General features: G+C 32.8%; 6 protein-coding genes, 1 long non-coding RNA gene, 4 other non-coding genes and 1 pseudogene across 16 annotated transcripts; 3 read left to right on the plus strand and 9 right to left on the minus strand.

Annotated features, from left to right (window-relative positions):
• Window positions 1-457: 457 nt before the first annotated feature.
• On the minus strand, window positions 458-4,986 carry LOC148615403 (uncharacterized). Of its 2 annotated transcripts, none has more exons than XM_088590317.1 (5): window positions 4,829-4,986; window positions 4,375-4,571; window positions 3,915-4,055; window positions 2,753-3,636; window positions 458-684 (listed from the first exon to the last, which is right to left on the minus strand). In XM_088590317.1, exons 1-5 carry the CDS (start codon window positions 4,888-4,890, stop codon window positions 574-576), a joined length of 1,395 nt encoding a protein of 464 aa, XP_088446443.1. In that variant the 5' UTR covers window positions 4,891-4,986; the 3' UTR covers window positions 458-573. The 2 variants fall into 2 exon arrangements, with proteins under 2 accessions (XP_088446443.1, XP_088446442.1); XM_088590316.1 differs by lacking the exon at window positions 458-684 and adding an exon at window positions 2,152-2,505.
• Window positions 4,987-7,297: 2,311 nt separating this feature from the next.
• On the plus strand, window positions 7,298-19,691 carry LOC148615404 (CUE domain-containing protein 2-B-like). 2 transcript variants are annotated; one of them, XM_088590322.1, is made up of 9 exons: window positions 7,298-7,398; window positions 10,342-10,429; window positions 10,893-11,036; window positions 12,352-12,410; window positions 13,025-13,125; window positions 14,539-14,709; window positions 15,195-15,262; window positions 15,728-15,788; window positions 16,647-19,691. In XM_088590322.1, exons 2-9 carry the CDS (start codon window positions 10,356-10,358, stop codon window positions 16,791-16,793), a joined length of 825 nt encoding a protein of 274 aa, XP_088446448.1. In that variant the 5' UTR covers window positions 7,298-7,398; window positions 10,342-10,355; the 3' UTR covers window positions 16,794-19,691. The 2 variants fall into 2 exon arrangements, with proteins under 2 accessions (XP_088446448.1, XP_088446449.1); XM_088590323.1 differs by lacking the exon at window positions 7,298-7,398 and adding an exon at window positions 8,564-8,662.
• A 216-nt stretch (window positions 19,692-19,907) lies between these two features.
• LOC148615405 (meiosis-specific protein MEI4-like) lies at window positions 19,908-23,301 on the minus strand. 3 transcript variants are annotated; one of them, XM_088590320.1, is made up of 4 exons: window positions 22,742-23,301; window positions 21,769-21,984; window positions 21,049-21,452; window positions 19,908-20,830 (listed from the first exon to the last, which is right to left on the minus strand). In XM_088590320.1, the coding sequence occupies exons 2-4, from the start codon at window positions 21,956-21,958 to the stop codon at window positions 20,477-20,479; spliced, it is 948 nt and encodes a 315-aa protein (XP_088446446.1). In that variant the 5' UTR covers window positions 21,959-21,984; window positions 22,742-23,301; the 3' UTR covers window positions 19,908-20,476. The 3 variants fall into 3 exon arrangements, with proteins under 3 accessions (XP_088446446.1, XP_088446445.1, XP_088446447.1); XM_088590319.1 differs by lacking the exon at window positions 22,742-23,301 and adding an exon at window positions 22,520-22,726; XM_088590321.1 differs by lacking the exon at window positions 22,742-23,301 and adding an exon at window positions 22,289-22,369.
• Window positions 23,302-31,444: 8,143 nt separating this feature from the next.
• LOC148615406 (small ribosomal subunit protein eS4-like) lies at window positions 31,445-44,911 on the minus strand. The gene is made up of 7 exons (XM_088590324.1): window positions 44,881-44,911; window positions 44,017-44,097; window positions 43,605-43,785; window positions 42,371-42,468; window positions 41,749-41,920; window positions 32,402-32,531; window positions 31,445-31,604 (listed from the first exon to the last, which is right to left on the minus strand). Exons 1-7 carry the CDS (start codon window positions 44,881-44,883, stop codon window positions 31,484-31,486), a joined length of 786 nt encoding a protein of 261 aa, XP_088446450.1. The 5' UTR covers window positions 44,884-44,911; the 3' UTR covers window positions 31,445-31,483.
• LOC148615407 (small nucleolar RNA SNORA73 family) lies at window positions 31,929-32,161 on the minus strand. Its single transcript, XR_015923928.1, has one exon. It is a non-coding gene; the product is annotated as a small nucleolar RNA SNORA73 family (small nucleolar RNA).
• Window positions 38,594-38,725, minus strand: LOC148615408 (small nucleolar RNA SNORA16B/SNORA16A family). The gene has a single exon (XR_015923926.1). It is a non-coding gene; the product is annotated as a small nucleolar RNA SNORA16B/SNORA16A family (small nucleolar RNA).
• On the minus strand, window positions 38,834-39,066 carry LOC148615409 (small nucleolar RNA SNORA73 family). Its single transcript, XR_015923930.1, has one exon. It is a non-coding gene; the product is annotated as a small nucleolar RNA SNORA73 family (small nucleolar RNA).
• LOC148615410 (small nucleolar RNA SNORA73 family) lies at window positions 41,487-41,719 on the minus strand. Its single transcript, XR_015923929.1, has one exon. It is a non-coding gene; the product is annotated as a small nucleolar RNA SNORA73 family (small nucleolar RNA).
• A 1,341-nt stretch (window positions 44,912-46,252) lies between the features above and the next one.
• On the plus strand, window positions 46,253-64,603 carry LOC148615411 (uncharacterized). The gene is made up of 9 exons (XM_088590325.1): window positions 46,253-46,579; window positions 49,091-49,231; window positions 50,369-50,448; window positions 51,879-52,029; window positions 55,953-56,084; window positions 57,130-57,203; window positions 58,213-58,316; window positions 59,686-59,752; window positions 61,260-64,603. Exons 1-9 carry the CDS (start codon window positions 46,296-46,298, stop codon window positions 62,261-62,263), a joined length of 2,037 nt encoding a protein of 678 aa, XP_088446451.1. The 5' UTR covers window positions 46,253-46,295; the 3' UTR covers window positions 62,264-64,603.
• An 11,212-nt stretch (window positions 64,604-75,815) lies between these two features.
• LOC148615412 (uncharacterized) lies at window positions 75,816-110,051 on the plus strand (annotated as a pseudogene). Its single transcript, XR_015923923.1, has 23 exons — window positions 75,816-75,904; window positions 76,570-76,863; window positions 78,169-78,447; window positions 79,147-79,440; window positions 80,036-80,329; window positions 89,123-89,473; window positions 89,710-89,837; window positions 91,028-91,088; window positions 93,166-93,246; window positions 93,504-93,542; window positions 94,021-94,089; window positions 95,426-95,461; window positions 98,420-98,458; window positions 99,262-99,351; window positions 100,290-100,328; window positions 100,461-100,532; window positions 102,206-102,271; window positions 102,417-102,488; window positions 102,973-103,038; window positions 104,709-104,744; window positions 105,476-105,520; window positions 105,776-105,908; window positions 107,441-110,051. The product of XR_015923923.1 is annotated as an uncharacterized LOC148615412 (transcript).
• On the minus strand, window positions 80,382-84,060 carry LOC148615413 (uncharacterized). Its single transcript, XR_015923887.1, has 2 exons — window positions 82,726-84,060; window positions 80,382-81,380 (listed from the first exon to the last, which is right to left on the minus strand). It is a non-coding gene; the product is annotated as an uncharacterized LOC148615413 (long non-coding RNA).
• A 30,397-nt stretch (window positions 110,052-140,448) lies between the features above and the next one.
• LOC148615414 (uncharacterized) lies at window positions 140,449-143,448 on the minus strand. Its single transcript, XM_088590327.1, has 4 exons — window positions 143,273-143,448; window positions 142,863-143,028; window positions 141,294-141,663; window positions 140,449-140,884 (listed from the first exon to the last, which is right to left on the minus strand). The coding sequence occupies exons 2-4, from the start codon at window positions 143,025-143,027 to the stop codon at window positions 140,547-140,549; spliced, it is 873 nt and encodes a 290-aa protein (XP_088446453.1). The 5' UTR covers window position 143,028; window positions 143,273-143,448; the 3' UTR covers window positions 140,449-140,546.
• Between the last annotated feature and the right edge of the window lie 731 nt (window positions 143,449-144,179).

Genomic DNA, 144,179 nt, shown 5'->3' on the forward strand with positions numbered 1-144,179 from the left:
GATTACATTCGTTTGACCACCGCTATAACCTTGGTTTCCTTGATACTCTTTCACACCACTGGGTCGATACCTCTGCTGGTGGATTTTGTCTCTTACAGAAGCAATCACAAGAATCCGCGATCAAGATTTTAGGTACAGACCATAGTCTATGGGAAAGAGTGCAATGTCTTTTTTTAAATACCTTTCGAAGAGAACTTCAACTTAAAATCATATAAGCAGTAATTTGAAGTACACGTATCATTGCAGTCATTTCATATTTTAAATCAAGAGTTAATTTGTAAAATATTGTAATGAAAACTTTTTTTAAAATCATTTATGTACGATATGATTGTAACGTCTTCTTTGTGCTGAGTTAGCCAATGATGAATGGATAAACTATAATAATTTTGCTCTCTGTATTCCTATTGTTATTTGTTATCTTGATATACATAAACACATAACAATTAACGACACCTGCTCAAAACTATATAATATATTATCGGTACTTGGAGCATAAGGATGACACAAGATCTCGCCTTTCAACTCCGTTCTTTGCCTGGTTCTCAGCCACTCCTAATGTCATCTTAAGCTCTTTCAATTCTCCCTCAACAGTCCTACGCCAGGTTGTTTTTTGGTCTTCCTACTGGCCGTTTCCCTTGTGGTGTCCATCTTAGGGCTGTTTTGCTGATGCTTGATCCTTCCATCCTAAAGACATGTCCAAGCCATCTAAATCTCTTTTGCGTTATTTCATCAATGAACTTGTTAATTCACAGAATCAGCCATTGAACAAATATATGGAGTCCAAAAGTACTGAAGGATATAAGTTGTTTGATTACCCTTTAGAGTCTCCCAGAACTGCTCCTTATCGAGATTATGTTATTAACTGTATTTAGAAGAGGTGACAGAACCCAGCCTTTGGGTAATCGGATAGACCTCGTATGGTCATATAATTCACATTAATGGTAATTAGACAGCAAAAATGACAAATTTACATGCTTCGACAGAATTTAACAGTGGTTTAGCTACGAAATCCTACAATGCACTTAGATGACTTGAGAGAACCCTAATTTTAAAGTTTTTTAGACGTGTAAAAATATTTGGTTCAATCGTATGATAAGAGAAGCAAATGCTGTGTAGTGAAATTGGTGAAACAGAAAAAAAACATGGGAGATTGATTTAACATTTATCTTTAAAAAAAAGTTATGAAATGAGTAAACTTTCTCCCATTGATCATGTCTAGGTGTCATGACTACTCGGTTTATAAACTATCTTTTAAAAAAAGTTTCGTGTCTCACAGCTAAAAACATCAACAAGAAATCTGAGAGCAATGGCTTAATACTGATTTCCCCGCTTAAAACCACGATATAAGGAAAAGAAACAAAATCCTCAGTAAACAGGAAGTTGTTGGCGATTTTTTTTTTTAAATAAATACCACCAAATGCCATACCTACAGGAAGAATGTTTCAAGATTTCAAGATGTTTTGATGAGTAGTTGCTAAGAAAACTGTGACGTCCGCAAAAATACTTTCCCTATGTTAATATAATACAATTTATGTACGTATTTATGACAGAGCCAGGTCGAGACGCATATATTTTTGATTTTTGATTTTTTTAATGCATACTTGACAAAACTTGAACATTTCTCATTCCGCTTTTTTTGGTGACATTTCAGGACCACATATCTTGCTAGGGTTGATAAATATGCTGCTGACTTCATTTGTTTTCTTCACTGTTTCCCGCTAATAAAATTTGAACGCCAAACTTTTTCGTTATTTGTTTGAACGTTAAAACTTCTCAAACAATAACACTCGTCTATTGCCTTATAGGTAATGTATACATATTTTAACAGAGATTTGTCGTGAATTTAATTGCTTAATTTTGTCGATGATTTTTTTTTATTCGTCATTTCTTTTTTGTTCTTCTGTATATGGACATGGCTTTCAAAATACTGTAGGCGCTCCTAATTTCGGTTAAGAGTGATCGACTTTTCTACGTATTTTTTCTGGTTTCAATAATCATGGTAATCGTTATTCCGCCCGAGATATTTAGATATTGCTTTCAAAATCCTTAATAAATTATTTCAGTTACGTATCGTGTTGCTGCTATATATAAAGAGTTTTTTTTATCAGTATTACGTTTTTTTTTTGTGCTTAAATACACTTCAAGTCAGAATATGGATGTCAAAATAAAATAAATTTACTAATGACAGTTTTAAAATCAACATTGTAATAGACATGATGACAGTTTTTAACAAAGCATGCTAGATTAATGTGAGTGATATTCGCTTGCACTGTGAATGGCGTAACCCAACCCTTGGCTGTCAAGTTCTGTCCCACGGGTAATGGCATATCCCGACCTTACGCTGTTAATTTCTGTCCGCGGCTGATTGTTGTTGCAGTCACAGTCTTCATTTGAACAGTCACTACAACCCTGTTTGGTTGACTTCCTCCAGCTATCCCACGTGGACTTTGTCAGCTGTATAAATTGCTGGGCCAGGTAGATGAATGCGAAATGGAAAAGTGGCTCCTGAAGTCAAAGCTTGTATTGAATTTCCGTTTCAACGTATTAATTGTTATTATTTAAAATAAATCATTTTAATTTTTTGACAGAAAACAAAAGAACCGGGGACCGCGTGCACATTTAAACTATGCTAGTGAAACACTTCTGAGTATGTTAAGTTCTCATCAAAATTGGTGACACAAATAAAAGGACGGAAATCAATGATAGTTCACTTTAGTATGTTAACTTTGAACGTTTGAAATGCTATACTTACAGTATCATTTCCATAGAAAGAAAAATTTCTTTGCACTTCTTTGCTGCTGAATGACTTCTCTAAGTCACAAAGGCCTTTAGATATGCTTTCATTCAGATTATCTACCCTAAAACTGTTTAAACTCGTGATGGTTCTGTCCGTTGTGTAGTTATAAAGACCACCAAACCAAGAAAAACTGTTATCAAGAAACCTCTTAAAACTAGGTTCGTCTGGTTCATCGAGAAAGCTAAACGGGTCAACTTTCCGATCCGTTTTATTTTCATCACACATTAACGACAAATCACTGGAATCTGAGATGAAGCTGGAGCTTGCGCGTGGTGGTCCTATTTCGTAACCTTCATCGTCATCTAACAACAATTCTGTACTCTCTGTATCTATGTTTGATTCATCTTGGTTGTTGTATACATTTTCTATTTCCTGGTCTTGATTTAAATCCCTTTTATTCGGCAACATCTGCTGTTCATTAACACTGTCCAGACCAAATGCATTTGCCTCGCAAACAATTATATTGCCATGTTTACGGACACTCTGGTGTAGATGATCAACGCAGTTGGGCTTAATACACAGAAGAGCATTAATGACATTTTCTGGTATAATGTCATGTCTCATATCAAATGTACGTAATCCGTTTTGCTTTTGATGTTTGAATGAAATAAGTTTACAACTCTCGTGGGTTACTACGTTATAGATTCCACCGTCGCCGGCACAGTGTTGCATTTTCTTCACAATTACTTGACCTTGTTTAGATAAATGATATTTCTTTAGCTTTTTGGTTTTCCTTAGTTTGTCGCTTTCCTTACTCTGTGATTGAATGACCGGGGATGATTTCGGTGCATTTGGTCTTTTTCCTTGGAGTCTTTGTGTGTGCATGCCGCCGATTCTTACTACAAAAGGGCAACACACATAAAACGTTGATTTTATAGTTTAATTTTTCATGAACAAGGTAAGTTTTAATGGGGAATTTAAAATCGGTCATGGGTTCTTTTGTGTTTTTCATTTTATACAACGTACATGTAGTAATAGGTATAATTTAAGGAAAGATCTAAGTTTGTTCTCGAAGTTCTTTTAATAACAATTCAACGTGTAAAAACTTTAAGGGTGAAATTTGAAACGAGTTCACTACTTGTTGTTTTAAACTTGCTAAGAACTCTACTTTTACCACCTCGTTGTCTTTGTAAATTCTTTCTTCTTTTCATCTTCAAAAGGAGCAAAATTCCTAGACAAGTTACTGGAAGTGTGAAACAAAACCTGCAATAGTCATATTCCGGCAAAAATGACTGCAAACGCTCGATGGAAATGGACACTGCAAAGAAAAATCCAAATACAAGTTTAGTTTTCAGAACAAAATAAGAAAGGAAATGGCTTATGCATGAACGATTGATATTTAGATTAAAAACCAAAAAAAAATAAAATAAAATAAAAAAGACTTTTTTCCGTTCGAAGTATATAAAACTGAAAAATAACAGTCAGCTGTTGTTATCGTACGGACGAACGGAGTCAAGAGAATGCTAAACCTGCTTTACTGGTGATCAAGCAGGCTAGAATATCACTTGACCAAATATTTTCTTTCTCGAAGAATCACGAAAGATAAGTAATTGCCCTTGACGAGAATTTCAACTTACGCCCCATATTGTCCATGGTAGCAGCCACAGTACTTGAAAATGTGTCTTTCTCGGGTTGATGATTTTCCCATTTGTCACAAAGTTCACATGGTATCTCATTGTATTCTTGCTGCTTATCACAATACTGACAATCTGGTAAAGAATCTAATCCGGACAACCACAGAAATAAATCCAATCCAAATAGGTTGTCTTTCGTACTAAAAGAACGTTGAACATTAAAACATTGTAGTTTAACTTTACTTAACGGGTTCTATATATAGGTGTTTTATTCATATCTGGGTAATTACAAGTATTATCATCATAATATTTAGTCCGTGTTCAATAATGAATTAAATATTGTTTCTTCACAAGTTCAAGTGCAGCTTTGCGATCCCTAACTATCAGGTTTATATCGATCAGGCTTATATATTTATACTGAAAAAATAGAAAGAAAATGAAAATTTTAAATTCTTACCTAGTTCCTTGAAATCTTCCTAGAAACACGAGACAAATTAACAAAATAGAATAAAACTTCATTGCGATTGTGTTGCTCTCATCCCATTACGTTTGCTACGTCTGTCAACCATCTTGCTTGTTTCGTGACGTTATCTCACTATGGAAAGTTTATGACGTCGTTGCGATTATTTCGGTTACATACGGTACTGGTGATTTTGTGGGGGGGGGGGGGGGTTACAGTCTTGACTATCCTTACGGATCTCGCACGACCGCCCTTTACGGGAATTCTGTTAGTAATGCCAGTTAGTAGTAGAAGGTAGCGGAGCCCATCCTTCGTCAGTCAGAGTATGTCCTTACTAGCGGCTGGGCAGCTGTGTTGACGCTCTGGCCTACTCCCAGACTCCACGTGGGCCCGAGAGCGTTTCTCCACTTGGGAGTACGTCAACGTGTAGAGTGAATTACGGTACTTGGTAATGGCATGCAGGTAAAGTAAAGGGTAATCCGAAACTTCACAAAAAGAACCACCCGTTTCGAACAATCATAAACGGCCGAAATCACCCTACCGAGAAAACTGCGGAACTGGTCGAGAATGAATTGAAAGAACACGTACGATCACAGACACTCCCAAGCTTCATACAAGATACAGAAGACTTTTTAAGAAAAGTGAATGACATATCACAGCCGTTACCGAAAAATACGACTTTATTTTGTCTTGATGTCAAAAAGTAATAACCTTGTGTACCTCACAATGAGGCAAGAGAAGCTTGTATCAATGCTCTAAATGAAATAACTAACACGTCAATACCAACGGAAAATGTACTAGAGATGCTAGATCCGGTGTTACAAAATAATAATTTTACATTCAATGGTAAGCACTATCTACAGACAGAAGGAACAGCCATCGGTTCACACTTAGGAATGAACTATGCTTGCACCTACCTAGGAGTTTGGGAAAATAAATTTTTAAGGAATTGTACCTTCAAACTATTTTAGATACGTGGATGACATATGGGGAACATGGGATCATGGCTAAGAATCTTTGAAAGAATTTCATAAACACACTAATTCCATTCGCCCTAGAATTCAAACAGAATTACGAATTTCAAATTCCAGCATCGAATTTTTGGGCGTTCAGACAACGATTAAAGATGGTTTCATCAAAACCGAGTTTTTCACTAAAGAAACAGATGCGCATCAATATTTGCATGCGCATTCAAGCCATCCTTCATCCGTTCAAAACGCAATACCGTATGGTTTGGGAGTACGAGTTTGACGAATATGTCCCGAAGAAAGTGACTACTCAAAGGAACGTGGAGAAATTAAGAAACATCTAAGGAGAAGAGGATACGATAAAAATATAATAGAAGAGTAGACAATTTAAAGCGTGAAGATCTATTGCGCTACCACGAAAAGAAACAAAAATCAATGGTGCCACTTGTTTTAACTTTCTCGCGAGCACTGCCTAACGTACACAGAATCTTGCGAAAAAATATGAAAACACTCCATCAATCACCGCGCTTGAAACAGATATTCCCAGAACCACCGTTAGTGTCTTTTAAGAGAGATAAAAATATTAAAGATATACTTGTGCACAAGAAACACAACCCCCTGTTCTACAGGAAAGAAAATGGCTGTAAACAGTGTGGCAAAAATTGTGCCTTATGCGAGAACATTTGACAACAAAATTATTCCATGACAACAAAGGAAAGGAATACACAATCCGAGGTGATATTAATTGTAAAACCACGGGCGTAATTTACTTGATCTACAGCGATAAATGCAAGAAAAATTTATATGTCGGTCAAACAGGAGACACCTTATACAATATTCAAATTTAAAAAAATTAGAACCCCCCCAAAAAAAATGACCCCGTCACTGAACATCTGATTCACAAACGGTCACAATACAAAACACATGCGAGTTACAGGAATTGTAATGGTGAACTGTTCAACAACATTGCGGGTAAAAGAGTAAGAGTCATTTTGGACGCAGAAATTGAATACTTTAGAACCTATGGATTAAATGTTAAATATGTACATTGAATATCTTACTATTTCCTAATCGTTACCAATCCAAAGTGGACAAAAATGAGAATTTTCAAATATTAAAAAATGATTTTTTAATATTACAAATTCATTTTCTAATATTACAAATTAGATTTCTTATATCACAAAACACTTTTTTAAAATATTAAAAAATCATTTTCAATTATTAAAAATTCAATTGAATTTCTAGTATTAAAAAACTATTTTTTAATATTAGAAATTGATTTTCTAATATTAGAAAATGGATTTGATGTATTCAATTACGACTTTAGAAAATCATTTTGTAATATTAAAAAATGTGACTGATTTTGCAATACCGCAAAGTGATTTTCTAATATTACAAATTCAATTTGTAATATTTCAAAATGTGTGATGCTTTATAATATTACTAAATCAGGAATTTGTATCACGATGGTGTAGTCATATTATCTCCTGTTTTGGTGGGAAAACTTCCGGAAGTGGACCCTGAATTAGGCTTAAATTACATTTGCTCTGAAACTTCCGGTGTAAACAATCAAAATTAATTTAAATAAGCGTTCTTAGGGTAAGTTTTTCTTAATAAGTTTTTTGCTCTAACCCTTTTAATAAAAGGAAGGTGTAATTAGTAGGAAGACGAAGTTGTTTATCCTTTTTACATAAACTAGGTCTCATTCCCTCCCCCATAATCTAACAAAACTGTTTTTAGATATTAGCTCACAGAGGCTTGCTCCCACTATTAGATATGCAGCCCCACTTGTATGTAACATACACAAGGGTCATTCCAAATTTGGGGGGTGCCTCGCTTAAACTCAATTTTTTTTCAAATAAAGTCGAATATAAACATGTATTTACTACTCGGCAATCACTTGACATATGATTAATGTAATGAATAAACACCATCAAATACACGTACTTCTAATTAAAACAACACAATGATTTCAGTGATTTTTCTAGCATTTATCATTTTTGTCATTGATGAAAGACTATTAGGATGACAAAAATTATCTAGTCACATCAAGAGCTATGTGCATTTAAGTTTTGTTTAATGTATTTACACAGTGCAGTAAATAACAGACAAAACTGAAATATGTTCTTTATGTAAGATGTAAATACATACCATTAAAATAGTCTTCATTTTCTCCTGTAGAAGTGATGAAAGCTTTCAAAATCCTGGAAAAAACCCTGTGATTTGAAGATTCAAACTCCATATTTCTACTATTGCTTGGACCGAAAGTGAAGCTACTGTGACCTTGACATTGCTAGACAGACAATGGAAAGCACTGGAAAATTTGTGTTCCTAGTGTTATCGCAATTTATAAGTACTTGTCCGTCTAAGAATCAGATGAAATGTGAATAAGTTGTGGCACATGAAGAAAAAAACACAGATTTTATCAGATTATCCAAGTATCTCTACCTTGTAACCTCCAGAAATAACCATCAAAATGTTTGTAAAGTTTTCCTTTGTAAGATATTGATAGGCCAAATTTAATTGAAATGCACTGTAGAAAATTTTCCCATGCTTTTTCCCTATAAGCAGGCAAAAAATCTAAGTCACAGCTGCTTCATGATGAGATATATTGATTATATGTAAGTTTAAGAAGACCAAGTTGAGAATAATGATGTACCACCTATGCCTGATTCTTATGAAAAATGGTACTGAAGTATTTGTCTAGCAATATCAAGGTTGCCTTAGTTTCACTTTCGGTCCAAGATTGTAGAAATATGGAGTTTGAAAGTTCAAATCATTGTGTTGTTTCAATTAAAAGTATTTGATGGTGATACCTGTGTTTATTCATTACATTCATCATTTGTCAAGTGATTTCTGAGCAGTAAATATCACTGATATATTTGATTTTATTTGAAAAAAAAATTGAGTTGAAGGGAGGCACCTCAAATCAGGGATTACCCTTGTGTAGGTTATATACACTTCTGTCAACACAAAAATTTGATTTCTCCACTCTCCACAGTGGTGATATGTTGAGTGGAGTCACACTGTCTCACTTTTCATAGGAATTGCCATTCAAAAATTGTAATTAACTTCTGTAAAAATATTGAAAACTATTGAAATGGAGCAATTTTATACCAGTTTTTACTTTGGTGGATTTACAGTGGAGGACATAAATGACTCTACTGTGAAGAGTAGAGAAATTCAAATTTTAGTTGACAGAAGTGTACTAGTGGGACTGCATAATTCATAGTGGGAGTAAGCCCGTGTTGGTTAGCTTAATCCCTTTTGGTGGTCAAAGCAAAAAATATCTCCATTGCCAAATTCCAAAAGGGATTAGATGTTACCTATAAGATAATAACATACGCATTACGTAGTTAGTCTGAGATTGCTCTGATGTCCTGCTGATAAGCCCAACAAGCTAGGGCAGTGACATGCCAGAGCTTGTCCCACATCAAAAACATGGGATTTGACTTGAAAGTCAAAATCCTGTAATTCAAAGAAAGACATTTATTTGTTAGTTGCTGTTGCATGTACAACAGACAACACTATTGAAATGTTTTTCACTCTATATGAACTTTCCACACTGCTTAGTCTTACAAAGTTTCACAGTAATTGACTCTTTAATCTCGAGCTTAAAAAAAATTCAAGATCACAATGTTAAGTTAATTTTTTTTTTTAATTTCCATTCTCAATACATGTATAGTTAATAGTATAAACTTTCATTGACATTACATACCAAACTTTAACTTTTCAAGACCCAATTTAACATTAAATTTAAGACTCGAACCATGCAAAATACCACATTTTGATATGGGACACGCTCTGACGTCCCACACCCCCAGCTTGTCTGGTTAATCAGCTGTTCAGAGCAATTTGGGACTAGTCTGTTTTCAGTGGGAAATTTGTGGTGAAATTGAGCCAATATTTGTCAAAAAGGAAATACTTAACCTTAATCTCTTTTGAGATTCAGTTTCTTTAGTGATTTTCTGATTTGGCTGCCATATTGGATGTTTGTACATGTACAAATGTACCGGATGTTTGTACATGTACAAATGTACCTATTTGGTAAACATATGTGCAGTTTAACACTACGTAAGTAGGACTTAAAGCAAGTCAAAGAACATGTTGTAAAGATAGACACAAACAATTTAAGCAACTGAATAAAATAAAAATGCCCCTGTCTGAAATACTTTGTAAATAAGTTTAAGCACAAGGTCCAATTTTATAAGATTTTCAGCCAGTTCTCATCATCCTGAAATCATGTTGAAGCCATATAAATTATTGTACAATTCTTTGAAATGTCATATGTGTACATGTACAAATGTATTTTATACAATACTGTTTAATAATAAACAATTGTCTTTGCTTATTATTACATATAATATATGTGCATTCCACTTGCCATGTTGGAGATGAATTTTGCTTTGCATATGCTTGTACATTTACAAACATGTTAAGTAATTCTGAATGGACAGAAGTAATAGATCAAATGCATGTGTACTTTAAATTTTAAGTAGATTATTTATATACATGTACATGTATGTTTGCTATACTTTTTAGGTGATGTTACACTAATGGATGGGGAGACTCTTGTGAAGGACTGTCTTTCCAAGTTCCTTAATAAGCATGGACTTAATGATGGGATAGAGTGAGACAATATTTCAGCTTTTCAGTAATTAATTCTAGGTTCTGTGGTCTCTTATTGTAAAAGTATTTTCTGAAGAAACAGTTTACTATCTTCCAGAGTAATTATACATTCATATTCACCAATGACATGAAATTTGAAATCTAGAGCATTAGAATGTGATTTTTGTCATTTTACCCCAAAACATCTTAAAAAATATTTTTTAATATCATAAGAATTCTTTTTGTTTGCATTGAAATATTTCCCCATTCAATTTAATTCAAGTTTTCTACAAGTTTTCTATATCTATGTAATTAACAATATCCTACATGTTCACATACATTGTAAGTGCAGTGTAATAGTTTTATATCATTGAATGATTAATATTTCCAATAAATAAACCAATAATTGGTACAATATAAATGAAATTATAAATACAATACTACTTATACATGTATGATGTATCAATATTTCTGACTTTGAACAGAGCCATAGATGAGATTGTGTTGAGCTATGTTATCAGTATACTGGAAGATTTAGGTGATGACCAAAATGCTGAGGAGAATATTGATGTTGACCAATTCACTGAGATGATGGATGCATACATCCCTGGCTTTAACAGTATAGACAGGTATTGCCATTATTAAAGTGAAGGACCATCAACAATCTGCTTTCAAATATTATCCTTTTGCCAAAACTAAGACACTTAAGGCATACCAAAGTTATGTGATAGATTTCTGGGATTCTGATAAATTATATTGTATACCAATGATCAGTATCATGTTGATAGTTTCTTCTATTCACATATTTGATCTTTGAGTGTCCCATCTAGTCTTAAATAGTGCAGCACCTTTCCTTCCATCTGCTGTGCTACTTTTCCATGATTATTATTTAGCCATTAGTTTTGTTTTCTTATTACCTCAGTTTTTTGTTTTCCCTACTTCGTAATGCATTTGAACCAATAAAAAGTTTAATTATAATAGAGTATAACCCTTATTTCTTCCAAAATGCTGAAGTAAAAAGTTTAATCATAATGGAATATAACCCTTTTCTCATCCAAAATGGATCACTGCTGAAATAAAACGTTTATGAGAAGTAAACAAAATGTCATTGGCTAATTTGATTGTCATAGAATGATATCATAACAGAAATTGATGGGAATAACTTAGCCTTTCTTGCTTTGTGAATACAGTAGTAAATGCCACATAGTTGTGATTCAACAGAAATTGAAGAATGCGAAAATTTTAACAAAAAGACTAGAATCTAACAATGATAGTCTTTTATACCTGCCACAATAATTGGCTAGGTACTATGTGATATGGGGAAAGTACTATTATTCGTGGGGTACCAATTTTCATGGTTTTTGTGGGAAGACCAAACCATGAAATTTGGTTCCCCCAACGAATAAGAGATTCCCATTTATGTGTATACTGAAAACATTTGAACCACAAATTCAAGAATCCATGAAATTGTGTTTCTTCCCTAAACAGTAATAGTGGTATCCACGAATCAAAGCACTTTCACAGTACCCTCGGAAAAGTTGCATGTCCATCTGTCTGTCCCCAGACGGTTTTCAGATAATAACTTGAATTTTTATGAAATTTTGTACAGTTGTTTAGTACCATAAAACAGAGGACAAAATCAATTTTCAGCAAAATCACAAATGAAATATGAACATTTTGCCATCTGACCTTTTTTTCACCATTACGTGATGGTGTATCACCTAATGTTTCATTAATGACCTATTTTTCTAAGTTTAAAAAGATTGAAAAATAAATATGAAATTTCATATGCCATATTTTTTTTCTATGTCACTTGAAATTTATACATAAAACACAGGTTTTTATTTGGTGAATCATTTTCTCTAGTTTCATTAATTCCCAGTACTTCACTTCACAAAACTATGTCTAAACTTATTGTAATTTTTGTCTTTCTAATTATTTTAGTGTAGAAGTTTGTGAATGGATGTTCTCATTGTCAACAGAGCTGTCTAACAAGAACAAAGGTTTGTCTAAACTGTATTTTAATTCTATGTTAAGTTATGTGATATTTCTTTAGTGTAATATGTTATATTCTTTTTCTGAACACAAGATTTTTTAGAGGTTTATATCAGAACTAAATAGAGCAAGTTGAGAACAAGGTTGCTGTCATGATAGAAAGAAATTAAATGAATTGGTCTTAAACACTTAGCGGTAGCAACCAAAAACAAGCATTGTGTAAACAGTTTTGGTTGCTTCGACTGGTTCAGTATGGTTTGATTGGAAGTTTTGAATTATTCGTGTTTTTTTGTACATGCAGATAAATACTGTGATTGATTTTTTGTTTTGGTGCTATTTTCAAGTTGAGTTTCATTTAGGCTCAAAGAGTCTAGTTAAATGTTGATTGATATTTTTATAAACTGTTGAACTTATGGAATTCTTTGATATACTGTGTCTTTGTGTATAGATTTTATTTTCAATTTGATCCACATAAGGATTAAAAGAATGCAAAATTCAACTTCCATAAAAAAATTCCACATTTTCTTTTAGAAATTGAAATTGAAACTGATCTGATCAAAATGGTCCATGAACAATTCCAAAATTTACATTTTGTAGCATGTTATGGTACAATTTATTACAGATGATAATTATACAACTGATGAACCTTGCACCCAAATCACTGAAATTTTAGGGGCAACTGCTGTTCCACTCTTACCAGAGGGGGAGGTCAATGGTAATTTGGTAAGTAAACAAGAAAAGATCCCAAGGAAGTACATGTAATATAGTGTTGCAGAACTTTACAGTGTAATCTGGCTTTATATTAAACTTCGGTACTTTGTCTTGGTAATTATTTAACACTTGTAGCAATAGAATCTTTACGGTACTTTAAACTAGAAAGCTGAGTTTTGATATGCAAAGATTTAATGTTCCACAGTGTGACTAAATCTTGATAAGACATAGTTTTGTATCTTCTACAAACAGGTGTTGAAGCTGTAAATAATGAGAGTCCCTTAAGCTTTTATTGATGAACCATTCCACAAATACCATACAGTTTGGGTAAATCTCAATGTTGTCTTACAAGTTAACTCAAATCAAAATATTTTAATATATATTACCTTAGCATATCCTAACAACATAAGTATAAATATTTTTTGTGGTAAAATTGTGAGGTTAATTTCAAAGTCAAGCATTCAAACTCAGATTTCAGAATGTTCTTTATTTGATAGGGGGTGGAATTAGACTGTCAAATTTATTATGATCTTTGGCAAATGTTAAAATAAGAATGAAAGTTAGATATAATGAGTTATTTATTCACCAATTGAAGGCACATTGTGATAGTGTTCATTCTTACTGTGTCAGCATTTTATAGCTTCGACACTGCAAAAATATATAATAGTTAAAGCTGTATCAGATTGTTTTATAGACATTGGTAATACATTTCAATGGTTGTTGTAGAGGTATCAAGTTGTGAACAGATGTTGATAGAACATACCCTATTATGCTCTACTTTCTTTCTCCATAGAACGGCTATGGAATTGATTGTAGTATCCAGCTGGTTTCAATGATGATGGAGCATACCCTATTATGCTCTACTTTCTTTCTCCATAGAACGGCTATGGAATTGATTGTAGTATCCAGCTGGTTTCAATGATGATGGAGCATACCCTATTATGCTCTACTTTCTTTCTCCATAGAACGGCTATGGAATTGATTGTAGTATCCAGCTGGTTTCAATGATGATGGAGCATACCCTATTATGCTCTACTTTCTTTCTCCATAGAACGGCTATGGAATTGATTGTAGTATCCACCTGCTTTCAATGAAACATAATAAATGTGTTACATAAACTGCTGAGAAGAGCCTATTGAAAAAGCTTCAAGCATGCTCGGAGCTTCCTTTTAAGAATAAATCTATCACCCCTTATTTTAATAATTAAGTACTGTAAACAGGTTTTCTTGTTAATGTTGACTGGGTCTGAAAATATAATCAATGTTTTTTGCCAAGTTATGCTTTGTTCATTATTTCGTACGTGTTCAGGGTTACTACATTTATTTAGTGTTTTAATACTCCCTTATGAAACTGTGAAATGAGTACACAGCAATATAAGCAAGTTAGTTCTGAGATATTTATGATTTTGTATTATTTTCATTTAAGGAATGTGAAGAAGATATAGAAGATGGACAAATAAACTTGTTACTTGAGATGTTCCCAAAGGCCTGTACTATGGAAGTTACACACTGTTTGTCTCTCAGTAATGGTAACTTAGATGAAGCTGCTCAGCTGATCATACACAGAGAGGAGAAGGGTGATTCTATAGTCACTCCTGTAAGTGAATTTCCCATAGGAAATAAAAACTTTGACTGCATTTTTTGCACCTGTCCCCAATTAGAAATTTCTGGCCTCTGTATGTCTTGTTTCTTTTTCACCTTTAGTTTATTTTTTATGCTACTATGGGGGCAACTGTTTCGTTGTACCTGTATATAATGATGTTTTTGGGCTAGCTGCAGCCTGCCTTGAGGTTTTCCCCCTCATTCCTTGAAGACCGGTGGGTGGCTTTAGGCTGACATTTTCATCACTGTGGGGTTGTTGTCTCTTTGACATATACACCATACCTATTCTTGTTATATTTGATAGAAAGATCAGGATTTAATTATTAATCCTGTTGGTACCTCCTCAGTAATGAGTACCCAATATATCAATGAATAATGTTGTCTTATTTACTATTGGTAAACACTTTAGTGATATTAACCACTGTGTGTAAATTAGTCTCAATTTTAAGTAATTTCGATGTATTTATTTTCTTATTTTAGACAAATATAAAGAAGAAAAAAGAAATGGTTTTAGATGACAATAAAGTAAAAAGTCATATAATTAACAGGTGAACAGTAAGAACTATAAAGTTTAATACAAGTGTAACAGAAAGTTTGTACTATGTCTTTATCTAATTACTGTAACAGAAAATTAGTGCAGTTTCTTCGATCAATCTACTTTTGCAGAGTTTTAAATTTGTGATCCTTCACCAAATTATAGTGTAATGTCCTTTGAAAAAAAATGAAAACAGTTTTATTTTTGCATTACTGGTATTACACTGAAAAAAAACAAAAAAATTCATGGTTCACAGTATCTGTTTGTTTTAAATGAATTGGTAAAATCTTTTAATACATTTTATACATTTTTGTTCCTTGTACATGTATGAAGACCTTATCTGACATAATTTGTTTACTTTTCTTAGCTTGCTTAGTGAGTATACCACACGCTATGTAGAACTAAAATTTTATATTTTAATGTGTTTTGTTAATTCATGAAATCTGTGTAGGATAAATATAAGATACAAATATTTTAGGTTTTCCTATGTCGACACAGATGCTGATAAGAAGACACACACCCCTGTGATGAAGAAACAGGTTTGATTCTGGCTTCAGTTTTTTGTTACTACATGTATATTAAAATGGTTTGCATGCAGCAGACTTTTTTCCCCATTATTTAAATTTTCTTAATCCATGCATTTAGTGAATTTAATTATTATGGGAACTTTGAATCCAGAAAATGCTAACAAAGCAAATTGCTGGTAATATTGATTTCTGCATATTCTATACCCCATTTACTATTATAGTGGGTTAACCTCTTTCTGGTGGTCAAAATATTAATCCAAAACAACATTTGATGGACACAATTTGTTTCTATACACATAGCCTGGATAGTCTATTGAATGTCAAAAATATTATTATGATTGTAAATGCTGATCTACTTAAGGAATGGATGAATGACAAGAGTCATTGGCTGCCATTATTGATTTTGTTTAACCTGGTTCTATTCTTAGTCATATCATCTGATTTTAATGAGGGATGTCTTTTACATAGCAGACCGTTTATCATTTCTGTTTCTGTTATTGTAGGTTGAAAATCAATATTAAAATTTTAATCAAATTTTGAATGCATACATGGATTTTGAGGGTGTATAGTAAATCATAATGGCAAACTGATAAAAGAACGATAAACCATATATTTAATGTTGAGCTGATTTGAAAATGTTAGTAAACCCTCATGATCTTACCTTGATGAAATATGATCCATAAATTCGGGCCCGTTCTTCATTACAAAGAAATCCAAATTTGCAATTACATCAGAAAGAGGTTGCCAAGGAACTATAATGCAAATTACATGAATGTTGAATAGTTTTCATTTATAAAAGAAATATATCAGTGATAGGGATGTATTTCACATTTCTGATGGTATTTTATAAAGTGAATGATTTTTCTGCAGGACTCCAAAAAGATGGTGAGATATTTAGACAATAAAGTTGTCAGTACTAAAGGGGAAAGATTTACGGAAATCAAGAAAGATGATTCCGAGGAAATGAAGAAGACTTACATCAACCTGAAACCGGCCAGAAAGTACAGGTTTCACTGACAGCATTCCATTGTGTAATCTTGTTATTCAAACAATACAACTATGTGATAGTAACATAAAGATCTGGGTGACTACAATGTACATGTAGTATTACCTGAATACAACTGGAGGAGTATTTATCTTTTTCCTAGTTCAACGCCTATCAAAATTATATGACACTATTAATTTTTATAATACTGCAATAAGTTTTTGTACATGGAAAGAAGTATGAACTTTGGTTTTATAAAAGTCTGCTGTATGTATAATCAGGGTAGGAAACTCACTCAAATTCTAGACAGTCCGGAATACAATTTTTCAATATATTTACTATATGGCCATATAGTTTTTTGTTAAAATCAGCCAACCCTGCCCCAAAATGGCCAGTCTCGGGCTGACGGGTAGGCTACTATTTCTAACTCTGACTGTAAGTTTAGTTACGCCTACAAACTTTGTTTTAATGACTCAAATTATTGCTACACCAAATATACCAAGGAGCCTCAGGGAAAATTGGGAAAAAGTTTTTTTTGTCAAGTTTTTCCTTTTTTATTTTATTTTTTGAATGCATTATAAAGGAATATAATTACAGTATTTTTCAGAATGAGATTTTACACAAAACAGGTAGAAATGTTGGGTGGAGTGAAGTGTTTCCTCTGTTTTAAGTTTTATACATATAAAAAGTAAATTGTATATTGTTCTATAAGTCAGCAAGCGTCAGGTTTCTCAAATGGATTGTTTTCTGATCAGATCTTGATTTGACATTAAATTTCAAAGTTCAAGCTTGGCAATTTGTCAGTTGAGGAAAGGTTTAAGGAAATTCTTAAATTTAGACGTTTTATAAAGCAGGATCCAGATTTGTTGGAGGCTACATTACAACATATTGTTCTAGGATTATGTCTTTTATGTGTGTTGTGGAATAGTACATGTATATTGCAATTTAGAACTGGTCATTTGATCATTTCTAAAGAAGTGTCGAGTTACATTTTATCTGTGACCTTGATAACCTGCCTGATCTTTGTATTGATTATACACCGTTGTAAAATGATCTCAATCTGTACACTTCTATTGGTAAAAGATTGCAATGCCTGACTGACTTGATTAGTTTTTTTATTGTTTTACCTTGTTACATGTAGTAGTTTTCCATAGTAGTTACATTTTACGTAACCTTTATTTCTAAATTCATAAAGAATTTGTGCCATCCATGCTGTGCATATGACACTTTTAGAGTTTGTGGATCAACTTATTGTGTCATTTAACATACTAAATACCAGTACATTTCTTTATAAATGTGATGACTTAGAGACTCAATATATTCTGACCAACCTCTTACATAATAAAACCTGTATTTTAAACAGTTTTTGATTAACACTTTAGACATGATTAGCACTGTAATTATATTTTGTTTTCAATCTAATTTAATTTGATTGGTTTTGTTTATAATTAGATGTGTACTACATGTATGGACATTCATTTATAAGATTAATAACAGCGTTTAATGTTACATTTTAATTTGTTATTTTGAATTTTAGTTACATACTATGTGTTCATTTTTATACAATTACAAAAAAAAATGTAACTTTTTAAATCATATGTTGACAGCAGCATCAATACTTGTGTGATTTCCATATCAATCATCTATTAACAAAATGTGTCAAGAGTTTTCTGACAAATTCTGTTGTAAATTACTTACTAAATGGCTGATCTTTGTGTGATATTTCTTATCACCATTAAGGTTTAAATGCCAAAGACTTTCCAGGGTTCAACACTTTTCTTGCTAGATAGCCTGCAGGACTTTCTGGTAGAGTTTTAAAAACTAATTTAAGTAGCCCAAAGGACTACCAATTAAAACTTCATGACAGTCCTTTCTAAAATTAGGTAGGCACAGGACTACTGGACTACTGTTAGTGTCAAACCCTGCTTTTGCTAATTTAAACTAGTGCATTTGTCCTTCACATTTTATTAAGGTTTAACCTAACAAACAATGATACTGAAATAATCAAACTTATCTGTTAATATTCATTACTGTCTTTTAGTGAAGTTACGTTTAAGAGGAAACAAGACGTCCAGACTTTACAATCTCTTAGACTTGTGGTTCTATGACCACAACAAATAGTGTATTTGCATTTGGTTTATGCATTTCAATTTCATGGACAAGGATTTTCTATTTGGGCATTTTTTCCAGCTACTTTATATACTGCAAAACATTTTAAAAAATTAAATAAAAATAATTGGCATATCAATTTTTACCTAATTTTCTTTTTTCAGTTTACATCTTTAATTAGAAATTTGAGAAGAATGGTCATTTTAAAATCTCTGAACAAAAAAGCATGATTTATTTTGATTGTCTTTAAAATGAAGTATATCTTTATTAGGTGTTGAAGCAGCTGTCAAATTTTGGTACACCTGGTGCTTCTGAAAAACTCATTAAGGTAGATTATACCTATTTCAAATTCTTTTTGCAAAATTATACAGACGTGTCTTTCAAGGGGAGATAATTGGCTGGAAAAAATAAAAGGAATATTTGTTTTTTTTTCTTTAATATAAAGAGAGAAAATTATCATTATATTTCTTTTTTTTTAAAGAATGTTGGAATTTTTTTAAAGAAATTTTATTTATCAGTTTTTTCATGGCTTGCAAAAAAATTGAAAAGGTAGCTAATAATCTCCTGCATTTAGGTACGAATATCTCAAAAAGTTTGGTGACCTATATGTATGTTTTTATTTATACATGTATGAAACTTTTATTACAAAATCAGATTCACCTTAAAGCCAGCAATTTTAATTTTGAAAAGTTATTGTTACTGTGTAATGTGTTTAAGATCAAATAAATGTTTTTTTTATTTGTTTGAATGTCTACAAGACAATGCTTTTTACCTTGACTGTTTACACAAACATGTTTATTAATTAAATATTTAGAAATTAAGTGAGTTTTGTTTGGTTTTCATCCACATGTTTTATTTATTAATGTAAATCTTAATAAAGTAACCAAGCTATTTTTTTTTATATACAGTATATAAAAAGAAGAGGATAAGAAGTGTCCATGCCAGTTTGTTCTAACTTCAATGTCAAATGTTGGTGAACAACATAGTACAGTTATGTGGTTTTAATAATTCCAGTTTCTCAATTACTATATCAAACACTCTAGATTATTTTTATTAATGTTTTGATAGCAAAAATTTCACAATAGTCATGACACCAAGCCTGCTGTCATGACTAATTTTCTAACTGAGTTTTTTTCTCAAATGCCCGAGACTTAAATTTGTTCAAAGAGATCTGATAGAAATTTTAGTTAAAGCAGTATTTGAGGAAACTCTCAATTCATTTTTTTTTATGGAACTGGACCTAGGACCTCAAGTGTTGCACGTACAATTTTTTTAGTTGACCCATTATTCCATATAGATATGGCTGACAGTTTTGTCTTTCCAGATAGTGGAAGGATGTTGATAAGATTTTTTTAGTTGACCCACAATTCCATATAAATATAGCTGACAGACACTGGAAGGATGTTGATACCACCTGTTCACATTTTATATAAGTTGGGGGACACCTTTTAAACTTAATTTTTTATATTTTCCTTTTCTCTAGACCATGGAGAAAACAATTGTTTTTAAACTTAATTAACTTATAACTTCTGACTAATTACAATTTCAAAAGTGGAACTACAAATTTTTCTTGCTTTTCCGTTGTATAATTCAAACATTAAGACTTTTAAGAAGCCTTACGTAAAATCTCTTGTATGCCCCAAACTGCATGAGCAAACAGAGGAAAAGAATCTGTCAAGTGTAGCAGTGATTGATCAAGATTGTCAGTGAGTGCATGCAGAAAATCTGACGACTTCATCACTGTGTGTTGTCTATGCTTGTGTAAAATGTTCCTCAGTAAGTGAAAAAGATGATTTGAATTCCAGTATAGAAGAACTTGAATATTTTCCTTTTTCAGACAAATGTCTCTCAGATGGTTTGAAAGTTCAGTTATCCTTGACATCAACATTTTTACCATTTTTTCAAATAACCGAAAGTGGCAAAATGATGTTAGCAGCCTTACATGTAGTTCTACTTCTACCTAAAAAAAACAAACAGAATTTTGAGTGGTATAATGAAATATACACTGATCTCACCTCTGCATATAATCTCTATATATACCTTTTCCTGAATTTCTTACCTAATAATTTTCAAAAAGATTTTTAAAAAAAATTGATATTTAAAATTGGTTGATTGAAACATTTAAAAATTACAGCATCTTTTTAAATTATCTCTAGCCTATAAGTAAATTTATCTTACCATACATTCATGATCTTTTGACAACAAACTGTTAAGTACACAGGTAATGATATCCAGAACACAGTTAACAACTTGTACCAAGTCAACAAACTGTTCACTGTCCAATACATTGGTAATCACATGTACATTTCTTTGCAAAGAAGACAAAGAAATACTGGCTTCATTCTCAATACATTGTTTTATCATTGTTAAACTGTTGTTGATAGTTTTAAGTGTGACTGAAGTTAACTGTGGTGTTCTTGTTACTGTCTGTAAGTTTAGTATGCTCTGTAGAAATGCTGTATTCTGGATCATAGATGAACTGTTTTCTGTTGAATTCAACTGATGATTGTTGCTGACTGTATCATCAGTCTCCATTAATGGACTCTCTCCACTTGTAGGCAGAGACGGGTGTACTACAGACTCTAACATAGAAGAAATAATTCATTTAGTATACATGTACTAGGTACAGGTCTTAATGCTTCCTTTCAGTTAAGATTTCATTCTGGTTTCCAAAATGAATTATTATAGATCAGATTGGTGAGAAATAATTTCAAGAAAAGTAAACCATATTGTGTCCTCATATGATACTAAGCACATTCCTGATAATAGATGGATACATAAAATCAAGCCCAATCAAATGATTAAATGATGGTTTTTTTTTTTTCTATGCCAAATAATAGTTTTTTCTTGTTTACTTTTTTAAACAAGAATAAAAACATAAACTGGATTAGAAATTACCTCTATTCTGTCTGAAGCTGGACTGAAGAACCAATTGCTGCCTTAGCTGTAGAATTTCATTTTCTGCAGATTTCAGTCGATCGTTGCAGGTATGATGTTGATGTCGATATTCTTGGCATAGCTTTTCCGTATACTCTGATGCAGACATGTGATCTGGCTTACTCTTTATACATGCCAGAGCAATTGCCATTTTAAAAGTTTTTAAATAATTCTTATCTGCAAGAATTGGAAAAAAATTATTTTGTTTTACATATTATTGAATTAAAGTCTAAAACAGAAAAGTTTTGAAACTTTTTAAAAATAGAAAGATAAAGCAGAAAAATAAAGATCAAAGGAAGTGTTGCTTGAATTTGACTCCAATAAATTCAAGTCTCATGCAAAATGTGTGACTTCACAGACTTGCAGCCAGAATACTACGGAATTTATAGTTTTACAAACATTCTGCCAGAACACTCACTCAAATGAAGTTTCAAAAGTTTCAAATTTTCTTTGAAAGTAAAATGTGTGTTAGTTTACAAACTTTTAGCTCTTCGAAATCTTTTGAACAAAACTCATGGTTAGGAGGACAAAAAAGACACAGACACACACACACACAAAACAATACACCCTTAATGACCTTATTTACACACACATACATACACGCACAAAAATTATAAATGTATATATAAATTAAAAAGTGAGTAATTTTTTTTTTCACCAGAACATGCAATACATATTTTTTTAGAAACAATGCTGAATAAAGTCAATATACCATCTTTAGAACTTATTTCTTTTTCTTTTTCCATTTTGAATTAAAATATACAAAACCAGTTTCGGCAAAAGAATTCCGCTTCAAGCCCTGATTTGAGAAAGAGGAATCAAGGGAATCAAGGTTATAGCGGTAATTAATAGAATGTAATCCTGGGACAAAGACCAGACATGGAAAACAGACATACACAACAAAGAACATAAAGGTAACTAAAATCATACTTACAAAGTAACACAAGTAAATGAGCAACTCAGACTCCACTAAAAACTGGGAGCATGGACCAGGTGCACCGGTAGGGTAAGCGTCCTCTGCTTTTCTAGAAACACCCGCCGAGTTGCTCATAAAAAGTCAAGTCCGGGGTAGACAAACGAGGAAAGGAACATTATGACCCGTTGAATAAATCAGTTTTCATGGTGCTGATGGATACACCATAACGATCCACGAGTTCATGATGACGACCATAAAACTTCTATAGTGATGACTTCAATCTCGTAGCAACATAACCCTGTTCCAGAAGCCTATTTGTTAAAGTTCTAGCGCGATACAAAAAGTCTGCGTAGTTTCGGCAAGCTCTGGCATAACGTATGAGTTGTGATATGAACACTCCATACGCAGGAACCGAAGGGATGTTGCCACAGATGAAAGTTGACAATTCTGAATGAAAAGTCATCACGTTTATCGTAAAGTTTGATCAATAGTTTTCCTTTACCATCGATTTCTAAGTGTAGGTCAAGATATGAGTGTCTGTAGTATCCTTTATCTCAAGTTCTTTTGGGTAGATGCGATGTATCAAATCCCCGAAATTAGGATTGTTTAAAGATAATACGTCACGAATTATCTCCCTTTTCGAAAAGTATATTTTAGTCAAGTTAAACACAACTTTTTAATAATGAAAAAAAGTTTTCGTTTTAAATCACAGGAGTTTAATACAAAGTAAAATGCATTTACTGTCAATATAATAATCTGCTCCTACACCATGTTGATATTTATTGGTGTCTGAAAGCTATTTGTGAATTAAGAAAATCAATGCATGTATTTAATATCAGTCTATGGTTAAAACCCTTTACGTATGTAACAAATAGAAAAATTCCGAAATTGAAATAGTCAGGAGTATATGTATTGCTCGAGATTTTTCACGAATTGATTCCTTCTTGTGTATATATTTAGCATATTAAGGTGTGTAACGCGATACATAATGGATTCCTATTCAATCTTTGAAACCAGATTTTTTAGAGACACATATGAAATTATCCATTCAGACCATAATTTATAGCCCCGTGCAGGTCCGGATGTTAAAAGAATAGGCCTGCAGCAGCGCTAAACTTGTCGTAAAAGGCAACTAAATAGTGCTCAGAACCTTAGCCGGGGGCTAGGGCGCGCTGCCCACAGAGCAACTGGGTTGTGTACCTCAGGTGGTGGAATGGGGTACCCCTGGTGTGTTACATGCTGGGGTTGTCAGGCTATAATACGGAAAACCTGACCGCAAACCATAGTGGTGCACCGTGTTGGGAAAGATGCCACGTTCCTTGCACGTTAAAAATCCCTACTGTGGTATTCTCCCGGAGTAGGAACCACAAGAGGCTAAATTGCCCGACCCTACAAACCTCTTCCTATTTCCAATGGCAATCAAAATTTGTTGACCCCGTTATCCTTGTGTCCCATCCCATTTTTCATTTCAACATCATTTCATGTTCATTTTGTCATCCACTTCATGTTCATCGCCTGAATATAGCTGAAATATTGCTGCTCGGGTGTTAAATCCTGACAAACAAACAAACATAATTTATAAATTTATTTTATATGTAATGTATGTTACATTGTACTGTTTTTGTTTATGCCATAACCATGTAAATGTGTTTGTGCAAATAAAATTGTTTATTGTCTATGTAGACAATATAGAGAACATAGCTCAACGTGCTTCTACTACTTGAATTAGGACAAGTTCCCATTTTCTAATGATAAAAAAGAACGACAGAAATTCAAAACGTTCATATACAGTTTGTAACTCTGGGCAAATTGAAAATGAAGAACATTTCTCGCTTCATTGTACTCACTATGAACAAGGAACACACAATTTAAAGAATAAAATAAATAAACCAATCCCTGGCTTTATGAAAGAGTAGTAGAGGATGCCAAGATTCTAGCGGAAATTCAGGGACAGTGACCAGACGGGGAAAAAGAGACACATACAACAAAGAACATAAAGTGAACAAAATAGCACATACAAAGAAACAAAAGCAAATGAGCAAAGACTCCACTATAAGTAGGAGCATGGACCAGGTGCACTGGTAGGGTAAGCATCCTCTGCTTTTCTATAAAAAAAACACCCGCCGACATTCTCATGAAAAGTCAAGTCCGGGGTAGACGAAAATGGAAAGGAAAACCGTAACACGTTGAACAAATCGGTTCTCATCTGTAGTATCCTTTATCTCAAGTTCTTTGGGGTAAGGCGATGCATAAAATCCTTGAAACTAGGATTGTTTAACGATAATGCGTCATCTATATAGCGGAAACTGAGATTAAAGAATCTAGCCAAACGATATTCAAAGCAAAGTACACATTACTTTAAGATGGATTCACAGAAATCACCCAAATGTCTCATAAAAAAGTGCAGTAGGACTAACTTGTCTCCGCTGCGGTAGCTCAGAACGGCTTGTGGAAGTTCTTTGTCGAGGCCTTGTCCCTTGTAACCATTCGCTGACAGCACGATATACTACTATACTTCAAAGAACATCTAGAGATGATTGAAAAAAGATGAATCTGGAAAAAAAATGAAATAAGTAACCTTCGAAAACAAGGAAAATAGATGCATCATAAAAAAAAACTTTAAAAGTGAAAAATCGGTGCTATCATTCTGTTATTCAACAGATCATCTTTTTCAACTAGGTTTTCTTGTCAGTTCCCTGTGGGGTTGTTGTCTCTTTGACATATACATCATAACTATTCTTGTTATATTTGTTGACAAACCAAACGGTCACAAAGACTTACCTCTAGGATCGCATACTAGTTAAAAAGGAAATCCCATATCATAGTAGCCGATTCATTAAAAAAATGAGTCGTATTGGTAACATATATGTCAACAAATATAGAAATTTTTGGATTTTTTTTTATTTTGCGGTCAGTACTCAAAGAATATTATTTTAGAAAAGAAAACGGTACCAGATCGTTTCAAACCAATCTGGTGATGTGTTGCATGGTCGAAATCTAATTTCCTTGGTTCCTGTGAAAAATGGGGAACGAGGCGCCCTTAGAGACGAATGAAAATCGTTTTCAGTTAGATCTATAAATCACAGAAATTAAAAAACAATATCTTACAGAATCTCTTCCACTCAGAGAAACAGTTTTAAAAATATTTTTACTTTATAAGTCAATGACAAGCGATGGTAGAAAAGCCCTTTTTGCTAGCAGTTTTGTACCATCATTTTTCTAGGGTTTTTGTACCATCATTTGCTTGGGGTTTTGTAGCATCATTTTGCTATTGTTTTGGACTTATATAATACCGTTTATATTTTTCCATATGATGGGTGTGCTGTAATATATTTACTTAACACGTTAGGTATGTGGTTTTCTAGTCAATACATGTAAAATGTCAGTTTGTAAGTATTGGATTGCACAAATATTATATTCCCTTTAAACTGTACTTGACTATATAGTATAAATGCTTTGTCCAATAAACTAGTTGGAACTTGAATATGAATAAAGTTTGGACACTGAGATCAAATGATCTGGCTAAACGATATTCCTTCCTTTGGATCAGCTACAAAGTCAGTCTCGTAAAAGTGAATGAATAGGTCACCGAGTAGAGGAGAACAATTTGTTCCCTTGGAATACCAACCACTTGATGAAAATGCGTCAACCAAACTGGACAAATATGTTGTCGATTAAAAATTCCAGCATTTGGAGAACATCTTCTTTGGTACATTTGGAAGATGATTTGGAATAGTTTTTACAAAATATGAGGAATCTCTACCAAGAACTACTATTTGTATCTAGGTGTACCGTCTTTTTTGGAGTAACAACGATGTATAAAGTTAATTTTTGAGTCGGGTTTTTAACTGCGTATGGGGAATAGATCTTTTGATTATTTAGAACCCAAAGTAGTTTTGAAACTTATCTGAAATAAATGTTAAAATCGACAACTATTCTGAGAATGTCCTCCACATTTGTATTGATTTGTTTTAAAATTAGATATGTGAGTCTTCAATAGCGAAGTAATGTGAATTAATAAAAGTAATGTGAATTAACAAAAATATACTGTTCAAATATGATTACTGTAATATTTCTGTTGTAATAGGCCATAACCATGCACGGTAAGAGTTAGTGTTAATAAAAGTATTGTATTTGTATTGTATAATGCTACAATAAATAAATACTTCATGGACTCTCAAGGAAAGTTACATAGAGACATTGGTGAATCAGTTAACAAAGGCAAGTCACGAACTTTCCTTCCTTCGGTCGTGTATGGCACTTTTTGGAAAGAAATCGAAGATCATTTTTCCAGAAAACAGGAAAATGCTTGTTTAAGGTTCAGCTATTTTATGGGCACCATATATCTACCGAAATGATATATGGTAAAACGTCGATGCCTTTTCTGGTCGAAAAAAAAACACACATTCTACGCGTTAAAGTTTCATCTTCCCTGTGCCTCTATTTTCAAATCATAACTAGAACAGTGATGACCGATTTTTTTTGCAGACATACAAATATTAATTTAACATGGACTTGATGTTTAATCCTCAGTTTGGTTTGTTCTCTCTAAAATAAGTCTGCAATGCCAGCAAATTAGATTATATCCCTTTACACGTGTTGGGCACCATGCCCATCTGCATACGACACTTCATATCATATTTCATCAAAATCCTTTGAGCAGTACAGGAAGAGCAAGATTATTCAACATTTGGATTACCTGTCGAGAAAATCACATCGACGCATTATAATTACCGTGTGTATGGATGGACCGTAGAGGTCGAACCAAGAACAGCTTGGGCAAATATGGACACGACAATTTATTTTTTACACGGGATGAAACTTTCACCAGAATCGAAGTACATTCTTAAAATATTCTATTAGGGTATTATAGTTTAAACTTAATGAACAGCTTGTTTCTGTCCATTCAGGACGCTTCATATCTAAACGGTTGCGGTCATTGCCATAGACATCGATCATCAATCTTCCTTTTGTGATTAGGAACATTTTTGGACAATTTTGACCGAGATCCACTCTGTATTATTGAAGTCATTGAACGAAAACCAAATATATACATATACCGACAACATCATATAGTCAACCACTTTTTTCGGTCGGTCGTATAAAAATGCTACTTCTCCTGTGATGCCTAAATTTCTTAAACTTTCTATTTAAGAGTTCTGGTAAACGATATGTGGACAGAAGGGGACTCACTATACCCCCAACAACTTTGTTCGATGACTGCAGGGGACTAACTATACCCCAACAACTTTGTTCGATGACTGCAGGGGACTAACTATACCCCAACAACTTTGTTCGAGGACAGCAGGAGACTCGCTATACACCAACAACTTTGTTCGAGCTAGGACAGCAGGAGATTCACTATACCCCAACAACTTTGTTCGAGGTCAGCAGGGGACTCACTATACCCCAACAACTTTGTTCGAGGATAAAAAACCAGTTTTGGTAACACTCTAAATACTGTCAAATTTAAAGGTGCTTTCAGTTATATATTACCAGTATACATGTAATGTGATATGTCAACTAATTGTGCATTATTTGACACACGGCAATTTTTAATGATTGCTAGCCATTTTCAGGGGGGTGTTGGAGTGGCAGTATAGATTTCGATATGAATCTGTGACAATACCGAAACCTCGATTAAGACCGAGGAATTATTAAGTTAAATCCTAGTGGAGTGTCTCAGCACCACCGAAGATTCATTTTATGCTTATTGTATAGCAAGACGTTCACAGGCACTTGGGACCAGAATTTTGTTTAAAATTCCTCAAAAAATATCATTAAATAATATTGTTTCCATATTTGAGTTATTATGCGTGTTCTCTGACATGTCCGCTTTCTATTTATTGCTGTTTATACTATGCATAGTTTTCTATTTAGAACAGAAAAGGGAAGGAAAAAATCCCTGAACATTTATATATAATCATAGCATCGTAAAAATATGAATTGAACATAACGAAAAGAACTACATGTATATGCATTCAACGTCAATTTCTAGAAAAAAATAATATACAGAAATATTTCGAAAACGAAATATACAACTCAGTATTTTCCAATTCATAAATTCAAGAGTGTGGAGTTGCCTAAGAATACCATTAATCTCGTACACCTTTATTTAGAAATTACACTAGGAAATGGCATCCTTTATACAGAAATTTATGACAACAGAGACTTAGATTTTCCTTTATTCCCGAAGCACCCGCAGGACTGCTTTACATTGCTCGTATTTGTAATAAATTGTCATATTTTATGGAACGCTATTATTCCTCCTAGAAAAGGGTATCGTCCTAAAATGGTCATCATAAACTTCTAAGAACATTTACGCATGTTTTTTTTTTCATCGTTCAAAAAAACCGGACACAAATGCATGTTCTCAACTTTAATAATGAAGTTGCTCACACACCTTTTTGACGGAAATGTAGCCTATGAATCACATATATATTGAGATATCCGATCTCTAATTGCATCACAATCGTAAAAAGGAAGTTATTTTTCAGTATTGAACTACAATTGTACACAAACATCACGTCTTGTTTATTGAGCACTTGACGTTTCTACTCCAAACCAGTTCACTGGAATTGCAGTGACCGATTATTTTTAATGCTGGTCGTCATCTTCATATTCCGGGCCAGCTTTTTCGAACTGCAAGCGTTCTTTAATAGGTCAGTTCATTTTGTTTGAAAAATGTATTCCTGTGAGAATAATCGAGTTAATTTTAAGTATATTTACTTTTTCAGTTATTTTCGACCTTGCTTTGAAAGGGGGTGGTTCAATCTTCAAATTATTTCACCCCAGCGCAGGCATCCACCTGCCCAGTCAGATGTTGCGCATTGAAGAATTGTTTATCATTCTGTTACCATGGATTTTATTTCTTTAGTTGTCGTGGGCTCTTCAAAGCTCACTAAAAGGGGTTCACACTTGTTAGACCTTTTGGTTAACCGGTATTTGAATTACACGCGGGTGTATTTGTTGAGAATCTTTGTCAAGGACAACTTTTTCCTCATCAAATACTAGTACCTGGATTAGTTGTACGGGTTATTGTTTTAACATGATAATGTATTGTTGGCATCCATATACTTATCTGTTTCCTCTCCACAAAGTAAACCTTCAATATCGTTACCGTGATTCAGGTTGTCAAGTGTACTGCACTTCAAACATTAATACAAATGCAACCAATGTGAACTTGGCAGAAAGATGCCTAGTTTCATTCCAAAATCATATTCCTGCTTGCTTATGTCAATTCGTTGCTCGGCTTTTTTTTTTTACTTGATATGTCAGTATGACTAACAGGTGGTCCTGAATAACGAGAGTTGTTACTTCTAGGCTTGAATGGTAACAGAAATGAAATTTTCCACCTGTTTTGAAAGATAACTTTTATATCCCTTCAACTTCGCTGGACTTGTTTGTTATTCTTCAGATGATCATAGATCAGTGCTTGATTTTATAGTACATGCGTTTTACTTAGTGTGTGCTAATTAGAGTGACCCTAAGTCAATCATAAAACTAATCTGATGTAGTGGGGCTTTGGAGAGAAATTTCTATTGTGTTGGTTAGTAAGCTCATTTTAGTTAATAGCGATATTTATCTCAGATTGTAGAAGGTCGTTGTTGAAGTTTTCATAAGTAGACATACATTTGTCAGAGCAATTAAGTAGTTACATGTACTGTTGATATTGGCGAGTCTTAGGTATGGTATTTAGTTTAAAAATTGATGATATATGAATTTTACTTTTTTTTTCCCTGTTATTCTACTCAAGCTGTAGTAATTTGTGTAGAGGTGCAAAAGTGATATTTATCACATAGATGCGCAAACAATCTTATATTTCATACTTGAGCTATGTTTTTTCTGGCATATATTTTTATACCACAGAATTATGAGTGTAAATAGTATAATGACAAAGTTGGTATAGATATTTGGTGCAATGAATTGTCATTTAAAGAAGAGTTATCTTTCTTTGCACTTGAGTTATAATGTTACTTTTGTTTTATAGGGAATTTCATCTGGATATACATCTAGAATAAATAGTATTAGAACGGCCCTCAGGCATTTCAGGTATAAATGTCCTATCTGAATTATGTCTTTCAAAACACAAGTTGATGACCGTTCTTATCCAAGAGTAACAACTCTCATGATTCAAGACTTGTAAATCATGCCAAAATGTCAACAAAACAGTTGACAAATATTTCAACTGAAATGTATATAATCAGAGCAATGAAATTTTATGCTAGTTATTAAAGGCTGTTTCATTAAAATACATAAGGAGCGGGAATGACACATTTTGTGTATACACTGGGGTGGGGATTGGGTTGTCAAAACTCTTGACCAATGTAATGAATTATAAACTTAGCAAAAATTGCTTCCATGGGTGAGTCCCCTCAAAATCCCCCCCCCCCAAACAGGGTTTATACTAGTGTTGATCCTAGGTCTAGGACCCTCTATATGGACTCTATTAGAGTCTTTTCATTGACTCTTTATGACTAACTCTGTCTTCTTCATGTTGACCAATTAATAGAGACTTGAAAAATTCCAAGACCTTCCACTGTAGAAAGTAAACATTCAGCCAAACCTACATGTGAACTGTAGTCCAATGGTTTTTCTTCAAAAGTAAAATACATGGAAACATCTGGTGATTTAATCATTTCACCTCCAACATGGAGATGTTCCCTAGTTTGCCTCACTTAGAATGTCCATTTCTATACAATAAAAAAATAGATAGTACAATATTTTTAGCATTTTTTTTTATTTGTTTGCAGTCCTCATTTAACTTCTAGCTGCAATTCTCCTGTCTCTCTCTTCAGCAATACTCAGTTTGACTCCCTTTCCTCTTGGTAATGAAACATAAGGTTTGTTTCCTTTTCCAATAACAAACACATAGCTCAATCTGAAACAAGGTGAAATACAAAATAAGGATTACAAACTCATTTATATAATAAATAAGGTTACCAAAGAGCAGAAAGATGCACTTCATTCAGAAAATCAATTTTTTGACAGTGATCCTGAATTCTGAATACTGCAATATTAGCAAATCACAGAAGCAATAAAAAAATCTTGACCTATGTAATCATCACCTGATGAATAACAGAATATCAAAGATTATAATCCACATTACTATTTGCCATTGTTTTTCTGGAAAAATTCAGAACTAAGTTCCATTTTAACACCAATAAGAAGAGGTTTTAAAACTTGCATTATGGTTTTATATAAAAGCTGTACCCCATATGGTCTCCCTCCTCAGTAACTGCCACATAGTAGCTATGAGAAGGTGATGGAATATACAGGGTCCAGACCTGTACAGAACATTCCAGGTCTGGGTTTATCTCCAATGTTGTGGAAGGGGAATATGCATCAAGTCTACAAGGACATTTAGCTCCCATATGCCACTGTGACAGAGCCTTACTCAATTTGAAAGATCAAACGAGCTAGGTTGTCTAACATTGGAATACAGACAGTTGAAATCGCAGCAGACATGAATTTATAAAGCAAAGCACATTAATTTGGGAAAACTGACAAGATCAGAACTTAGGCACATACGATAGAAAAAAATAAATCAAATCCTTTGCTAATTATAGTCACCTTCGTATCAAGTTATTTAAATTGGGAATCACAATATCAAAAATTAAAAAAAAATCATTTAGAAGGAAGCAGTTTATTTAATTTCTTTCATTTTTAAACACAAACCTGGTAGCGAATGTGTGCCCTAAGGAATCTTTGATGTGTACAATATCAAAAGACCCAGGATGTCTCTCTCTGTGCTGAATAACTCCAACTCTTCCCAAGTTATGACCTCCAGTAATCATACACAGGTTTCCTGAAAAACAAAATATCTCATTTAAATGTCAATTATAGCAAGACCTTTTAAAGTATCACTTTTGAGAATGATTGTTTCTGTACATGTACATTGTTCGTCTTTATATCACAGCTCCCACATTAGGCCTTAACAAAAAAAAAAAACAAACAAACAAAAAAAAAACAACACATCTTCAAAATAAAAATAAGAGTCGGTAAGCAGGTCCCCCACTCCGTATTTTTTTATGAAAAAATACTATACAAGTAGATATTAGCAGGACATGAAACCTACCAATTTTGCTGCCTTTATTATGACACTGCTGAATACTGATCTTGTTGTAGCCCTGACCATGTTACATTTTTTAAAATGAATTTTTAACCTCCACATCAGAGAGAAATATTCTAGTAAAAAAATTGATGACGGAAAGCCGTGTTCTAGAATTTTTCAGAACTTGAGGTTTCTTCGGGAAAAATCCATATAAAATCATCTTTCCCACAGTCAATGACAGCTTTCCTAACAAAACAAATCCTTACAGCATATGAAGTTTTCAACTTGCCACGGAAAGTCTACCTAACTACCTTACTTTCCCTGACCCAAATTTCACTTGCCCCGGGTAACGGGAAATAGGAATCCTTAGAACACAGGAAATGCTGAAAATCCCTATTGATTTTTTTTTTTAAAAATGAGAAAATTAGGGTCAGTTTGGTTACCGGAAACACTGAGCATGCCAAAGCTATAGACTTTTTGTTCTGCACTGAACTTTTAAATCAAAGTGCTGATAGCACTGGCAGTTTTTGATTCTTGTGAAATGTAGCATGAACAAAATTTCTAAGATTATATGATGTTAAATAAAATTGTGATCACACATTGCATAATAAATACTATTAAGAACTGTCTTTTAATATGTATAAACTGATGGTCAATCTATACTACTGAACCAACTTCACACACATTTACAAATTTTATTCCATTTCACCTTTATCCCCATTTTTAAATCTATCCATACGTTAACAAACATTTACATTCAAAAGCTTTATTAACAGAGTATTTATACTACATTATAATTATACTTAAATAAAACCAATATCAGCTTAAGAAAATAATTTCTTCAACACAAGATTTTCAAAAACCAGACACTTTTATAAATTTGAATTTTCCCGTCAATATTACTTGCTTAAAATCACTGCTCTTCACTTCCAGTTTATAAAAGGTAAAATATTAATGATAGGATTGAGAATTCGTAAGTGTGTTAAAATGAAAATACTTAACAAATTTCATACTTCCTGACACATTACTGCAAGAAATAAATTCCCAAAATGCAAAGTTATCACTAGATATCGATCTTTCATGACCAAAAAGGAGTCCCTCCAATCTTCAGTTGATTTGCAGAAATAATAGAATATTACTGAGCTGAATAATTGCAAGGAACATATTTACTGATTATAAAAGAGGTATTGAATGATATAAAAAGAATTACATTTGGACTATATTTTTGTGTAGTTTTCAGAAATGGTAGGGAAGTTCCAGTAATGGACAGGGGACCTAAGTTATTTTGATCCCGAAGGATCAAAAACCCAAAAATATGGTTATGTTGCCACTGGACTAAAGTCATCACTTCAGGAGTCAACATCATGAACAAGTTGATTGTTAAAGCAGGGCCATAAGAACAGATTTGTTCAAAGCCAGTTTCCCTCTTTTGTTTCAACTCTGATTTAACATCATATAACAATTGGCCAGTATTCCTAGATGTAAGACTACTTTTCCCACAGACGTATCTAGTTAATACTCCTAATTATTGAAGAACTTAGGCTTACCATGTTTTCTTGATCTAGAGTTTGTTCCAGGATTATAAATATCCTATTCATTTCGTTTAATAGTTTCCTTGCCTGCACTTTCACACAGCATAGAAGCTTTATATCTGCTCTTAGAGGGAAAGACCACCTTTGCATTAAGTTAGGCTCTAATGAAAAATCATACACATGTAACCAAAAATAAATAATTTTCAATGCAAATGCAGAAGGCTAAGCAAATTTCAAAATCTTTGAGATATATGGGAATAGCCATCTTTCAAAAACTCATCTGAAGAAATTGATACTGCTGATCACATGGAGACTTCATTTTTACCATTAGCTTCTGATTAATATGACGTCACTAAGTCGGTTTGGTACTGATATAAGTATTGCATATTAATAGGTAAACAAAGGAAATATTTTACGATCCTGTTTCTCTAATTACAATTAAAGAAACTTAGTGAGCATGCTCACATACCCCACACATCCCAATGTTGGATACTCAAGTAAATTTGTTTGTTAGAGAAATACATTTAGAAGGACCCCGATAAAAAAAAGAATATGAGGTTTTTTTAGGCTTTAGACCTTTAACTAAATTCCGTTACTCAGAATGGTAGTTTTAAACTCCAGACTGTGATTTCTTTGAGCTTTAGTTAACTGAAAGTAAATATCACCGCAGCGAAACAAAACGTACACTTGACCTGTAACTTATGGTGAACTTGTATACCAAAAATCATGTCATAATCTGAAAGCGTTTAGAAAAAAAAAAGTCTGAAAAAAAAAAAAAGAAGTTATTTCTGTTAGTTTAGCTGAGATCAAGGCCTGCAATTTCAATAAAAATCATCTGGGCGGAACCAACTACAAACTTGTCCTGTAACATATCATGGTGAATTTATATACCAAAAATCATGTCAGTATCTGCAAAAGTTTAGAAAAAACTTATTTCTGTGAATTTTGCTGAGTTTAAGGCCAGAAATTTCAGTAAAAATCATTAGAGTGAAACAGAACATACACTTGACCTGTAACTTATATACCAAAAATCATGTCAATATCTGCAAGCACTTAGAAAAAAGTCCAGAAAACTGTTATTTCTGTTAATTTTGCTAAGTTCAAGGCCAACAACATTGGTAAAAATCTTCGTAGCGGAATGAAAGTTAAAACTTGACCTGTAACTTATATACCAAAAATCATGTTAATATCTGCAAGTGTTAAAAAAAAAAGTCAGGAAAACTGGACTTCGTTGCGTGGGGTATAAAAAAATGCTGTCTTGTCAAGGTGATGTTTGAACAAATGATCAAAGAGAAATATTCAAACAGTTCTTTGACATGAACATTCTTTGCAAGTAGCCATTAGATTTTCCTAAGTGATACTAGTCTCCTAGCTGCAAATACTATCGTTGGTCAATGTTTTCTGACATTTGCTTACACATTGTGCCTCAATCTCTTCTATGTATTTTGGACTGAAATTTAAGGGGGAAATGTCAAAAATTTGGGCTTTCTTTGATTTACAAACTGACCTTGTGACACCACAGCTCAACCAATCATGGTGGTGCCCTTAGGCACGAGAAATTCAAATACCTTAATTATGAATCATAATTAATTAGTTCAGAAAAGGAAACTATTTCTTTTCAATTTAAATTTCATGAACTTTTAACAGATAAGTTTTGATAATAGCATAATAGCATGTCTTCTCTTTTAATCTAATCTAAAAAATCAAAAACTATCCATTATATCTGCTCATAATTGTCTTTAACTTTGTGGTTCTACACCCTTTATATACAGAGCATTTAAATCAGAATTGGAGTCTCTGATGAAAAATTTTCCTGGTAAGTTTCTTTTAGAGTACAAAAGGCAAAACACCTTCTGAAAATAAAACCTAGCTGATGTGCTTGTTCTTAATTTTGAGTTAGTAACAGGGGTTTCATTAATTTTTCAGACAGGAGGTACTTTACAGAAAGTAGGAGGTACCAAATAAATTTGGCAAGGAGTCTATGGGCGGCTTAAGCCCCCAAAAGCTCTTGAATGTTAGCCTTTTTGATTTAAGATTTAAGATTTAAATTTTGACTTGAAAATATGGGATTAAGTCTGCAATATTTGCATCAGTTTTGTTTAAAATATTTGAATTTGAAATCAAGATATATGATGAATCATAACTGATTTAATCTCAAAACCCTGAAATCCAGGAGCTCCCCATGATTTCCACCTGATCCATTTCTAGACTAATGCTGATTAACTTTGTTAACTGTTTAATACTACGCTATTTTATACGAAATTTTGATAAATATCATATTTAGTTCTAAGGCTTTTATTTACTTCCTACAAAATTTGGACACAAACACATGCAAATATAAGCATAGGAACAAAACTAACATTTATTAAATGAAATTCCATAACATGTGCAGCGATTGGGATTACCGTGTGCCATGCGCCATAGTTGCATTTCCTCTTAAAAATGGTACTTTGAGTGACTAATGTGTTGCGCCATGTGCGTACATTAAGTTTCCATCATTGATGGTGGAGTGTTGTCCACTACTTGTGACAGTACAAAAAAGGCATGAATGTGTCTTTTAACAATGTTTTTATCAGCTGCAGAGGATGTTTTGATTGCCACGTTTTTTTTTTAGGGGATTGGAAGACAGGGGAATGAAACGTTACTTTGCAGATTTTTTTTTTAGATTGCATATTCTTGATTGCTTATCATTTGAAAGAACATAAAACATTGTTTTAATGAATAAAAATAATTTGATAATATCAGAAAAGCCTAAAAAAATTATTAATGATGGGAATTGCCAGAATCAAACTGCAATTTTTGTAGAAACTAACTTGGCCGCTGGACACCATTATGAACCCCCTATTGAAAATATTGATAATGGTGGAGTCATATTATCTGGTCCTGAAGCACCCCCCCCCAAAAAAAAAACAAAACAAAAACAAAAACAAAAACAAAAAAACAAAATCTAATTGCAGCCGAACCAAAAAAACAAAAAAACAAAATTGACTCTTTCCTATCACTTGTGAAAACTACTTTAACAGCTAAGTTAGGATCTAACTAATGGGGGATCTGTGGACTATGACAAAGCACTAGACAATACATTAGTTGATAACTCAAACAACAGAAAAGGAGTGATTTGATGTGACAATTAATTGACACGTTAATTGTTAACTCCTAATAAACATTTGATCTGCAGTATAAATTAAAGTTTGTTAATGCTAAATTTGGTCTTCAATATCTACGTTCAGTCGGCCTTAGCTTCCAAATTTTGTCCCATGTTTTTTTTTAGAATGGCCCATTGGAATTGAAAATATCCTACTGAATTGAAGGGTAAGGGGGCCATAGTCCCATTGGCAAAATTTAATCCCAATCACTGCATGTGGTGGTTCCTAGTGCTGATTAAATAATTTTCATAATAAAACTTTGTTGTTGTTTATTGCCTAATTATTACTGTGACATGTACTGCAATTGCATGTATCTTATTGTGAAATGTTGGTCTAAAAAACATAGTCTGAGAAGAACTTTTTTGCTTCTGAAAAAGAACAAGGCTGGCAGTATTAGTCTGGTTGACTATTGGACAGACAGTATTTTTAAACATTACAATGTATTTATTTTCTATTATTATCTATAGCAGTGTTGAATCTCGGATCCAATTTTTTTTACATTCTTCTGAGCAAAGGCCAGACATGGTCTTTTCAAACTTAAGATTGCCATAATATTTTTACCAAAATTCCCCTCCCCGCCAAATCGAATGGTCGCCCTTAAATCATATTCTGTAAAAGTTTGTTTCACGTCTTGATTCGTTGTCAACACTAAAAATTCCTGCACTCGTCTGCACAAATCACAACACGTATCGAGAAAAATGACGGGTATGGGGCAATTCCAAATATGAACAGCATTTTTTGACATGTTTTCATAGAATCTTCACATGTGTTTAGCTTTTTGTTCGGCACAAAATAATCGTTGATTGCTTTGACATTGTTAAGTCACCACATGTTTTCTATAAATGGACACTACATTAAATCATCGTAGGTTTGAGCACTTTACCAATTAGATTCCAAAGTGGTCCTCGACGAAGACATCCATATAAACAATAAATCACGATTTTAGATAAAAGCCTACAGATGGAATGATCTTAGATATCTATTTACTACATTTTCCCTTTTGTGTTTTTTTTTTATTGCTTTTATTTTATTCTGCCGGTACCAGACGATACCATAGCCAGGTAAAAGTACCGGCTCTTAATGAAAGCTCTGTAGTATAATAATTTCCTTGCTTGCAGATTTGAGCCATAATGAACTTTTTTGTCCCTGTCTTTGGTGATGCTTAACCCGACAAAAAGTCAGTCAGCGACCGTAGGCAGCTTTCAATATTGGCCTCATTTTGACCAAATAAAGACATCAGAAGTCCTTCTCAGCTTCGAAAGGGCCATCCATATATATCTCATTTAAGAAAGCTTTTTATCCTGATAATCTCCCAAGGCATGAAGTTTTTTCCCCCCTCCAAAATACAAGTAAATACATTATGACTACTATTATGTGTTAGTGTACCCCATATGGTCTCCCTCCTCAGTAACTGCCACATAGTAGCTATGAGAAGGTGATGGAATATACAGGGTCCAGACCTGTACAGAACATTCCAGGTCTGGGTTTATCTTCAATGTTGTGGAACGGGAATATGCATCAAGTCTACAAGGACATTCAGCTCCCATATGCCACTGCGACAGAGCCTTACTCAGTTTGTATGTTCAAACAAGCAAGGATATCAGACATTGGAATCACAATTGTAAATCAGGGTTTTCAAAAGGAAGAGTTACTAGGCAATTTTCACTGCTATCACCTGTTAAAATTTATATTTTGTTATAGAACTCAGTGTTCTCCCCATAATTTTTAAATAGCACAGTGCTTACTGGCATAGCACAACTCTTATAGACAGTGCTAAGAAATCATAGTGCTGCAAAGTGCAGTGCTATAATGGACTCGGGAGAACACTGTAACTTGACAGAAATAAAATCTGATTTTCACCTGTTTAAATCTTAATTTCTCCTGTTATTGAAATCCCTAGTAAAAAGTTTTAACCCCAAAAAAGGTTTGACAAATGAATATCCGATTATTGAAAAGTTGAAATGAATAGTACTGAGGTCACTTAAACTAGTTGGAAAAAATCCCTGAAATTATTAGTGTACTTTGTGATACTACCCCTAATGTTTAGAGGATTAAGAAGCATTAAGCTAAAAAAAAAAGAAAACAAGTTGCAAAGGCCCAAAAACAAAAAAAAAAAGAGGTTGGTAGGTGGGGATATTTCAATTGTCAATTACATCATGATTACAATACATAAATAGCTGAAATGACATTTCTTTAATGTTAACTGCAACACTCTTGCATGCTCCCAAACTGGGAGTATCAATTTTAATCATTATGAGCATAGTAAGATAAGGATCCAGACGTACTGGGAGCAATCTCAATCTGGATCAGACTGGACACAATTATTTCCCCAAAATTTAAAGGGAAAAAATCCAGGGAGTTCCAGCAACAGGGAACAGACATACATTTTTTTCAAAAGTTAACAAATTTAAGTAAAATATAATCACTTAAGGTCAGAAACTTCACAGAGATATTGATAATAAACTCATGCTTTCTTCAACAAAATGCTTCAAATACCTATAGTTAATGGTTTTTTTTCATTCTATTTCTATATTTAAATGACCTTTTTCCTATTAAGTATTTCTACTGTGGGTAAATTTCACATTTTATGAACCTGTCGCATCAAAGAATAGAAATAAATACTGTGCAAACATTCTATTAGCAAATAGAACAAAATGCAAGGGTCAAACACACATTACAGGTAATCGCCAATAAAAGGTTAAATACACACACACACACACACACACAAAAGGACTGTCAATAAAATGTTAATCCATATACACGCAGCGGAAGTGTCAAAAGTTATCACTACAATTAGTTACGGCTTGGGCAATTTAGTGAGTACTAGTTTTAGATAAGAACAGTGTGAGAAACCACCACTCGCCACTTCGCCAAATACAAGTAGATGTGTATTTTGGCGAGTTCTCATTTGCTTACACTCGTCAATTTGGTGACCGTCATTTGATTGGCAAGTTTCAAGGAAAGTTAACCAGCCAACAGGCTATTTAGTAAAACATCCCTAATAACATCATACATTAAAAAAATGTTCTCTACATTTTCAGAAGTTTAGCTTGAATACGTCAAATAAATTTTGGCATGATATGCACAATTTTATTCACTTATAAAGTATTGTTTACGATCTGCCATTTTTATTTCTGGTAAACGGGATATGCCAAAACCTAGGTGACAGTCCTGATCTCATATTAGTATTCAAACTAAATTATCTTGGTAATTTAAGATTAGTTACCTTGCAAATTAGTTTATTGTCAAAATAAAAATGAACAAGAAGCTAATGATTTTCTTGTTTCATAATGATGAATCTGTTGAAATATAATTTTATTTTTAAAATATGAGTTCAGAAATGGAGTACTTATTTTGTTACTGTAAAGTACATGAAAAACTTAAATGGAAGGGAATATTCGAAAGTGGAAAAGTTTTTGATAAATTTAAAACAAATGAAAAGATAGTTGAAGAAAGAAAAAGAAAGGCAGAAGATAGTTGAATCCAAGAGAAAAGAGATAATAGTACAGAAAAAAAAAAAACCCAAAAAAATGTGGCTAGTTGAATTTACATTTGGCTAACAAGATCAATATTCCACTAGCCAGAATGGCAAGTTGGGGAAAAAAATGGTTTCTAACGGTAAAAAGATATAGTTTTATTAAAATGGCCTTAGGAAACTATACACATGGACTTGTCAATTTGTTTATGCTGTATTAACCGCCAGTCATTAATTTATTGAAATATTAATGGTAAAATAACTGATCAAAAGAAAAATCACACACTGAAAAGACTTGAAAAATTTCATTTTTTTTCAATCTTGAAAACCGTGAAAATTAATACCCATGAACATGTCAACTATTCAGAAACTGCATAAGTTAATACGTTGACAGTAACTGACTCTATAAAATTTCAGAGGGGTGATCGGAAACACATTATTTTTTCTCAAGGCCTAACATATTTCAACAATATTATCAATCATTATTTAAACAAACGTATGCCTAAAAGCTGGAATTCCACATGACATTAAAAAAAAAAAAAATAAAGCAAAGAAAAAATGTACCCCATATGGTCTCCCTCCTCAGTAACTGCCACATAGTAGCTATGAGAAGGTGATGGAATATACAGGGTCCAGACCTGTACGGAACATTCCAGGTCTGGGTTTATCTCCAATGTTGTGGAACGGGAATATGCATCAAGTCTACAAGGACATTCAGCTCCCATACGCCACTGAGATAGCGCCTAGCACAGTTTGAAAGATCAAACATGCAAGGATATCATACATTGATAATTTGAAGAATACAACAATTATCTTACCAGAATCAAATTTGATGAAGTCTTTAATTTTTCCTGTAGCTATGTCAACCATAATTGAGTCATTGACTTTAACTAGAGGATCTGGATAACGAATGGTACGACCATCATGGGTAATGACATATGGAACACCTTTCAAGGCTACTCCTAATTTCTTTACACGGCACAACTTGTACTGAAGGGAAAAAATTACTTCTGATGTAATTTCAGTATAAAATTCAATAAGTAACTGATGATGTCACATAACTAAATTTTGTCAACGATATGATAAAAGAAATTTCTTAGCCATTTAAACAGCATATTACTTTGTAAGTTCAATTTTAAGTCTATATGGACATGGTTTTACAGATGCAAAACCAAAAAATAGAAATTGCAGAAAATGGCTGTAAACATATATAGCATAAAAAAAAATCATAAAAGTAAATTCAGATTTGAACAAGCTGAAGAAAATCAGGGCTGCATATCAAAAGCATAAATAGATCATATAGTTGTATGCTACATGTAGCTTTTCATGAAAGTTTGGCTGTAGACCAATATTATGAATGGAACAACTGTGAATATTGAAAGGTTTGCCTCATATTCACACTTTTCTCACTTATGATATACGAATTTAGTCAGCCTATACCTTTGCCTCCTCAGGTTTGATGCGATGAACAGCAAATCGTCCCTTGACATCGTACAGAAGTCTGAAGTTTTCTGATGTTTTGTCAATGGTTACAACATCTACAATACAAATGGCATGCATTAACTAAATGGAATACAATAATAGCTCGATACCTTATAAAAAATCTTTTAACCCAGCATATATGTGCACTAAATCAAATAATTGAACCAATTACCAGTCATGGCAAAATTTGTCGGATATTACTGGTACTTTTAGCCACCAGTCCGGTAAAATCTGTGTAATTTCCGCTACCTTTTTTTTTTAATTAGACACGCATCAGCCGGAACTTTCGGTTTGAAGATGGCGTCCGAATCAAGGCAAATTTAAATTAGATCAAAGATATGATTCTCGCTTAAGTATATAATAGGATGCCATCCCTGGAAAGCCCTTAGAAAGAAAGCTTACTGCTTCAGAGGTTAAAGCTCATCAACAGGAATATGAGGAAAAAATACTTGTTTTTTTGGTTCAGCAGATTTTGTTAGGTTGCCTGACCAAATGTCAGACAGGTTGAAAAATGATTTCGCCAGGTCTGAATTACAATGCAGTTGGGAAGTTTTCAAATTTTGAAATTTTAATTTTCATTAAACTAAGTTATGTCCCTGCCTTTGGTAATGCTTGATAAGACACAGGTCTATAAGCGACCGTAGGCAGATTGTAATATTGGCCTCATTTATGACTGAACAAGATATTTACCATCTTCCTCAGCTTCGATTGAGCCTTATTCTTACCGTTATTAAATCAATCTGCATCAAGCACAAGGGCATTTTGATCAGTTCTATAAAACTGTTTTGGAATGTGGACCAGATTTTTAATTTGTTATATTTCCAATTGATACAACCAGTCAAAATTATGTTAAAAAGTTACTGCCTTAAAAAAATTGTTTAGACATTGCATGGGGGGAGGGGGAAAGAAGGTTGGGTGAAAAACATTTTATTCCATGTCTATAATATGACAGCTTCATTTATCAAACTTGTAAAGATATGCACATACATGTATACTAACAGGAAATAACAAGCTTAACTTTTAAATACCTGAACTATCAAATCAAAGTTTATGGAGTTTTCAGGACATTATCTGACATAGGTTTTAATATTTTTTGCAACCATTTTATCCTTGTTTATTACTGATCTAGAAATTTCATTTAAGACCCAAAACTGATATAGATCTGCTTTACAATCAACACCAATCAAGTTACCCATGAATCCTGCTGGAAAGCCCATATCTGTTCTAACTTTTCCGTCAACTTTGATCAGTCTTTGCATGACTATCTTCTTTACCTCATCATGAGTCAATGCATATTTTAGTCTGTTTCTCAGGAAAACAATCAAAGGGAGGGATTCCCTTAGTTTATGAGGACCAGAGCTTGGTCGTGGAGCCTGTAGATGTAATAGATGCATTAAAGTAAAAATTTTTCAACAAAGCCACATGTAAGCAGGTAGAAATTATTTCTAAAATCTTCAAGCTAACAGGTAAACCAATTTATTCATAAACATTTCCAATACCAAGAGGTATTCATTTACTCATAATGAAAGCTATACAAGCCTAATACTACAACTTAATCATCATGAAAGATTAGTAACTAATCCAATATTAGTGTTAGTACTTACAAAAACACCACCAAGTTTGTCCAGCATCCATGACTTTGGTGCAGTGAGACGCTTCAGATGCTTTCTACGTCCACGATAACCCTGTAATTACAAGATAAGCTTTGAAAATCTACGATGTATAATCTCAACATATAAATACAATTTGGAGAATATCACGTTTAGGTAGCTTAAATAAAACCTTAAAATTCAGGCCATGGACAGTGCTCTGACAAACTTTTGTCAAGGCTTGTACTGTACAACTACAGAACAATAGAATTTTTTAAGATGGAGACAGCAAAAAACAAGAAAGTACTAGTTATGGGTAAATATAATCAAGGATGGGCAACTGGGAAAAATATTCTGTACTAGCCCCATACATATCAAATGAATGCTGCCTTGTCCATTTGAAAATTTGTTTTAAACTTGAAGCATTCAATTCTTCTTATTAACCTGCTCGTTAGGTATCGTAAACAAACGTTGCTTTAGCAAAAAAAGAAGTTCCATGATCATTTGTAATTTCGCTGAACAGCGAACTTAGTCTCCAAGTCTCCTTTCAAAATAGTAGAAATAACACGGACCCAAAATACGCAAACTTGGATGATTTTTTTATGAATACAATCATGAATGAATGCATTAAGGTAAAATAAATATAATTATATATATTTATATGTAAGTTGTGCCGCTAGCAAATGTAGGTTTCATGAATGCACTACCGTCAACATCGCCTTAAATTTTGGCGTGATTCATGATTACGGACGGAAAATTAAGGTACCATTTGAATTACAATACGTCAATAACTAATTTGGTAACCCAGATGGGACTATAAACGCGCGTAGCAAGTCCAGATGAAAGAGATATACGAGTATAGCAATAATCTATACCAACCATGTTGGTTATCTTTCAAAAAAGGAAGTACACTTACCGGAAGTGAACGTCATTGTCATTTCGTACCTTTAAGAAATAGATACTTTAAACCTTCTTCCGTTCATGGCCTGGTAGACTTGCGACAGGTTACTTTCTCGCTCTCCTGAACTAAGAAAAAAGAATTAATAAATTGCATTTGTACCTCTGATAGCAAATCTATAATAAGAATCGGTCTTTATTATAAATCGTCACTCGGAAAGACAGGAGTCCAAAAATCTTCGCTAATGAATAGTATTTTTTATATTTCAAAATTTCTAAAAAAAAAGATACCTAGATTTCCGCCGGTGAGTTTCTATTGAAAACTCATTTAAACATCCTGACTTGATTTTTTCATATTTTTGGTTTAATCATTCAGTACGCATTTTTCACAAGGACTTTTGTCTACTATTTTTGAGGTGGTGTTATTTTTTCAACAATCTATTAAAGAGGGATCATTTTTAAGTAGAAAATGAAAAAGGGGTCAGATAATAAATTTTAAAAAGCGGGTGCCAGTTTTCTTATGCGTATTTGTGTAGGTAGGTCTGGCCAAGGAATCATATTGGTAAAATAGAAGCGATAGATCTAAGGGATGAAGAAGAAAAAACATAGACACGAAGAAGATGCGGATGATATTAATTCAAATGTGTTCGGTCTTCTGCTTTTGGTGCAACCTCCCAATGTTTCATTAAACAACCTCGCGCTTACGTGTCTAAGTGGGAGATCCACATTTGCATCATACATGAATTTTCTGCTTAAAATTGTGATATTATCAAAACATGTCATTAAAACAAAACTTGGCAATTGACATTGACCGATGATGATGATGATGATGATGATGATGATGATGATGATGAAACTTGTGTGATAACTCGTTCAGGGAGGGAAGCAGAAATCCAGAAATGTACGCTTTATATGCGTTGCAATTAATAAATGGTTTTTAAACAAGAAGAGTATATTTCATGTGAAGATTATCTACAAAAATAAGAGGATCATTATTTCTTTGGTCAGTGATGACCCCCCCCCCTTTCCGGGAAAAAAGTGATAAGTCCCTAAATCATGTACACTATAAGACTTATTCACAACTCCCCGTTTCAGACAGAGCCTCGCCTCTAACTACCACCACACTGAAACTGGGCCTGTGTGCGATTATGAGGTGCAAACAATGGAAAATTGCAATATAACTTTTCAGTTCTGGTCTTTGTCCCTGGATTTCATTCTTTTGATTACCGCTATAACTTTGGTTCCCTCGATTACCTTTCGTGGTCCGAAAAGACTAAATGGCGAATCTACTAATTATGGTATTTATAACGAAACTATCCATTGGTACATTCTTCTTTTGGCAGCGAATCGAATAGCTCGTCTGGTACAGTTACGGGAAGGGATCTTCATGACATGAAATGGATCTGTCTTCAGACTTGGGAACGGACTTTGATTATTCAACATCAGTTTGTTTCGAGTCAGATAGCTCCAACGATTACTCTAATGAAAGTTCATTATCCCAAGACCAAAATCAACCCCAAAATATTATAGACAGAGGCCACCACTCTATTTCTAAAGAGAATTTAGACACAAGTGTCGAGATGAAAGTTGAAAAAGACGAGGGGCTTTGTTCAACTGATAGGAATATAGGAGATGGTAGTCGTAACGTCAAAAAGAGTGGTGATAACAGGGAAAATCATGGGTAAATTTTGGCATCAACTCGGACAGTAATTATTGGTCGTTACACATGATCCTTACATATAGAGAATAGGCATGGTGAATATGTCAGACAACAACCTCAAGCTACTGAAAATGTCAGCCCAAGGCCACCCTTTGGTCTTCAATGAACGACAAGGAAACCCTCACAACACAGGGCCAGCTGCGGCTGGCTTTAAAACGTCATTATATACTGGTACAGCGAAAGAGTTGCCCCTATATAATCAAGTAGTATAAAAATAAACTAAAGGTGAAAACGAAACAAGACATACAGAGTCCATAAATTCCTGACTTGGGACAAGTGCAAAAAGTGCTGCAGGTTTAAAGTACTTTGGCTTGATCATAACCCTCCCCTTTAAAAACTGGCCACTGTGAAAAAAAGACACACCTAAAAATCAGTTCAAAAAGATCTTAGTCCCTTGTTACAACAGAAATAAAGAAAAAAACTGAATGTAAATTACACAAATGTACACGCTAAGACTACTAGCAGTTAACTAACATGCCAGCTCCTAGAAAAAGTTATGTACCCATTATATGTAAAATCAGTCCAAATTCTTCCCATGCTGGGTTGAGAACCATCATAACTCATACAATAAGCACACACCCCATGTCAAGCCAAAAACTGCTTTTAAATATAGTGTTTTAATTTCTTTGTAAAGTCCCTATGAGAGAATCAATGTTTACACCAAAAAATGCTATCTTTAACGATTTGACAATAACATAACTGTATCCTTTATGAATGAACCTATTCAATGGTTTAGGTAACTTATTGGGTGAGTATCGAGCAATTTGTGTTTTGTGTAGAATACTACCATAAAACAAAGGGTGAGAGATACCCACTTGTATTAATCATTTATAAGTACATCTGTATTTGAGAATGAGTTTCTTGTATCGGTGAAAAAAAATTTTTAATGTTTTTATGACCTTGTGATACCCAAAACCTTGATGTAGCAATTTCTTGGTTATATAAAGATTTGTTCTGTTAAAATTCGAAATACTGTTACAAATATGAGCAAATGGAACCCAATTGTGATATGTAAACACTGTATGATGGTGACAAGGGGATGTCACCATAAAGAAACCAGATAGTTGACAATTGGAAATGAAAAATCACCCCTTTTATCGTAAATTTTGGTATTAAGTTCATCATTATTGATATGAATACTATGATCAAGAAAAGGACATTCTGTATTATCAGTGATATCTTAATTAAAGACAGGTCTACGGGATATATATATCTTCTGTATAAATATATAAGTCATCGTTGTTTAGAGCAAAAATATCTTCCAAATATATGAAGGTGTTATTAAATTTAGAATTTGTTAAACTAAATTCATCTTATTTATTGTGTTTTTTCTGTTTTCATAGGGTAGCTTGAATAACCGAAAACCACATAGAATTTCTGAAAAAAGGTGTACATACATATCCCAAAACCTAAATAAAACACATTTTTTTTGGTGGTATAATTGCTCTCTATGTTATTTAAAAATACTTGAAATGAGTTTTTCATGATAAAAAGTTTTTTTTTTAATGAATATTTTAATGCTTCCTAGCTACCCATCTAAGGTTTGTACTTTGAAATTAGTCATGTGTCCTGTACCACGACTTGGGACGCCCGAATGGGTTGATCTATCTGTTGTCAATTGTTGCCTCCCAAGGCCGAGATCCATCAAGTATTGTTACATTTTTGGTCAAGACGTTCAGTCATAATCCCTCAGATGGCAGCTTTGCACCATTGGCTTATCAGCCAAGCATATAAATCAAATGTCTGAACCTGCGGTCTATTCAATGCCATATTGATTATTTCAGACTTTCAGTGGGTAGTAAGAAGTGTTGTAATATGCATAAAAACTTATTTAATGAATATTTGAATGACATGGGAAGCAATTGTAGCACAAAAAATTTTATTGAAGTTTTTGGATATACAATGTATACACCTGGTTTTCTGGAAAAAAGACAGGTTTTGGGTTATTTGATGTACAGGTTTTCATGGTCTTTGTCTTAGGAACAGAAATATCATACCAGTACTCATTCTAGAATTATGGACCTTCTGCTTTTACGTGGACACACATTACTTTTGGTGTTTTCCAAGACTCTATTTACTTATAATTTGATTTCTAATGTGTCCAAAGTCCAAATATTAAGAATTGATTCCTTATCAAAACCTTACTTTATTTGGAATTATTTGAAAGCAGAGTGCAGACCAGTCAACGTTGCCAAGCTAGATTATACAGAATAACCTAGTTTGCTCAAAGAAGACCAACCTATCAGGACACTGTTATAAATATAATAAAATTATTTAGTTTTGCCTTTACTAATATTAGTCTCTGGTAATTTACTTCTTTCTCTGAGAGACTAGACTGATGATAAAAGATTTTATTGTGGCTTATTACTATGTATATGTACCTACATGCTTGACCCAGTTGAGGAGAAATGATGTGCTAGACTAGCTGGGAGTCTGATTTCATGTGATTTGAACATATGGTTTCTTTTACAGCTACATACAGCATACTGTTTCTGAGGACAGAATTTGTATGCAGATAAACCCAGGCGACAGATCAATGCCAGATAACCCATCACATGCCACTGTAACTGTAGAAAGTAGAAATCCACAGACTAAGCAAAGAGAAGTTAAGAGGTATATATGTACAAATGTATTATAAAGTGTACAAGACTACATTTAATATTACAAAATGTACCTGAAATTATTACCCCCCCCCCATGAAATTATATAAATAACGTATAACTTGTACAGTACCTGAACCAATCCGTGCAACAAAAATTGCGATCGATCACCGATCAGTTTCTGGTCAGTCATCGATCCGCCAAACTGATCCATTAAACTGGTGATCGCATCACATGACCACAGAGCGGTCAATGTATTTTACGGTTTTTGTTGTTTTTCTTTGTCAATTTTACACATGTTTACATAATGTAATAGATTTAAACATCAATAAATACTTTTATTTTATATTTCTTTTATTTTATATAGATCGTATGCCATTTTACGTAATAAAACTGCAATCAGATCAGTCACCGGTCATCGGTCAGCGATCAATCAGTCAACGGTCATCGATCCGTCAAAACTTGGCACAGATCAGTTCAAGGACTGTAAGGTGATAGAGCAGTTTGTTACCCTGAGTAAAACTTTGCCACCCTCGGCATAGCCGAGGGTGGCCATGTATTTTCTAAGGGTAACAAACTCTCTATCACCCTCTCAGCTGTATGTTATCTACTTAATTATTCTGAATATTCCTTTTTTTTCTTTATTTTTCACACTAAATTAAAATCCTAACAATTAGTTTCTTATGTTTTTTAAAATAATTAGTCTTTAGCTTTATGTGGTTTTACTTTCACTTTGTAAATTGTCTGTTGTTTTGATCACTGTTATTCCATTTAATTAAATGTTAATTCATTGAAACAAAAAATATCTCAAATTGAACTGGTACTTAATTTGAACAGAAACAGTTGACAAGTCTTCACAGGGTAATAGTTAAAAAAAAAACTATTACCCTCTTAGACATTTGATAGTGCAAATTATTACCCTGGTAAATGGTTATAACATATGGTTCAGTTGTCTCCCTTTATTTTAATAAAATAATCTCACTTCAAGGTAATTTAACTTTGCGACACAATAATGTTAAATAGTAGTTCTTATGCTAACTTATCTGGACAAGTAACTAGTATGTGCTTGAAAAAGTGCCAGCCTAAAAAGTTACAGGTAGTGGCATCATCTCTACATGTACATACTTATATTGTTGATTGTGATTGACAGGTTTCAGTGTGACTACCAAGGATGTGACAGAACTTACAGTACTGCTGGCAACCTTAGAACACACAAGAAGACACACACAGGTATCAGTAGTTTCAAGGTTTAATTGTTCTATAAGGCTCACCCTACTGGTCTACACTGTTGCTCATTTACTTTTTATATGCCTGTTTAAGATGGGACATATTATTGTATACCATTGTTGGTCCGTTCGTTATCAACACTTTGGACAATTACTCAAAAACACTTTCACCAACTTTTATGAAACCTTGGTGAATTGTTCATATCTATTGACATAAACTCTCTTTCGATTTTTATAAATTTCTGATTTTTCATATCCGTGTAATGAATTTTTATACTTTAAAGTAGGGGATTTTCAAGTTTTTGGACAATAACTCAAAAACACTTTTACCAACTTTTATGAAACTTTGGTTAATTGTTCATATCTATTGACGTAAGCTCCCTTTTGATTGTTATATATTCCAGGTTTTTTGTTTCGGTGTAATGAATTTTTATACCTAAAAAAGGGGATTTTTCAAGTTTTTGCACTATAACTCAAAAACACTTACACTAACTTTTATGAAATTTTGATGAATTGTTCATATCTATTGACGTGAGCTCCCTTCCAATTTTGTATAAATGTCAAATTTAACATTTCTGTGTTATGAAGTTTTACTCTTTAAAAAACAGCAGAAACAACTTAGGAAATGGGCAAGGAAATTTATTTGTTGAAAAATCAATGAAAATGGACCATTTGTTATGATAGTGCCAAATTTTTTGTGCATTTTTTATTTACTTTTTTTTTTGGGAGGGTTGGGGGAGGGTATTTGACAGAGCTCACAGTATTTCTAGTTGATCATATAACTTCATTAAAAGCATAAGAACAAATATAAAAGACAACAGGCATATCATGCGCTTAAAGTGCAGCTCTTTATTTAGAGTTCAGTTGATTTCAGCCTTTGATTTTTGTTGCCTCCTCTTTTGAATATATTGATTTAACTAAGAATCACGCTGAAGGTGACATGTATTTGTCAGCTTTTTAAATAGACATAGTATGTAAATCAGTCCAATATGACCCATTCATGATTTTAGGACCAATAACAGTAATATTAAAGGTTTGGAAAATGGAGGAAAAAATGATCAGTTATATAGTGATCTACAGTGAGAGGAGTAGAGGAAAATGTTTCAATAAAATTCAACAAAACTGTTATGACTAATTTCATTTCTTTCCCAATCTAAGATACAAATCTTAGTGCTATTTTCAATATTAGTTTGACTTTATCAAAGATTTTATTTGTTCAGAAAGTTAACAGAAGTTTTGACTTGTCATGTTGTTTTTTTTTTATTTTCCTGATTCTTAGAAGGACTTTTAACTTATTTTTAGATATTTTTATCTGGTCTGTCAAAGTTAGATTCAGAAATAAGTTAAAGGGTACACTCTACAAACAAAATTATTCCTTATCAGGTATGAAAGCTTGAACATGTTAAACTTTTAAAAATTTATTTTATTTCATAGGAGAATTTACCTTTGTTTGCAATGAGTCTGGTTGTGGAAAAGCTTTCCTGACATCTTACAGCCTGAAGATCCACGTTAGAGTTCATACCAAGGAAAAACCTTATAACTGTGATATCCCAGAATGTGAAAAAGCTTTCACAACATTGTACAGGTGGGCAAGAGCTAACTTAGTTAAGGATCATGTGAGCTATTGCCATCACTTGGCATCTGTCATAGTTGTAGTCTGTGAACTTTTATTCGAACATTTTTATCTCTGAAACTTCTTGACAGATTTTAATGAAAGTTATCATGAATGTTCCTTATGGATACTTCACAAAAACTGCATTTTGATTTTTTATCCATTTAAAAACATGGGCATCATGTCTAATAATAGAACAAAGGGGATAAAGCCACTTACTTCAAGACATATCTAAAAAAACTATTAGAAAAAGAGAAGAATGTAGATGACTCTCCTTCCCATTGAAGAGTTCAACAAAGGGTCTTTTGAGTAAAAGTTTTGGGACAACTCTTTGTTAGAGATATTGATATTAAAAGGCAAAAATGGCATGTTTTGCAGTTTTTAGCCTATAACTTAAAAACCCTAAAAGATAGAAACTTTCAATTGATGAAATAATCCTTATGATAAGACCTACAAAAAATGTCCTAGTATGACTACTGCTTGTTAAAGTTATTGCCCTTGAAAGGCGAAAAATTGTATTTTTTTTGCAGTTTTAGTCTGTAACTTGAAAATCATAGTAGATATTAATATAACTTCATTGATGAAATGATACTGATAATAAGGCATACAAAAGTTGTATGGGTCAAAGTTATAGGATGACTCTTTGTTACAGTTATTGCCTTTGGAAGGGCAAAATGATGTGTTCTCCAAAATTTCCCCAATATTTAGAAAGAAAAACACTTCTTTACCATAAAGCCTTAAGAAGTCTTCAAAGGTCAAAGTTGTAGGACAACTCCTTTTTATTAGCTCACCTGGCCAGAGGCCAGGTGAGCTAATGCCATCACTTGGCATCCGTCTTCATCGTCCATCATGTCTGTTGTTAACAATTTTTCAAAACTCTTCTCCTCTGACCAATTGGAACTAAACTTGGAATGGATGTTCCTTTGGGTATCCTGCATAGAACTGATGTGGGGATGTTTGAACCGTCGAAAAACATGACTGCCATTACTAAAAATAGAACATAGGGGTCAGACAGTAGTATTTTGCATATATCTCCAAAATCCTTAGGTTTAGCCAAATTCTGACATTGGTAAAAGTATTCAGCATGATGAGATCTATCTGTGATCTAATTTTCATTTTAATCTGTTAAACCATGTTGGAGTTACTGCCATTTTTTTGCTGTTTTTATTTTGCTATTTTTTATGTTATTTCTTTCAAAAAAATCTTCTTCTCTGACACTACTTGACCAATTGGAACCAGAGTTGGTATGAATGTTCTCTTGGGCATCCTGCATGGAACTAATATGGAGATTTTTGATCCATTAAAAAACATGGCCACCATTACTAAAACTAGAACATAGGGGTCAGACTGTAGTTTTTTGGTTATTTATCTCCAAAACCATTAGGTTTAGCCAAATTCTTTCAATTGCTGAAATGGTCCTTATTATTAGGTCTACAAAAGTCTCCAGGGATCAAAGTTGTCAGGCAGCTCCATGTAAGAGTTATTGCCCTTGAAAGATGAAAAATGACAGATTTATTTTTTTACTGTTTTCAGCCAATATCTTGAAAACTATAATAGATAGAAACTTTTAATTGCTGAAATAATCCTTATGATAAGTCCTACCAACGTCTTCTTGAGTCAAAATATTCGGACAACTCCTTGTTAAATTTTTTGCACTTGAAAGGCAAAAATAACCTGGTGAGTGATTCAGGCTCCTGGGAGCCTCTTGTTGTTATTGTCCTTCAAAGGTAAAAAATGAATCAGATGAGCAGTTGGACTTCTAGGAGCCTCCAGTTTTAAAAAAATGAATATTTGTAAAAAGAGAATGATAAAAAGTTAACCAGTTTATAGTTTATTATCCTATTAGATTCATTCATTGTTACTATCACTATGGCTGGAGTAATAAAGGGTGTGAAATAGAATGTGCCTAAAGTTTCATGTACAGGGATCTTTAGGCCAGAGGTTGAAAATATTGTGAGTCCAGTGCCCAGGATCAGAAAATTTTAACTACAGACTTGGTGTTTTTACTTGCAAAAAGCCTGTGGGGCATGCTCTTGAAAGAAGTTATTAATTTTTTCTCTTACTATCTTGTTTGTTGGTCTCAGGAAAGTTTGAAATTTTTTTTTTTTTAGGAATTGCAATATTTGCTTCTTTGAAGGATTGATATGCAAATTATTATTTCTGAGTCACCTATGCACTTCAGTAATATATATTGTAATATTCAAGCATTAAGGTAATTTTGTATCAATCAAATGTGCAAGAGAAAAAGTTTGGCATGTCTTTGTGTAAACAGTTTGATTTCAAATTTTACACAATTAAAGAGGCTGCACCTGCCAAAAAAACCCAGATAATTAGCAAATAAAACTAGTAACAGGAAAAACTATAGGGCTGAAAAATATATTGACTTTCAGACAAATTGATTTCAGTGCCAAGCAGATAAATTCCTGATATTGTCACTAATAATTCAACAAAACTAATGTCCTTACAACAGAAACTGCAATTTGTGCATAAATCCCTGTAAACTGAGAAAAATCAGAACCAGTTGTTATATGCAATACATCAGTTTAACTAGAGAAGTGAATCCTGAGGAATGACCTTCAAAGGCTTTCTTAAAATTATAAAAAGCCCTTGCCTGTGGCCAGAAAAAAATTTCAACCCCTGTTTAGGATAGTGAGTTACCTCTTACACTTGAGGGCTATACCAGTAAAAGGAGAATGTTTGGTAAGGACCCCTTTTGGCCTCATAATTTGGGCACTTTTGAAAATTTGATTAAAGCTGTTTTGTAGGTAGTAGTAGAATAATAAAATGGTCATGATCACTGATTATAAGATGTCTTTGACAAGATTTATGACGTTCTTCCAGAAATAACAGTATGCATTTATGTAACTTTCACAAAACCTTTAAATTTGGACATTTTCACAATTTTTAAGACTGTTTTTGTTTGGAAAGGAAATGGCCACTCATCTGTTGACTCAAGATATTTTACATGAGTTGAAATTGACAATTATACACAAATATATGAAACATACATGTGGCCATTGTTAAAGGAATAAAAAGCTGCACAAAATTTTGTGTTCTCCAGCCTTTTTAACAGATTTTCCCAATCACAGCCAAGTTTGAAGGCATATTTGAGTGTCTATGTTCAAATTAGAACCATAAACCAATCAAATCAACTATAAAAGACATTAAAGAGCTGGAGAAACAGCATTAAATTTTCTTTATGTAGACTTCATTTTTGAGGCCAAATTTTGCCCTTATCGAACAAGCTTCTATTCCTGGAATGAATGGAATGCCACTTTTCATTTGAGATACCACCATGAGAATTTAATTTATTTTTTCAATGCATTTCATTGTGTAAACTCTCAGAAATACCCCCTCTAAGGTTAAAATATTAAAGTGGTGTTCCACTCCTTCCAGGGATATTTTACTTAAGCAAACAGTGCATAAAAGAAAATGAGTTTTGTTTAACTAATAAGTCAAAGTAAATCACATGTGCCTGTGTGATTCTGTAAGGCTCAACACATTCAAATAACACAGATATTTTGTCAAATTTGATGAACAATTTTTTGTCAAGAATTTCATTATTCAAATGCAGAAAATTTCATTTTAAAAAGACACATTTTTATATAAGTTATTACTGCTGTGAAAGTATTATTGTTCATGGGGTTCCAATTTTTCATGGTTTTCGTGGGTATTGTAAACCATGACATTTTCTTCCCAATGAAAAGGAAATTTTCCCTTCGTTTGTATGATAGAGTTTTCAATTTTCCCATATGAAAACCACAAAAATCTGTACCCAAGAAAGAAGTACTTTCACAGTATGTTAATAAATGGACTTTTTTTACATACCTGTATTTGAACTTGAAGAAGTTGAAGAAATACATATCAAATATTATCCTTCTATGATGTATTTACAGATTAAGAGCTCATCAAAGATTGCATACTGGTAAGACCTTCAACTGTGGTGAAGGAGAATGCAGGAAATTCTTCACAACTCTTAGTGATTTAAAGAAACACAAGAGAACACACACTGGTGAAAGGCCATACCAGTAATTATTATTTCACTATGTTCTGTGTAGCTATTTTAGAGAACATTTTTATAAAGTTGAAATCATGACTGTAATTTATAAAAAGACTGGCATGGTACATGTTTTTAACATTTGCACTTGTATGATAGGAATTTACACCAGATTGTCTATTACCAATTGGCTGAATCCAATTTGCCAATTGATGAAAATAACAGTTACTTCTATGTAATATTTTCCAAAATATTATTTTTAGGATAAGTTATTTATCTCTTTTAACTTTTCAACAGTATTTGAGTGTTGACAAAAATTTTATGTCTTTATAAAGCTGTACAAGTTGTCATACTTCATTACTTAGAATATTAATGATGAAATTATGTATTTAAGAAAATATTCTTTAATAGAAATAAAAGAATATAAATATTACATACAAACAATCTGTAAAAAAAATAGTACCCTGTTAAAGGTCATTTTAATTTTTTTCAGGTATTCAATGAATAAATTATCTTTAATGACATGTTTTTTTTCTCATTTTGAAGTTTTGGCAATATAAATAGTTATATTTTTAAAGAATATGAAAATAAACAAACTCCTGAAAATTGACACAAAAACAAGTTACTATATGCAATTTCAATGATCTATTAAAAATTTCCCACAATAACTAAAATATTCAAATTTGGAATAGGCATATTGGACTCAGCAATTATGGAATCACCATTCTTGAATGTTACCCATGAATAAACTTTTCTCTGGGAAATAAGCACATCACCAAGATTTTACTTAATCTGCACAGTATTTTCTCTTTTAAGTTGATACGGCATTGGCATACTTCAGTTTACAATGGAAATGGTTGGAAATAGCAAAGACTTGTCTTCAGTTCACTTCAAAACAGCTCTTTAGTGTTTCAGATGTTAGAAATGAAGGCAGTCAATGTTATAGGTCATGTGAATTCAATAAATCTTTAAAAAAAAATTGTTTTTTGAAGTAATTTTATTTTTCAACTATATTTGCTCTTTATTGTGTATACAAATCTTTGGAAAAGATTAATTAATTATTGTTTGTTTAATAGGTGTGGTGAGGATGGCTGTGGTAAAGCTTTTGTTGCTAGTCACCACCTGAAGACACATCAAAGAAGTCATACAGGTAAGTCACCTGAAGACACGTCAGAGAAGTCGTACAGGTAAGTTAAATCACTTAAGACTCATGAAAGATGTCATTCAGATAAGTCGCCTGAAGACACTTCAGAGAACTTGTACAGTTTAGAGTTTAGTCACCTGAAGACCTGTTTAGATAAGTGTGGTATGTTAATGGGTATAAAAAACAGGCAAGACTGTCAATAGATATTGAAGATAAAATTAAAGAAGGACAGTTGCTTTTTTTTTTAATGTTTTGCTGTACTAGAGTCCAATTGTCTGTCACACATTTTCGTACCTCCTCTTAACAAGTCTGTTTGTCATTCAGCCTGCCTAGGTTTTGTCACAATTTTTAACTCCAAGTGGATGGATTGATTTCAAATTTGGTATGTGGCTTAATTTGAATGTAACTTTTGTTAAAAAGCTACTTAACAAATTGTATAAAAATGATTTATTGTGTGATGATGATAGGGGATCATCACACAAATTTCATTGAATTTGATATATACAGGGAAACAACCTTTGAACTGTATTTCTAATTGGCTTACATCTTTTAAGTATTTTAGCAGTCTTTATGATTGTATCCTTTTCATGCTTTGTGTAATTATTATATTGATTTATTTACCATTGAGTGTCTTTGATTGGTGAATAAAACTTACTATATTTTATCTTATAGAAGGGGCAGACATTGCAGGTGATTTTGGTTGCTGTCAAATACTGAGTTCTTGTTTTGTGCTATTTTCACATTTTAAAGAATTAAACACATTTTAAACAATTTCATGGAAATATATGCTGTGCAAGTGTACAACTAAGCGATTTGGGATGATAATCCAATTTTATTGCTATAAAAACTCTCAAAAATGTATTCTATAAAGAGGCTTATTATCTGGGATTTATTTACATGCTTTATTTCTTGCTCTCAAAATTGGCAAAAACGAGTTGATTATGTTATTTCATATCTTTTCAACAAATCGTAATCTTTTTTCTTTTTCATGAAAACTCAATGTGATTTTTTAAAGGTGAGAAGCCATTTTCTTGTGATGGATGTCCAAGAGCATTTACAACAAACTACAGTCTGAAACTCCATAGAAAGAATCATGAGAAAGATTTTGAATCTGAACAGGTAATATGGTACAAGTTGAATATATAGATATAATGTTTCTATTTCTAGATGTTCTTTATACTATTGTAAAACCAGCATTGCTTAGTGTTTGTGTACTTTGGCCTTCTCTTCCGGCTTATCACTATAAATGTATCAGAGTTTTGTACTTTGGCCTTCTCTTCTGGCTTATCACTATAAATGTATCGGAGTTTTGTACTTTGGCCTTCTCTTCTGGCTTATCACTATAAATGTATCGGAGTTTTGTACTTTGGCCTTCTCTTCTTGCTTATCACTATAAATGTATCGGAGTTTTGTACTTTGGCCTTCTCTTCCGGCTTATCACTATAAATGTATCGGAGTTTTGTACTTTGGCCTTCTCTTCCGGCTTATCACTATAAATGTATCGGAGTTTTGTACTTTGGCCTTCTCTTCTGGCTTATCATTAAAAATGCATTGGAGTTTTTATTGAAGAACATGCAAATTAAGGCATCATCAAGACATTTTAGTGAAAAAGATACCAAACTATCTTGCTATGTTTGAAAAGTTCTGTGGCACATAACTTGCTGTGAGACTGAAATCAGGCTTTCAATGCTTCCAAGGCTATAAATTTATTTCACATGGAATACTTGTATGAGGACCTTATTCTCTGTTATGTGTCAGGCTCTTTAAGAAGTAGGCAGTGGTGAGACATGGTATGAAAAAAACACCATTTTGTAAGTGTAATTTGACTTTTTGCACCATCAGGATATAAAAAAGACAAGATTATCTATATGGTTTTGGTAAATTGAGATAATTTCATTGAAATGTCAGTTTTTGAAATTGATGCCAGCCATGGCTGGTAATAATGCTGGGCATGTAGAATTTGGCCTACATGTCATTGATTGCTGTATAAGTTTATGAAATATTTTAGCCTGGGCTTCTTGTGAGTTTATATGGCAAAGACTGAAATGCACTGAAAATGAACATTTCAAGGGCAGATAAATATCAGAACTGAACAGCAATGCAGAAATCAAATAGTGATCCTTTCAAATAGAAAAATCATCAGTGAATTTATATTGTCAGATTGGTGGGTTTTTGATATGCATGTTTCTGATATTTTCCACTTTGCCTGAATCTTACAAAGACTTAAGCAGTCTACTACTGTAAAGTGTTATATTTATCTACTAATATTCATGCATTGATAGTTTGATTTAGTGAATAATATTATTACATTCATGCTTGTCTTACAATTTTAAAAGTGGGAAGATAAAAACATAGTTAAACAAGGATTTAAAAGGTATCTCTTTGTGTTACATTCCAATGCTCATTGACATTAATTCATTTGGGGAATAAAAGAAATGAATACAAAAGTATAATAAGACAGTACAAAAGGATGAATTTTTTATTACAGGTTATACAATCCTATGCAGATCAGTTACTACTTCTCTGTGATCCTGTCCTAGAAAATCAGATGCAAGGTAATGCCGCTTTATAGGATTTTAAATATCATGATTTGAATCATGATTATTTAATCAGTTGGTTGAGAGGTGATATTATTAACATTGTGTGAATACAGTGAACTGATAATTTCTATATATTTGATAAATTGAAGATCAATCTGAAATCTATACTACAGAATAACCAGACGTTGTTTGTCAGTTTTAAGATTCTTTTGATGTTTTTTAAACCTGTTCATCTAGCTTGTCTTATCCAACTTAATATTTCTGATACATGATAGGCAAGTTAAGGTCTTGTATAGAATATTGTAGTTATAAGAAGTTACTACAACGAACAACCATCACAATTGTGGTACATGTATTGGTAATGTGAAACATTTCTGCATGAAAATTAATTTAATAATTTTCTTTGTTTTGCTTTTAGCTGTAATTGATGTGTTCAATAACACCGAATTATAAATGACTTAGTAGTCTACCAATACAATTCAAGTGCTTTTATGAGCTATCTGCCTTGCTGAAGTGCATTTTATATGCAATTTATTGAAATAGAAAAAAATTCATATGACAATGTGTTGTGAAATATAAATTTTTTCATTGTAATTTAAACTTTTGTTGGATAAATTTGTAATCTGGGTATAAGTTTTAGGATTTTCATCTTCAATCTATTTTATTTCTGTGCAGAATTAGATAAAAATTTATCTACCACCTACATAGATATAAAAGGAGATAACTGAATTAGAAATGAATAAATAGAGAACTGGTTCCATCGATGTGTAGCCAATAAATTCAATTTTTTAACCATCAAATCCAAGGTGATTCCTTGGAATTTATGAATACATTACAGTTATGCAAAAAAACATTAGTTAAATACAGAATAAGCTCTTTATTTTGAATATATGGTTTAGTTTAACTCTCTGTAGATCAGAGAAAAACTGCCAATACTGCTGAAGGTTAATATGTTAATTTTGTAACAAGGCAGTGTTTTCTGTGTTTGTTGAACTGCCTTGGTGGTCTCAAAGTAGCATGCCAGCCTTGAATGTGGGAGGTTTTGGGTCTGGCCCCAGGTTGAATTACTGGTAACTTAAAATTTGGTAATCAGGCTTCTCCACCCAGCATGCAGCATATAGGAAATAGAATGATGAGTGGTTGGATTGTAGTCAGGATAGTGTGTCCTAGTTGTGTGACATGTCTTCCTAGGGGGCTGTTGCTTCGGTGTGCTAGCATAATAAATATCGGGCTCATCGTGTTCGGAAAGTACAAAGCAGGATGTGTAGAATCAAACATCCTTGTCCTGCAATGCATCAAGTATCTTGATAAAGGACCTATAATTACATTCTGTCAATTTCTAATCATTGTCAAAAATGAAGTTATGAAATAAAAAAGAAAATGCAGCTTTTCTGTCAATAGTAAAAAAGTGAAAATGTCCAGCTTCAAGTTGAAGAAAAGGTTGTGAACATAATTTGAAAAAAAAAAAAAATAAATGTTAAATTCAAGTGGTATTTAACTTAATTTTTATGTATGTTTCCAGATGACAATCCAGTAGGTATACATGAAATCCAGCCTCCACCAGCGGTACCTACCAACACTGTCCCTGGGGCTTCCCAAGTCATCAGCCAGATACAGATTGTTCCATCTTCAGAGGGAGCATGTACATTGATTAATCTGCCACCAATTCTTCAGCAGAATGTAGGGTGTAGTGATGAAACTAAGGCAACAGTAGTCACTCCTTCAAACTTGCAAAATCAGAATCTACCAGGTTATCCAAACAATCAAGGGGATAGTATTTCTACTGTTGAGAACTTACCAGTTTCTACTCAGCAGCAGGGTTATGATTTATTGACAAGTTTGGAAGCTATGCCTCTAAGTGACCCTCTTCAGCATTCTGTTAATTCTCAAAGTCCAGTAAAGCCTGGGGACGGGAAACCATCCGTCAAAATTCAACACTACTTGATTACAAAAATAGTCACAGATACTCCTAATGGTGAACACTTTGAAACTGAGAGTGCTGTGGAGTTGCCAAATCTAAATTCTACAACATTGATAAAGAACGACTCTAACATAAATGATAAGATTGTAGTACCAGTTATACCACAGATGGTAGGTCTTACTCCAGGAGTCGTCCAGACAGGATCAACATTAGGGCCTCAGCCTACCTCAGTAGAAACAACAGCAATGTCAAATACTCAACTGAAATCTACAGATGTAACTCCCTCTCAAGCCTTCCCTGCTGTAACTAGCTGTGAAGTTTTACCTGTACTGGATTTGACAGATCAGTCAGCTCATATGATGGCGGGTTGTACAACTATAGATTTCCCAGATAATCGAACATTATTATCTAACTTAGTTGTTAATAAAGGTATCGATCAATCCCATGATGCATCACATGACATGGTTGGCAATATAGGTATGGAGCAATCCCAGAATGCATTGTCTAGTATGGTGATGCATCAACTGAATCATGATGCATTAATAACTGATACCAGCTTCTTTGCTCAGGCCACTGGATTGAAAGTACCAGTTACAAGTTCATAGCTATAATTCATGTGGTGATGTTTGGTTTTTAATGTAATGTCCTTGTTTAATTTTGCAGTTTTGTTGACAGGTTAATTAACCTTTTAAACAATATCATTGAAATGGACTTCAATTTTTTTTTAAGTAGTATTAAGTTGATGGCTTTTGTCTCAGTTTTATCAACCCACATGACTTACAAAACATTTTATTTCAGTACTATGTATATAAACCTGAAGCTTACAAGTAAACCCTTTTTCTGCAATATCTGTATTATTTTAAGTAATAAAATTAGAGAGTTCACCATAACAGCATACTTTAAACTTAGAAATTATTGTCAATATGTGTTATTTTCTTATACAGACCATAAACATTTTCCAGTCATATATGATATTGCATTACTATTGTTGAAATTCAACACAAGGTTCCATGCATCATAAGGAAGGTTGTTGGGTTTATTGTATATACTATAGGAAGGTTATAGGAACCCTTTTCAACATGTGGGGTATATTGATAATCTTTACATAATACAAGAAGAATCTGAAGTTCATTTTCCTATATTGTACTTAATTATTTAATTAGAGAGGATAATTGCTCTAAATCTTGGGTTACAGGGGGCAGCCATCTTTGCTATAAGATAATCTCCCTTACTGCAAAATTACCAGATGGCAGCACTAATTATGATGTAAATGTGGCACTAATGTAGTATTTAGTAAACAACCCTTTAACTGTGAAGAATGTCCAGTCTGTTGCAAGAAGAAAATGATGAAAGACTTCTTTTACAAATTAAAGAAGTAAATATTCTTGAATTTGAAATTTCATGCAATGCAAACGAAGAGAAAGCTTTTTTTTTATCATTTATCTTCTTTTTTTCTCATTTTTGTTTTTGTCATAAACACACTATAAAAGTGAAATATCATTTACATCTAATTTTGTCTGATGACCTGCTGTGCTGTCTCAAATTATGATATTGAATTTTTAAAAACTGTTTTCAATTCTCAGTTTTTATTTTTTTACACCTATTGTTGATTTAAAAAAAAAAAGAATTTCAATTTTTGATATTTTCATTATATAATTGTTTTGAATTATATTTTCTACTTCACACACATTTTGCTTCTTGTGTGACCACATGATAAGATAAAGCATTTCTTGATAAGATTAGTGCCACAGATATGTCATAATCATGATGCATGCTGGGAAAAAATATCAGCCTCCTATGTTAATGTTTATCAGTTAATTAAGGCTAATAAGTGAGGCTTTATAATTAAAGAAACACATTTTTATGCATGATTACATAGATGCTATTAAATTAGAGTAAAACTCTTAGGGGGTTCCTATTCCCTTTAAGGACCAAAAAACAAGAATGTCAAAATCTTCTATAATTTGCTTATTTGTTTACCATATTTTATGACAATGAATTGTAATTTAAGGAATTGAGTTCTTGGGAGTTTTTGATATGCGGTATTAGGACCTAGTTTTCAAATTAGTCTAGATTGGGGTACAATATCTAATTTCATTTACTATCAAATTGATTTTTGTTTATATTCTTTTTCTGTTTCTTTTGTTGTATTAATTGATATACTGAATCTTATTCAGGTTTTTAATTTTGGATTCCCTTTTCAAATTTGTGGATATTGAAGTCCAAATTGTCCTACTGAAGAATTTGCTTGATTTGAAAAAGAAATTACACATTTTGATAAGTTTATTTTATATTGTGATCCAACCTCGGTGGTAGTATTCATGCTGTGATCAAACCTCTTTCGTAGTATTATGCAGATAAACAATGTTCTTATTTATGAGTTAAGACAAATTAAGCCATTAATAATTTAAATATTTTCTTATGCATGTACATGTTTTTTTTAAGTTCATAGCTACAATAAAATATAAAATGTTTTGATTAGTAAAACATGAATTTATAGTTTGCTGTCTACAATGGCTGAGGTTATCAACTTGTATAAACAAAGACCAGAGTAATACTATGGATAACACGTTTTCTACATTTGTAAATTGTGTAATAGTGCTTGGTTTTGATTAATAACCAAAATGTAGTAAATCTTTAAATCTCACATTTATATCACAATAATCTTAGTTTCATAATCATATTAACATTTTATGTTTCAGTTATGCCTTACCTGTGTTGCATGACTTATTTAAGTTATAATAAATTCTTATGCAGAAAGAATTATTTTTCATAAAACTTTACCAGATATTTTTTGAATTAGATTTATCAAACTAAAATTGTCAGTGAACTTAAAAGATACATTGTAATTTTTGTGAGCAGATATTTGTTGTATGAGTATGTTTTTTATATCATTTTTTAATTGTATTTCAAATCAGAAATATATGCACACTTACTACTGTAAAGTCTCTTTTCTGAATTCTGTCCTTCATTATAATTTCGTGAAAATTTACATTACTAAAAACATTTTGGAACAGTGACAACATCAGTAATGACGAATATTTTTTCAATCAAATTCCCCTCTTTAATTTTTCAAATACCATAGTTTCAAGATGTCGAACAAGGGGCAGGTAATTCTGTAAACTGCTATTCCTCACGAATTTACTACTGAAGCCAATCAAAAGTAATTTTGACATTGATGCTGAATATAATCATTTTTCCATGATTACCTGTTTGCCTTGGGTTGGACTGGGCCAGTCCATTTTCCCAAGATTACCTATTAGCCTTGGATTGGTCTGTATCAGTACATTTTTACCTGTTAGCCATTGGTTGGTGTGTACCAGTCCATTATGCCCCTGAAAGTAACTGGTTTGCCATAATGAATTGCTTTGCATTTTAAGAAAAAAAATTTACTACTTCTTTGTTAGATTAACAAGAGAATGAAGATAAAACTACCGGTACTTCTTATATGACGAAATAAATTCTATAAATACATTGCCTTTTATTTTTAAGTAAAAAGACATAAAAAGACATTATCAAAATGAAGGAGGAGTTTATTCTAATTGGGTACATCAAAATGTATATCCTGACTTTGCTTTTCCTATCAGTTAAATAGTAACAAATATTTCCAGACAAAGACACATGTTCATTGCATTTGACATTTGGGCAAGGCAAATAGGTGAAGCGTTCATTGCATTTGACATTTGGGCAAGGCAAATATGTGAAGCGTTTATTTCATTTGACATTTGGGCAAGGCAAATAGGTGAAGCGTTCATTGCATTTGACATTTGGGCAAGGCAAATAGGTGAAGCGTTCATTGCATTTGACATTTGGGCAAGGCAAATAGGTGAAGCAAATCATATAGCAAATAGTTTAATTAAACTGTGACATAACACAAAATCAACTGAAGGAAAATAAATTTGAATTAAAACATTAGTATTGTAAAACTTGTTTTTACCTAACACAACATCAATTTAGAATGTTTTTTGTATTTTTTTATTAAATGTTTTATACATGTAACAGTTACAGCATATTTTCTTTTATATATGATAGTTTCTATGTACTTAAGGCCTGTTTAAAACGATTTATGGAATATTGTTTGCCGTGAAGGTCAATAATATATAAATTATTACCTGGTGAACAGTAAAAAAAGTCAAGTGGTAGTAATTTGAATGGACATTTTGAAGATCAGGGAATATTAAGTCTTTTTTTTTTGGTTTAAAAATTTTATTGATATTTTGTCTATTCTTGTTTGCTTTGATAAACCTTTCAGTGGGACTATGAGAAGGGAATTCATCAAAAAGGAATTTTACTGATAATGGACTATGAGAAGGGAATTCATCTGAAAGGGATTTTACTGATAATGGGCTTAAAGAAGGGAATTCATCTGAAAAGGATTTTACTGATAATGGGCTATGAGAAGGGAATTCATCAGAAAGGAAATTTACTGATAATGGACTATGAGAAGGGAATTCATCTGAGAGGGATTTTACTGATAATGGGCTTAGAGAAAGGAATTCACATGAAAGGGATTTTACTGATAATGGGCTATGAGAAGGGAATTCACCTGAAAGGGATTTTACTGATAATATGCAATGAGAAGTGAATTCATCAGGAAGAGATTTTTCTGATAATGGACTTTGAGAAGGGAATTCACCTGAAAGGAATTTTACTGTTAATGGGCTATGAGAAGGGAATTCATCAGAAAGGGATTTTAATGATAATGGACTATGAGAAGGGAATTCACCTGAAAGGGATTTTACTGATAGTGGGCTATGAAAAAGGGATTCACTTGAAATGGATTTTACTGATAATGGGCTATGAGAAAGGAATTTGCCTGAAAGGGATTTTACTGATAAAGGGCTATGAGAAAAGGATTTCACTTGATAATGGGCTACGAGAAAGGGATTCACTTGATAATGGACTATGAGAAAGGGATTCACTTGGTAATTGGCTACAAGAAGGGGGTTCACTTGAAAGGGATTTTACTGATAATGGACTGCAAGAAAGGGATTCACTTGATAATTGGCCATGAGAAAGGAATTTACATGAAAGGGATATTGCTGATAATGGACTGTGAGAAAGGTATTCACTTTATAATGGACTATGAGAAAGGGATTCACTTGATTATGCTGATAATGAGCTATGAGTAGGAAATTCACCAAGAAGGAATTTTACTGATAATTGACTATTATAAAAGTATTCACTTGATAATGAACTATGAGAAAGAGATTTAACTGATAATGGTGTGGTCACTTGTTAGTGGTGTTTTTTTCTGTAGTTTGGACGTGAGGATATTTTTATAAGCTTTTTTGACAGAATAATGAATTTGTTTACATCATAATTAATTTGTACATTATGTTTGTAGCAATGCATCACTATTGTTTAAGTTGACAAGTACTGGCATCATGTTATCAGTAGCATACTAACTTTGTATGTATTTTTGAAGATTTAATCAGAATTAGTTGTTATCATACTTATATTTATTTTGTTAAATCATTTAAAAAATTTAACTGTCTGTTGATTATTATTTTTATTTATGTTGCTTAGGGCTGTAATGAATTAAAACTTTGTCTTACTTCAGTGTCACTTATGTTTTTCTGAAACATTTAAATCAGGTCAGTTTCAGCACTTAATTATCAAAAAAAACTTATGATAGAAAATAGACACATCAAATGTTTAATTTGAACTTATGTTCAGTGAAAAAAAAAGATAATAATAACGCCTGTAAATGAGACCAGAGAGGTTCAAAACAAAAATAATACAAATAAACGATATAATAAATAACAAGCAACCTTTCATAGACCATTGACATTTTTGTAACTACCACACCTTAATTCAAGATTCTCCATGGTTACCAATGATTGATTGATTTTATTACATAGAGTTTAAATAAGAATGGCATGTGCTATATTTCTGTAAGCGTCAAAGGCAGACCCAGGCTCAGCTGGCCAGGGTTAAAATCTTGGTATTTTTGAAAAAAAAATTGGTTGAAATGAAAGAAAATAACTGAAGCGTAATGGTGTGGGCCCCCTTTGGTCAGTCAGCTCAATCTCCCGTTCATTAATTCCTGTATCCGTCCCTGAGCTTTATTTGATTATTGAAACATTCATGAAGTTTTTTTTCTTTATTTTAAATGTGCCACTTAATTTTCCTTTACTTTGATAAGTATTGGACCAATATTATTATACCACCCACTTGCAAAGTATATACATTTAGTGATAGGGGCATCCGTCCTTCAGCCCATCCTTCCATCACACAGGGAACACCCATCTTTTACTCCTCTTATACCATGGAATGGTACTTAATGAAACTCTTAAAGAATCTTTATTACATGTTCCCACTGTGCACCTTCTAGTTTAGATTTTGGTTCAAATCAAAATGGAGGTCAAAAGGTGCATGTAAGCAAATGGGGGAGTATGTCGTATCAAGCAAGTGAGCATTGTTCACAGTTTTCAAATTAAAACCTTTGCACTTTATACATTGAATAGACAAGTTGAAAATGTGCAGTTCCTATTCTGGAGAAATTCGATATTTTTCCCTACCAATTTTGCATGTTGAACTTAGCTACTTTTCGCCTCTTTCTTTTCTTGGTGGTATCTGTAACTAAAAAAAAAAACAACAAAACAAACAAACAAAAAACGAAAACAAAAAAAAAAAAAACAAAAAAAAAACGTAAATATAGAACCTATAGTATTCACACATTGCACAGCGAACCTCTCGTTATGGAGCAGATTGATAAACTAATGAATTATGGGGTAATAAAAGGGTCCAAAAACATGGAATTTTACACGAATTGAGTATGTTAAACAAATATACTTTGAAATTGTACCACACTATTCAATATTACAAATGTCAGATTGGGATTGAATCTAGGGATTATGACCTACACCGTTTCTGAATTAAGGGGAAAAAAGAAGAGTAAAAATGATTTTCCTCGCGTCCTGTCTAGCTTGGGGAAATATCTATGGATACGGCATCAGAAGGTTTCATATCACATTAAGAAAGTCTTGATGGAATTTTGGGGTTATTGTTACAAATACTCACATTTGATAAACTTTATACTGTATGAGTATGGATCCTTTATGAAGTTGTACTAACAAATGTCCAGCTTGATTGTGACATCAATTAACCATACAGAAATTAGAATCAAACGGGACAAAATTTTCTGGGCAAATAAGAAACAAGAACGTCCATTTTCATATGTGGACGGGTAACATTAAGAAATGCTTGCTTCCTATTTCACCAATATATCTAAAGTTGTTTCTTGGCGTATTTTGATAAAACAAACATTTTTGGAAAGAGCAGTTTGTGCTGCAGACGATGTCATAATTTTTTTGATGTGGACATTGTAAAAATGGAAAGAAACCGATTTGAAGACAAAATATTAGACATTTTTTTAAAGTTATGTGAACAGCTTTTTTTAATCGGAACTATATTAATATTAATTATATTGACATTTTATCACATAACCCCAATGAAAATATACATATAATGTTCAATCAGTCTTTTTATTAAAAGCCTTTGGTCCGTATGTCAATTATGTCACAAATCTTCATTTTTTTAACGTTGGCCACTGGCTACTTTCTTGCTTACGGTTTTAAAATATAACTACGAATAGTATTTTACCAAAGTATATTCACGCTTAAAGGACTGTATAAATATTCAAAATATCATGTTTATTCTAAAAAAATAATGAGTTTTATTGTCTAATAGTAGATAAATACGCACGAATGTTGTGATGTCACGTTGCCTTCCCCCGACATTTTCTACACGTTGCGTGCTACCCAGTCTTTATCAATAGCTTTTTTCGTTAGCTTTGAGTAAACTAGTAATTATGAAATTTTGAATTTTATATGTATATGTGCTGCAGATAGTATATTCTAAAAATAATGGTACTTGGTTGAACATGTATATAAGCGCAGCTGTCTAACCAAAATGTCACATCATCTAAAATTTATATATTTTATTTATTCACCATGCGAAATTCGAACGAATTTTTTTTCAAAATGGCAAATGGTGTTGAGTCGATTTCTTCATATACTTACAAAGCGCGTTTTGACGTTTCCAAAGTAACGTTCTGTTTTGCGACGTAAAAACTCTTTTAATGTCAATTTTAAAAACAATAAAAAAGTATCGAAAAGTTATTAAATAATTACGACTTTGGACGTAATAAAAAAAAACAAAACGATTTTAGCAAATCTGATAAAACAATGAAAGAAATGTTGAAAAGAAAATAGGAAAAAGAAAGCCCCTCTTGAGCGCACTCCTGTCTGTTTATATGCAATGATATCATGGTGAAATCGGGATCAGCGTGCTTGCATCAAAGTATTTTGAAATGTGACACGCGCTTGCACTTTCGCTAGTGAAATATTGTAAAATCAACGTATTTCATGATCGTCTAATTACCTATTGACATTTATTTTAGCTATAAGATATGATAAGCTGTACAAATATTGCAAAAATATTTTTTTGATTTTTTTTTCAAATCGGATCAAAAAAAAAAAAAAGATTTATTCTGGTGTGGCATTTTTGACCCATTATAACTTGAAAACCGTAAGAGGTATCCGAAATCTGATTGAAAAATTATTGATGAGGAATCCAATGAGGAATCGAACGAAATAAAAAAAAAAATCGAAATCGGACAAAAAAAAAAGTTTTGAAAATGTTTTTAGGCGTTGCCCAACTTTGACCCCATACAACTTGAAAACGGTCCACAGCACATAAAATCTGCTGTACATTTGTTTAGCCGTGTTAAATAAAGAACACATTTAAAATAGAAAAAACAACCAATCTTCATGAGTTTTAATAAAATACGTATTTTAACCCTTTTTGGCCCCTTTCTTATAAAGCGACAGAGGCAACAAAGTCCAATTAAATAGGAATCTTCTTAGTTGTTGGTAAAATCATATTAACATTTCAACATTTCAGAACAATTCGTCAACCACAACTAAAGTTATCGCACGGAAACGAACTGTCCCCACATCACGACGACGCGGGCGACGACTGCGCCATAACATTATATGACCGCAAGTTTTTTCGTCGTATAATAAAAAAACGGGAGATTTCGCTCTCAAATTTTCTCAAAGAGGGAGATTTGCCAAGGTTTTTTTTCGGAATGTTCAGCAATGTTTTAATGTTTTATGTTTGGCAACAGACCTTAGGGGGGTATTACACTGACTTTTTTGTTTGTAGGTTTGTTGGCTTTCTGTTTTAGTGAGGGTGTTTTACTTTTTTTCGCATCACGAAATTTGTTTTCACAATTCCTAACATTCTTCTCATAGGATAAAATTTCCTTCAAATCATTTTTAAAGATTGATGCCAAACTATTTACCATATCAGGATGTAATCTGATCATTTCAATTGACCAAAACGTACGAAAAATTAATATCGAATCGGATAATTAAATAATAAAACGTGTCATGTGTGTTATTTTATGTAAAAAAATTAATTAAGCACACTTCTTTTTACATGTAACAACTATAGAACGATGTACGTCGCAATACAAAAAAAAAAAAAAAACAAAAAAAAAAAAAACGTCAAATTTTGCCGATTTCGACGTTACCAAAAATGACACCAACACCGTAGGCAACGTCTTTACAATTGTACTATAGGTTCCATAACAGAAAAAGAAGACTCCGATTGTCTTAAGGGGTTACTGTCCTAGCCATTGAAGAAATATAGTCCGCAAGTGGCAAAAATTAAACCCCATTGTTTTCTAAAGCTGTACCAAACTTTATGTTGAGTCTATGTTCTGCATTCGACCTCTGTGGTCTTATCGAGCTACCGTCATGAAGTTTTTATTCCAGTATTATAGTGCGATTTATAATTTATATGGATTAATTGAAGTCCGTGAGCGACATTCTTATTTTAGTTCCGGGGTTGGACCCAATTTTGTTGTCAGTGCAATTTTGTGCAAAGCTTGGACAAACATAAACAAATGATTGCATGGGAAACATCTATTTTATTATTCCCTGGATCTGAAGCCCCCCTCCCATTTTTTTTTATATAAACCACTGTGAAACGGCAACATTTTTGTTAATATTATTAGACCACCCCGATTGCCTAAAATAAATGCTTGTACCCGGGGAAAATTTCTAGACAATCCCAAGATAAAATGATGTTCCTCTCTAAGTTCAAGCTATATCGATGCATTGATGAACAATACTTGTTTTTCTTTTGTAGTAGTAGGTTTTCATTTATAACCAAATCTTTAAATAACTACAGGAAATTATCTTAAAAAATCACACAACCTCATAATACTAGTATACTATTATTACTGGGATAGTTCCGACTTCCTTTATTCTAATATTAGATTTTGAATTAAACTAAGATAACTTCCGTAATGAAGATAAAATAAATAAAATTCCCTAAATAAAGTTTCTTATATATTTCCTTTTAGGTTTGCTATAAGTTTTAAAGAACATTGGAAATCATTGATGCACAACTATACAACATTTCAACAATGACCAGTAACCATTAAAAGTATCACATTCCTTAGAGTAGTCAAATTGTTCTTGTGGTTATAGATATTTCATGCTATCAGTGGTGTTACCATAATTTCACTAGAACTCCGCACAATTATTAGCGAATCTGTGGAGCCTGGAATCAGAAAAGGAGTTAAAAAAGTTTGATTTTAGATAAAACATATTTATTAGGATTAGACAAAGTTATCCAACTTAGTTACAAGTTCTTTCCTGACAAAAGATACACATATAATGACAATAGCAAAACACACATTTATAAAATTGTAAAAAATATTTTATTACATAGTTAAACGTTTTTTTCCAGAATTTATTGATGTGTAAATTCGGACAATTCACTCACAAAACAAGTACTTAGTAAAAGTCCCAAGGACTTTTATATCAGTTTATAAGTGAATGGTCCGATTTTCACATTCATGAATTCTGGAAAAATCATGGATAATCCTTATAAATCCAATCCCTAACTTTCTGAAATATAATAACAGTTTTTTCTTGTAGGCTCTCATTCGGTAAAATTGACTCCCGAAATTGACAATGGCAAATAGCAGCATTCAACTGACAACGTGACATATGGTTCTCAATTTCGATATTTCAAAGTATTTACGGGCTTAATGAAAACTGAATTCTTTAAAAAAATATGTTGTTTTATAAATACAATACCAAAATTGAATGGAATAAAGAAGATTATATCATTTTAAACCTCTAAACGGCTCTATCTTTTGACGAAGCGATAGTAACCATCTTGTTTACGATTTGTACATGGAATTTACACTGTTGTAACAACTGTCATCGCTGAGGTCGAAAGAGTGAACAACCAATCATAATGCACGAAAAGGCTTATACTAACCCATATAAATTAATACAAAAAAAAACCAAAAAAAAAACCCAAAAAAACAAAAACAAAAACAAAAACAAAAACAAAACAGAGAGATAATGTTAATAACATACAAAAATAAAACATTTTTTCTTAAATGCAAATAATATACAAGATGAATTAGAAAGCACTAATTTCTAGAATTAGTCAATTGAAAAAGGAGAACGGTGATGTCGTATCTAATGACTATGAGAACGCGTGTCTTCTCAATGATTATGTTGTTCTATATCTACAATCAATGATACCTGATTTTCCGTTATCTATGCTTTTTAATCATCCCTCTCAACAGTCCAATTCCATGAACTGTGGATGCCCCTTTTAAAAAGGGAGATAGCCTCGAAATTTCAAACTATAGACTAATTTACATCATCTGCCGGCAAGGTTTTTGAAAGGGTTGTATGTAAGCACGTTTAATCATTTGTTGTCCAATAACTTACTATATAAATATCAATCAAATTTTATCCCAGGCCATTCAACCGTTCACCAGCTAATAAGAAATTTATCATAAAATGACGATGACTCTCGAAGAAAGAAATATATATTTTTTTGTTTTTTTTTTTGTGATGTATCTAATGCTTTTGTCCGAGATTGGTACACATGTTTCATGGTGTAAGCGACAATTTGATGAACTGGTTTAAAAGCTACCTATCGAATAGAGCGCAAATTGTTTTAGTTTTCAAAACCAATCCTTTGAATTCGTTTCGTCTCATAAACACTTCGGTATTACAGTTGACGGGACATTTTCAACATATTTAGACAATATTATGTATTTAGGCTAGCAAAAAAATATCCATTCTTAGAAAACTTAAATATGCATATTCTATGAAGAAATTATATAGCTAAAATGTATCTAATTTTCATTCGTCCAGTCATGGAATACGCTTCAGAAGTTTGGGACGGGTGTGGTCTTAATGCTAGTAATAGTTTGGAAAAATTGCAACTTGAAGCTGAGCGTACTGTAACAGGATTACCTATTTTTACCAGCAGGAAATCGATTTACTATGAAACAGATTGGGTATTACTTGAGGATAGAAGACGATTCAAACGTCTTAACATGTTACAATATATCCATTACCATCTGTGTCCATAATACTTAAGCGATCTTATTACACCCCCCTTAATAACCAGATTTCGTATAATTTACGCATCAGTGCGGATTACATCACACCAACCTTCAGATTAACTAATACCGAAAGGTCATTTTTCTATTCAACATTAAGAGGCTGGGGAATCAGCTAAATTTAGACAAGAAATGCAAGAAACATACGCATTTTCAAAAGAATCATTAAAAGACAACGGGAAAAACGCCCTGAGTACTTCAATTTTGGTGAAAGGAAAGTTAATGTTATATACATACCAGGCTAAGAAACGTGTAGTTCTCTAAATGCTGATTTATTTCGTGTACATGTATATTGTGTCATCCCCTTCTTGTAGTTGTGGACATCCTTTCGAAAATTCCATCCACTATTTTACGTAATGCAATTTGTATAATGAATATAGAAATTTCTGTTGGCTGGTGACGAAAGTCTTACACATAATTAGAAATTAGGGAATGCATATTGCATTTCGGTTCTAGTGAAAACAGTATATCCGTTCTGTATGCAATTTTAAGGTTACGCGTTTACAGTAATTTTTAACGATTTTGGTGACAATTTCGTGTCAGAATCCGATTTAAGTATCATAATGTGCCGTTTTACGTATCATATGTTGATATATGATCAATCCTACTTTGGTTAACTGTTTAAGACCCTCACAAAATTTAAAAAAAAACTAAGCAATATTCGCAACATAGTATTGAACACCGTACGCAACGTCCATGTTTTATTTTTTGGTTCACCAATTTCACTACACAGCATTTGCTTCTGCTTATCATACGATTGAACCAAATATTTTTACATATATGTCTATAAAGATTTAAAATAACAACATCTTAAATATTATTCGTCGACACAAAATAGATGATTAATCTTTAATTTCCTGTAAAATTGATAAAAATTGTATAAATCATAATAAAATGTGCTCACTTCCATGATAATATGCATAGGGCAGTGTTGTCTTTTTTATTTTCTGGCAAACTGTTTATTAAAATCTATGAAACTTACTTCATATCCTTTGTAAATGGAGGTAATTTTGATAGACACCCTTGCATTATTTATAAAAGTTTCTGTTTTGCTATAATTGATAAAGAAGTACGGAAAGTGATGAAAAGCTTCTAAGTAGTTGTTCACAATCCTTAACGTCATCAATTCACGATCAAGCTGTAGTACTTGACTGATAGAGTTGATCTGTTCATGTTTATTTCTCTTGTTTGACAATGACAGGGATGATTCTTGCGACCCAAACGATGAAATTCATGTTGAAATTTGACCTCGGACCCTTCCGAATACCCAGCCCTGGCACTACTTCATTAAAACTCGTTTCACTATGAAAAACATATATAACAAATTTAAACAAAAATATTGAGTGCAACAAATAATTGAATAAAACGCGAATTACACATCACTTACAACTAGTATAAATATAACAAGTATTTTAAGTAAATGTATAGTTTCCTCATTGCACTTTTGAATCGTTTACTTGTTCATAATTAGATTTACAAGGAAAATATCATATTTTTAAGAATAGTCGAAGTAAATTTACTTTTTGGGATTTCCAAAACAAATTTTTATTAAAATATTTTGTATGACATTGCATGCATATACAATAAAATTAACGTGAGAAATGCTACCTATACATAAACAAATATAGACTTGGAATTTCCACGAAGTTTTGGTATACAAAAGGACTTCAAAAATTTGTTGGACAATTCATATTATGCATTTCATTCTTCTGTACTGTTGTGTGTTGGACAGAACTGTTGACAATACTTAACGAAGTGTCTATATTTGCAATACTGATGACATTAAAAGGTTCGCATTTGATAATATTTTATTTTAATTCTATCATTTATGTTAGCTTGTTTGCCGTTCTAAGTATCATATGTTATGATTCCAATTTTTTCGTGTGTTTTGATTGGTTGTAGTAGCTATCATAAACAAACGGGGTTCCGACAAAAAATACGAATCGATGAAATGCATGAAGCGAATACTTCTGAAACTTTTAATGTGACATCGCCAAAGACATCAATTTTTAACCGTTATCTACATTAAATGAAATCGACAATCGTGTCATAGATTATTCTGCCACCAAAATCACTGGAAAGCAAACATCAAAGTATATGAAAATCCGGGTTTGAAAGTATGTCAAACAATTATAGGCAACAAAAGCTTCTGAGATTTGGATGTACTGATGAGGTTTTGTTACAACAGCTGTACGGCAGATAGTTATCTAATGGTTCGACAAAAATGTTCTGTGGTATTGTTAATTGCAGATATTTTCATACATTTATTTGATAAAATACCGGGTATACAAATATACGCAGTATACTTTTTTTTATTATTTTATACCAGTGACTGACATACAAATTTATAAAACAAAATTTGCCGCACGTTCATGATGAAATATTATGCTTAACATGCTATTTTATAAAAAAAGGAAACATTGAGAATTAAATGCGTTATTCTTCTTTTTGCAGTAAATAATGTTATCAGTGCCGTTAAAGAACTAGTGTATGCTGACCTTGGAGGCAATGTTACTCTCCCATGTTATTTCAGGGATAACTCAGTGACCTGGCATGGAATCGGAGGTTTCCAGTATTCACAGGGAACGGTGATATTGTCAAGTCTACCCCCAAATTTAAGCAAACGACTTCTCATTCTTGAAGAAGATGGGTTTTATCTGCAAATCAAAAATGTTAAACAAACAGACGAAGGAAAATATACGTGCACCGGTCAAAATGGTAATCATTCCGTATCTTTAGTTTTCAAAGGTAAGAAAATACTAAACTGTTGATACACTGTCCTCGTCTAAGATACTTATGTAAACATGTACTAAGATATTTTTTATTAAGTATCAGTCTTTATAAAAATCAGACAGGAGGTGATTCATGAATATTAAAAACCCACGGAAATTACTCTTATTTCTAATTCAGAAACAGTAAAAGACCACATAACAATTCATTGTTTTTCATTTGGTTTGTTGCATTTTTGAGATAAAATTATATAAATTGTGTAGTATGAAAGTAGCTTTTTGAGAGAGTCATTGTTCTTGATTTGGTTTAATTTGGTTGATTTTAGTGGGATATGAATGTAAGGTTTTCTAAAAAATAAAGATATGAATAAAAGACTATCATTACGTAAAAAATATTGCATACGTAGACCGAAAAGCTTAACTTGTTCTGTGAGTTTTTCTTCACCTTGGATCACCAAGCTCTACTATAGGCAGTTTCTGGAATTTATATTTAAGTATCTATCACTCAAGCAAATACTAATTGCAAACCTGGGTTAAAACATATCAATCCTTATAGTGACATTCATCTAACAAACAGATATTCTTTGTTCGTTATTTCCCATCGATACAAAAAGCAGTCACCTTGGTTTTGCTTCCAATGTTCTTGAAATTTTGTTTACATATGAGCTTCATGCATATTCAAAAAGAATTATTACTGACCATTAAACGTGAATAGAAATCCATCATTAACCTTTCAACTAAAAATCAAGAAAATGACTGGAGAAGGTGTACCCGCTTAGATAACGACTGGAGCAAGTGTACCAGCTCAGATAAAGACTACTGGAGAGGATGTACCACCTGATATAACAACCGGAAAAGGTGTAACAGCTTCGATAATGACTAGAGAAAGTGTACCAGCTCAGATAACGACTGGAGAAACTGTACCAGCTCATATAACGACTGAAGAAAGTGTACCAGCTTAGATAACGACTTCCAGAGTTACCAAATCGCCATTTATCTTTTCAAATATTATATATACATAACTCTTAATGTTAAAAAAACAATTGAAGTAAGTTAATAACATTACATTTCATATGCTTGATTTTGCAATCGAAAACATATTTGTCCAACAGACCCTTAGTCGATGAGCACACAAGCTCAATTTACACTTCCGCGAAGAATAATCCTTTGTTCTACCAAGCCCTACCTCGCGGAAATTTATGATTTCTCAGCGATTGAGGATTATTAATTTGAAAAACAAAAAAGTCGAGTTGAAATTTCAAGATTATTTTGAAGTGAAACAGCAAAATATTATAAGGAAATTTTAAATGTTTATATTTATTAGTTCCACCAACAGCAGTATATATTCAAAATGAATCTGAAGGTTGGTTTGTGACTGATGAAGACAAGAAAGTCAACATTACATGTGAAGCCGTTGGAGGCCAACCAGTACCATACCTTAACCTATATTGGAAAGGAGAAAAAATGACAACAGGAGTTGGACCATTCCTGACTTTCTCTTTAGAACCTAAACGTAAAGATGATTACACAAACTTGACATGTATAGCCAATCACACACACATGGAAGATGAGTTAATTTCCACGGCAATCTTAAAACTTAATTGTAAGTTATATGCTCACTGTCGCTTTACTGATCACCCCTTAAAATCTGTAGATCGAGTAACTGAAACCGAAACAATCAAGAATTGTCAAGGATAAGGAAATTTGAAAAATATTAAGCAAAAAAAAAAAAAAAAAAACAAAACAAAAAAAAAAAAAAAAAAAACAAAAAAAAAAACAAAAAAAAGAACAAAAACAAAAAAAAAAAAAAACAAATATAGACCAAATCAAACAAAGCAAATAATTAACTAGAAAATTTTTAACCAGTATTCAAAGCTTATCCTGAATTTATCATTACCGGATTGAAGAAGGGCCGAACTTGCAACTAGAACAGTGAACACTACTTTTTAAACAATATAACCGATCGTTACGATTTATGACCAAAAGACAAATTCTTCAGGAAACATCGGTAATAAAAGTGTAATAATCAAACGGACGGGCGCACTATTTATCCCGATTGGGTGTGTAAAAAGCTGTGACAGATTCAACAAGCACTGAAAGAAAATATCAAGAAAACCGATAATAAGTGAGCAACTTTATAAAGACTATATGTTTGACTCTGTAGAAAAAGTATGCTTTTTTCTGTAAACTGTTATCTATATATCTTATTTCAAACAAAGTTTATTACTTTGAATACATTCAGCAACTTTTTATAATGCAACAAGGTCCAATATTTCATATCTTTATATGTATTTCGTCACAGTGAGTCCTCTTTCATTGAGAATGAATGGCAAGCATGTTTTATATGAAGGCACTCAAACTAACTTTACCTGTCTGTCAGTTGGGAGTAGGCCACCTGTAGATATTAAATGGTTGGTGAATGACAATTTTGTGAATGCGTCCTCTGTAGAGGAAATTTTGTTGGAAGACGGTACATACGATGTCCGGTCTGTCTTGCAATTTGAGCCAGACCGCATACACAACAAAAGATTAATTACCTGCCGCACATTAACGAACAAGAACGACATAGAACGAACACGGGAAATGGAGGTGTATTGTAAGTTTGAAAAAAAAATGAGATCAATACTTTCAATTAAAATCTGCTATTTGGTTAAAGCGCGTTTAGCCATTGTCTTAACTGATGTTCATTTTATATATACAAACATATACTATATCTGTAACATTGATTCCGTCGTGTCTACAAGGCCTTTGATCTACAAACAAACGTTTATGCTGATCAAATCTCAAAACACTCAGTTAAAAAATCCCCAAACTTCAGAACTATTTTTTACGTTTAGTATTATTTAGTCAATGAATAATTATTAGTTTTAAAATTTAAAAAAAATGCGTTGAACCAAAATTTTACTTCATATTCAGTGATCAGATAGTAACTAAATACTTGTTTATATCTCTGCTTTGTTTTTTTTAATGATAACGTTTTAGGTTTAATTTGAATGAAAAGTCAACATACCGAATTATCAATAAAATATTGATTTCTTTATATAACATTTATTTTGCAGTGTATAATTAGACTAGATTCAGTGGGTTCTTTTTTACATACAGTTCTATAGGAGTTAACTATCAGTTCAGCATCTTAACCCATACTTGTAATTATAATAGCTATTTGAATAATTTTAAGGCATTTTTTCCAGTTCCACCAGTTTTGCATATTGAGTTAGAAGAAGATGACAATGAAAGGATTCTTCGATGCAAAGCTGATGGTAACCCTAAGATATATGAATTCATAGGTTGGCGTCATTAATCCCCTTTCAACGAGACTATACGGAATTTTGAAGGGGGTGGAAATGGTATTCTTGCGATTTCAAAAAGTAATGAAACATCTGTATACGAAGACAGCGGAACATATATCTGTTTTGCACAGAATGGTATAGCAGATAGTAAAGGAATAGTAATACAAAGGGGCTCAGTTGATCTAAAATACCAAGGTTTGTACTATTAATCAGCTTTATGGGATAATATTTAGTTATGCTCAATATATTGAAACGAATGTAATCAGTGTATTATGTATATAGTACATATAAAAGAGAGATCCATTTTTATGGACAAAAATGTACATCTAGTATTAATTTACACGTAAACATTTTTATACGCGTTTTTGCCATGTTCATTATTAATTAGCGTTTTTATACGACCGCAAAAAAATGTCGTCCTGCAAAAAGGGGTCAAAAAGGGGTAAAATAGTTGTCTATTTAAAATTGATGTAGATGATTTACGTCTCATTCAATTTTGACAATGTTTCTTATTAATTTCTGTTTTAAGAATATTTAACAGATTTACAATAGCGTTTAGCATTGTCAGTCTAGGGCAACACCCTGAAAATATATATATTTAAAAACAAAAATTTCGATCTGATTTTGAATTTTTAAAAATAGCTTTAAGCATTGTCAGTCTAGGGGAGGGCAACACCCTAAAAATATATGTATATATTTAAAAACAAAATTTCCGATCTGATTATGAAGTTTTTGAATTAGATTTTTCATGAAATCCCTACCTGCATTTAAAGAAAAAAAAATTCACATATCTCTTACAATTTTAATCCCTGCCTTTAAATGCGCTGTAAGAAGTATTCTTAGCAAATTTATTGTATAATTTACTATTTGTGGTATAATGAGGTACCAGGTGATCCATTAAAGCACCCTGAAGCAAAATTTTGTACTCAAATTGAATTTCAAAATATTTGTGCAATATTGTGTCCAAATGATTTGTAGTGTCCATAATGAACTGTAATTTCCTATGTTTAAGCGTGTCAAAAATATTGTGCCACACCTGCTCCAAGTAAACAGAGTTCAACTGTTCATGCTGCGATTGGCGAAGCTTTCTATTTGCATTGTTATGTCTTTTCTACGCAGTACCAATCATTAACATCCCAGCTATTTCGTTGTCCCTCTATAAACCTCTCATACAAGCTTTACTTTTTGAAATAGTAGTCAAACATACCATTTACTTTCTTTTGTACTTGCTATATCTTCATCAAAGCTGTTCCAAAAGAATAAAAATATTAAATTTTGAGATTATATAAGCCTTACAAAATTATTTTTGTATATAAAGTGCATTACCACGAATGCTTGATAAAGTAATAAGGAATCAATGAAAACTCGGATAATCCTACACACAAACATGATACGTTCGACAAGGAGGAAATCCTAGCTTACCACAAGTCCTTTATGACCCCTTGGAATTATTCTTCAAGTAAGAAGTCTTACGACTTAGTTTTATTGGGTTCCCAAACTACATAGAATGCATTCAAACATTATATACTCACTTACCCCACAGTGAATTGGAAACCCATCCAAAAGAAATTCCACGAAATTGTTAATGGCAAAAATGACAATTCTTGCAAATTTGTTGTTTTAAGCTACGATTACACATATTTAACCACTGCAGAGTAAAAAGGCAAGAGCTGCTGTATCGAGCAATAGGTGATCGGCATGATTAAGTTTCTCCTTTACAATTTATTTTTAAATTTTGGAGGGATTTTTTTTTGCAAGTTATCGGCATTCCAATGGACACTAACTGTGTCCCTTTCCTAGTCGATATTTTTCATATTTAGTAATCATTCTAATTCGTATGTCCCTTGGGATCCCTCAATTGAAATAAACCCTTTCTCTTTCTCTCCTCTATCTTTCTTTCTATTCATATGAATTTGAGTTTCTTAAAAATCTTGTGAAAGACAAGACGGCTAATGAAGCGAAATCCTTTAAATTTCACACATCGATGCATTGATGATGTTCTCTACAATAACAATCCAAAATTCTGGTTATTTATCTACCAGTACTAAATATTACTGACGCTGCTTCATTCGCGTCATTTTCAGACATTCACTTAGATTTCGACAGTAGTCAACATTTAACAAAGATATATCACAAATGAGACAGTTTTGATTTTTAAAATTATAAACTTTCCCTTCACGTGAAGAAATATACCAGCTTCCCCTTTCTCAGTTGTTAAATTATGCCATAGCTATAGCAGCCAATTTTCTTTATTCACAATTTTGCCTGAGAAACATGTTTCTGGACCAATGTTGTAAAAAATTATCTAATAAAAAGGTTTTATATCCGCTATCTAAATCTTATAAAAATACTCGAATTTTGTTTCTGACAAAATGGTTGATTTCCATAAGAAATTATTCCAAGTAGAAAGACTATTCAGGAAAAATAGACACACAAAATATAGAACTTAAGACAAACAAACGCGTACATAGAAACAAAAGTAAATGAGGAACTTTATTTAATGTTTTAATATTGGTTCTTTTCCCCATGTTAATCTATCCAGAGGAACTTCATCACCATATTGTAAGATCTGCATTATGGATTACTAATACCTGCATGATTAAAAACGATGAGAGTTAAAAATGGCTGCCGTCAACAGGACATGGTAGGTTGAAAAATATCCGTCGGAATTTTCGGGATTTAAGCTGGAAAACATGAATGCTACATAAAGAAACTTTCTGTAACATTAATACTAATGTAGATGTACATTACAATTGATATTCAGCTGATTTAGTGATTGTTTGATACACTAACTTTTTGAAGTGAACTCGATAGTGAGCTCGGACTCACAAACAACAACAACAATAACAAAAACATAAACAAACATGGACGCCCCCATACATGACCCGCCTTTCATTACACAGTCACAGCCCAACCCAACTTCGACTACTGGTTTCGATTCTCTTGATTCTACTGACCCTACAAATAACAAACGGCCTAGTCCAGAAAGTCCCGAAGGTTTGCCTGCAACAGAAAAGCAGACACAGCGACAAATCCGGAGACGCAACTCCTTTGGTGATATGACAGAGCTGAAACCACTTACAAAGAAGCAATTAGCCGCTCAGAAAAACCTCGCTGACAAAGTCCTAGAGATATTATCTAGTCCCGAGGTGCTTGACTCTATCATCCCTGTGTTAGCCAGTAAAATCGGCCAGTCATTATCAACCATGATTGAGCAACAAGTAAATGAACGGGTACAAGCAGAAACAAAATCACTGCGAGAAGAACTAGCGAAACAAAGCGCTGATATTAAACACAATGAGACTAAAATTTGCAAGCAGTTTATAGAAATCTCCCATCTTGAAAGGGTGACAAGGGAGAGTATTACTGCTGTCAAGGAGCGCGAAAGGGACATTGATGCTTTGTATCAGAAAATAGCTGACTTGGAATATAGATTGGAAAACCAAGAACAGTATTCCCGTAGAACAAGCCTCCGATTTCACAATGTACCCGTGCCCATTGGTGATGACGGAAAAATCGCACATCCAGTAAATACCGACCAACTCATATTAGATATATGCAACCAGAAAATGAAGCTGAACATCCAACTTCAGGACATAGGTCGGACACACGTCATCGGTAAAGTGCGCAATGGTAAATCGCAGGTGATTGTCAGATTCATATCCTATAGGACTAGGCATCTGGTGTACTCCAATAAAAAAGCACTGAAAAATGACTCTAACGGTACATTCATTTCTGAAAATTTGACGCAGTTCAGAACAAGTCTAGTCAAGAGGATTGCCAAGCTTAAAAATGACAATCAGATAGAGGCCTACTGGACCTTCGATGGCAGAATATTTGTCAAGCGTACAGAAGATAGTACAAAGCTTATTATAAACTGTCATGACGATATCTCCAACCTAGAGCGAATGATCCGGGAGCAACCACCGTCATAAAGTGTCTGGAATGATGACCAGAATAGTAATGATGGTGTAGAATAACTTAGTTATTATAAACAATAAATTTGTAGAAACTTAATAAACTTTTGCCAAATTAACAATTCGTAACTGTCAACCAAATACTTTCTTTGTCTGTGTACTCTTTATGTTATAATATTGGAACTGTGTATTGGGTTCTAAAATATCCACGTCAAAGTGAAACACGTGATCTTTCATTGTTATTGTTACCTGGTTATTGATACTCACCTGTTCCACCATAGGGTTTTTCCTGTTGCTAAATTTAGAATAGACCACTTACCTTGACTAGAAAATTTCACATGTGTGATTAAAGGATGTTCATTTTCTCATTGTTTTTCCTCGACAACTTCATAAATTCTCTGGACTTTATGATTAATTATAAAAACGATTTCAAGAGTTAAATCTTTTCCGGCGAATCAAAAAGTAGTTGATTTCGTTTTGGAATAATTTCATTAACCAGGTTTTATAATCTTAATACCAATATCTTGCTTGTAGACACTGTTAAAAAAACAGTAGTTATTTAATATATTGTATATAATAAGTACCAAGTGTATATCATTCATTTCTGCTATTTAAAATCAAAACAAATGCTGCTTGATGTGTATGAATGAAATATAATGTCATTTGAATTCAAAATATCATGGTATTGCATTCAAAATTACTCATGATACCCGACTAATTCATTTTGTTTGTGTTTTGTAGTTACTGTAGTCCGTGTTCAGAATTATTCTAAAATATATTTTATATTGTAGTTTATGTATTTTCCATCGTAATGTATTTTGTACTTTGTTTTGATTTTGGATTGCTGCTAGGCCTGAAGAACTGTAACACATGTCCTAGACCTCTGCTGTTGCAGTTCTGCGGATCTGTCAATCCTGACAAAACCATCCAATGGGTACGATGTGCATTGTGATGGATATATCTCTGCAATTATTTAGAATGATGTTTTATATCTAAATTTACTAAATACAAGTACATGTAGTTATACAAATTTTCAGCTTTTATGATTTACCATATTTTAATGCATTTCTGTGTTCGTGAAAATCTCTCAAAATGATCCCTAAATTCCCCAATGAAATGATATTTGTCTTTTACCTGTATATGTCTCCATATCTTGTGTTTTATATTGTTTCTCTTTGTACATTTTTATATCTGTTTATCTTTTCTCTTGGTGATGATGATTTGATACGGGTTACACTTTATAACCATGGCTGTACTGTGGTAACTTACCTTATATCTGTCCCTGTATTAGATGATGGGTAGTGACCTTAGTACTTACAGGGCAGCCATTGGTATATTCAACAACAGAAGATTTGTCAAATCTGGGCCACTAAAACCGTCAAAATCCACCTTCTTTGAATTGTTGTGTATTAATCTAAAATGTACATTTCTCGTCGTCAATCTGTCCATCCTGCAGTCAGTTAATCCTAATATTGACATTGTTTTTCTGCTTTTTGTACTCCATTTTATTTTGATCATCGGTAACATAGAGATGAACCCTGGTCCAGGATCATCTACTAGATCATCGGTCACCGACAACTCACTATCGATATGTAACATCAATATCCGAAGTATCAGAAACAAACTTAATTTCTTAAACTTGTTTTGTGAAGATTTTGATATTATTGCCATCACAGAAACACACTTAGATCCAAACATTAAGGACGAAGAAATCCATTTAGAATCATTTTCTAAATCCATTCATCGAAAAGATAGAAATGCGTTCGGTGGCGGTATCTTGATATTAACCAAGGAAAATATCCATGTAAAACGAATGAATATGTTGGAAAATGATGTTGATGAAACTATCTGGGTCGAAATTAGTGCAAAGGGTCAAAAATTTCTATTATGTAATGTTTATCGTCCACCAGGTACAGATTCGGAATTTTACACGCGCTTGAACCACTCGATAGGTACAAGTTACCTATACAGTCACGGTTTAGTGATCTGTGGAGATTTAAATACGGATTTACTTGTCAGAGAAAATAATAGACTTCTCGACACAATGAATCTGCTTAATCTCACTAATGTGATCAAGAAAGCAACAAGAGTAACTGACCAACGTAGATCTTTATTAGACCCTATACTTATTAGTGATACATTGTCGTACAGCTTTTCTGATGTTTTTGATGTTCCGAGATCAATATCGGACCACGATGCAGCTGTAGTATACCTACTGTGCCCACATAAAGAATCCGTAGCCTTTAAAAGACATATTTGGTTGTATGATAAAACGAATAAAGAAAAGTTTTCAGCTGATTTACAGGCTCTGGATTGGAATGCCCTCCTTCCCGACGGTACAGATGTAGATCAAATGACTGATATATTTACAGAAACATTTCTGGCCGTCGCGGGGAGGTCCATTCCAACTAGGGAAGTTACCATCAGACGAAATGACAAATCGTGGTTTAATAACGAATTAAGAAGGGAAATAAGAAAACGTGACCGTTTACGGAAAAGGGCATTAAAATCAAAAACCGACGATGACATTCTTAAGTACAAGAGGCAGAGAAATAGAGTTAATAATCTTAAAAAATCAGCAAAAGAAAAATTCGAAAGTAATTTGGACAATTTCATTTTAGAAAATGTTAACAACCCCAAAGCGTACTGGAAAATAATGAAAATGTTGATAAAGTCAAACAAAGGTTCCAACTCTATACCCCCACTTCAGAATATTATAAACGATCAGGATTTAAATGATATAGCATATGCAGATGACGAGAAGTGTGCATTACTAAATAAATATTTCTGTTCAATCACTAAATTGGATGAAGAAAATCATCAAGTCCCGGAATTTCAAAACCGAACAAATCATAAATTATCGGACGTACATATAGAAGAGTCTGAAATTATTGATATTATTAAGGTTCTAAAACCAAATAAAGCATCTGGACCCGATGTTATCAGTCATAAAATGCTTCAGCTGTGTCCTGATAAAATCGCTCTCCCATTGCAGAAAATTTTTAATAAATCTATTCAGCAATGCAAATTTCCTACTAGTTGGAAATTGGCAAATGTGACTGCTCTCTTCAAGAAGGGTGATACATCTTTACCATCCAATTATAGACCCATATCATTAATAAGTTGTGTTGGAAAAGTAATGGAAAGAATAATTTTCAAATATGTGTACAACCATCTTCACAGCAACAATCTCATCTACAAATATCAATCTGGTTTTCTTCCAAAACATTCGACTGTCCACCAACTACTTGAAATTTATAGTAACATCCTAAATTCACTTGAGAAAAAAGAAATTAACTGTTTTGTTTTTTGCGATTTTTCCAAAGCTTTTGATAAAGTCTGGCATGAAGGTCTTATGTGTAAGCTAGATTCGTATGGTATATCAGGAAATCTTGTTAACTGGTTTAAAAGTTATTTATTAGATAGACGTCAAAAGGTGATTCTAAACACATCATCCTCTAACAGCTGCTCTCTGTCGGCTGGAGTTCCTCAAGGCTCGGTCCTCGGTCCTCTCCTTTTTATAATATACATAAACGATATTGCAGGGAATTAGACATCTCTGTGCAGACTGTATGCAGATGACACTTCTTTCAGTTACTCTGACTCTGATAGAGAGCAGATATTGTCTGTTATCAGTCATGATTTGGTGGAACTGGACAAATGGTCAAACAAATGGCTTATGTCATTTAATCCGGACAAAACTGAGATTATGGTATTTTCAAACATCGAAAAGCCTGATTTTAATTTCTCCTTAAACGGTACAAGCGTTCCAATCACAGATTGTCACAAACATCTTGGTGTTACATTTAGTAGCAATGCTAAATGGAACGATCACATTGAAAACGTTGTAACTAGTGTTAAAAAACACTTGAATATCTTGCGAAAGCTAAAATACCAACTTAACCGTAATACATTAGAGAAATTATACTTAGTTTGCATTAGACCCATACTAGAAAATGCTCCTGAAGTCTGGGATAATTGTGGGATTTGTCTTTCGTCTAAATTAGAAAGACTTCAATTGGAAGCTGCTAGAATAGTGACAGGTTTACCTATCTTCACCAACTCAGAAAAACTCTACGGAGAAACTGGTTGGGAAAAATTAGAAGTGAGACGTAATAGGAGAAAGTTAAACATGATGTATAATATCGAACATAAAAATGCACCTGCATACCTATGCGATCTAATTCCACCTAAAATCCAGTCTCTTACAAATTACCCACTTAGAAATGGAAATGACATTATGCAGCCTTTTTGTAGACTATCTGTGACAAGCGAGTCGTTTTTCCTTCTACAATTAAAGAATGGAATAAACTCGATATCTGCACGAGAGAACTAGATTCAATTTCTAAGTTCAAGCCCGCTTTTAAAAGTAATACAAATATCTTGCAAGTTCCAAAGCATTTTTCTTTTGGTCAGCGGAAACTAAATATTATTCTGACCCAGCTAAGACATTCTGTATCTTCCTTAAAGCATGACTTGCACAGAATGAATATAGTGGATGCACCTTTTTGTAGATGCGGAAGAATGGAAGATGCTAATCACTTCTTTTTTCATTGTCCGTTATATGATGAAATAAGAGCACGCCTTTTAAACCACATTAACTGGATTCCTGATACTTTAACAATAGATGTTGAAATTCTTACACGTGGTAGTTTGGAATTAACATATGATCAAAACATAAGTTTATTGAAGCACGTTCTAGCCTTTATCAAAGATTCTGAGAGATTTTCTGTTGTCTAATAACTTGTAAGATATTACTTTGTGTACCCACTCTCCTACCACCATCATCACCATCATCATCACCACTACTTTTCTGTCAATTTTTTTTTTTTTATTTCTTTTCTATTTCTTTCTCTTTATTTTCTATCTTTAAATTTAACTGATTATTATAAGTATACACAGTTGATGCATGCTCAATGTCATTTTGTTATTGTATATTATATTGTATTTAGGAGAGAACCTCGTAAGTGTGATTCACTTTTGTTCAATCCCTTTTGTTTATATGCAAATAAAATATGTTTAAACTAAACTATGATTAAAAACAATATTTTCTAATTTTTGATTTTTCCAGACAGACCAAAGTTGACCTCGAATAATAAATTCATCTATCATTGGACTGCAGGCGAAGAAACAATTATTACACAAACATATATTAGTAATCCTGCACCTACGATGGAAGTATGGTATAAACAGTTACCATCAGGCGAATTAAAACCTCTTGATTCCCTGAATTATACCACCATTAGCACACCTGCTATAGTCCTAGATGTCAATCACGGTAAACATGTTCATGCGTATGGATTCATAAGTACTCTAAGCATCAAAGACGTGTCTTCCGTTGACCATACCATTTACATGTTTATTGTTGAGAATAAACAAGGGAATTTATTCTCCATAGTTCATCTCCCACAGAATGACCAAAGTAAGTCACATTTAGTTTTGTCTAAGTTATTTGAGGAATTCACTTAAGGTTAGGTTATAATGAGTCAAATTATGACACTATGCATCGAAGAGATAGGAAATAGTTTTAAACACGACAATGCAACAGTTTTACAAGTTAGGTTATTTCAATTGTAAAAATAATCAGGAAAAACAATAGTTGATTGACGAGTATGATTTTATCGCTTTTAAAAATAAACATTAATTTTCCGGAAACAGGTACAGGAAAAATTGAAGACGACACCGAATACATTGGACCAACAGCAATTGCCTTGATATCAGTTGGGTCTGTTTTGATACTTTTAATATTAGATTCTTCATTTTTAACATCAGACATAGGAAAATCAGTGAGTTATTAAAATTAACATAATTAAAATACCGCATGACATATGCTCAATTATTTGTCGCAATTTTACAATGACATAAGCATGAGAAGTTCTTTTTTGTCACCGCCAGTGCCAATTTACGTAATATAAAATCGCTTAACTGGGAAGGAACTTTTTTCTTTGTTCCTAATGCTTAATTTTGAATAACGACTCATAATGATGATAATTCGGATGAAGGTTTGAAAGTTCTAGATTTTACCAGTTTTAATAATTACTATTCTATAATATTTACTGAACGGATAGTGTCGTTGCTGTTAAGATACATGATGTGGATATCCTGTTTGATTTTGCAAACTATAGTAGTTGTTTACAGGATTTTACACCCATAACTCCGAGGATATGTATGGATACAAATAGGTTAGAAAGAGTAATCAAGGAAAACAAGATTATACACATGTAGCTGAAATCAAAAGAATGTAATCCAGGGACAAATATCAGACATGGAAAACAGACAAACACGACAAAGATCATAAAGTAACTAAAATAATACTTATTATAAAACATAAATGAGCAACTCAGACCCCACTAAAACTGGGAGCATGGACCAGGTGCACCGGTAGGGTAAGCGTCCTCCGCTTTTCTAGAAACACCCGCCGAGTTAAAAATCAAGTCGGGGTAGAGAAAAGGAAAACTATAACACGTTGAACAAATAAATTTTCATGGTACAGTTGGATACACCGTAACGATGCACGAGTTAATGATGACGACCATAAAACTTCTGTAATAATGACTTCAATCTTGTAGCAACATAACCCTGTTTCAGAAGCCTAATTGTAAGAAATCTAGCACGAAACAATAAGTCTGCGCAGTTACGGCAATCTCTTGCATAACGTATTGTTGTGATATGAAAACTCCATACGCAGGTGCTGAAGGGATGTTGCCAATTCTAAATGAAAAGTCATCACGTTTGTCGTAAAGTTTGGTAAATAGTTTTCCTTTACCATCGATCTCTAAGCGTAGATCAAGATATGGGGCTGACCTCACAGTGTTTGTAGTATCCTTTATCTCAAGTTCTTTGGGTTAAATGCGATATATCAAATCACCGAATCTAGGATTAATTCTAGAAAAGTTTAAGAAAATTGATTTAATATTTTGAAATAATTTAACAGATATAACAAACAGGGAACAATTGTTTCCTGTGTATATACAAGATTAATCATCCACTTTCAGAAAAGAGTATAAAGTATCAACAACGTTCTCAATTCAGGCACGGTAAGATTATACATGACTCAGTGTTCTCAATTCAGGCACGGTAAGATTATACATGACTCGGCGTTCTCAGTTTAGGAACGGTAAGATTATACATAACTCCGTGTTCTCCATTCAGGCATGGTAAGATTATGCACGACTCAGTTCAGGCACGGTAAGATTATACATGACTCAGCGTTCTCAGTTTAGACACGGTAAGATTATACATGACTGATCGTTCTCAGTTTAGACACGGCAAGATTATACAGGACTCAGTTCAGGCACGGTAAGATTATACATGGCTCAGTTCAGGCACGGTAAGATTATACATAACTCAGCGGTCTCAGTTCAGGCACGGTAATATTATTCATGATAGTCAATTCCAAATTGAGTTAATGCTTTTCGAGTTATCACGGCATGTAATGATTTTGTAATATTTTGTTTGCTCTTATGTCCTCATAAAAAGGACCCGAAAACTTGTTAATTGTCGGTACTATATAATAGTTACATGATATGAAAAAAACCAATTTGTTTCGTCATGTCGAACGATTACGAAACTTCATGATTTCAGAAATTGCGCCTAATAATATTTAACAACTATGTCCTGAAAATACTTAAGGCTATTAATGTTTTGAGAGCTACATTTGCCTTTGTCACCTCAGACCACAGTTATATTTTTCTACTGTCTGTCAATTCCTTATTCCGGTCACTCTTGTCTAATACTTAATCATTTGAAGAATCGTAATTCGTTGCTGCAGGAAAAAAAAACGTCTCCATTGTACTTACGACGATACAATTACCAGTGATATATACAATAAGGGCTCTCTGAGGGGGTGAATATCCAAAATTGTCAACCCGAACTAGGGTTATTTCCATGAGGGCTTAAAAGAATTCAAAAATAAAAGACGTCATTTAATTGTCTTAGAAAATGTCACACACAAATATTATTCAGTAAATACTTTAAACATCAAAAGACTATTTTGTTTTTTTTGTGTTATTTTAGGCAATAGTTCCATGGATTGTTGATGATGACTCAGAATTTTCGACCAGCTTAAATCCAATTGCAATTCAGTGTTTGACATTTTACTTTGACAATTGTTTTATTTATTTTGATTGAAATTTATCAAGTTGTGTTTTTTTATCAAAAATAAGCATTTTAACTAATACTGTTTCACAACAAACAATTCAGTTATATTTAACACAAAATTTTGTATTCATGCGATGTCTAATAACTTTTGTTGGCTATATATGAAGTTATCGTAAAAATAGAAATAAAATAGTAAATAAATTGAGCATCTTTTTTTGTTCGCATAATTTAAATTGCATTTTCTGTGAATAAAAGTCAATAAAGATACTTCACTAACTGAAATGCTTTAAGATTCTTTGATTGAATTGTTCACCATGTCAGATGTACATAAAAAACCGATCTCACCCGAATGTTCAAAAATGTTTTGCTCGTTTTAACAACATTTCATTCATTCAAAAGTTGAATATTTTATCAAATTGAGAATTTACGGTGATGTCTAGCATTGCGTTACAAGTGTTGATGTCCGCGAATATGTCGTGATAACTTCAATTATTCATTAAAGTCGTATTGCTATACAATATGTAATTTTAAAATTTACCAGGGGCGGACGCAGACTCTTTGAAAAGGAGGGGTGCTAGCCGGGGTTCCTAAAAAGGGGGTGGTGGGACATTATTTGCCATTTTCTTGGTCAATTTTACACATGAAAATGACAAGTTTTTCAATGATTAAAGGGGATGCCAACCCCTGCACCCCATCTGGATCCGCCACGGCATGAAGTTTGAAAAACTGATACTACACACACTAAAATAAATTTAAGCACTAACACACAAGGATTATTTGTTTACGTTGTTTATTACATGTATTAAAACGCTTTTCCATCATGTATGATACGACTCCACTGCAATTAAACAGTGCACAGAAACACGAAAGCAGTTAGAACCAGAGTGAACATTTTTTTCCTATTATATAAAAACAGACAAAAAATGAAATCTTGAAGAGCTAATACAATATCTCTGGAAAGTTATTCAGATGATTTCTGGAATACTTGTAATTGGTAATCTATTCTTATCAAAGCAGAACTGAGTGTTACACAGAGCGCAAGATGGGCGAAACCTCCTGATTTTCCACCACTTCCCCCGAGAAGAAAAATAAATGGTAAATATAACGCAACCTAACATACTCATCAACCATCTGATACTTTTATTTCAATTATGTCATTTATATCTATAAAGACGCCCACGTTGGATTTAAGACTTTTCCAGATGCTTTTTTATAAATCGTTGCAAAGAGAAAGAAGAATAATTAGCCCCCCCCCCCCCCCCCAAAAAAAAAAAAAAAAAAAAAATGAAAAAAATATAAACCAAACTAAGAGGAAACACTGCTTAGAAATACTATTTATTTACTTACTATAGATGCAATACGAGATTCCGGAAGGGAAAGGTATCTTACAGGTAAGAAATATTTCATGCTCGTATACTCTTCAAATTTTAAAATGATTAACGTTTAGTTTGTTGGAATATTCTTCCGTGTACCGAGTTGTTTCTGTGTTTTAACTATCAACATAGAGTAATAAGACTGACAATTCTTATTAATCCAACCACTGCGATGAAAGTATTTTTTTTAATCAGCAAAATTAAATCTAATTAATCTATTTAGATACGATCAATTGCCTGTCAAAATTTGAGCTAAAGGTAGACGCATTTATTTGAATCTATCATTCCTAAATGTTAATTAACATCCCGCTTTCAGAAGTTTATTTTAAAAGTCGACACATGTTTTATATACAATAACAATGCCAAATTTTTATTTTAACGCATGGATGAAAGGATAGATCGAGTTATCAGATTGCATAGAACAAAAAGCTATTATCATAAGGTGTTATCATAAATGTTTTTGAATATGAATAATTTGTGACTGATTTATGTTAAGATTTAGAGACGGAACATCAAACACAGACAAGTTTATCATTTAAATCTACCTTCTCAAGCTTTAGTACAGGTATGTTTTGGGTTATAAAATGTAGTCCCATTGTTGGAATGATACTATTTCTTTCTGGGTTACTTCTTTTCCAATGTTGTCATCATACCTCTTTGTTTTCATGAGGTTTACATAGTTCGTTTCTATGTCTAATTATTAATTCATTTGAGTTATTTACTACTTGTTTCCGCTTGTTGTTCATTTGGTATTCCCAGCTTCGTATATTATAACTTTTTTATACAAACATTTTGTTAATATGGGGCAGGTTTGACTTGTGAGAGGACCACACTATAAGCTGTCGATGATTATACAATTTATCTTGGTGTCATTTGTAGTGTAATTACAAAATTTCCGCATTGATAAAATCTATGCAGTAGTCAAAAGGAATAGTCAAATGGAAAGTCCGTTAAACGACTGGCAACATCAGGATAAAAATAAGAAAGTCGGAAACCACCGTAATGGTCCCGAATTGGTATAGGTATTTCAACATGAAATGTGGGTTTAACCAGGTTTTATAGCACGCTTAACCTCCCGCTTCGCATACGGTTCATTAATTCCGGTATAGTTGAACAGAAATTTGCAGCATAAAACTTGCGATCAGTGAAAATCAGTAATCTCAGTAGTCAAAGCAATACAAAAGATATGTCATATGTCATTGTAGACTTGTGTCAACTCGTCTGTTATATGTCAAAAGTGTAGACAAAACAAATCATGAAAAAGCCTTGATGTTACGTTCTGGAACAGCTATGTTTCCAACGTAAACAATGAATAAAGTTATGGCTCTTAGACACGGCTAGGGTTATTTTTTCACTTAAAATGGATTATTACAATTTTACTGCAGACTACTCAGTTTAATATTAATGAATGTTTTGTTTCTGGTGAAGAGGAATTGTTTAATTGTTATTTAAGTTGAAACTATTCATTTATTTGGGCCACACTAAATTCTGACCTCCCGAAGAGTATCACAACAATACGTAACTCCCTGTCAGATTGAAATTCGTTTCTCAATGTTTTCACGGCTTTACTTTAAATTCGTATCGAATACCATTTTTGAGGACTATGAAATGATAAAATCGTCATTCGAAAAATTATTTTAAGATTTATTTTTTTGTATAAGTTTGATTTTATTTTTGATTTTTATTACTTTCATCAGAACAAGAAAGACTACATAATTGCATTTTAGCTTAAATTTGTCTTCTATGTGGTAAACAAGACTTGTCTAATAATTGAGTAAACTTTTTTTCACTCATGTTTTCAAAACTACAAAAGCCAATCTAGATAGAAACAGTAAATACATTCTATTAATCATAATCTTAATTCTTCTGTCAAGATTAAAGAAACGTTTTATTTCTTCCAGATGAGTTACATGGTGAAGAAATTTTTGATTATGACTGTAAGTTTTTGAATAATTTGATTTTTGATTCAACAGAACTCTTTCGTATCACAAAATTTGTTTAGTTTTACCCAAAATAAAATGGATGCATCTTAAAATACATTTACAGTATTGGAATATTCACCCTTAGCAAAATATTGGACAGAATCGGCAACATGACATTTTTTTTCGGAGCATTGTTGAGGACGTGTTCTGAACTATTTTAAACCACCTAGAGTGAATATCCGTGCAATATATTGCAATTCCTTTGTAATCAAATGTCAAGTTTTTTTGTAAAGACATAGAGTGATCTACTATATAAAACATGTTATAATTAAAAACAAAATAGTTGGGTTCAATCGTTGAGCTGTTGTCCATCTTCTTCATGCATTTTGAAAAGCTTTTTTATCAGACCGATTAGAAACTTGAGTTATAGTAGAAGCTACATGACCATAGATAAAACTCTTCAGATTATTTTACTTTTTACGCTAGACACTATGATATCAGCCTTAATTTTGATATACACTCAGAAATCATGAACAGTTTGTTTACTGTGTTATAGTCTCCCTTTCCTCTTTCGTCCACCCCGGACGTAACATTTTATGAGCAACTCGGCGGGGGTTTCTGAAAAAGCAGATGAACGCTAAAACTATCGGTGAGCATGGTCCATGCTCCCAGTTTTAAGTGGTGTCCGGGTTGCTCATTTAGTTCACTATTTTACACTTTTACTATTCAAAACTAATCTAAAAATATGCAGCATTAGAAAAATAGGAGTAGGGATTTAATTATGTCTTTTACCACTTAAGATTAATAATCAAATATGTGATGAATTTGCCCTGTATTACTCTTAACTTGATTTATGTTCAACCAGAGGAAAATTATTATATCAAAAAATCTTATTTTATTTCCAGCAGATAATAAAACCATGCTCTGTAAATCTTTAGGACGATCTTCAGTCCCCATCTACCCTTGAAGCATATCCTTAACCCCTATCTACCCATAAATCACGTCCTATTATCATTACATCCAATTATAAAACAGGCCAGAATATTACATGCAAAGCCTGTAAAATGCTTATTACATCTTCGGAATTTGAAAGTACACAAACACCCGCACTATGTTCAACTATTAACAAGCATTGCAGCACCTAAGTGTAAACGCGTACCTGGAGAACCTTTTGACTTACGAATGTTCCGTTTACTTGCATATCCTCTAGTCGTGTCACCAAAGATAATCTGAACATTATTCAAAATGAGAAGCTCTAGAACGTGGTTTAGCACTGCCCGAGAGTTCAGAGTACCACAACAAGAAAACTGGTAAAATAGTTTTTAAAATAATAAAGGACGCAGTTGCGAATTGTTATAGAGCGTGGATAAAGAGAAAGGAGGAACGGGACTCAGAACCCACTGTCAGATTAAAGATTAAAAACAGTTAGATCTATGGTATAAAGTTATAATTGCAGCCTTAAACATGAAGGATCAACTTTAATCAGTATCGAAGAAGTTGCAAAAGGTTTCCCTCATATAAGATAAATGTCTTTTTGTGTAGACAAGGCCTAAAATAACATTGTATTTGTATGCTGAATGTTGAATACGAATTAGGAGGATGATTCGGGTAATCCAACATACAAACGCAGAACTTTCGACAGAGGAAATCCGAGCTAACCATAAGTCCAGAGGAGGACCCATCTCTTATGCGTAACTCCTCCTATACTACAGTATGGAATTGAATAAAACTTTCATATTATCTTTAATACATGTTCTTATTGTGAACTTTAAATTTCAGATTTTGATCCGAATCAATCTGGGGATTTCACATAGCAAAACATGGAATCTGTCATTTGTTAATTTGGGGACAAGATGGGGGACTCATCTTTTATCTGTGACTCCTCCTATACCACTGACTAATATTAAATGATACTTTCACAGCATCTTTATTACATGTTGCCATTGTTCACCTCTTATTTTAGATTTTGATCCAAATCAAAATGTAAAGGTTACGATGGCTAAAAAACTAGACCTTTTTAATTTCACAAATCGATATATTGTCTCCATTTAGAAACCTAAATTTTTAGAATGGCTTCCGTTTATTTATCTACCAAAACTAGAAATTAAAGAGACGACTAACATAGCTTATAATTTGACGACAGTAATCATTCAGTACAAAAATAAATGACAAACGAGACGATTTTGATATAAGTATGAAAAACAAACTTCTTTTCATGTGCAGTAATATACCAGTATTCCCTGCATATCATGTTTATATTTCATAGTTGTTCAGGTTTGCAAAACTAGTAGCCACTATACAAACTTCCTAATTCGGATATCCAGATGTTATGACAAACATAATATAGATGATTAATTTTCATTTCATCATCAATTTATTTTCGGTATCTTCTACTTGTATCTTATTATTTTGCTCTGTAATATGATGCGTCTTCATGGCAAAATTCAAGACTTATTTTGAAAATGGTGTCGTCTTTGTTTAACCTGTATTTAATTCTGTTTTGAGCCTTTTATTTTAAGCTTTTTATTGTTCATATTTTCTGTACTGTTTTGACTACTGGTTTCAACAGTTTTGATATATGGAGATGTTTTGCTGCCGGTTTATACTGTAATATACCAGAAATAGTGACTCACCATGGAGGCGGGAGGTTTAGCGCTATGGAATCTGATTGATCCAATCGTTTTCTTCAGAAATGTTCATACCAAGTCAGGACCATTGCGGTGGTTTCAAACTTTCCGTTTTTCCTACGATATTTCCATTTGCTATAAGAACTCTTCTTTAGGCCATTCCTTTTGACTATTGCCCTAGAGTTTATCAGGTCGGTGATTTTGTTAGTACACTCCATGTAAGACAGAACTGTTCTTAGTTTTTTGATGATTTGACAATTGTAATTTTCTTATTGACAAAAACCTATACAATTTGCAATTTACAATGTGGTGACTCAAAATATCACCAAATATTTTCGTACTATAGATGCTGATCGGGAATCAAGAAGCGAAAGATATCTTGCAGGTAAGAATTATTTTTGAACTCGTATACCTCTCCTATTTGTGCATGCTGAATAAAATAAGTGTTTGCTCAAGTTTTGAAACTATTTACGTTTGATATCAACATAGAGTTGTAACGTCTGATCAATCAAACACTTCAATGGAAACCTAACAAATAAATTCTGATACAAATAAAAATACGACTACCTGATTGGAAAACGTTTGAACTAAATATAACGAAAATGGATATGGTGATTATGTCAAAGCGACAGCAACCCCAACAGGATGATAAATATCAGCTCAAATCAAGCAATGAACGTATTTCTCGCTTTCAAAACGATTTTGCCTCTAATATCAATATATGTTTTCACCGCTACGGTGCATCCATCTGCGCTATGAAAACTGATTTGTTCAACGTATCAGTTTTCCTTTCCTCTTTCGTATACCCCGGAACTGACCTTTTATGAGCAACTCGGCGGGTGTTTCTAAAGTAGAGGACGCTTACACTACCGGTGCACCTGGTCCATACTCTCAGTTTTTAGTCGAGTCCGAGTTGTTCATTTTCTTTTCTTACTTTGTATGTATGATTTTAGTGACTTTATGTTCTTTGTTGTGTATGTCTGTTTTTCATGTCTGGTCATTGTCCCTGGATTACATTCTTTTGAATATAACCTTGGTTCCCTTGATTAGTCTTCCAGTTAGTCTTTCTTAACTAAACTAACCATTCATTATAAGTCATTGGTGAAAGAATGATCGCATTATCAGTTTGAATAGCAGAGAACTATTATCATAAAGTTTTGTGTTGTTAAATAATTTTAACAAATTTAGATTTAGCTTTAGAAATGGGGATTTCAGACGAAGAGAATAAAAAACAAACAAGTTTAACAACAGAAGTCAGCTTATCAAGTTTTAGATCAGGTATGTTCCTACATAATGTAAGAATACGATGGGGAATGTAGTTTCATTTAATAATACTATTCCTCTTCGTTCTATGTTACTTCCATCGTACATGGGAGTTAAATTTACAGAGACACATTTCACATTCTCTGAAACATCTTGAGATAAGTTTTTTATATTGGGTTAGTTTTCGCATCGATTATTGGAATATGATTATAAAGTTCAAGATCAACTGTCCAGGGATTTAGTAAAGAATGAATGCTGATCTTCCGCATTTGATGTTGATTTTGCCTTTAAAAAATTATTTGCCACATATTCTGTATTATTTTCATCGTGAAACTTTAGATAAAGTTTTATATACTTATTATCTGACGGGTGCTTCTGACGAAACAGGACCCTCTTATACTCCCGGAGCACTGTGTGTTACTCCCGTTTTTGTTATAATGCTAGTGCTTTATTTTTTGTAATTGATGTCTATTGTTTTTATCTTCATTTATATAAGTAATTACATTTTATTAGGCTCGCAACATTGTGTATGTTGATCTGCTTTGTTTCATACTTTCAATTTTAAGCCATGTACTTGGATTTTAATGTATCTTATGTCACTTAGGTATGCCCGCATTTTATTATCACAATATGAACTCTTCATTAGAAAATTCATTTGTATTTATTTTACATAAATTTTAGACTTAAATTTCTTATTACATTCATTGGCAATAAGATAGACCACATCCACGCATTCTGTCTTTCATTTGTTTTCTACGACGGACATATGAAGTAAACTGACTCGTCTGAACGGAACTATTTTTTTCCAAAGTTTTCAAAACTGCAAATGATAATCCAGGTAGAAACCGTAGTTACATTTGTATAATGTGACTGAGAGAGAAAATTGCTACATAGTACATGTAAAAATTGTATAGCACACGACCAAATTTAATAGGAAATTCTATCTCTTCCAGATGAAATTCATGGTGAGGCAGAAAACTTAGATTATGAAGGTAAGTTTATCAATAATTTCGATTTTTGATTCATGTAAGTTTCTGTTTGTTTATCTTTCCCTTGTTTTTCGTATTTCATTTTTAATCTGACTTTCAGTTTTCTTCATGTGGATTGAAACAAATCTTTTTCAGATCCTGAAACGACACTTCCTGATTATACAGATTGTGTGTCTAAATCGGTACCACGAACAATAATGGAAACTGGTGAGAAAGAATTATTTTTCTTCCTGAACATTCTTGAATTTCTATTATCTATTAAGATATGTCTTACAGATAAAAGATAGCCCTGTTTAAGTTGTGCTAATATTTTGCAACATAGCAAGTTGTATTTAAAAAGGAAAAAAAATCACTAATATTTGTCAAAAATTAAAAAAAAAATATCCTAGCTTTTTTTTGAAAATGTGTCGCCCATTATTACTTTTAGGACAAAGTAAAAATGAATCATTTTCAAAAGTCCGTGTGGATAACACATGATGTCCTTTAGTTTTCAGCCGGATTTCCCGTGCCCACAAAAGTCTTATATTCTAGAGGTTTAATTGCTTTGTGTTCTGGTTTGATATTACACAGACAGGTTTACTCTTAAAATATATACAAAAAAAATAAGGATGCATCACTAAGTTATCAATCATTAGAAGTTGCTTGCCGTTTAACAACAATTTTTTAGTTCTTGTGGTTGATAAAGAGTAATCAAGCGAACCAAGGTTATAGCGGTAATCGAAAGAATGTAATCCAGGGACAAAGACCAGACATGGAAAGCATATATACACATCAATGAACATAAAGTAACTAAAATCATATATACAAAGTAACAAAAGCAAAGGAGCAACTCGGACTCCATTAACAACTGGGAGCATGGACCAGGTGCACCGGTAGGGCAAGTGACCTCTGCTGTTTCCATGCTCTCAGTTTTTAGGGGACTCCGAGTTGCTCATTTGCTTTTGTTACTTTGTATGTATGATTTTAGTTACTTTATGTTCTTTGTTGTGTATGTTTGTTTTCCATGTTTGATCGTTGTCCCTGGATTACATTCTTTTGATTATCGCTATAACCTTGGTTCCCTTGATTACTCTAGAAACACCCGCCGAGTTGCTCATAAAAGGTCAGGTCCGGGGTAGACGGGAAAGGAAAGGAAAACTATGACACGTTGAACTAATAAGTTTTCATGGCGCAGATGGAAACACCGTAGCGATCCACGAGTTCATGATGACGACCATAAAACTTCTGTAGTGATGTCTTCAATCAACGCGATACAATAAGTCTGCGTAGTTTCGACAAGCTCAGGCATAACGTATGAGTTGTGATATGAACACTCAATACGCAGGTGCTAAAGGGATGTTGCCACATATGAAAGGAAAGTTGACAATTTTGAATGAAAAGTCATCACGTTTGTCGTAAAGTTTGGTCAATAGTTTTCCTTTACCATCGATTTCTAAGTGTAGGTCAAGATATGAGGCTGATCTCACAGTGTCTGTAGTATCCTTTATCTCAAGTTCTTTGGGGCAGATGCGATGTATGAAATCCCCGAAATTAGGATTGATTAAAATCACGCTGTCTTTAGATACTTTCTGTGGATTTTTTTTAAATGATGGACAATCGCTAGTTTTGACTTTCTGACAGCTATGCATTTATATCGGAGATTCCTTTACACGTATCTTTATTCCCAATAGTTGTTGATAGTATGCATGTCAATAAATTAATTGCACAAAAATATTGACTTTTATTTCTAATTAAAATAAGTAAAAGGTATAAAAAGTAGAAAAATAATCTAAAAAAATATCCATTACTCTTTTTTATATAAAATGTTATTATAGCGATAATAATTCGGTAATGTTTTTGCTGTGTTTTTTGCATGAAAAACATTTCTTCTGTTTATTCAGATGAAGAATATACGTGCAACGGGGTTTCTATACCGTACGCTAGTGTGAAGAACCACGAACATCAAGGTAAACTGAAAGGTTATAAGATAGCTATCACATTAATGAACTAATATTAAACCACTACTGATATCCTTAAGGTAAAAAGCAGAGAGTTTGTTTTCTGATGACTGAAACAATAAATAAAGTCGACTTTAAATAATTTTTTTTTCAGATCCTGAAACGACACGTACTGATTCTGCAGATTGTGTGTCTAAATCGGTACCACGAACACCAATGGAACCTGGTGAGTAAGGATTGTCTTTCTCTCTGAACATGCTTGAATTTGTATATATTATATTAAAACGACTTACAGATAAAAAATTAGACTGTTTAAGTTGTGCTTACATTTATCAATTTAGCAAGTTTAATTCAAAAAGGAGCAAAAATCACTAATATTTGTCAAAAATAAAACAAATTATAGATAAAGTAAAGATGAATCATTTTCAAAAATTCCGTGTGGATGACACACGATACCCTTTAGTCTTCAGCCGGATATCTCGTTCCCACCAAGAAGTCATATTTTCTAAAGCTTAATTGCTTAATTAAAAAAAATCATAGGCTTTTTCTACTTAAAATAAGAAAATAGTATAAAGTAGGAAAATAATCTAATAAGAAGATATCCATTACTCTTTTATATAACATGCTATTATAGCGGAACATTTTAATACTATTTTCTATAATGATTTTTACTGTGCCTTTTTGCATATAGAACATTTTCCTTTATTCAGATGAAGAATTTATAAGCAACGGGGTTTCTATACCGTACGCAAGTGTGAGAAATCACAAACATCAAGGTAAACTGAAAGGTTATTAGTACGTTTTCACATTAATGAAATCATATCCAACCTTTATTAATTTCTCTTAATATAAATTGTTAAAAAGGTTTTTTTCTGTTAAATGAAAATACAAACACTAATATTTGAATTTTATAATAAAAAGAATGGATATAGACCACTCAATGCTGATTGTAATGTTAATACATATACTTGATCCTATTTATCACAATAAACGAATCACCATGAAATATAGCACAAAAAAGTTGAACCTTTCAACACTGACATATTATCAGATTTTGTTGCTATATAGTAAATGAGAATGTGTATTTGTTTATTCGTTTTGTGAGAAACATGACTCGCCCAATAAAGACTTCTTAAAAATTATTTTTATATAGTTTTCTGTTTAATCAGAAAATTAAAAAAAAATTGTGAGAACTAAAAATTATTTGAAGTTTTTGTAAAATGAAGAATATGTATAATTGAAAAATGCTATTTATTCATCATAAATTATTCTAAGAAAAGACAAAAGAACCATTTTTCGAGGGCTGATATTATCTTTTTTTAACTGGAGAAACTAACAAAGGTAACTTGCTATCGCAACAGCAATATAAAACCATTCTGTATAGTTTATACGTACAAAGTGGGGTCTGCTCCATCACACTTGTGTATATTTTATAAGTACAAGGTGTAGTCTGCTCCATCACACTTCTGTATAGTTTATACGTACAAAGTGGGGTCTGCTCCATCACACTTGTGTATAGTTTATAAGTACAAGGTGTAGTTTGCTCCATCACACTTCTGTATAGTTTATAAGTACAAGGTGGGGTCTGCTCTATCACACTTCTGTATAGTTTATAAGTACAAGGTGTGGTCTGCTTCATTACACTTCTGTATAGTTCATAAGTACAAGGTGTGGTCTGCTTCATCACACTTCTGTATAGTTTATAAGTACAAGGTGGGGTCTGCTCCATCACACTTCTGTATAGTTTTTAAGTACAAGGTGGGGTCTGCTCCATCACACTTCTGTATAGTTTTTAAGTACAAGGTGTGGTCTGCTCCATCACACTTCTGTATAGTTTTTAAGTACAAGGTGTGGTCTGCTCCATCACACTTCTGTATAGTTTATCACTGTATTCAGTGCGTAATGTAACATTCGTGGCTTCTTACAAAAGCAAAACAATGACAGTTAAAATGCTTAAAGGTACTGTTTGTCATTTTCACTTGCAAAAACAACGTATTATACTAATTAAAAAATGCAACACTGAGAATATGCGGCATATACTTCTGATAAACCTAGTCGTTGCCAATTAGCACCAGGACTAGTCAGAAAACTATTTACTATTTTGTATATATTGTTTTGGTTATTATATATCAGTTTGGCTATTTACAAATTTTCATTTTTTCCAGTAACATACTATAGTTGAAATAATAAAAACTTAGTAAATACCACGGAATCCATAAAAAGCTGGACTCCCTTAGGTTAGCAACTATCAAAGTATGTGCTACGTTTTTCATGCTTACAATTTGCGAGGTATCAATTAAGCGATTAAAATAAAAAGCCCATGTGTAATGGCTTGGTCATGCAATATGAACAAGACAAATGTAAGGTACCATCGGTGAAGATTTGTCAAAAAAAGGTTTTATGTTTTGAAAGGATGAATAAGACTGTATTGAATTTTTTTTCATAGCCATCGGTGATGATTCGGAACACCAAGATGCTAAAGGTAACTTTTTACATTTTCTTTACCTAATATGCTTACCCTACCGGTGCACCAGGTCCATGCTCCCAGTTTTTATTGTCCGAGTTCCTCATTTACTTTTGTTACTTTGTATGTATGATTTTAGTTACTTAATGTTCTTTGTTGTGTATGTCTGTTTTTCATGTCTGGTCTTTGTCCCTGGATTACATTCTTTTGATTACCGTTATTGCCTTGGTTCCCTTGAGTACTCTTATTAATTATAGTGCGAAAGTGTGTTGCTAGCAAATAAGTTGTTCTTTAAATTCTATTTAAACAAAATTAATGAAAATTCGATTTAAAAATAGAATTTTTTTGCAAAAATTGTACACTGTCAGTAGCAATTTCATTTCATCTTTCTGTTCACATAATTATTAAGTGAGTGAGAATCATGTAAGGAAAACAGAATTTGCAAATAAGCATATTGACAATGCTTTCTTACATAGGGAAAACTTTGTTGAATAAAATTGAACTCGAATATTAACTCTTAATAAGTTAAGGAAGAAAGAAAATAGTCCAAGACGACACGTTACTTATGTACTAATTATGTACATAGTGGGCGTACATGTAACATGTAGCATTCTCTATCACATTTTGTATATAGTGGGCGTACATGTAACATGTAGCATTCTCTATCACAACATGTCCATAGTGGGCGTAAATGTAACATGTAGCATTCTCTATCACATTTTGAAAGAAAACAATGTTTCTCTTTGTAGAAAACGATTATGAAGATGACAGTTTTGAAGGAAATGGTGACAAAGGTAAGTTTTATTGATAATAATTTAAAAAAAAGAATTAATTCTAAACACAAATGTCATAATGTAAAAGTAGTAGCAGAATATCTATTTTGAAAGATGGTTTATTCGAAATTCTATTGAAATATATTGTAGGTTAGTTATAGTATTTAGATCGGTATTTTAATGGTAATTTTGTTTCCAGTCTTTTCTTTCATAACATCTCCCGGAATCTTACAAATAGATCCATCAATAAAGTAACATAAATCTTTCTATATTAAGAATCGGTAACAGCGCCAAAGGAAATTGTTGGCATGGGAGAGACTCGGGCAAAATATCCAGCACCAGCGTCAAAACCTAAAGAGCCTTATTTCGACACCCCAGCGTTATGGAATTGTCATGAATACAACAATGAGTAAGATTTCTATGATGTTAAATAGTACGTGGGCTAAAATAACCCCCGTGCACCCCACTCATCAACCAAAATATGATTTTTAGGTTTCCTTGTACCTCCAATTTCAGAATATTACAGTCCTACACTGTTGATATGATGTGAATGAGAATTCTGTTTGATACTGGGACCAGTTTTCTTGGGTTAGGGGTAATACTTTTCCCATTTTTGAAAAATTCTTTCTTGAAAATTACTTTTTTTTTGTGGGTTATTTATGTCGGAAATATACCAAATTTGGGATGTTTCAGTTGAGCAATAACTTGTAGAGTAGAATTTATCTGATTTTTACAGAACATTCGAAAATCCCGTTTTTTGCATGTTTGGACTGCGAAAATCGGCAAAATTTATCAAAAGAACCCCGGAATTATAAATTGTGATTATACTAAACAGAAAATACCAAATAATTATTTTTAGTGAAGCATAAATACTTTAGGGGTTTTGACATTGAAAAAAATATATCAATTTAAGCGATTTTTCGGCGGGGTATGGGTACATTTTTTTCATTTTACCCCACAAACTCTAAGTGCTACCGTATCTTTTTTGATATCACTGGAAATCTGAGATATTTGGTTACATGATAATACCTGAATATGTTTAGTTAGTTCACACAACCTATCCCAGGAAGACTTAGACGGTCAAACAATTGAGTCACAGAAATCTTGGCCTTTTGAGCCAGTGGGGTACAAATATAGGCTTATACTGAAAAAGAATCCGAGAATATTCTTTGGCGACAAATTGATTCGGTAATGGGAGGTATATAGGTATCTAAAAATCACCATGAATTTACGTAGATTGTTCTAAATAGAACTGAGGTGGGGATTTTTGATTCAACGATAGACATGGCCACCGTTGCTAAACATTGAACATAGGGGTCAGACAGAAGTTTTTCGCAGTTATTTCCAAAGGTGTAATTTTGACGTGGTAAAATGTTCAACATTATGAGATTTATCTGTGGTCAAATTTATGTTAATACATGTTGAAGTTATTGTCTTTTTTCGATGTTTTTTTTGCTAATTTTCATGATATGACTTAAAAATAACTTCACCTCTGAAACTACTGGATATAGTTTAATAAAATTGATATGAGCGCAAGGAATTTTTATCCAAGAAAAAAAATTCTAAGACATCCTCTTGATTCTTTCATTTAATTTTCTTTGCATAATTTTTAACACTGGAAGGTGATTTAACTGCCCATAAAGAGCTAGCTAAAAAGAATATAAGTGCACAGCTTAATTAAAAACAAAGAAAGAGGATGTTTAATGTTTTATATGGTATTTGTTACACACTTCTTGACCGGATGGAATTAATGGGAATTATTGTACTTTGAAATTCCAATTTTGTGTTTCTGCACTAGCAACTAAACCCCTGAAATTTTGTCCTCCAAGAAAAACAATTTAATCACAGTATTTCTTCATGGGTCACATTTTGTTTTGTAATTTTAAGTTTATTCTTACTTCATACAAACAGTGAAAAAAAACCAGCGATTTTTTTTTTCAGTGAAATCGAAGAGACTATTCCTATGGATATTGATGACAGTGAGGAAAGCGTATAGTCATGAAACTAAAATGTGTATCATTCTTAATGGTTAAAGGTGAAATTTAGGTATTAAGTTATTCATACTAGTGCCTTTCCTGTAGTCTTAAGTGTAAATAATAAAAAAGTATAATAAAATATACTACCTTATTTTAAAATAGTACAAGTGAGTATTATTTAAATAATGGAATATGGAAATTTTCGTAACAGATTTCTCTGCTTCTTTAGTGGGAATGCATACATATTTGAAGTATTGCTTTTGCGGGAGAACTTGTGCCGTGCCCCCTTTCCTTATTTGAAATAAATGGTTGATTTGGGGCATTCTCAGCATGATATAGCTTGCAACATCTTGTCATAAGGATCATTTCATCAGGTTTTTTAAGCTATAAGCAATACACCACAAATAAGCAACTTTGATTTTAAAGGGCAATAACTGTAATAAGGTATAAGGTCTCACTAACCACTTCCACGTCAAGTGGCCAATGTAGTACCAAAACACGCTGAACCTAATCTGATCAAAAGAAGTCAAAATAAAGCTGAGAATATGTACATTAAAATCTTATTTGTAATTTACTATAAAATGAGTGAATATTGTTTATATGTGTGAGTAATTTACATCCATGCTTTCAGTTAGTAGAAAAGGTAAAAAAAATGTGGATTTTCTGTGTTATTTATTCAAGTAAATTTTGTGAAGAATATCTACGATCATCGTACTATTAGCATAATGATTTTGAAAGCCTCATTTTCCAAGCTTTGCAATGATATGCAAGTTTAAGATGTCAAGATAACATTATACTAATATACATCTTTACTTATACATATATAAAAAATCATGTTATGAGGCGAGGGTAATTTTTACCCATTTGTTTATGATACAATGGTAACGAAAAGTTATTCATCTTCTCTTTGATTGTTAACTATAAAATCGTATCTTTGCTCTCACTAAAATAAAAAAAAAGGCTGTTAATGTGGTTTTAAACTGGATAAAATTGATTTCGACCTTTTATTGAAGGAGACAAGATTAGATGTCCGAGTACTGTAATAAAGACAATTGAAATCTATGGAGAAAAGCTCTTATAACATAATATACAATTGTTTTGATGCTTCGTTTTTTGTTGTCGGTAAAAGCATTATAACCAAATTTCTTTATATTGACATGATATACTTTTATACAATTGTTTTGATGCTTAGTTCAATGTTGTCGGTAAAAGCATTATAACCGAATTTCTCTATATTGACATAATATACTTTTACGCGTAAAACATTTCCCAGGTTTTATTCCTTGTTATGAGGACGGTTGACGTTCTTTCTGCAGAATTCTACTTCTTATTTGGATTTATAACCCTTAGTTCCCATTCGACACTCCTTTGTGCTTGGTTAAAATGCTCCCGATGAAATGTAATCTGCACACGTGTATAACACCGAAATTTTTTAAATCAGATTGGTATTTTCGTATTTTGGAAACTAGACATGTTTTCCAATGCATTGTAATGTGTTGACAACAAATGTTTTAGAAAAAAAGAGATTTTTAACGAAACTATCATTTACTCACACATTTTTCTTTGTCGAAGTCGCCTAATGCGCTGGAGTATCAAAATATGGCACTTTTGGTTTCTGTGGTGGTGGTGGATATTTTGCTTTAGTGTCTTCTGAATCTTTACTTTCTGAATGATCATCAAATGACAACAAGTGATTCATAGGTTCAGTTAACTTAGTCATTTTAACGTGGAAACGAGATGGCCTATATCCAAAGGTTTACCAAGTACGTGATCAGAAAACAAGACGACTGTTTTCGCCACACTTTTCCATCGGACCATGTGTACCATAATACAGGAAGATAAATTATTTACACCCTTAAATGCTTACATTATGTTAGTTCATATAATGTGTTGTGTGTCGTTTCTCCTTCCTTTGTTTCTATCGTTACTGCTTAACAAAAATTACTCTTGTCAAATATTAATACAGTCAACCACCAGAGCCAAGCAACGAACAATTAAAATTCTACAAGCCCTTCAATGATGGGCAAAACCCATACCGTAAAGCAAGCTGAAGTGAAACAACAAAACAACGACAACCACTGGACTGCGTGTTCCAGGCTCGGAACATGCACATCAATCATGTGGCAGAGTTAAACATGTTTTATGAGTGCTCGAACCCCTTTCCTGGGGCAGTGGTAGGAAAATGCTACAATAAAATGAACTATAAAAATCTGTTGAATTTGGATTTAACTTTTGCTGTCTTTTTCCGTCACTATTATGAAGCTGACTTTATAGCTGATCTGATCCAAAAGAAAGAATATCGTTTAGCTAGACCCTTTATCTCAGTTTTCGCTATATAGATGACGTATTATCTTTAATTAATCCTAATTTCGGGGATTTGATACCTCGCATCTACCCCAAAGAACTTGAGATAAAGGATACTACAGACACTGTGAAGTCAGCCTCATATCTTGACCTACACTTAGAAATCGATGGTAAAGGAAAACTATTGACCAAACTTTACGACAAACGTGATGACTTTTCATTCAAAATTGTCAACTTTCCTTTCATCTGAGGCAACATCTCTTCGGTTCCTGCGTATGGAGTGTTCATATCACAACTCATTGGTTATGGCAGAGCTTGCCGAAACTACGCAGACTTTTTGTATAGCGCTAGAACTCTAACAAATAGGCTTCTGGAACAGGGTTATGTTGCTACAAGATTGAAGTCATCAGTACAGAAGTTTTATGGTCGTCATCATGAACTCGTGGATCGTTATGGTGTATCCATTTGCTCCATGAAAACTGATTTATTCAACGGGTCATAGTTTTCCTTTCCTCGTTTGTATACCCCGGACTTGACTTTTTATGAGCAACTCGGCGGGTGTTTCTAGAACAGCAGAGGACGCTTATCCTACCGGTGCACCTGGTCCATGCTCCCAGTTTTTAGTGGAGTCCGAGTTGCTCATTTGCTTTTGTTACTTTGTATGTATGATTTTAGTTACTTTATGTTCGTTGTTGTGTATGTCTGTTTTCCATGTCTAGTCTTTGTCCGTGGATTACATTCTTTAGATTACCCTATAATCTTGGTTCCGTTGATTACTCTTTGAGATCGATACAGAATACAATAATATATACACTTTAACTAATATGACAAAAGACAAGCTGTATTCACCACGACAGAGTACTTGCTCTTTTTCTGTTAGAGTCGGTTAAAATTAAAAGCAAAATTATAACACGTAGGATTCGTCGTTACCTCTAGAATTACCTGGCTGCTGGCCTGCTAGTCAGAATCACATGCTGCTGGTTTGTTACACATGTTGGTATTCGTTATTTTCATTTAAATAAGTTAATGATTTATTTTATAGTTTTATAATGTCATATCTAAGTCTTACACTAAAAATAAGGAAGAAGGAAACGTTGTCCAAACGTGCATATAATAATAACTTAAGGTATGAATGATGTGTTTAGTAAATTTTTGTACGTTTGCATTTATTGTATTTCAATCTTACCGGTTTGGTTGTGTGATTCACCCTCGTTGTTGATTGATTGACCAGATGTATGCAAAGACGATGGACAAGTATCTGTAGTAAAACCAATTGTATGTACAATTATAATTCATGACAATGATTGTAATGGAAAATACTAATTTTATATTGACATACCGAGATACGATAAAACACTTTCTATCTTTATTTTTTGTTAAAATAATAGATAACTCACAAGTTGTATTTTAGTTTTTTACAAACTATAAGAGAAGAAAAAATACCGGGTATTATTCTGGGAACAAAGGCAAAATGGAACGTGTAATGGTATAGAAGTACGAACTAAAACTACTTCTGTAACCTTGAGAAAAAGACGTTTCACAAAAAAAACCCAAAAAACAAAAACAAAAAAACAAAAAAACAAAAAACAAAAAACAGAAAAAAAAAACAAAACTGGTAATGGAAAATGGTTCTGAGGTTATGAATTAGACAGATATATTAAAAAACACAAAAATAGAGGTAGTCTCTGTGTCTCAGAGACAAGGTGTTATTACATGCCTACCTAAAGAAGGCAAATCTAAATTTTATTTAAAAAAAAACTCGTCCAATTTCAGTTAAGAATATTGACAAGATTTATTCTCCCGCAATTGCTTTCAGATTTAAAAAGGTCTTACCAAAACATATTACCAATACTCAGATGGGGTTTATGAAAGGACGATATATAGGCGAGTGTACAAAATTGATATATGATTTAATAGAAAAGTGTGACGAAAATGAAATCCTGGGTCTTTTAATGCCTTTAGACTTTGAAAAAGCATTTTATTTTGTTGAGCTGAATTTTATCAATAAGTCTCTAGAGTTCATTGGTTTTTGTCCATCTATAATTCATTAGTTTATAACTTTTCATAAAAAAAGTTGTATCCTAAACAATGCGCACCTTTCCGAACGTTTTAGCACTGAAAATCCTGGATCCTAATAATACTGCCCCTTGGAAGGTATAGTTGCTGATAAATTAGACAACTTTGGCCAAGAAAGATTTTAGTATTACACTGGGGTACACTTTAAGTCCGTACAGACCATTTAATCCATTTTAGAGAAATATTATAAACATTTGGGCATCTATAACAAAAGGTTCGACCGCAGCCCTAAAAATATTTTAACTTTATTTTAGGGAAAAGATTTGTGGTAGAACAATCCGATTGTCTTGCTTTACAGAACCAGATATATTTTTTATTGATGATTTGGTTAGGGAAAGCGGGAAGTATCTCATGGCAAGACTTTAAAATAAAATATGATATAACCATTATTTTCTAAGCTTGATGTATGCTATTCCACAAACATGGAGGAAACGTTTATTGGATAATGAAGTTAACAGACTTGACAGTATAGTCAACAAACATATATTACTTGTAAGTATCAACCATAAAGTTGTAAAGTTGTGAGACCATTTAACAACATTCTGTTGATAAGTTTATGCATCTCCTTCAAGATCACGGGCAAAATGGATAAGAGATTTAGATCTCAGAAATGAAAATTGGCATGTCCATTATCAGATTTATTCAAAACAATATCTAGCACTAAACAGCAATCATTACAATACAACACTTATTTTAAGTCTACGAATTTTGTACATAAACAGTTTATTATCAAAATGCAGATATTGGTTTGAAACAAAGAAAATTTTGGTACATTTATTTTTTGTATGTCAATAAGTACGTTCTTTATGGCTACAGTTTAAAGAAAATATTAGATCCAGATGTGCAAGTTTGACGGATATTACTCCATCAGCATGTACGAAACTTAAAAACAGAGATTTTAAAAACCACAATATGATAGTAATTTTAGCCACCATTTGATTGTCTTACACAAGATTTTTGTTCATTTAAGACATAAAATGGAATAATAATGACAATTTTTCGTTGTGAGATAAGACTGCTGACTTTTGACATTCCAGGAAAAAAGATCTTGTTAAGAATATATTTTTGACAAATTTGAGACTAACCTGCAATTCTGTGGTTAGTTGCACTTGTGTATGGAAATGATAGACTTTGAAGTTCATTATTTGCACCTAGAAAATAACGTATTCTGTTTAAAAATGAACCAATTATCAATTAATAATAACTTTTAAAGAGGTAACATAGTATTGTTACAGTAATACATAATGCACTAGATAATAAAAGTTCTAAAGGCTAAGAGTGCAATAGGAAAAGAGCCTTAGGAGAAGACAAAATCTATGACTGTGAAAACTGTTGCTATAGCAACGATGTACATACGGACAAAACCAATGTTTAGATATAAATATAACAATAATTAATTCCCAAAAGATAAATGGTTTCCTATATAGGCTGCGCCTCAGCCCAACGCGTCAGGCCCATTCCAATAACACACACAGTATGGAAAAACTAACACAATTATACGTGTATTGACTTACTAGGCTAAATATGTGATACTGCCTATTACATTATACCTCAGCAAAAAAGGAAACTCAGAATAGAGTCATCCTATATGAAATTAATATTTCTTAATTTTGTTTTTTTTTTCAATTCACCTATATTAGCTTCTTGTGAATGAGGCTTAAACTATCACCGGTGTTCGAGTTATTCAGTAACATAATTAATACAAATAGAAACCCCTTCCAAAACTATAACACAAACACAACAATAAAACAACATAAAAAAATAAAAAAAATAATGCCTTGTTTTTCCTTAGAACCTGTAATATCATTAGGTTTAACATAACCATCAACTGAAGCAGATTTGTCCGGATGTGTAGTTTCTACAAAATAATATAACGATAATAGGTGTGGTGTATATTTCAAATAAATAAAAAAAAACCACCGGGATGAAAATGTCAGCCAAAATAAACAGGATTTAACTGCCCATTTCTAATACATATTGAAAATGCATTAAAATGTTCTCTCTTCTGTTCAGAATATCACTTTTTACGTCTTTTTGGAGTACTCCACAAACAGTTGTTCCCGTGTCAAACTTTCCGCTATATAATAGGTAATTTATGTCTCATGTCCGAAAATTTGAGACACCAATTAACGTAATGAAGGTTACGAAATTTATTGATAAAATGAGGTCATGAAACAAATGCAACCAATCAGCCACATTTATAGCTTCTTGTTTAATAACGATCGTTAGAATAGTTGCTTGCCAAGGAAACAGTGATATGGCCTGAAAATAATAACAATACAATAACAATAACAATTGGATAATGCCTCGGTTGCAGACGATGTTTAGAAAATGTTCAATGTTGACGCATATATCACTTCCAATAGGTAGTCAATTGATAAGCAAATGTCGTCAATAAAGCAACAACCGTGTTGTTTATTCATTGAAAAATCAGAAGCTGGTGTGTGGAAATGACCGGGTATTATCACGTGGCAATGTCCACTTCACGTTTTAATGGTCATTCTTCTACAGAATACCAAATGACCATTTTTAAATTAATTAGTAGATCTTATTTTTCTCTGATATGAAATTATATGTAACAAGAAAGCTGTCACATTGCATAGCTGATCTTCTCCAAGAGATTATCATCGGTTAGCCAGATCCTTTGATCTCAGCTTCCGCTATAAAGATAGGTTTTGACTACCAAACAATCCTAGATTCGGGAGTTTTATACATCGCAACTACCCCAAACCTTGAGGTAAAGGATACCACAGACACTGTGAAGTAAGCCTCATATCATCACCTACTCTTAAAGATCGATGGAAAGAAAAAATAAAGAGACTACTGACATAGCTCCCTCTGCGTCATTTTAGACCTTCATCTCGACTTCGCTGATAGCAGTCATCTCAGTACTATAATATATAGCAACCGAGACGATTTCTTATTTTGACTTTGCAAAATACAGGAAACAACCGGAATTGAAGCGAGAGGTCTATCGCTATAAAACCCGCTTCATCCCATCTTTGCCATTTATGATATGGACTTTCCTTTTTGACTATTGTTTGGCTTTGCCTGACTTTTATCGGTTCTGTAGTATTGTTATTACCCTTCATAATAACAACGCCATGAATCCTCATTTATTATAGTCACCTTTACATTACCATTCCCTTCCCAAATCACATAAATAAGTAAAAAAAACTACTTTTTTGTTTTGAAACTTATAAAAGAGTAATCAAGGGAACCAAGGTTATAGCGGTAATCAAAAGTATGTAATCCAGGGACAAAGACCAGACATGGAAAACAGACACACACAACAAAGAACATAAAGTAACTAAAATCATACATACAAAGTAACAAAAGTAAATGAGCAACTCGGACTCCACTAAAAATTGGGAGCATGGACCAGGTGCACCGGTAAGGTAAGCGTCCTCTGCTGTTCTAGAAACACCCGCCGAGTTGCTCATAAAAAGTCAAGTCCGGGGTAGACAAACGAGGAAAGGTAAACTATGACCCGTTGAATAAATCAGTTTTTATGGTGCAAATGGATACATCATAACGATCCACGAGTTCATGATGACGACCATAAAACGTCTGTAGTGATGACTTCAATCTTGTAACAACATAACCTTATTTGTTAGACTTCTAGCGCGATACAAAAGTCTGCGTAGTCCCGGCAAGCTCTGGAATAACGTATGAGTTGTGATATGAACACTCCATACGCAGGAGCCGAAGGAATGTTGCCACAAATGAAAGGAAAGTTGACAATTCTGAATGAAAAGTCATCACGTTTGTCGTAAAATTTAGTCAATAGTTTTCCTTTACCATCGATTTCTAAGTGTAGGTCAAGATATGAGGCTGACTTCACAGTGTCTGTAGTATCCTTTATCTCAAGTTCTTTTGGGTAGATGTATCACATCCCCGAAATTAGGATTGTTTAAAGATAATACGTCATCTATATAGCGGAAACTGAGATTGAAAGATCTAGCCAAACGATATTCTTTCTTTCTGATCAAATCAGCTATAAAATCAGCCTCATAAGATTGAAGAAATAGGTCAGCAAGTAAAGGAGCTCAATTTGTTCCCATTGGAATGCCGACGGTTTGTTGAAAAACATGTCCACCACACTGGACAAATATGTTGTCGATTAAAAATTCCAGCATTTTATATTTGGAAGATGATTTGGAATTATTTCTTACAAAGTATGAGGAATCTCTACCAAGAACTATATATCTGTATCTAGGTGTACCATCTTTTTTGGAAAAACAACGATGTATAATGTTTTTAAGTCGGGATTTGAACTGAGTATGGGGAATAGAAGTATACAGTGTTGAAAAATCATAGGTTTTAATGCTATTATATTCAGATAATAGTCTTGAACTGATTGTATCCAAAAGACCTTTCGAATTTTTCAGGATCCACATTGAATTAATACCACTACGGGATTAACAAGTGTTGTGGTAGGATTTCAGACCCTCTTTGACAGTTGTGAGTATAGACATCAAAAGTTTTGAAAGAGGTTTGGTGGTACATTTTGCAGATCTAGCTATGAAACCACCAGGTTTGTATTGATTCCTGGGAAGTTTAGGAATCCAGTACATAGACGGTAAATCACAATCATCGTCCTTGGTAGAGAGACCAAAAGAGGATAGCACAGATTTATGGTTTTCCACAATCTCGTCTTTGGAGAGAGTGGTAGCAGTATAGGTCTTATCACTGCTATTATTTTCTACGTCAACCTCTGATTGTAAAAAGTAGAGTATATAAGTTAGAATACAAATGTATTAGTATTCATGTTTTTGTTGGCCAATCGTTCATTCTACAACATCCATTGAGAAAATAGAATACATTTCCTGACTTACGTGTCTTCAAAATCTTCTGCCGAATGCAACTTTGCTTACTGAAAGTGAAAATACTAAAGCTTTAACAAATATAGTAAACAAATATTGTATAAATTGTTTTATTCCAGTAAATAGGAAAACGATAAACAAAGCTTTGAAAAATTAATACCAAATTACTCGTCGGCATAAATAAAAAAATATATTTTATTTTAATATTGTTGCTTTTTTTAGATTGGAAAATTTAATATATCGATTTTGTAAATTTAAATCCTGGTGTATCATTCTATTTGAATTTACATACTACAAATGCAGTTCGACCTGTTGAGAGCCTTACATCAGTTTCGTTCTACTTAAACTAACAATATCTGTTGTACTTGTGATACCAAATAAAGGTAAGAACAAAATTGCCGAACACTTATCCAATTCTTAATCAAGTCAAATCCAAACCAAATCTGGCAGAACAGATATTACACCACCGGAACAGCTTTACCGAAATGGTCCTGACTTGGTACAAGCATTTCAAACAAAATGGTGGGTTAAATCTAGATTTCACAGCGCGCTAAACTCACTCCCTTTTCCATTGCGGCGTGAATATACCGCTGGTGATTCATAAGTAGTGGCATGGTATAATGTCATAATCTGTAAATTAGCGGTCACATCAGCAAAAGGAAAAATTTACAAAAACAATCGTTACTCATTTTTTTAGAAGAAACTGAGTATTTTTCAACCGAGGACTGATATCTATAAAGACTTTAGTAAGTGACCTCTTAAGACACATTTCCTTGTACCCCTGATTCAGAGTCAATTCATGCAATTCATTTGTTATATATTTTTTTTCTGTACCTTTAAGAATGCTTAAATTACAAAACTAGGGAAAAAAATCTATATTAAAAATTCGCGTGTTGTAAAGCTGTTTTCTTTTAAAATACCAAAACGAAATTTTACTTATTCAGATATTCTGATCAAACATGAGACTATTTTAAGTCATTTTTTTTTATTCCCCTGACTTTTTGTCGGGGATTTCCTCACTTTACTTTAAATAATAACGTTCCAGTGTATCGGTAGACAACAGTTTGTCGCCTTAATACACTTTAGCTTAATTTTTGACGTATGGTATTGTATAAATGAAAAATCGACAACGTATATCTCATATGAGATACAGGGATTGAGTAATCGTAATCAGTAATCGTTATCACCTGTAATCGATTACATTGTCATAAGTAATCACACGTTATCAGTAATCATTGTATTTTATGAGTACATGTAATCACATGACATCGATTACTTGGTGGAAAAGTACTATAAAAATGATTACTTATTGATTACATATTAAATACATTTTCAACAAATTTGTTTGATTTTCCCTTTTTACAATATTTATAAACAAATTGAAATCGATTTTAGCAACTACAAATTGTGATTGACCTTAATACATATTATCTAAAAGTGGTGTACCAGTACATTCAAATGTATTTTCTCTTCTTTCCTGCTAATTAGTTACCAAAACTAATAAGGAATATACAATGAGCATGGCTTTTCAATTAGATTTTGTACTAGTTTATTTGCAAAACCCTCTTTGGCATAATGTTGATATGACAAAATTGTGATGCCCCGTGCAGGTTCGGGTGTTAAAAGAATAGGCATGCAGCAGCGCTAAGCTTGTCGTAAAGGCGACTAAATAGTGGTCAGAACCCTAGCCGGGGGCTAGGGCGCTCTGCCCACAGAGCAACTGGGATGTGTGCCCCAGGTGGTGGAATAGGGTACCCCTGGCGTGTTACATGCTGGGTTTGTCAGGCTATAATACGGAAAACCTGACCGCAAACCATAGTGGTGCACCGTGTTGGGAAAGATGCCACGTTCCTCGCACGTGAAAGAACCCTATTGTGGTATTGTGGAGTAGGAACCATAGACCTCCGCCACAGGAGGCTAAATTGCCCGACCCTACCCACCTCTCCCTATTTCCAGTGGCAATCAAAATTTGTCGACCCTGTTGTCCTTGTGTCCCATCCCTTTTTCATTTCAACATCATTTCATGTTCATTTTATCATCAATTTCATGTTCATCGTCTGAATATAGCTGCAATATTCCTGCTCGGACGTTAAACCCCAACAAACAAACAAACAAAGACAAAATTGTGATCAATTGATGAATATAGACATTTTTGTCTTAATCAGTTTACTTTTTTGAGGAATGATCCGGAATTTGATACGTCAATCTATAATCAGAGAAACAAGCCTTTTCCAATGAAACGTAAAATGCATGTTACATATATGTAAATTATAATTGAATTAAAAGATTGAAGTAGCCCAAAGAAGGAGTAACTGAATGTACATAAATGCAACACAAATATATTGGTTTATGTTAATGATTGTAATTAACATCCTTTAAGCAATACAATTGTTTGAGAAATTTTGTCACATCACTTAAACAAAGAACTTACCTTGGATAATTTTAAAGGAAACAAATCATTTTTTGTCTAATTTTAAAGTCCTTAACATAATTGCGATTACAACCACAAACCCTGAAGTTTAACAACAAAGGCTGAACATACCCAGTTTAGAAGCTTATTTTATAGGTTCCTTGCCCTACAAAGAAAGTCCGTATACAGATAAAAAGCCTAACAGTAGCAGATCAGGTGTGAAATATATACTTATTAGACTGAGTTACTGGGTCATTACTACTTCAACGGGGAAATCAAAAGTGTCACGTTTGTCATATATTTTCGATTTCAAACGTCCTGTATAATCTATGTAAAAGTCAATGTCTATATATGAATCAGAATAAGGTGTATCAGTTGTTTCTTTAATCTCAAATTTATTTGGGTTGATAAGATGTAAGTAATACATTTCCTGTATAGCGAAAACTAGTATTGAGGCACTCGGCTTCTCTTTTCCCTTTTTGCTGTATGAAACCTTGTTAAAATCTGGCAATGTTCGAATCTTAAAACAGATCAACCAAGATTGCTGCACAATGTGTGCCCATAGGTATCCAAACGGTGTGCTAAAATACCCACCTCGAAAGTCAAACAAAGATGTTGTCCGCCAAAACTCCAAACATTAGACTCTGAGTACTTTTTGATAGAACAAATGTGTTGTTTTCACAAAATAAACGTTTTCTTTACATAATGCAAATTAAGCACATCTTTTAGTCCACTGATTTGCATAGAAAAATTGTTGAATAGGATCACGCAGAATTAATTTGTCATGCGGAAGTATAGTGTACAGGCTTGAAATTCAAAAGTTTATATGCAGTAAAATAGGCACGGCTATAGAAGGAAGATAATCCCGCAGAGTTTTCGAAAAAAAAAAACAAAAAAAAAAAACCCATCACTTGAGTAAGATTTATCAGAGCAACACTTGAGTCAATTTTTAATTGCCGTAAGTAAACTATTAAACTATTAAGAAATGTCGAAATGTTGAGTTGTGCATCTTGCATACTCTCCAATACATCTCTGTTCATCTGTGTATCAAATACTTATGAAATTATAGTATTCGATAAATAAAAGAACCAATTTAAATAATAACATCAAATAATCGTAAAAACCTTTAGTTTAGTTTAATTACAAGAGTATAACGAAAAAGCTGCTTGCTTTATAAGTATCCACTGTATCATCATCTTTTAAGTCTGAAAATATTCCACAATCCAAATGTATATCGATTTTGTCCCCGAGGGTATCATCAACCCAGTAATACAATTTTTAAAATTAATGGTTTTAACAAGAGGAATGAAAGAAAAACTGGCTCGGACGTCGCTCAGTATAAAAATGTCCGAACCTGACAGCAGATCGGACACTCTGTTGTCTTGTAAGTATGTGGTGTCCCCAGATGGGAATCTTAGCACACTCACATCTGGTATGGAAAGTGCCCCGACCAATTCAACTAAAAGTACCCAATCACACGTTCAGTCTGCAGACCATCTATTCCAGTACAAACATTCTGACTATTTAAAATTATCAAACCATGTTCTATCACTTTAAACGATATATTTGACTACAACGATAACGAACCACATTGTACCATATCAAAATGTGGTATTAAAAACTGCAAAACATGCAACATTCTTATAACCGACCCTTACTTCTCCAGTTCCCTTACAAACAAAACCTTCCATACAAGAAGTCACGATGACTTAAGTTGCAAATCAACAAACCTAATATATGGATTAAAATGCAACTTATATGGTTTAATGCATGTCGGAGAAACGCAAGAACGATTAAATAAAAGAATGTGCGGTCATCGTTCGGGAATTAACACCACCAAATTCCCGACAATTTATCAACACTTTAATCAACAAGATCATTCAATCCTCTCCATGAAAGTTCGTATTTTAGAAAAAAATTACCATCCTACGAACAGTCCCGTTCTAAGTAAAAACTCGTAGAGAAAGAGAGGACTACTGGATACGCAGACTAGGTACTGCAATACCTTACGAATGCAATGACAACATCAAAAGTATAGGAAACCTTTCAAGCCAATATAACAATAGCATAAATGTGATGAATTTATTTGACAAAAATCCAAGACGGGAAAGGAGTCATGGCCATCGCCAATATACGTCACTAAAGTTACGTGATGTCTCCATAGATGGTCTCCTTCCTTTCATACAAAAACCTCTTGGACTTCATCACATTAGAACCAAACTTTATTCTATACCTCTCACTCTACTACACTCCCTTTACAAAACAAGTCTTGACACTCCTGTTTCTGACCCCACCTCATCATTATACAGACTTGTTGCCATCATTTTGGATATTTGTTTGCATAGACTCTTTAAACCAGTTTGTGTGAAAAGCCAAGATGAAGAAAAATGATCATTTCTTCCACTACCGTTTGTCAACAAAGGTATAGATACAATTAATTTGGCTAACATACTCCATCACAAAAACGTTACCAACAAAATTCCCCCATATTTCAAAGACAAATCCATACCAATTATTTCATATTCCTATACTTCACCCATCGCATCCAAAATTTTCAATTATAAAAGGCTATTGCAGAACCTCGAGATTGAAGACTTCAAGGCTAAACCACCTGACTGTTCTTGCAAAACCTCTCCATGCAAATATGGTCCTTCTGGTCACGTCGTTACGGGAGATTTAACCATAATCGAAAACGAATCTCTGCGTAATGTCCTTTCTAAAGGTCCCAAGTACCGTGAACCACGCTCCATAAATTGGAATTATAACTTTAAAGTTCTTATGGATGCCGTCGAGGACTATGCAAGAAAATGGATAAAACGAGAACAAGAAGACATTGATTCTCTGTCAGAGTGGTTAAAGGCCGTGAGGTCTTTAATTTTGAAACGAATGAAAGATTTAAGTAGGTCAATGAGTGCCAAGACTACATCAGTTTTCAAAGACCCCGATGTAACAAAAACATTGTCTACTATACATGACAAATATGTTGTCGTACCAGCAGACAAAGCCCAAAACAACATTGTTTTTGTCTGCAAAACGTTTTATATCCAATGTTTATTATCAGAAGTAGACGTAGAAAATAATAGCAGTGATAAGACCTACACTGCTACCACCCTCTCCAAAAAAGAGATTGTGGAAAACCATAAATCTGTGCTATCCTCTTTTGGTCTCTCTACCAAGGACGATGATTGTGATTTACCGTCTATGTACTGGATTCCTAAACTTCACAAGAATCTATACAAACAACGTTTCATAGCTGGATCTGCAAAATGTACCACCAAACCTCTTTCAAAACTTTTAACTCATATACTCACAACTGTCAAAGAAGGTCTGCAGTCCTACCGCAACACTTGTTAATCCCGTAGTGGTATTAATTCAATGTGGATCCTGAAAAATTCGAAAGATCTTTTGGATACAATCAGTTCAAGACTATTATCTGAATATAATAGCATTAAAACCTATGATTTTTCAACACTGTATACTTCTATTCCCCATACTCAGTTAAAATCCCGACTTAAAAACATTATACATCGTTGTTTTTCCAAAAAAGATGGTACATCTAGATACAAATATATAGTTCTTGGTAGAGATTCCTCATACTTTGTAAGAAATTATTCTAAATCACCTTCCAAATATACAGAGGAAGATGTTTACAAAATGCTGGAATTTTTAATCGACAACATATTTGTCCAGTGTGGTGGACGTGTTTTTAAACAAACCGTCGGCATTCCAATGGGAACAAATTGTGCTCCTTTACTTGCTGACCTATTCCTTCACTCTTATAAGGCTGACTTTATAGCTGATCTGATCAGAAAGGAAGAATATCGTTTGGCTAGATCCTTCAATCTCAGATTCCGCTATATAGATGACGTGTTATTTTTAAACAATCCTAATTTCGGGGATTTGATACATTGCATCTACCCAAAAGAACTTGAGATAAAGGACACTACAGACACTGTGAAGTCAGCCTCATATTTTGACCTACACTTAGAAATCGATGGTAAAGGAAAACTATTGACCAAACTTTACGACAAACGTGATGACTTTTCATTCAGAATTGTCAACTTTCCTTTCATCTGAGGCAACATCCCTTCGGCTCCTGCGTATGGAGTGTTCATATCACAACTCATGCGTTATGCCAGATCTTGCCGAAACTACGCAGACTTTTTGTATAGCGCTAGAACTCTAACAAATAGGCTTCTGGAACAGGGTTATGTTGCTACAAGATTGAAGCCATCACTACAGAAGTTTTATGGTCGTCATCATGAACTCGTGGATCGTTATAGTCTATCCATCAGCATCATGAAAACTGATGTATTCAACGGGTCAAAGTTTTCCTTTCCTCGTTTGTCTACCCCGACTTGACTTTTTATGAACAAATCGGTGGGTGTTTATAGAAAAGCAGAGGACGCTTACCCTACCGGTGCACCTGGTCCATGCTCCCAGTTTTTAGTGGAGTCCGAGTTGCTCATTTACTTTTGTTACTTTGTATGTATGATTTTAGTTACTTTATGTTCTTTGTTTTGTATGTCTGTTTTCCATGTCTGGTCCTTGTCCCTGGATTACATTCTTTTGATTACCTCTATAACCTTGGTTCCCTTGAGTGCTCTTTCAATATATCTACCACAGCTTGAGATAAAGGAGAATATAGAAAAAGCTTATTCTGCATCTATTTTGGACCAACATCTCAAATTTGACAACGGTGGTTATCTCAGCACTAAGAATTATGATAAAAGAGACGACTTTTAATATCATAAATTTTCCATACCAGTGCAGCAATATAACTTCATCTCTTGCACATGCTGTTTAAATTTCACAATTGATTCGCTACACTAGAGAAAGTACTAAGTACTCTGATTTCCTTGGCTGCGTAACAGACTCCGGAATCAGGAGTATGCAAATGCTTTTTAATCACCACCTGTATAGTCACACCACAATGGAAGAGGGATGTTCAGCGTGCTGTAAAACCTAGATTTAACCCACCATTTCGTTTGGAATGCCTGTACCAAATTAGGACCATTGTTGCACCAGCTGTTCCTCTGTTGTAATATCTATTGATTATGGATCGGATAAGTATTCAGTTATTTTGTTGTTACAATTTTTTGAAGAAACATATACTTTTTAGACACTTTAAGGTCACATTCGTATAAACCTGGCGTTTTTTGAGGACTTTAGATTCTGATATTGTAATAATTTGTTTTCTTCGTTTGCCAAGTCTTTGTAGGTCAGGTAGAGCCTTTTCAAAATGACCTTATCTTCAATACAAAGATCCAACTTCATCTTTTAACCCCAATCTTAACATCATCTTAGAGTAAAATATTTGATTAAATCGGAAATAAAATTTAACAAAATACCTAAAGTAAACTTCGATTTCATGTTCTTTTGAAATTTTTCTATTGCTTGTTCTGTTGAATGTATGACACGAAATCTTCCCTTTGTTGTCTTTGCAATTTGGGAGAAACCTAAGCACTGATATAACTGTAAAGGTTTCATCTGCAAAGTCCGAAATTTTGATTTCTGTCGATCAGCTATTTACGTATTTGTCATTTATAAACCACTCAACATCGGTCTGTTTCCAGTTGTCAAACAGCTGAATTTCGTTTCTGTGTCTTCATAAAGAACCATTTCACCATTGAGTGTCAATGTTAAAGGACCAACTGAAAATTGATTAAAACTTGATTTAATAAGCCTAAATAAATACCATGCAGCACAAACAATATTTAAAAAAATTAAAAAACCTTGTGCAAGAACAAAATGTGTTAAGAGCAATATTTATTATTCTCGAATCCTTATCCCAAAATTTGAACTTTTCTGTTCATAGGATAACAAGATTTAAAAACAACACTATGTGCCTACGTGTTAATGATAGTGTTTACTATATAATTTAAATGAAAACATCAAATGAAATATTTTATACATTACTACACATTTCTGTCCCAATCATAAAGATCATACTGTTCTTGAAGATACGTGTGTTTTAAATGTTTTCATAAATTAGCATATGTCTGGAATGTGTAGCATGTTTTGCGAACAAAACGATGTGGGCTGATAAGTAAAAAAATGTTGATGTTTTGTTAATGTAGATTTTAAAAAAATATATATATTGCTACTTCTGATCGAGACTAAGAAGCTTGCACACATAAGATATAATGTAATAAAAAGGCTATTGTTTGCATGCACTGAAAATGATTGTTGCAGTTTTGTCACTTTAGTGATATAAAGAGAAAAGTATAGTGTATATGTCAAAGATATAACAACCCCTCCGTGATAAAAATGTCAGCCCAAGCCCCCCCCCTCCGAAAGGTCTTCAATGTTATGTCCACTGAATGACCATATCCTATATGAATTTGTACAAATGTTTTATAAGTCTTGTTTACTTGTTTATCAAAATATATGGAGTATAAACGTGACTTTTGACGTCGAAGTATAATGTGGTTGCTTCTCCACTTTTTTGTTTATGTTATTGTTATTTTAATCATTTGATGCTCTTAGTTTTGTGTCTTTTTTTCTTTGCCCAGTCGTTATCCCTTGATTTTTTTATTGATGACCGTTAGAATTCAGATTCTCTTAATTTCGATTTTAATACTAATAAGGCAAGCTACGTTCACATTTTTTTCACTTAAATAGACACAAATAATTCTATCTTTGTCGACTTATTTCATAACATCTATCAAAAACAGCATGCCATTGAAGACATTGTAGATACACTAATGCCCGCCTTCTAACTTGACCATCATCTCCGATAGGACAAATGAGAAAAGTGCTAAAATAACCTCTATGACAACAACGACATCTTTGATTTCCTAATCTTATTATGAAGTAATTCCAGCTGATCCAGCGAATTGGACTTTAGTGTCTTAACAATTACACTTAGCTAAAAACGTCAACTATTTCAATATCATTTTTTCTGAACAACGAATTACACAAAAAACTACCAAATTATATTGCCTATGGATTAAGATAATTATTTCACATTTTGTATGGTCGAGACCTTGATTTGATTGACCGATTTATAATGTCTTCTTTCATAGATTTTGCAAAAATCAATTTCGATCAGTCTTTTATCCTTAGTCGGTTCGTACCGCAAGATTCTGTAAATTCATATCAGTTCCATTTTGTTATTCAACATGTTGTTTATAAGGTTTCCACGTTCGTAGGTTTGGTATTTCTATTTTTTTTTATTTTCATCAGTAGTTAGACAATTAGTACTTTTTGCCATTAAAGAAGGCCTTACTGCAGAAAATTGGAGCCTATCTGTCTGTGCATTATTGCGTTTGGTTTTATTTATATTTTATTTGTATTTAGTTTCCTTTTTCAATTTGATATGCCTATTGTTCATTTATTCATTATTCTGATTAACGCTTAAATGAGCCATATATTTTTTTCTTCTGATTTTAACAATATCGCCAATTGCAGTTTTATGGAATAACTTACGTTTTAAACGTAAGGTTGCCGTTGTCATAAAATCATTTCCCAGTTTGGGGTGATGAGCTAAACACGTAATATCTGTGGAATCGTCGATTCGTTCAGGTTTTATAGTGAAATTTATCATTCTTCCAGGGCTTCTGTCCAGCATTTTTTCTTTCTAATACAGTTCTAATTCTGGATGACCCCCAGTGACTTCACATGTGGTGTTGACTAGATTATTTTTGTCGGTTACTAGAACGTTTCCAACGAGATTGGTGATATTGATTGATACTGGTGGAACTATCAAGAGAATAATAAGTGTATATACTTAAATCAGACGTGACATTCGTTCTTTCGACTTGTGTTTTTTTTTGTGTACAAAGTAGTCCCGCACTTACGTAATACCTAAATACTACAGTTGGACAGGAATAATGCTGTTGACTGATTCTAATCAATGAGTTAATATGAAAAACAGAAGTATAAGCATTCCCTTTTAAAACTTTGTGGAGAGGAATTTTTGCGCTTTATTTACAATGGCACTCGAAGACAGTTTTCATTCTTCTAAGTGTTGACAATGAAACCAAACACCTCAGCTGATGAGAGTTACTCCTTGAAACACTATAAAGTATATCAAAATTCATTATATAAATAGTTCGCATTTTTTTTGTACTAAAGTTGTATGAGTCCGTGCAAATATTAAATAGAATTACATTAGAAGAGCATATTTTTGAATATAAATTTTCTTGGTTTACTTTGTATTATTAAAGACACAGAAGATACCCCCGATCGTCCGCTACAAATATATGTTCCTTCATCCGTTTTCAGAATTTCTCCAATAAACAAGTTTAAACCGTCTCCAATAGATATAGCAAGTCTTTCTCTTAGACTTGGAGGTAGGCTTGGTAATATCTTTGTTCCTTCTGATAGCTGGTATCCACCAATCCCATGCCAAGTCACTGAGCTGTAGTTAAATGGACAGAGTAATGTTGCATTGGCACTAATATCTGAATATTCTAAACCATCATAACTTCCTACAAGTCTCCCTATAGAACAATGACATTTACAATAAATATTACATATGGTGTAACAGTCTTCTTTTTCATAGGTTATCGTAATCTAGTTATTTAAAGAATATTCAACGCACCTGAAGACTTGTTTCTTTTTTTAATCATATTGACGATATATATATATATATAGTCTCAAAATGTGACTCTATTCGCTACACTGCTCCATCGGAGCAAATTGATACAGGGAAGATATTGAAACGTATAGAAAGGTCTGAAAAATTTCCAACGATGTTAGAACTGTCAAATTTGCGATGCAATTTTTGGTCATACCCACCACAGGAATCGAACTCGTACCGTTGTGACATCTATGGCAACACCACCAGCATAAAGTCCAGCGCCGTAGACCAATCGGCCAGCTAGGCTATATAGGCAAATTTGACAGTTCTAAAATCGTTGGGAATTTTTCAGACCTTTATATATATTCAACTTTCCATTTCAAAATTAATGCTCAAAAACGGATATATAAAGACGAACGTCAAACTATATTAGTTCCATATGAATACTGATTTGGTCAAAACAGAAATTATCTAAAATAGGTTATGTTTTTTTATAAACATGATATTGATTGATCCTTATTTTCCTTGGCATAAGCAATCTTGCAAAATACAAAATTAAAGGCCATTACCATAAAAAAATACACTATTTATGTATATAATATATTAATGAGGAGTTTCACTCAGCCAATACGTGATATATGGACCTGTTAGAATAATTTGACGTCGGACTTCGTCCTTGGGCAATATAATCGTAACAGGTCCATATTTCACGTATTGACTTCATTAAAAATCCATAATTGATGAATGTCTGCTAAAATCTTACTCATACATATATTGACTTGTAGTCTCTTTTAGAAAATGGCAAAAGACAATGCCATATTGCAACAATGTTATCTTTTGGTATCAAGACAACGCTTATCTTGTAGCCGTTATTTCATTTTCATTAGCAATTTGACATCATGGGAACGTACTGCCGATCAAGATTTAAAAACCATTAACATCGTAATAAAACCTGTAGACGAAGACAATGCTGTAGTGGTCATAAAAAAATCGCCTACATCAAGGAGTCCCAGCGTCAAATTAAAGACGGCCGTTTTTATACCCATCCAATCACAGACCCCACTTAAATCTTTACGGGAAAACCAAAACTGAATTAAAAAAAATGTACGAAAACGACCACTTTGACATAAAAACTCTTGAGAATTTTGGAATCAGCACTCTAGATTACCAAACCACTGCCTCGAAGATTTCAACCAAATGCAAATCCTAATCGTAGATCTGGAGCTATCGACAGAGAGTAATGCGGGACACCCACACGGAGTTAATAAATAAAAAAAAACATGTTACTTTTTTCCCTATTTTTGTATAGTTTGTTTTCATCACAGTCTTTGCAAATATTTTGAGTACTTTATATATTTTTACACAAAGTATGAGATCATCTAAAAACTATCTCTATAACGCAATTTTTTAAGTTAAATAACTACAATAATGAAAATGTATACAAAAATACAGGACACCTTGTGCTGACACTATTGATATAACCTGGAACAACTTAAATACCAATATAACACAGCTATTTAGAATTAAGTTCATATCTTTGTTATTTGGAACAGTCCAATAAAACAGTATGCAAAAATGTATTATTTCTGTCAGCGGTTTACCAATTATCATTTAAATTAAACATCACTTCTTGTAAAATGTACCCGAGAGAAACAACCGAAATTACCAATGTGCTATTTATAAAATAGTTAGTATCCATCAGCACCATGAGAACTGATTTATTCAACGGGTCATAGTTTTCCTTCCCTCGTTTGTCTACCCCGGACTTGACTTTTTATGAGTAACTCGGTGGGTGTTTCTAGAAAAGCAGAGGACGCTTACCCTAACGATGCACCTGGTCCATGCTACCAGTTTTTAGTGGAGTTCGAGTTGCTCATTTACTTTTGTTACTTTGTATGTATGATTTTAGTTACTTTATGTTCTTTGTTATGTATGTCTGTTTTCCATGTCTGGTCTTTGTCATCAATTTTCATGGTGTAGATGGATACACCATAACGATCCAAGAGTTCATGATGACGACCATAAAACTTTTGTAGTGATGACTTTAATCTTGTAGCAACATGACCTTGCTCCAGAAGCCTATTTGTTAGAGTTCTAGCGCTATACAAAAAGTCTGCGTAATTTCGGCAAGCTCTGCCATAACGTATGCGTTGGGATATGAATACTACATATGCAGGTGCTGAAAGGATGTTGCCACAGATGAAAGGAAAGTTGACGATTTTGAATCAAAAGTCATCACGTTTGTCGTAAGGTTTGGTCAATAGTTTTCCTTTACCATCGATTTCTAAGTGTAGGTCAAGATATGAGGCTGACTTCACAGTGTCTGTAGTATCCTTTATCTCAAGTTCTTTGGGGTAGATGCGATGTATCAAATCTCCGAAATTAGGTTTGTTTAAAGATAATACGTCATCTATATAGCTGAAACTGAGATTGAAGGATCTAGCTAAACGATATTCTTTCTTTCGGATCAGATCAGGTATAAAATGAGCCTCATAAGAGTGAAGGAATAGGTCAGCAAGTAAAGGAGCACAATTTGTTTCCATATGAATGCCGACCGTTTGTTGAAAAACACGTCCACCACACTGGACAAATATGTTGTCGATTAAAAATTCCAGCATTTTGTAAACATCTTCCTCTGTATATTTGGGAGATGATTTGGAATTATTTCTTAAAAAGTATGAGGAATCTCTACCAAGAGCTATATATTTGTATTTAGGTGTACTATCTTTTTTGGAATAAAACGATGTATATGTTTTTTAGTGGGGAGTATGGGGAATAGAAGTACGCTGTGTTGAGAAATCATAGGTTTTAATGCTATTATATTTAGATAATAGTCTTGAACTGATTGTCTCCAAAAGATCTTTCGAATTTTTCAGGATCCACATTGAATTAATATCATTATGGGAGTAACAAGTATTGTGGTAGGGCTGTAGAAGCTCTTTGACAGTAGCGAGTATAGAAGTTAATAGTTTTGAAAGAGGAAAATACCGATTTCATTTTAACTTGTTCCAATTAAAACACTGAAAGCGTGATTACTAATGTAATTGAACAATATTGAATCATTCTGCATTTAAAAATGGACTAAAACACATGTTAAAAAAATTACTGAAATAATTGTCATGTTTCAATATTTTTCAGTATCGATAATATTTTTTCTTTCAAATTCAGATAAAGTATACCTACGTCTATATAAAGTCTTTCATTTCATTTAAGGTTTGTTCAATATTTGAGAATAGTTTTGTCCCTTCCTCTCTACCAATTCCATGCAAAGTTCGAGTCTAATAATTAAATAGTAAGTCGGGTGATGAGTATTCACTAATTAAACAAACACATTTAAGCCCTAAAAAGATCATTTATCGTTAATTAAATGCCAATGAACATCAGAAACCCACTTTAATATGTTACAAATCTAGAGCACTGATCCAATAAAGTTTTCATTTGAATTTATAAATACCTTCTTTTCTTTGATATTTTACCTCAAATTCTACAAAAAATTAATAATATCATTGTGATGAGGTTGAATTGCCTTAATTTAATAAAAAAAAAAGACAATAAGGAAAATTTATCTTCGTCCGCAGCCATACAAAGAAGACTAAGTTTTCCATTGTAATAATTTTGTTAGTGTAATTAAACAAAAGTCTCATTCGACAACTACTGCATTATGCACGTATAGATTCATTGCCAGAAAGCAGGGGATATGTTCAATCTGTGTTGATATCATCGCTTGAAAAGTGTTATGGTCGTTAAAACAATCTAATTGAAAAGGTAAGTTAGATTTCACGCTTTACCGAACGTGACATTACCTTATTTTGCGCAAATGAAATGTGAAGTGTTCCAATTGCGGAGCACAACATGATTTACCTTCAGAAACTCCTGATGTTACACTCGATTTTTGTGGGATTTCATATTGAAAGTGCTTTATAATTGTTTGTGGTGTCTTTTGTATATTATCTACAGTTTATAAATGTACATTCTATATTTGTACTTAATTTTGTTGTCTATATTTTATGTTTTTGGACGTTTATTAATTGCGGCCATGTTGGATTTTGCAGATGTCTGTAAATTCTTATTTCAGTTTTTATTGGGAGGATCTATACCGAAAAGGCGAATGTAGTAATGATTTGAGAGAAATAATCAGTTAAAGAATAATCAAGGGAACCAAGGTTATAGCGGTAATCAAAAGAATGTAATCCAGGGACCAGACATGGAAAACAGACACAACAAGGAACATAAAGTAACTAAAATCATACATACAAAGTAACAAAAGCAAATGAGCAACTCGGAATCCACTATAAACTGTGAACATAGACCAGGTGCACCGATAAGGTAAGCGTCCTCTGCTTTTCCTGAACCACCCACCGAGTTGCTCATAAAAAAAGTCCGTGGTAGTTAAGTTAGCTGCCTTATAATAATTAACAATATATAATGTGAAAATTCATTTGTAGCTGTGTAAATGGCCTTGTAACTACTGGTTTAGAGTATAAAGCTACGGAGGTCCTCTGTTTAAAAAAGTTCCAGCTCTACATGGAGATAATTCTAAGCAATTTTGTGAGTTCTGGAAAATTTTGAAAGAAGCCTTAAAGATAAAATTTGAAATGTTAACTAAAAAATTCTCAATCATTCTTGACCTAAAAAATACTAGGTAGTAGGATAACCTAAATACCTAGCATTGTCAATAAACCACAAAAAAGACAACATTCATTATGGTTGGAAATATAAAATGACGTTTTCATTCACTAAGATATTTTATGGAAACTCCATAATGCGTACAGGTTCGCTGAATAACCTAATACTGAAAGTAAAAAAATTCTTTTAGATTCACTTTAAGCATACATTGTGCATATGAAATTCTACAAATTAGACAAGGAAGTAAAAATGAAGTTATGTTAATAAAATGGAAGATGATATCAAAACTACTTAAGGAGACATAAATACGACAAATTATCAAGAATGACGTTAATACTTACAACAGTCAAACAAAGTTACTTTCCACTTAGTAATTACTCTTATCTTTGATATGAATATCTTTCTTTTGTTGTTAAGTATTAGATACTAAAGATTATATGTTCTAGATTATGAAATAGTTGACAAAGTACTTTTCATTTTTTAATTTACTTATCTTAATGTTTTCCAGTAAAAATATTGCATAGGATTCTTCTTTTTACACAAGACTAATTTCGAAAACAATAAGCATTTTTTTAACAACTGATTTTTTATCTGAATAAAGTGTGGTACATTGTTTCTGGGATATTTTTTCTCAGAAATTGCGAAATCACTATTTAAATTTTGTACTTAATATATATGATATTTGACTAGAGTATTTATCTGAACCCCAACTAATTTTTTTCTTCATATTTGGCCTTGTAAACCTAAAGAACTATTTCACTGTACATGTGTATAATGATGCTTTGAGTCCAGCGGAAGCCTGCCCTGTGGTATGAGGGTTTCCTTGTCGTTCTTGGAAGGCCTTGGGCTGACATTTCCTCCTTGTTTGTTTGTTGTCTCTTTGACATATATAACATACCTATACTCCTTGTATTAAAGAAGTTCCCGTGTCTAGCTGAAGATATATCCAAATTCATCAATTAATGATTGATACAATAATGCATTTTTTAAAAGACAGGGTACATTCATAAAGTTTTATTACATATGTGTAATATATTTTTCATAGCTACAGATTAAACAGACACACAAATGTGACGTGCAAGTGTGGAAGAGTATTTAAATCCATATTACATTTCGATAATAATTTCCCTACATATGATTTTATTTTTTTAAATCCATTGTCAGGTCAATGTACAGACCAATTGTTATCCTAGTACATCTTGGTCAGGTGATGAGAGAGGGGTCTTTTGTTAAAATCATGATTATGACAAAGGTAATTGTAAAATCAGAAACATACTTTATAACTACTTCGTATATTATTTTGCTTGTGTTCGTACATCGAAAAATGTATATGTTCATCTAACCTCTTCATTTTGCCCTTTTAACTCCTTTGCTTCTAGTTTTGGTTTCAGTATTTTACATTCAGAATGAGTTAGTTTCGCTTGTGATTAAAAAATGAAGTTTTGACCTGATGCATTGGTAGGGTAAGAGTCTTTTGCTCTTTTAAGACACCTACTGAGTTTATCTTATGAAAAGTGTCATCATTTCAAATAATCGACCTTTTCTGAAAGCATTCTTACCTAACCTACCCATGTACTGATACTGAGAAATACAGAGTAGTATTTAAATATATGGTATACTTATCATATTCACGCCGCAATAGAAGAGGGAAGTTTAGCGCGCTGTAAAACTTAGATTTAACCCACCATTTCGTTTGAAAATAAGGACCATAGCGGTACCGGCTGCTCTGGTGGTGTAATATCTATTTTGGACTTGACTTGATTATAAATCGAATTAGTGTTTGGTAATTTTGTTGTTACCCTTATGCACCAATATATCATTATTTGTAATCGACCCGCAGAATGTAATCATCGGTTGTCATGGGAAATCATCATAATTTTGTTTGCTTTGAAGATGAAATGATGTACAACATATGTTTCTGATGAAAACTGTTCCCATATTAAAATACTTACCGTACAACATACACAACATAGTTTAAATCTTATTTTTACATTCATCGAACATATCATACTTGACATAATAAGTCGTAGTCAGTTATAAGAAAGATAACAAAGCGTTAGTACACCAAGAAGAATAAATGTACGAAGAGGGCCTTATGCAAAAAAAAATAATGAAAAAATTAAAACCTCGACTACAGTTGCCAGCTGTGTGAACATCTATATATTTGTTTAATTTCGGTAGTTACTTTTTCCTGATAAAACATTTTTCAAATATACAAAAATATTTCAATATAACAGTGACATCATCATTAGTCATCATTAGTGCTTGCTCATTTACCGTCGATAACAGGAATGTGTTATATTTTCGAAAAAACCTCGACGATTGTTTTACACTTAAAATAAGCCATTTGAAGTTATTTCTTTATTGTAGGTGTCAAAGGTATTCCCTCAATATACCGTTATGGAGTGTTATGACGCAATAACCTCAATAATATGATGAAATAATAATAATAAAAGAAACGACAACACAACAGCTATTTTCTATAATTTAATTTCTGTATCAAAATTTAACGAGTAGCCTCACAACCCATCATTCTTGCATGCTTTAAACATTTCTTGGATAAAGAAAATCTTGGATCATAATAATACTGCCCCTTGGAAGGTGTTGCTTGCTGATAAATTAGAAAAATTTGGCTAAGACAAATTTTTGTATTACACTGGGGATGTACTTTATGTCCATTCGTATCAATTTAATCCCTTTTGGATTTGGAGAGATGCTATAAATATTTCGCTTCTATAAAAAAAAAGATCCGACCGCATCCCCACAAGTTATTGTAGCTCAACCACTTTGACATAACGATAGGATAACGATAGATGGTAGACCAATCCGATTATGTTGCTTTGCTGAACCAGATATTTTTTATAAGTAAAATATGATATAATCATTATTTTTTAGACTACACCATCTTGATATATGCTATTCCACAAACGTGGAGGAAACGTTTATTGGTTAATGAAGTTAACAGACTTGACAATGTAGTCAACAAACATAAATTACTTGTAAGTATCAACCATAAAGGTTTGAGACCATTTTGCAACATTCTGTTGAAAAAAAAAGTTGTATCTCCGTCAAAATCACAGACAAAATGGAAAAGAGATTTAGATCTCAGAAATGAAAATTGGGATTTTTATTTTTATTTCTTTCAAACAATACTTAGCACTAGGTTCCGATAATTTCATTACCCAATAAATCTACGAATTTTGTAGACAAACAGTTTATTATCAAAATGTTAACTTTTAGAAACCGAGCTGTGCAGCTATTGTTTTGAATCAAAAGAAAACGTTGGCTCATTTATTTTTGACTGTCCATTAGTCCTTTCTATATGGCTACAGTTTAAAAAAGTATTGGATCCCGATGTGGCATTTTGGTGGATATTACTCCATCAGCACGTACACTTGGTATAATACCTTCGTTTGCCAACTTCGAAATTTTTAACACTTGTCTCATTATTATAAGATATTACATATATGTTTGCAGGATAAAAAAAGAACTTTATTAAACTGGATAAAATGTCTAGAAACTTTGAAATATTTCAGATCTCGATTTGATGTCTCTTTGTTCTTACTGGCAGTCACAATTTACAAAATCAAAATGACAATCTATAAATCGTATATTTCAGTCTGACTAGTAAAGCACCAGTCGATATTCTCAAATTTCAAAATATTACACAAGTAAAACATTTTTCGAAAGATACATGCTATGCTTCTTACTAGCTTCTAACAAAATCGAGTAGATCATATAACGGTTTTTAAAACGTGAAATAGAAGCATTTTTTTATCCACTCAAAAAGCGTGTGACTTAAATTTTAAATTGTGTTGGATCATTTGTATATTGATTTTTCAGTTTTGTACATCTTTTTTAACTTAGTGAATGATAAGAGATTAACATTTAACACTGATCATAATTCTTCCTGTAGGGAAGACGAAACCCTTTTCTTTTGTATATGCCTACTTCTTTGTTAGGTAAATGAACATTCCTTTATACATTTTCACCTAACTGATCATAACTGCAGAATGTTAGGTCTTATACCACGGTCGAATCCAGTTATCAGACACAGAAAGTTAATACACAAAAAATGTAAAATCAATAATGTAGTGAATATCTTCAACAGCATTTAAAACAATTCGTCATTATAATAAATCAAACGGTTTTCAAATTTGTAAAATTTGGCCATTTCCGGGGGAAATATAATTATGGTTATTACTTAAAGAAAATGATATGAAACTTTATTCCATCATGGTTAACGCAATAGATTCCCACTCAACCCAGAGACAGACGAAAAAAATAATAAAAAAAAATCCAGATCAACATGTCAAAACATATCTGGACATAATCAAATATCCATCATTTTTCAGATAAGCCACTACATCGAAGATTAATTTCAAAAGTTAGTCTACTTAATATTTTCTGTCTTTTTAAATTCAAGACTTTGATAAATTCTTAAAACACATACGAGTATTTGAAATAATGAAAGGGTGTCTAAAGACTCGGGAAAATAAACACACACAACGGAGAAAACAAAATAACTAAAATAAACACAAAGTAAAGACATTGGATGCAAAAACTGTATTATATCTATGTAAAATTAAAATACTATCAATATATGGGTATATCACTTTATATTCATTGAAAAACAGCGACACAATTCATGTCATAATCAAGAAAATATATGAATTACAAAAAAGTGATCAATAAACATATATCAACACACAACAATAAGGGAATGAAATGCACTTAAAAAACGGAAGTAAAAACTATACCAGAACTCCATACTCCGATCATATCCGAAGAAATGATCATATACGACAGACAGAGATTAAAACTCTGTACCAGATAATTACGTCACGATGGCGGCAAATATTTAATGAAGTAATCAGAATCCTTTTCAACAGTTGTAATGGGTATAATTTCAAGGAAAACAACGAGACATAAAATATAAACCCTTGTTCAGATTGAATATATCTTGAAATTCTAGGTTATGAAGTGCTGAAACACAATCTGTCTGAATTGCATTTTAAAGGCAGTTTACTTTTGCCTTCATTCTACAACAGGAAACTGTGATTGACGCTTGTGTTGTGTGAGAAGAGCAAAACTTTGACCATAAATCTGGCAAAATACATATTACATCGCCGGAGTAGCTGGTACTGCAATGGTCCTGACTTGTTACAGGCATTTCAAAAGAAATGGTGGGTTAAGCCTAGGTTTTACAGCCCGCTAACCCCCCTCTTCCATTGCGTGGTGAATATACCTTTCGTGATTAAAAAGCATTGACATGCTATTGTCATAACCGGTAAATCAGCGGTAACATCAGCACAAGACAATTTACAAAAAATTACTCATTGTTTTTGAAGAAACTGAGTATTTTTCAACCAAGGACTGATATCTAAAAAGAATTTGGTAGGAGACCTTTCAACCAATTTCCTCATACCCCTGATTCAGGAGTCTGTTACACATATATTTATGGCGTTCAAGGAAATCAGAGTAGTTAGTACTTGCTCTAGCGTACAGAATCAAATGTGATATATAAAGACCGTAATCATATGCAGGAGATGAAGTGATACTGCTACAGAGTTAAGGAAAATTTATGATATTAAAATTAAGGTTGTCTCTTTTATCATAAATCTTAGTGCTGAGATAACCACCGTTCTCAAATTCGAGATGTAGGTCTAAAAAAAAGAAGCAGAACAAGCTGTTTCTGTAGTCTCCTTTATTTCGAGCACTAGTGGATATATTGAAGGTAACCATTTACCAAAAGAAGAGTTGTTGATGGCAATACATCATCACTTCATTTGTATGTACAGTTAAAGGATTTACCACCTTTTAAATTTTTATTCTTTTTTGATTCTGATGAAATTCATTATCGTATGAATATAAAAACAAATGGGCCAGGAGAGGAGCACAATTAATGGCCATTGGAATGCCAACTTGTAGAAAAATAGCTCCTCCAAATGTGACAAATATGTTATCATAAAGGAAATCAAGCATATCGCAAGCCTGCTTTTCAGTGTAGCACACTTTGTTCTTTTGTAATGTTTTAGAAAAAAATGTGGATTTGTAACCAAGGACAACATAATTTTTTGAAACAGCAAAAGATTAACAAATATCTTGGCTGTATGTGTATCCTTGAATACATGTATTTAATCATTTTGCTAATTAAATACACATATAGTACAAAATCAAAAACACGCACGGAATTCTCTAATTAAACTGATAACAATATATTACAAAGAAGTAAACTAATATAAAAAAACAAAACAATAGGTGAGAGAAGTTAAGCAACTTCAAGTAAGAATAGATTGTTAGAGTTTATAATAGTAATAAGCCACTTTATCATTCAAGGACTGTTTAAAGCAATGTTTCTACTTCTAACATAAAATTAAGTGTAACATTAACAATATCATATACATTTCTAATAAAATGTATCTATCTCCAATATACAATTTAACCATTATTAACATTAAATTCCTTCCTTTTCATTTCATGTTTTTGTAAGACCAGACATTGAAACATATAGGAAGTAAAAAAAAACAATGCATAAAAATGACTACAATCTAAATCAAGTCAATAAGTAGCATAACCCTGAATGGATCATGATAGAAAGACTCCGCTGCCTTTTAAAGATAAACAGGTTGAATATCAAATAAGGTCTGTATACAAAAATCATTTTGATCTATAGACTCTCATAATTTTTTTATGTGGGTAGTCTGTTTGAAATACCTTTTCATATATGTACTCTTCTACTTGCTTGTATTTGCTGATTTTTGTATCGATCAGTTGGTGGTCAATCCGGTAAGACCTGAACTCTTACTGACGATATCTCATTAATAATGATAATCTGATTTATAATTGTGAGATAGAAAAGTTTTTCTGTCAATGAAGTTGTGATAATGACTGTAATGCGTATTTTTGAATAAAATCCTCTACTTAAATGTCCGGACGTCATTCAGTTTCCGAAGTTTAAGTGTTTTGTAATTTTCCGAAATTTTAGCATCTTGAAAATTGTTACGCGCCGAGACTCGAGGTGTTATGTACATAATATCAAATTAAAACCAAGATACAAGATACCCCCGCGCACTCTCAATCATCAACTCTGGGTTAAATAAAAAAATCGGACCACTACCTCACTCAAAATCACTTGAATTTACATATTCGTCTTCTATGTCGCCACCAGTGTATTAATGTTTCAGTAGAATCTTTTTTTGGTAAGTTCTGTTTAGTATAGTTTTCCTTTCCTCGTTTGTCTACCCCGGACTTGACTTTTTATGAGCAACTCGGTGGGTGTTTCTAGAAAAGCAGAGAACACTTACTCTACCGGGGCACCTGGTCCATGCTCCCAGGTTTTAGTGGAGTCCGAGTTGCTCATTTGCTTTTGTTACTTTGTATGTATGATTTTAGTTACTTTATGTTCTTTGTTGTGTATGTCTGTTTTTCATGTCTGGTCTTTGTCCCTGGATTACATTCTTTTGATTACCGCTATAACCTTGGTTCCCTTGATTACCTTTACATATTGATACTATTGGTGTTGATTATTCAAGATTTGTAGAAATTTAAGAATTTCTGAAAAATTATTTTTGTGATTTTGTATTTGTTGTTACGAAACCAAGTATTGTTAGTTTTTAAAACCCATAGTTTAAACAACTGTTTATATGATATTTACAGTACATTTAAAATATATAATATGCCAATTGTAGTTGTTAACAGCAATGTGTCCAATGATTAACTCTTAGTTTTAATGTTTCAATAATAACCACAGTGTTATTTTTTTTTATCTGTAACTGGCGTAAGTGTAGTAAAATGTACGCATTAACAGAATAAGTGTTATATTAGGTGATAGACTGTTTCATTGATGGGACATCTTTCTTAAAAACTTTCAAAGTCAGAGTTTAAATAAAAGAAGAAAACCGTGACATTGTGAAAAATGAAACATCAAAACGGTCATTGAGTCCATGATGTCGAATGTAAAGTTTTAGAAGAAATGACTTTTAATTTTGTCTTGTGGCAATTTTTAACTCTTGAAAGTCATTTTGATAAACTCCCACTTTTTTCAAGTAAACCAATTTTAAAAAAAAAATGTGTGCGAATTTTCTTTTTTTGAAGTGATCGATTAACATATATTCTAAAAATACCTCTTATTCTTGTTTTTTTTGTTGTTTATATGCAGAGGTTGTGGAGATAGGATGTTATTCAGAATAATCAAGTTTAAATATATTAAACTTAACTTTAATTACAAAAATGTAAAATGTATAAAATACACACTATAAAATACATTTACAATAAATAAATCAAAGAAAAAAAAATAATCTCATGGGCGTCTACAACCATCTGTACAGTATTCTCTGGATGGACATTTGTTGAGTTTGCATTGTTGAACACAATATCGGTCAGCAAAGGGGTAACGTCTTTTAAACAGAGGGGTGGCTTGACATTGTGACTGTACTTGTATAGGAAGAAAACCTGCGACATGACTTTTTATATTGCTACCTGATGGAAGATTACCAACGGCAAAGCTATTATGATTACTAAAGTATGAAAGTCCATTAGATCCACCAGATATAGATATATCAGCACAACCGTAAAATTGTTCCTGAGGACCACATCCTACACAGCAGTTATGGTTGTTGTCACAGTTGTATGAATTACCTAATATACAGTATCAAATAAAACAAAATAAAATAAAAAATTAAGACACTTTTTCGTATTTATGCAGTGATTGAAACGATATAAACATCAGTACCCAAATATCTAATGTGAGTGACCACATGGAATATAAAGCAATTATTCCCATATCGTAAAAAATGGTGGCAAAGACATTTTAGTTAACCTTGTTTGTAATATCGAACCATTCTGAATTTAATCACTTATGTCTGTAATTTTGATAAGCAAGAAACTTGATTTGAATGTTTTTTGACATGAGCTTAAATTATGATGTGCTTTTCTATGATAAATTCTTTAAACTTTCATCAGAAATTTAGACAGATACAACCAACTTAATTCAGTGATACATTTATCTAAAATTCTAATAATGAAATTAGTATAATGTAATTATTACCTGTATTCCATTTCCACTGTAAAACACATTGTGAACATGTTAGTCCACGTGGTAGTGCAAGATCAACAGTATATGTTCCGATCGCTCCAGGTTCATAGAACTTAGTTTGGCCATTGGGTTGCTTAAGAAGGTATCTGTCTAGACAAGCTTGTGTGGCGCGTTGGCGAGGGTTATTGACAGGACAAAGCCGGAACTCAAAATAACCTTTATGTGTTGCTGTTACTTGTACTTTCACTTGGATCCTCTGTCCCGAGATATACCGACCAGTAATTGTACCAGTGGCATATTTTCCTCCAGCTTCATTTTCTCTCGCCTCGTTCCATGGATCGCCACAAACTCCACATTTACCTCCGTTCACTGTCCATTGTTTCTATTAAAAGGGAAGCAATTTTTGTGTTTTTCATTTTAAAATCGTAATACCATTTTATTAAGAAATGAAACCGAAAAAAAAATTATAATGGCATTTATTTGCAAACGAGAGGCTCCTATGAGCCTGAATCGCTCATCTGGTTGAATTTTGCATTTCAAGGGAAATAAATTTAACAAGAAGTTGTCCAACTACATCGACTCAAGAAGACTTTGGTAGGACTTATTATAAAGATCATTTCAGCAATTGAACGTTTCTTTCTATCTACAATAGTTTTCAAGATATTGGCTGAAAACTGAAAAAAAAAAAAAAACGTAATTTTTCCCTTTTCAAGGGCAATAACTCTTACAAGGAGTCATCTGAGAACTTTTATCACTGAAGACTTTTGTAGTCCTAATAATAGGGATCATTCCGACAAATGGGAACAAATTGTGCTTCTCTGCTTGCTGGCCTGTTCCTTCACTCTTATGAATCTGACTTCATAGCTGATCTGATCCGAAAGACAGATTATCGTTTAGCTAGATTCTTTAATCTCAGTTTCCGCTATATAGATGACGTATTATTTTTAATCAATCCTACTTTTGGGCATTTGATACATCGCATCTACCCCAAGAACTTGAGATAAAGGATATTACAGACACTGTGAGGTCAGCCTCATATCTTGACCTACACTTAGAAATCGATGGTAAAGGAAAACTATTGACAAAACGTGATGAATTTTCATTCAAAATTGCCAACTTTCCTTTCATCTGTGGCAACATCTCTTCAGCACCTGCATATGGAGTGTTCATATCACATATCATACATTGTGCCATAGCTTGTCGAGCGGAAACTGAGATTGAAGGATCTAGCCAAACGATAACGAAAATCATACATACAAAGTAACAAAAGTAAATGAACAACTCGGACTCCACTAAAAAGTGGGAGTGATGACAATAGCTCACCTGGCCGAAGGCCAGATTAGCTAAAAAGTAGTTTTTAAACACAGATTAGTATTGGTACATCTAGCCTTAAACAACCAGAAATTCAGATGTAAATATCTGACAATTTAAAACTGAATAATATAAAGAAAATAAAATTAAATTTAGCTGATATAAATGAAACAGCTGAATATATCAAAGTTCAGAACACTTTAATGTATTATCAAGTTCATGGAGGATATAAAAAATCCCTTACTTATGAATAAATCAGATTAAACTTACGTAAAAACCTCCACAAAAAAGTTGATTATCGTTATAGTTTTTTGGTGTGCTATAACCGTATCTCCACATAGAAGACCTTCCGGGAGGGGATGTAAGTCTGCCATGTCCAAATACACATTTAATTATCTCAGTCAATATTATAGTACATATAACAGAGTTTTTCATTCTGAAACATAATACAATGTATAATAAAAAATCTTTATTGTTTATTGCCCATCAAAGCTCACAAAACCGTTCTACTTCGAGAATTTGTAAAAATTACTAATCAAATAAAATGATTGAGAAATCACTAAATCAAACAAATTTAGTTTCAATATCTTGTAAAAAGTAGTGTAACTTTCCTACGGAAAAATGGATAAATTGAAAAAATTCAAAAGAAAAAAAATATTACAAAATCAAACATGACTTACATTTTGTTGTGCGTTCAAAAGTCAACGTATAATATCTTCGGCTTGTTTATAAACAAAGCCATGTGAATGTCCATATTTATACTAACTGTGATCGGAAATCCTCAATGTATAGGAAATGATAAAAGAGTTTACATAGAGATATACATAGTTTGTGAATGTGGCAACATACGCATGTACTATTATACCCGAATGAACTATTAACAAAGCAAGTTTAATCAAACAAATATGGTTAATGGAACACGTCAGTATAATCTTTTATCATATGACATCATATTTTGAAGGTCATACGTAAGTTCATACGTATAGGTGTATAATTCTTTAATATAGCTCAGACGCAAGTAAGGACGAAATAAAAAGGGGGATTTGCTTACAAATGTACCTATTATTTCTGTAATCTATTTGTTAATAAAACCATAGGAGGTTAAATATGACCAGTGCGATGTTTATAGCCTGTCTACTGTTTATATAAGAACTGAATATAAAAAACAAACTCATAAGCAAATGTAACTTTTTTCTATGTTTTGAAAATAATCAACGCTAACAAGGTCTTCTTTTGGTGTTTTATTGAATAGAAGGTAATAAGACACAATAAAAAGATATTAAACTAAATTCAAAAACTTAAATTTGTATAATATTGCACCTATGTATTTGGAAGATAAGATTGTTGATATATGAATTGTTTTTGGTGATGTCTTGATAAGTCAGTACATTAAAAACTTAACCGCCGACAAAAACATATGTTTTTTTTTATGTTGTCATCTTACATTGACTGTACGTGTTTGATAAGGACCCTCTTGATTTGTGTTGAGGTTCTACAGTTCTACAGTTTGGCTAAATAAACGTCAATTAATCACATGAGTCCAACTTAAACCCGGATGACTTGAGAAGTAGATGGTAAATATTTTTA

The sequence above is a fragment of the Perna viridis genome, chromosome 6, assembly GCF_037379345.1.
Source record: "Perna viridis isolate PV_CMFRI_1.1 ecotype Kerala chromosome 6, ASM3737934v1, whole genome shotgun sequence".
NCBI classification, from domain to species: domain Eukaryota; kingdom Metazoa; phylum Mollusca; class Bivalvia; order Mytilida; family Mytilidae; genus Perna; species Perna viridis.

Excerpts from the sequence above, each read along its gene's own strand:
- LOC148615411 (XM_088590325.1), top strand. The coding sequence starts at position 46,296 with ATGGATCTGTCTTCAGACTTGGGAACGGACTTTGATTATTCAACATCA. Across the intron at positions 49,232-50,368 it reads AAGCAAAGAGAAGTTAAGAG|GTTTCAGTGTGACTACCAAG; the intron begins GTATATATGTAC and ends TGTGATTGACAG. Across the intron at positions 57,204-58,212 it reads ACATCAAAGAAGTCATACAG|GTGAGAAGCCATTTTCTTGT; the intron begins GTAAGTCACCTG and ends GATTTTTTAAAG.
- LOC148615405 (XM_088590319.1), bottom strand. The coding sequence starts at position 22,553 with ATGGAAAAAGAAAAAGAAATAAGTTCTAAAGATG. Across the intron at positions 21,985-22,519 it reads AGAAATAAGTTCTAAAGATG|ATAAGAATTATTTAAAAACT; the intron begins GTATATTGACTT and ends CAATTCTTGCAG. Across the intron at positions 20,831-21,048 it reads CAAAAGATCATGAATGTATG|GTAGAAGTAGAACTACATGT; the intron begins GTAAGATAAATT and ends TGTTTTTTTTAG.
- LOC148615414 (XM_088590327.1), bottom strand. The coding sequence starts at position 143,027 with ATGAAAAACTCTGTTATATGTACTATAATATTGACTGAGATAATTAAA. Across the intron at positions 141,664-142,862 it reads TTTTTTGTGGAGGTTTTTAC|AAACAATGGACAGTGAACGG; the intron begins GTAAGTTTAATC and ends CCCTTTTAATAG. Across the intron at positions 140,885-141,293 it reads ACAGTGGAAATGGAATACAG|GTAATTCATACAACTGTGAC; the intron begins GTAATAATTACA and ends ACTGTATATTAG.
- LOC148615406 (XM_088590324.1), bottom strand. Across the intron at positions 43,786-44,016 it reads ACAAACTTGGTGGTGTTTTT|GCTCCACGACCAAGCTCTGG; the intron begins GTAAGTACTAAC and ends TTACATCTACAG. Across the intron at positions 32,532-41,748 it reads CTTCATCAAATTTGATTCTG|GAAACCTGTGTATGATTACT; the intron begins GTAAGATAATTG and ends TTTGTTTTTCAG.
- LOC148615403 (XM_088590316.1), bottom strand. The coding sequence starts at position 4,890 with ATGAAGTTTTATTCTATTTTGTTAATTTGTCTCGTGTTTCTAGGAAGA. Across the intron at positions 3,637-3,914 it reads GAATTTACAAAGACAACGAG|TAAGAATCGGCGGCATGCAC; the intron begins GTGGTAAAAGTA and ends GCCCTTTTGTAG. Across the intron at positions 2,506-2,752 it reads CTTTCTATGGAAATGATACT|GAGCCACTTTTCCATTTCGC; the intron begins GTAAGTATAGCA and ends CTTTGACTTCAG.
- LOC148615404 (XM_088590322.1), top strand. The coding sequence starts at position 10,356 with ATGGATGGGGAGACTCTTGTGAAGGACTGTCTTTCCAAGTTCCTTAAT. Across the intron at positions 13,126-14,538 it reads GGGAGGTCAATGGTAATTTG|GAATGTGAAGAAGATATAGA; the intron begins GTAAGTAAACAA and ends TTTTCATTTAAG. Across the intron at positions 14,710-15,194 it reads GTGATTCTATAGTCACTCCT|ACAAATATAAAGAAGAAAAA; the intron begins GTAAGTGAATTT and ends TTCTTATTTTAG.